General features: G+C 42.3%; 4 protein-coding genes and 1 pseudogene across 5 annotated transcripts; 2 read left to right on the top strand and 3 right to left on the bottom strand.

Annotated features, from left to right (window-relative positions):
• Positions 1–41253: 41253 nt before the first annotated feature.
• On the bottom strand, positions 41254–68912 carry efhd2 (EF-hand domain family, member D2). 2 transcript variants are annotated; one of them, XM_029719695.1, is made up of 5 exons: positions 62377–62399; positions 45706–45708; positions 45034–45181; positions 44606–44740; positions 41254–44316 (listed from the first exon to the last, which is right to left on the bottom strand). In XM_029719695.1, the coding sequence occupies exons 1-5, from the start codon at positions 62382–62384 to the stop codon at positions 44185–44187; spliced, it is 426 nt and encodes a 141-aa protein (XP_029575555.1). In that variant the 5' UTR covers positions 62385–62399; the 3' UTR covers positions 41254–44184. The 2 variants fall into 2 exon arrangements, with proteins under 2 accessions (XP_029575555.1, XP_029575554.1); XM_029719694.1 differs by lacking the exons at positions 45706–45708; positions 62377–62399 and adding an exon at positions 68338–68912.
• Positions 68913–73740: 4828 nt separating this feature from the next.
• On the bottom strand, positions 73741–116985 carry fhad1 (forkhead-associated (FHA) phosphopeptide binding domain 1). The gene is made up of 28 exons (XM_029719692.1): positions 116871–116985; positions 116301–116507; positions 114772–115039; positions 114472–114569; positions 107187–107414; positions 103232–103355; positions 102991–103121; positions 102514–102585; positions 102283–102387; positions 101783–101872; positions 101528–101614; positions 101055–101207; positions 100555–100750; positions 100161–100231; positions 99573–99671; positions 99295–99381; positions 98726–98996; positions 93654–93768; positions 92150–92256; positions 91346–91505; positions 90865–90991; positions 85513–85663; positions 84618–84697; positions 84237–84332; positions 83681–83907; positions 83032–83200; positions 77793–77873; positions 73741–76834 (listed from the first exon to the last, which is right to left on the bottom strand). The coding sequence occupies exons 1-28, from the start codon at positions 116964–116966 to the stop codon at positions 76661–76663; spliced, it is 3870 nt and encodes a 1289-aa protein (XP_029575552.1). The 5' UTR covers positions 116967–116985; the 3' UTR covers positions 73741–76660.
• Positions 116986–120163: 3178 nt separating this feature from the next.
• Positions 120164–123566, bottom strand: LOC115166055 (chymotrypsin-like elastase family member 2A). The gene is made up of 8 exons (XM_029719691.1): positions 123488–123566; positions 123049–123137; positions 122746–122843; positions 122440–122565; positions 121947–122083; positions 121456–121601; positions 120594–120746; positions 120164–120244 (listed from the first exon to the last, which is right to left on the bottom strand). The coding sequence occupies exons 1-8, from the start codon at positions 123522–123524 to the stop codon at positions 120227–120229; spliced, it is 804 nt and encodes a 267-aa protein (XP_029575551.1). The 5' UTR covers positions 123525–123566; the 3' UTR covers positions 120164–120226.
• A 3376-nt stretch (positions 123567–126942) lies between these two features.
• ela2l (elastase 2 like) lies at positions 126943–130154 on the top strand. The gene is made up of 8 exons (XM_029719690.1): positions 126943–127051; positions 127374–127462; positions 127803–127900; positions 128366–128485; positions 128854–128990; positions 129207–129352; positions 129585–129737; positions 130059–130154. The coding sequence occupies exons 1-8, from the start codon at positions 127012–127014 to the stop codon at positions 130074–130076; spliced, it is 801 nt and encodes a 266-aa protein (XP_029575550.1). The 5' UTR covers positions 126943–127011; the 3' UTR covers positions 130077–130154.
• A 181-nt stretch (positions 130155–130335) lies between these two features.
• Positions 130336–141495, top strand: LOC115166372 (chymotrypsin-like elastase family member 2A; annotated as a pseudogene).
• Positions 141496–142000: the final 505 nt, after the last annotated feature.

The following is a 142000-nucleotide window of genomic DNA, read 5'->3' as shown; positions in this document are numbered from 1 at the left end:
TGGCCAAGGTCCATTTAAAAATAATTCCTTCCTTCCTCCCTCGCCCCTTGCCCTGCAAGTGTATACTCGTCAGATGTCATGATACGTTAATTTGAGGGCTGAGGGGATAGGGTATGTATTTTAAGTGTTTGGACTGCAGCCGTAATTGTACACTCTCAAACTCGACTAAAAACGAGGGCTGAGGGGCTTACGTTGCAAACTTCCCTTGCTTGGCTAATCATTTGGACCCCCCGCCAAGATGGTGACAGGGATTCCCCCAAGGGCATAAGGCGAGGGTAAGTGGACGAGGGTGTGTCTTTTAAGTGTTTGGCCCGTTACCAATAAGCCAGATATTTCACCGGATGTGAATCATTCATTTGGCTTTTCCACTAACCAGGGTTGCCATGTCTGTTTTGTTCTGGCCAAATTGGGCAACTTTAAAAACGATGTCGCGGGTGAAAATGTATTAGTCACATGTTGCAGTTTTTTGGGCAACTTCTAAATTGCACTGTGGCCGCCATGACAAAACATGTATTTCACTGTGACCTGCTGCTGACTATCAGGCGGTTAACAGGTTGTTACTGAGTGAGTGAGTGAGTGAGTGAGTGAGTGAGTGAGTGAGTGGTGGAGAGGGGTGTTGGTGTGTTAAGGGCACTTGTTGAGATTGCTGCAGCAGGCAGCTGAGTCATGGAGACAGAGCAGCATGCGAGCACGTCTTGACAACTTTTTACCAGTTGTAGGTAGGCTATTTAGAAAGGCTAGGTGTCTCCATAATGGCCTATTTCCAACCCATTTTCCAGAAAACATATTAACACACTAGAACTGATATAACGGTGACAAAGCAGAGGAAATGGACTTCAGGCACACTAGAGGCTTTAGATAAATTCGCTCAGAGGTGGTTTAAAGTAAACTGCATTCTAATGTAGACTTTTCTTGTGGAAACCCGTATCAAGGGAAGGGTTTTAAGCATGCTCAGTTCTTGGGTCTCCAGCGCTGCTGCTGTGCGAGTGGAAATTTGAAATGGAAGTTAAGGAACTCCCTCGTGTGCTTCTCTTATGGGAAAAAGTCTACAACGAAACTGACATTAAATGTGGAGAATGATACATTTGCATCTGTTGGCCATCAAGTAGGCTATTACATTCTATGCCATTGTAGGCTACTGTATAGGCTACAATGATACAATAAATATGTAAAAATTATACCACTGGAGACATTGCAAATCAATTTGTGCTACTTGTGTAGCCTACCTGGAGCTGGCAAACAGATATAATAAATAGCCTATAACTTCAGTTTGTTGTAGCCTTGTGTTATTATGCCATTATTAATGGCCATGTTTAGTTAATTCAATTGTAAGTTATCAATTGTGATCAAGGTCACCACTCTATCGGAAATGTATCATTCTCCACATTTAATGTCAGTTTCATTGTGTACTTTTCCCTGAAATTAGATGTTGGCCTATCAGGGTCTATAGGCTACCTGCATCTATACTGAACAAAAATATAAACGCATCATGTAAAGTGCTGGTCCCATGTTTCATGAGCTGAAGTAAAAGGTCCCAGAAATGTTCGATATGCACAAAAAGCTTATTTCTCTCAAATTTTGTGCACACATTTGTTTACATCCGTGTTAGTGAGCCTTTCTCTTTTGCCAAGATAATCCATCCGCCTGACTGGTGTGCCATATCAAGAAGCTGATTAAACAGCATGATCATTACACAGGTGCACCTTGTGCTGAGGACAAGTAAAGGTCACTCTAAAATGTGCAGTTTTGTCACATAACACAATGCCACAGAGGTCTCAAGTTTTGAGGGAGCAAGCAGTTGTCATGCTGACTGCAGGAATGTCCACCAGAGCTGTTGCCAGAGAATTGAATGTTAATTGCTGTACCATAAGCTGGCCTCCAATGTCATTTTAGAGTATTTGGCAGTAGGTCCAACCGGCCTCACAACCGCAGACCACGTGTATGGCGTTGTGTGGGCGAGCGGTTTGCTGATGTCAACATTGTGAACAGAGTGCCCCATGGTGGCGGTGGGGTTATGGTATGGGAATTTGGCAGTACATCCAACCGGCCTCATAACCGCAGATTAAATCACATTTTATTTGTCACATGCGCCAAAGACAACAGGTGTAGACATTTCAGTGAAATGCTTACTTAACCAACAATGCAGTTATAAGAAAAATAAGTGTTAAGTAAAAAATAAATAATTAAAGAGCAGCAGTAAAATAACAGTAGCATGGCTATATACAGGGGGTACCGGTACAGAGTCAATGTGCGGGGGCACAGGTTAGTCGAGGTATTTGAGGTAATACGTACATGTAGGTAGAGTTAAAGTGACTGTGCATAGATAATAAACAGAGTAGCATCAAGGTAACAGAGAGAGGGGGGTACAATGCCAATAGTCTGGGTACCCATTTGATTAGCTGTTCAGGAGTCTTATGGCTTCGGGGTAGAAGCTGTTAAGAAGCCTTTTGGACCTAGACATGGCGCTCCGGTACAGCTTGCCCATGCAGTAGCAGAGAGAACAGTCTATGACTAGGGTGGCTGTGGTCTTTGACAATTGTTTGGGCCTTCCTCTGACACTGCCTGGTATAGAGGTCCTGGATGGCAGGAAGCTTGGCCCCAGTGATGTACTGGGCCATACACACTACCTGTAACGAGTGTGCTGAGAGTCGGGATGCAAGTTCAGGGAGTGAGTGTTTTAATAAATAAAAGAAACAATGAACACAAACAACGCACCGACATGAAAACAGAGTCAATAACACCTGAGAAAAGAACCAAGGGGAGTGCCAGATACAGGGAAGATAATCAAGGAGGTGATGGAGTCCAGGTGAGTGTCATGTGGCGCAGGTGTACGAGACGATGGAGACAGGTGTGCAGGATAATCAGCAGCCTGATGACCTAGAGGCCGGAGAGGGAGTATACATGACAGTACCCCCTCCACAATGCGTGGCCCCTGCCACAGGATGCCGTCAAAGGGGACGAACCCGGGGATCAGGAGCGGACCGGTCACCCCTGCTGATGTGCGAGAACCTGTCACACCAGCTGAGGCACGGGAACCTGTCGAGTCAGCTGGGGCCGCAGGAACCTGACAGATCGGTTGAGGCAGGGGAGCCTGGCAATCCGGCTGAGGCATGAGAACCTGGCGAGCCGGTGGAAGCAGGGAAGCCTGGCGATCTGGTTGAGGCATGAGAGCCTGTAGCAGTTCCCGGACCCGAAGTCATTACTCTGACACAAATAAAAGAAACTGTCACGCCCTGACCATAGAGAGCCCTCTGGGTTCTCTATGGTGTAATAGGTCAGAGCGTGACTAGGGGGGTTTTCTAGTTATTATAGTTCTATGTTGGTATGTGAGTATGGTTCCCAATTGGAGGCAGCTGAAAATCGTTGCCTCTAATTGGGGATCATACTTAGTGTGTCCCTTTTCCCACCTGCATGGTGGGATATTGTTTGTATGAGTGCCTCTGTGCGCTACGTATTGCACGTTTGTTAATTCTTTGTTGTTTTGAAGTTTCACTGTAATAAATATGTGGAACTCTACTCACGCTGCGCCTTGGTCCGGTTATTTATATAACGATCGTGACAGAATATCCCACCATTACAGGACCAAGCAGTGTGCCCAGGAGGTAAAGGAGAGTTGGACATGGGAAGAAATACTGGGTGGATGCGAGACCCTTCCTTGGCGGGAGTCGTCGAGGAGTAAAGGGGGACAGCGGCGACGCCGGGGTCCGCAGGCTCAAACAGCCCAAGGGCAACCCCAAGATTTTTTTATGGGGGGGGGCACAAGGGGCGGAGAGAGCCAGAGACCGTCTGAGAGTCGATGGAGCAGTTGGAGGAGGGAGATCGGTGAGAGATGTTGGTTAGGTGTATTCTGCAGCACAGACGTCCTGAGGAGCGTGTCATCAGTCCGGTGCAACCTGTGCCGGCTTCATGCACCAGGCCTCCAGTGCGCCTTCCCAGCCCGGTACGTCCTGTGCCGGATCCCCGCACTCGCCCTGAGGAGCGTGTCATCAGTCCGGTGCAACCTGTGCCGGCTCCACGCACCAGGCCTCCAGTGCACCTCCCCAGTCCGGTACGTCCTGTGCTGGCTTCCCGCACTCACCCTGAGGAGTGTGTCATCAGTCTGGTGAAACCTGTGCCGGCTCCACGCACCAGGCCTCCAGTGCGCCTCCCCAGCCTGTACGTCCTGTGCCGGCTCCCCGCACTTGCCCTGAAGAGCATGTCATCAGTCTGGTGAAACCTGTGCCGGCTCCACGCACCAGGCCTCCAGTGCGCCTCCCCAGCCTGTACGTCCTGTGCCGGCTCCCCGCACTTGCCCTGAAGAGCATGTCATCAGTCCGGTGAAACCTGTGTCGGCTCCACGCACCAGGCCTCCAGTGCACCTCCCCAGTCCGGTACATCCTGTGCTGGCTCCCCGCACTTGCCCTGAAGAGTGTGTCACCAGCCCTGAGTCTCCAGCGACGGTCTACAGCCCGGAACCTCCAGTGACGGTCCACGGCCCAGAGCTTCCTGCACCAGTGCCCAGTCAAGGCACGGTGTCCAGTCTCGCTCCATGGCCGGAGCCTTCCTCTGCGCTGGTGCCCAGTCCAGGCACAGCGTCCAGTCCTGCTCCATGGCCGGAGCCTTCCGGTGCTCAGTCCAGGCACGGCGTTCAGCCCGGCTTCATGGCCGTATTCGCGGTCTGAGCGGGTGCTACGTCCCGCACTGGAGCCGCCACCGACGCTAGTTGGCCACCCTAACCCTCCCCATCTAGGTTCAGGTTTTGCGGTCGGAGTCCGCACCTTTGGGGGGGGGGTACTGTCACGCCCTGACCATAGAGAGCCCTCTGGGTTCTCTATGGTGTAATAGGTCAAAGCGTGACTAGGTTTTTTTCTAGTTATTATAGTTCTATGTTGGTGTGTGAGTATGGTTCCCAATTGGAGGCAGCTGAATATCGTTGCCTCTAATTGGGGATCATACTTAGTGTGTCCCTTTTCCCACCTGCGTTGTGGGATATTGTTTGTATGAGTGCCTATGTGCGCTACTTATTGCACGTTCGTTAATTCTTTATTGTTTTGAAGTTTCACTGTAATAAATATGTGGAACTCTACTCACGCTGTGCCTTGGTCCAATTATTTATATAACGATTGTGACAGAAACTACCTGATGCTTCCCTTAGGTGAGGTTTTATTCTGTAACGAGTGCGCTGAGAGTCGGGATGCAAGTTCAGGCAGTGAGTGTTTTAATAAATAAAAGAAACAATGAACACAAAACACAAATAACGCACCAACAGGAAACTGAAACCGAAACAATGACGCCTGGGGAAGGAACCAAAGGGAGTGAAATACTGTATATAGGGAAGATAATCAAGGAGGCGATGGAGTCCACGTGAGTGTCATGAGGCGCAGGTGCGCGAGACGATGGTGACAGGTGTGCAGGATAATCAGCAGCCTGATGACCTAGAGGCCGGAGAGGGAGTATACGTTACACTACCTTCCGTAGTGCCTTGCGGTCAGAGGCTGAGCAGTTGCCATACCAGGCAGTGATGCAACTAGTCAGGATGCTCTCGATGGTGCAGCTGTATATAAAAAATGTATATATTTTTTAAATAATGTGCAAGCTATCAGAGGGGGTGGTCCCCAGTCCCCCGCTAATTAGTGAACCCTCACCCATTAAAAGGATTGATCGCTGACCTCGGCAGCAATTGATCCCTAACTATGCCATTAGCGTAAAAACAGCAGAAATAGCAAAAAATGCTCTCCAAAATCAACCATCGGGCGCAGGTCTTGTTAAGGTTCTCTCCAGTTTAGCCGTGATGTATCGCCATCTGAGATTGGCATTGGTCCAGTACCGCAGTGCACAGCTGAAGCACGAGCAAGAAATGGCTGATATAAAGGGACAGGTGGAGAGAACCGGGAAACTAATGAAACAAGCAGAAATGGAAAACATTCTACTAGCCAAGGAACTGCGGTTGAAAATGTAACAATTAAAAGTAACTGCAAAAACTGGTATTAAATAGTACTCGCAAAACACCAGTCTCAACGTTAACAGTGAAGAGGCGACTCCGGGGATGCTGGCCTTCTAGGCAGAGTTGCAAAGAAAAAGCCATATCTCAGATTGGCCAATAAAAAGAAAAGATTAAGATGGGCAAAAGAACAAGACAGAGGAACTCTGCCTAGAAGGCCAGCATCCCGGAGTCGCCTCTTCACTGTTGACTTTGAGACTGGTGTTTTGCGGGTACTATTTAATGAAGCTGCCAGTTGAGGACTTGTGAGGCGTCTGTTTCTCAAACTAGACACTCTAATGTACTTGTCCTTTTGCTCAGTTGTGCACCAGCGCCTCCCACTCTTCTTTCTATTCTGGTTAGAGACAGTTTGCACTGTTCTGTGAAGGGAGTAGTATACAGCGTTGCATGAAATCTTCAGTTTCTTGGCAATTTCTCGCATGGAATAGCCTTCATTTCTCAGAACAAGAATAGAGTGACGAGTTTCAGAAGTAAGGTTTTTGTTTCTGGCTACTTTGAGCCTGTAATCGAACCCACAAATGCTGATGCTCCAGATACTCAACTAGTCTAAAGAAGGCCAATTTTATTTATTCTTTAATCAGAACAACAGTTTCCAGCTGTCCTAACATAATTGCAAAAGGGTTTTCTGATGATCAATTAGCCTTTTAAAATGCTAAATTTGGATTAGCTAACACAACGTGCCATTGGAACACAGGAGTGATGGATGCTGATAATGGGCCTCCGTATGCCTATGTAGATATTCCATAAAAAAATCTACAGTTTCCAGCTACAATAGTCATTTACAACATTAACAATGTCTACACTGTATTTGTGATGAATCTGATGTCATTTTAATGGACAAATTTACTTTTCTTTCAAAAACAAGGACATTTCTAAGTGACCCCAAACTTTTGAACGGTAGTGTAAATCTGACGAGTTATCTACAAACAGGAGTGCGCTACTTGATAACATGCATGCAGTATTGATGAAAGTTACTCAAAGCAATAATATTCTAGTCCAAATGCTGCAGACCAAAGAAGATCAGATAATGAACACAATGACCAAGTTGGATGACAGATCAGCGGAACTCATTAAAGTTGCTGACCAAATGAATGATGAGAGAACTCAGGTGATAAAGATGTACATTTTGATTTCTAAGTAAGCTGAGGAAATCTCATCACTGAATCTCTCACTCCGTACTCAAGACCTCTACCTGCAAACCATGACAGATAAGTATGAGGCCAAACAGAGCAAGTGCGAAACTCACGTGTCTGAAATACAGTTGAAGTCGGAGGTTTACATACACTGTAGCCAAATACATTTAAACTCAGTTTTTCCACAATTCCTGACATTTAATCCAAGTAAAAATTCCCTGTCTAGGTCAGTTAGGATCACCACTTTATTTTAAGAATGTGAAATGTCAGAATAATAGTAGAGAATGATTTATTTCAGCTTTTATTTCTTTCATCACATTCCCAGTGGATCAGAAGTTTACATACACTCAATTAGTATTTGGTAGCATTGCCTTTAAATTGTTTATCTTTGGTCAAACGTTTCGGGTAGCCTTCCACAAGCTTCCCACAATAAGTTGGGTGAATTTTGGCCCATTCCTCCTGACGGAGCTGGTGTAACCGAGTCAGGTTTCAAGGCCTCCTTGCTCACACACGCTTTTTCAGTTCTGCCCACAAATTTTCTATAGGAATGAGGTAAGGGCTTTGTGATGGCCACTCCTTGACTTTGTTGTCCTTAAGCCATTTGCCACAACTTTGGAAGTATGCTTGGGGTCATTGTCCATTTGGAAGACCCATTTGCGACCAAGCTTTAACTTCCTGACTGATGTCTTGAGATGTTGCTTCAATATATCCACATCATTTTCCTGCCTCATGATGCCATCTATTTTGTGAAGTGCACCTGCCCCTCCTGCAGCAAAGCACCCCCACAACATGATGCTGCCACCACCGTGCTTCACGTTTGGGATGTTGTTCTTCGGCTTGCAAGCCTCCCCCTTTTTCCTCCAAACATAACTATGGTCAAACAGTTCTATTTTTGTTTCATCAGACCAGAGGACATTTCTCCAAAAACTACGATCTTTGTCCCCATGTGCAGTTGCAAACCGTAGTCTGGCTTTTCTATGGCGGTTTTGGAGCAGTGGCTTCTTCCTTGCTGAGCGGCCTTTCAGGTTATGTCGATATAGGACTCCTTTTACTGTGGATATAGATACCTTTGTACCTGTTTCCTCCAGCATCTTCACAAGGTCCTTTGCTGTTGTTCTGGGGTTGATTTGCACTTTTCGCACCAAAGTACGTTCATCTCTAGGAGACAGAACACCTCTCCTTCCTGAGCGGTATGACGGCTGCATGGTCCCATGGTGTTTATACGTGTGTACTATTGTTTGTACAGATGAACGTGGTATCTTCAGGCGGTTGGAAATTGCTCCCAAGAATGAACCAGACTTGTGGAGGTCTACAATTTTTTTTCTGAGGTCTTGGCTAATTTCTTTTGATTTTCCCATGATGTCAAGCAAAGAGGCACTGAGTTTGAAGGTAGGCCTTGAAATACAAATTATGTCAATTAGCCTATCAGAAGCTTCTAAAGCCATGACAAGCTGTTTAAAGGCACAGTCAACTTAGTGTATGTAAACTTCTGACCCAGTGGAATTGTGATGCAGTGAATTATAAGTGAAATAATCTGTCTATAAACAATTGTTTGAAAAATTGCTTGTGTCATGCACAAAGTAGATGTCCAAACCGACTTACCAAAACTATAGTTTGTTCACAAGAAATTTGTGGAGTGGTTGAAAAACGAGTTTTAATGACTCCAACCTAAGTGTATGTTAACTTCCGACTTCAACTGTAAGTACTCTAAGCCCCCAAGGGGACTCTGCTAGGCAGCAGAATACCACCTGTAGGTAATATAGCGCCTCCTTGCCAACAAAGCCAAAGCTTGGCTTTTCCTCTTGGCCTTTCGGCCCCAATTTCCCCACAGGACAAAGCCAACCCTCTCCGCCTGCTTGGCACGGAACGCCTTGACAAACTCGTCCAAAACTTCCGCACCTTTGACCCCGTTCCTTGTAAGCCAAACGACACTGAGACTTTCCTAGCAGACATAGAGGATGCCTTGGATGGCTACCTGAACGCTACAGGTTCTGACATGCTTTACCTGTTGAAACGAATAGACACGTGACAAGGTTCATTAATCGACAACAGCAAGACGTGCAATACAACTATGCTAAACTTGCCATGGCTTTGAAAATAGAATTCAGTGGTTCTGAGACTCGCAAACACGACAGCTCACTGGCTAACACTGTCAAACAAGCTTGGAATGAACACCCACAAGCTTACTTTCATAGGCTTCGTTCAGCTTACTTTGGCCTACTCACTGAAACAGGAATGGAAGAGCTGTTACCATTCAAACAAATGTTTCTGTCGAACATGTATCCCAACTTCATTACCTACTTGGGCCCTACAGCCCACGTTGGTTTGCCAATCTCAGATCTCAGAGAACTTGCTTTTGAGGCATCAAAAGTACGCAGCGCTGAGTGCCCCGACATCTTGGTTTTGAAGTTTGACCAGGAGCACTCACTCCAGTTAGAGGGTGCATTATCAGGTATTGGAGCGTTGAGAGATGACGCACAACAACGGTTTCTACAACGAAACCACGATACCAGTACCCACCGCTGTCACAACAACTTTAAAGTATGTTGCCATCGAAACGACTACCGTTACAATTGACCTGATCGCCATCGAAACAACTACCGTTACAATTGACCTGATCGCTACGTTCCTGCACCCAACCCAGACAAAGTGTCAGAGCACAAGGGTAACAAAGGGTTCAAAGACGATCAAAACGTAGACCGATGCTCTCTAGTCGTTCTACTACATGAAGTCCTAAAGCGAGAAAAATTTGAGAAAAGGGAAAAAGTCACTAAGTCACTAAGTCACGTGGAATTTCCGGACAACAGGTCCGCCAGAATAAACACCCTTAGCAAGGATGTAAACAATCAAATTACTCCCGCTCTCACTCAAGACCCTATCCAGGGCCCGCTCGATCAATAAACAAGCCCACAGGCTTTGCCTATAGACTCTGATGCAAATGTTGTGAAGCAAAAGGTCAAAAACATCGCAATAGCCAATTCCACTCAAACCCCATGAACACAAATGACACATCTTGTAGTTCCAAACAACCACTTCACTTTGTGGGGAATATGATCACTTTGTGGGGAATATGACCACAAAACGCAACTCAAACAGCCCATACCTGGAAACAGTCCTGGAGGACTGCTTAACCTGTGATGCGCTAATTGATTCAGGCTTGACAATGTGGCTCATCTCTCAAACGTTGTTCAATGATCTCAAAAGGGATTTGAAGCCAGCTAAACGTTGGTTAAAAACAGAACGATGCGACACTACACTTCGAGGTTTCACTCAGACTACCTCGCCTCTCACATTGAGACTCATGTTGACCTTATAACCAGGATAGCTGGTCCCTTTGGGTACCAGTACCAATGCCAGCAACAGTCAGTCCAGACACAATCAGTAAGAAGGTTAGAGACCTAACAAGTCAAATTACTATTGATAACGGCGACAGAGGAGTTAGTAGTCACTCAGATTGAACACGTGGAAGGGAATCTCCAAAACACACATGCCACTAATAAATTGAACCCTCCATTCAGGAGGAAAGTTATTAGAAGTCATGAACCATGATCACACTGCGAACGACTGGTTCAGTGCTTATAGAGTACTTCCGTCGTGAGGTTAGCTCCTCCGTGGATAACATAGCTATAAAATTGACTCCTTCATACTTATCGCCACTACAATTGTGTAAGACACGTTGACTTGTAGTTAAACCACTCCAGGTCCCCTTTGCATATGGTTTGAGGTTGACACCAATTCTTACTGACCTCCAGTCATTGACCTGGAAATTATCTGATGACATCAGACTCATTCTGAACAGGTTGCAGCCTACCAGGATACTTGGTTTTCCTTCTCTTGGCATGTGCGCTTGTGTAAGCATAAACGCACATGTACAACAGAACATTTAATGAGGATTTATGCTAGGATTATTGAAGGGTCCAAGCAAAATGCCAGCCTCTAGTAAAGTAAAAAATGTACTCTGAGGCCTTTGACTCTACAACTACAGTTACTCACCAGTTTCTCCCCAGATGTGCATAAGTCATCCCTGTAGACTGTCCGAAGCTGGTGCCTTACATCTGTAGACTTATCACGTAATTATCAACTTTGGTTCCTGCCCTAAGCAACACACCGCAAAGTAGGAAGCGCCATAGACATGACATTAGACACAATGCCATGATAGAGTTATTTAGCCAAGACTGTGGATGTATTTAGCACACTCTGCCAACCCGGATGTCCTAGCTGTGTCTGAATCTTGGCTTAGGAAGTCCACCAAAAACTCTGAAATCTTCATCCCTAACTACAACGTTTTCAGACAAGATAGAACGACCAAAGGGGGCGGTGTTGCAATCTACTGCAGAGATAGCCTGCAGAGTTCTGTCCTGCTATCCAGGTCTGTACCCAAACAATTTGAACTTCTACTTTTAAAAATCCACCTCTCCAAAAACAAGTCTCTCACCGTTGCCGCCTGCTATAGACCCCCCTCGGCCCCTAGCTGTGCTCTGGACACCATATGTGAACTGATTGCCCCCCATCTATCTTCAGAGCTCGTGCTACTAGGTGACCTAAACTGGGACATGCTTAACACTCCAGCCATCCTACAATCCAAGCTTGATGCCCTCAATCTCACACAAATTATTAATGAACCCACCAGGTACAACCCCAAAGCCGCAAACACTGGCACCCTCATAGATATCATCCTAACCAACGTGCCCTCTAAATACACCTCTGCTGTTTTCAACCAAGATCTCAGCGATCACTGCCTCATTGCCTGCACCCGTAATGGGTCAGCGGTCAAACGACCTCCACTCATCACTGTCAAACGCTCCCTGAAACATTTCAACGAGCAAGCCTTTCTAATCGACCTGGCCCTGGTATCCTGGGAGGATATTGACCTCATCCCGTCAGTAGAGGATGCCTGGTTATTTTTTTTAATGCCTTCCTCACCATCTTAAATAAGCATGCCCCTTTCAAGAAATTTAGAACCAGGAACAGATATAGCCCTTGGTTCTCCCCAGACCTGACTGCCCTTAACCAACACAAAAATATCCTGTGGCGTTCTGCATTAGCATCGAACTGCCCCCGCGATATGCAACTTTCAGGGAAGTTAGAAACCAATACACACAGGCAGTTAGAAACGCCAAGGCTAGCTTTTTCAAACAGAAATTTGCTTCCTGCAACTCAAACTCTAAAAAGTTCTGGGACATTGTAAAGTCCATGGAGAATAAGAACACCTCCTCCCAACTGCCCACTGCACTGAGGATAGGAAACTCTGTCACCACCGATAAGCCCACTATAATTGAGAATTTCAATAAGTATTTTTCTACGGCTGGCCATGCTTTCCACCTAACTACCCCTACTGCATTCAACAGCACTGCACCCCCCACAGCTACTCGCCCAAGCCTCCCCCATTTCTCCTTCTCCCAAATCCATTCAGCTGATGTTCTGAAAGAGCTGCAAAATCTGGACCCCTACAAATCACCTGGGCTTGACAATCTGGACCCTTTCTTTCTAAAATTATCTGCCGAAATTATTGCAACCCCTATTACTAGCCTGTTCAATCTCTCTTTCGTGTCGTCTGAGATTCCCATAGATTGGAAAGCAGCTGCTGTCATCCCCCTCTTCAAAGGAGGTGACACTCTTGACCCAAATTGCTACAGACCTATATCCATCCTACCCTGCCTTTCTAAGGTCTTCGAAAGCCAAGTCAACAAACAGATTACCGACCATTTCGAATCCCACCGCACCCTCTCCGCTATGCAATCTGGTTTCAGAGCTGGTCATGGGTGCACCTCAGCCACGCTCAAGGTCCTAAACGACATCGTAACCGCCATCGATAAGAAACAATACTGTGCTGCCGTATTCATTGACCTGGCCAAAGCTTTTGACTCTGTTAATCACCACATCCTCATCGGCAGACTCAGTAGCCTTGGTTTCTCAAATGATTGCGTCGCCTGGTTCACCAACTACTTCTCTGATAGAGTTCAGTGTGTCAAATCGGAGGGCCTGCTGTCCGGACCTCTGACAGTCTCTATGGGGGTACCACAGGGTTCAATTCTTGGGCCAACTCTTTTCTCTGTATACATCAATGATGTCGCTCTTGCTGCTGGTGAGTCTCTGATCCACCTCTACGCAGACGACAACATTCTGTATACTTCTGGCCCTTCTTTGGACACTGTGTTAACAACCCTCCAGACGAGCTTCAATGCCATTCAACTCTCCTTCCGTGGTCTCCAACTGCTCCTAAACACAAGTAAAACTAAATGCATGCTCTTCAACCGATCGCTGCCTGCACCTGCCCGCCTGTCCAGCATCACTTCTCTGGACGGTTCTAACTTAGAATTTGTGGACAACTACAAATACCTAGGTGTCTGGTTAGACTGTAAACTCTCTTTCCAGACTTACATCAATCATCTCCAATCCAAAGTTAAATCTAGAATTGGCTTCCTATTTCGCAACAAAGCATCCTTCACTCATGCTGCCAAACATACCCTCGTAAAACTGACCATCCTACCAATCCTCGACTTCGGCGATGTCATTTACAAAATAGCCTCCAATACCCTACTCAACAAGCTGGATGCAGTCTATCACAGTGTCATCCGTTTTGTCACCAAAGCCCCATATACTACCCACCACTGCGACCTGTACGCTCTCGTTGGCTGGCCTTCGCTTCATAATCGTCGCCAAACACATTGGCTCCAGGTCATCTACAAGACCCTGCTAGGTAAAGTCCCCCTTTATCTCCGCTCACTGGTCACCATAGCAGCACCCACCTGTAGCACACGCTCCAGCAGGTATATCTCTCTGGTCACCCCTAAAGCCAACTCCTCCTTTGGTCGTCTCTCCTTCCAGTTTTCTGCTGCCAATGACTGGAACGTACTACAAAAATCTCTGAAACTGGAAACACTTATCTCCCTCACTAGCTTTAAGCACCAGCTATCAGAGCAGCTCCCAGATCACTGCACCTGTACATAGACCATCTATAATTTTGCCCAAACTACTACCTCTTCCCCTACTGTATTTATTTATTTTATTTATTTTGCTCCTTTGCACCATATTATTTATATTTTAACTTTGAACTTTCTTCAAACTACAAATCTACCATTCCAGTGTTTTACTTGCTATACTTTATTTACTTTGCCGCCATGGCCTTTTTTGCCTTTACCTCCCTTATCTCACATAATTTGCTCACATTGTATATAGTCTTATTTTTTTCTACTGCATCATTGATTGTATGTTGTTTTACTCCATGTGTAACTCTGTGTTTTTGTATGTTGTCGAACTGCTTTGCTTTATCTTGGCCAGGTCGCAATTGTAAATGAGAACTTGTTCTCAACTTCCCTACCTGGTTAAATAAAGGTGAAATAAATAAAATAAAATAAAAATTAAGGTATGGTAACTATATTTTGTGTATCTTTTAGTTTATGCTTTTATTCATTTTTGTTTCATTTTCTGACTTTTATGACTTAACAGCCGGTCATAAATAATTTGCAGAAACTCTCCCTCTGTATTTATTTCTTCGGAGTGGTACATTTATAGGTTCCTTCCCACTATATGATTGATATGTCAAGTGATTAAAAAAGTTATCAATTAAAAGTTTATGGACTTTTAATTAAAACTGCACTTGTTCTCATGTGAAAATTACATTAAATGTTCTACAGCTGTAATATCATCAATCAATTCCAACTTTATTTACATAGCACATTTCTTACAACAAATACATTTCAAAGTGTTCAAAGTCATGCATTGGTGAAAAGGTGATAGGTGAAAAGAAACTTGACAGGTGAAAAGCAATATGGTAAAAACCAATCCTGGCCCTGTCACTAATGTGATCATCCAGGCCAGAAGAAGGGCTGGGTGTATTCAGTCGGAAGTAAACGGAAGCCAATGAAGTTGCAAAAAGTTAAAGGTTTTGCTATGGTGTGCTAGAGAGGAAGGGAGCTGGGGGACATTAAAGTGAGGAGACAACACTAACAAGATGCACAAAGATAGTTGGACACAGAGCAAGACAAGGAACACACACAGCTAGTGAAAAAGGAGACACAATGTCATCAGTTGAAGATGCATTTACTAAAATGAAAAGGAAACATCCTATTTTCCTGGAATAATGCTGGTGACACACACCATCAATGCTAAGCCTGCAAGACAAAAGTGTCGTCATAGAGCAGGGTTCCCCAACTGGCGGCTCGCGTGTGGTTTTATTTGGCCACCCAAAGTTTTCTGAGCAACATAAAAAACACTTTTATTTATTTTATTTTATTGTTGGACATAAAAGACTGTTAAAACACCAAGAAATCAGCTCCAAGTGATTTTCATTCAGGAAATCTGTTCCCAAGTATTCCCACGCATAATAGACACATGTCACGACTTCCGCCGAAGTCGGTCCCTCTCCTTGTTCGGGCAGCATTTGGCGGTCGACGTCACCGGCCTTCTACCCATCGCCGATCCACTTTTCATTTTCCATTTGTTTTGTCTTTGTCTTACACACCTGCTTTCAATCCCCCAATTACCTGTTCATTATTTAACCCTCTGTTCCCCATGTTTGTTTGTTTGTGAGTGATTGTTTCTATGTAGGTACTGTAGGTCCGTTATTGTGGGCTCTGTTTTGTATTACATTTATTATATGTTGAGTAAAATACGTTTATTTACTCTTATCTGCTGTCCTGGACCCGACTCCTATACACCAGCTACACATAGACCGCCAGACAGAAATCACTCACCCCATAGAATGGAATCAGCAGGAGCAGACGCCCTCCCTTCAGAGATAGAGGAGCGCGTCCAGCAGCACGCGACCATATTGCAACATCTGGGCACCGCCATGGATTGCGTGCTGCAGAAGGTGGATCGTTGGGAGAGAGGAGGAGGTCGTCCAGCGCCTCCACCAGCCCCACTACAGCAGGTCCCACTGTCCACCCTTCCTTCACCCGGTTCCAGCGGGATCCGGCTCGCGCTCCTGAGGGAGTATGATGGGACGGCTGCCGGATGCCAGGGGTTCCTACTCCAGCTGGAGCTCTACCTGGCGACCGTCCACCCAGCTCCTTCGGGACGTGAGAGCTTGTCCGCCCTCGTCTCCTGCCTCTCAGGCAAAGCCCTGGAGTGGGCCAACACCGTATGGAGTGAGGGAGATGCGGCGTTGGACCATTACGCAGAGTGCACCCGCCGCTTTCGGGCAGTGTTCGACCAACCGCCTGAGGATCGAGCGGCGGGTGAACGACTCTTCCACCTAAGGCAGGGGACGAGGAGCGCACAGGATTTTGCATTGGATCTCCGGACCCTGGCTGCCAGCGCGGGATGGAACGACAGGGCCCTGATCGATCACTACCGGTGCAGTCTACGCGAGTACGTCCATCGGGAGTTGGCCTGCCGAGACACCACCCTCACATTGGACCAGCTGGTGGACATGTCCATCCGTCTGGACAACCTGCTGACTGCCCGTGGACGTCCGGATCGGGGCCTGTCAGTTCCATCCCCCAGCACCTCCGCTCCGACACCCATGGAGCTGGGAGGTGCTGCACTTAGGGCGACCGGAGGAGGGGTGTTAAAGGAATTTATATCTTTGATGATAATAATCAAGAATCAATTCGCCTTGACTAATGCCCAAGGTTTGTAAGACAATGGGTTAAAATTAATTAGGCAAGGACTCAGCTTTCTGCAAAAGGTATCTGTAGCTTTTATTCAGAGAACGTTCTCCCGTCAGGATAACAAAACAGTCATTATATAGTTCTTGCTTTCTTACGCACATGCATTTACACACACTGTTGGTGACCTGCCTCCCCCACAAACTTCTCACACTCTTTATCACTCTCCCGAGCTCGCCTGTTCCTTTCCCTCAAGATAAGAAATGCTTTGAAGCTTTTACTCCCAAGACCATCTGTCTCCTGGTGTCCCTCGTAATTGCATATACACATTTCTTTCCCTATCCCATGGTTCCTGGACTTTCCAGAACTAATCAAACTTATCTATCCCTACATTGATCATTACATTTATTATTCATTAACCATTCTGTATGACTAATAATTCATCATGGTCTATTGATTCATTTACCTTTAATAGATAATTCTCTTATCAAGGGGCCATTCCCTGCACAATCTGTGGCTGCAGAGGGCACACTGCTGGTCGGTGCTGGGGGGGTTCCTCAGGGACTCAAGGCAGCAGGCAGGGCACTATCGTGTCACCCCAGGTGAGTCGGCACCAGGCTCACCCAGAGCCCCCTGTTGCTCACATGTATGTGTTTATTTCATTTCCTGAGTTTTCCTCGCATTCCCAGCATAACGCGCTCGTAGATTCATGCGCAGCTGGGAATTTTATTGACCGTTCATTTGCCCTTAGTTTAGGGATCCCCCTTGTTCCTGTGGATATGCCCTTCCCTGTGCATGCCCTAGATAGTCGACCATTAGGGTCAGGGCTGATTAGGGAGGCCACCGCTCCACTAGACATGGTTACGGTAGGAGGGACATAAGGAGAGAATCAGTCTCTTCCTTATTGATTCTCCTGCATTTCCCGTGGTGCTGTGCCTACCCTGGTTTGCCTGTCACAACCCCACTATTTCGTGGCAACAGAGGGCTCTCAAGGGGTGGTCACGAGAGTGCTCAGGGAGGTGTGTGGGGGTTTCCATCGGTGTGACTACAGTGGAAAGTCCAGACCAGGTCTCCCCAGTGTGCATCCCCTCAGAATATGCCGATTTGGCTCTCACCTTCTGTAAGAAGAGGGCGACTAAATTACCACCTCATCGACGGGGGGATTGTGCGATAAATCTCCTGGTAGACGCAGCACTTCCCAGGAGTCACGTGTATCCCCTGTCACAGGAGGAGACGGTGGCTATGGATACATGTCTCTGAATCCCTGGGGCAGGGATACATTTGGCCCTCCACTTCACCTGCCTCCTCGAGTTTCTTTTTTGTGAAGAAGAAGGATGGGGGTCTGCGCCCGTGTATTGACTATTGAGGTATCAATCAGATCACTGTGAGGTTCAGCTACCCACTGCCTCTCATCGCCAGTGCGATCGAGTCAATGCACGAGGCGCACTTCTTCACAAAATGTAATCTCAGGAGCGCTTACAACCTGGTGCGTATCCGCGAGGGGGACGAGTGGAAGACAACATTTAGTACGACCTCAGGGCACTATGAGTACCTCGTCATGCCGTACGGGTTGATGAATGCTCCATCAGTCTTCCAGGCCTTTGTTGACAAGATTTTCCTGCACGGGCAGGGTGTAGTGCTGTATATCGACGACATTCTGATAGACTCCGCTACATGCGCCGAGCATGTGTCCCTGGTGTGCAGGGAGCTTGGTCGACTGTTGGAGCATGACCTGTACGTCAAGGCTTAGAAATGTCTGTTCTTCCAACAGTCCGTCTCCTTCCTAGGGTACCGCATTTCCACGTCAGGGGTGGAGATGGAGAATGACCGCATTTCAGCCGTGTGTAATTGGCCGACTCCCACCACGGTAAAGGAAGTGCAGCGGTTTCTAGGGTTTGCCAACTACTACCGGAGGTTTATCCGGGATTTTGGTCAGGTAGCAGCTCCCATTACCTCACTGCTGAAGAGGGGACCGGTGCGGCTGCAGTGGTCGGCTGAGGCGGACAGGGCTTTTGGTCACCTGAAGGCTCTGTTTACCTCGGCTCCCATGCTGGCTCATCCGGATCCCTCTTTGGCGTTCATAGTGTAGGTGGACGCGTCCGATGCTGGGATAGGAGCCGTGCTCTCTCAGCGCTCGGGCATGCCACCAAAGCTCCGCCCCGTGCTTTCTTTTCGAAGAAGCTCAGCCCGGCGGAGCGAAACTATGATGTGGGGGACCAGGAGCTGTTGGCTGTTGTCAAGGCTCTGAAGGCATGGAGACATTGGCTTGAGGGGGCTAAACACCCTTTTCTCATCTGGACTGACCACCGCAATTTGGAGTACATCCGGGCGGCGAGGAGACTGAACCCTCGCCAGGCAAGGTGGGCCATGTTCTTTACCCGTTTTGTTTTCACTCTGTCCTACAGACCAGGTTCCCAGAATGCTAAGGCAGACGCACTGTCCCGGCTGTATGACACAGAGGAGCGGTCCATGGATCACACTCCCATACTTCCAGCCTCTTGCCTGGTGGCACCAGTGGTGTGGGAGTTGGACGTGGACATAGAGCGGGCATTACGCACAGAGCCCACTGCCCCACCCAGTGTCCAGCTGGGCGCCTGTACATTCCATCTGCTGTCCACGACTGTTTGATCTATTGGGCCCACATGTCACCCTCCTCTGGTCACCCTGGCATCTGTCGGACGGTGCGTTGCCTTAGTGGGAAGTACTGGTGGTCCACCTTGGCCAAGAACGTGAGGGCTTATGTTTCCTCCTGCTCGGAGTGCGCCCAGTGCAAGACTCCCAGGCACCTGCCCAGAGGGAAGTTACAACCCCTACCCGTTCCACAACGGCCGTGGTCGCACCTGTCGGTGGACTTCCTGACAGATCTTCCTCCATCACAGGGAAACACCACGATCCTGGTCATTGTGGATCGGTTTTCTAAGTCCTGCCGTCTCGTCCCTTTGCCCGATCTCCCTACGGCCCTACAGACTGCGGAGGCCCTGTTCACTCACGTCTTCCGGCACTACGGGGTGCCTGAGGATATAGTCTCTGATCGGGGTCCCCAGTTCACGTCCAGGGTCTGGAGAGCGTTCATGGAATGTCTGGGGGTCTCGGTCAGCCTCACCTCAGGTTTTCACCCCGAGAGTAACGGGCAGGTGGAGAGAGTAAATCAGGATGTGGGTAGGTTTTTGCGGTCATATTGCCAGGACCGGCCGGGGGAGTGGGCGGCGTTCATCCCCTGGGCAGAGATGGCCCAAAACTCACTCCACCACTCCTCCACTAACCTCTCTCCTTTCCAGTGCGTACTGGGGTATCAGCCGGTTCTTGCACTGTGGCATCAGAGCCAGATCAAAGCTCTTGCGGTGGACGAGTGGTTTAAGCGCTCGGAGGAGACCTGGGACACCACCCATGTGCACCTGCAACGGGCCGTGAGGCAGCAGAAGGCGAGCGCCAACCGCCACCGCAGTGAGGCCCCGGTGTTTGCACCGGGGGACCGGGTCTGGCTCTCGACCCGAAACCTGCCCCTCCGCCTGCCCTGCCGGAAGCTGGGTCCGCAGTTTCTGGGGCCATTTAAAGTCCTGAGGAGACTGAACGAGGTAAACTACAGGTTACAGCTTCCCCCAGATTAGCACATTAATCCCTCGTTCCATGTGTCTCTCCTCAGGCCGGTGGTGGCTGGTCCACTCCAGGAGTCTGAGGTGCGGGAGGTTCCTCCGCCCCCTCTGGACATCGAGGGGGCCCCTGCGTATGCTGTTCGATACATCTTGGACTCGAGACGTCGGGCGAGGGGCCTTCAGTACCTCATGGAGTGGTCCGGAGGAGAGATGCTGGGTGCCGGTGGATGATGTCCTGGACCTTTCGTTGCTATGGGATTTCCACCGTCTCCATCCGGATCGCTCTGCGCCTCGTCCTCCGGGTCGTCCCTGAGGTCAGTGTCGGCGCGCTGCTGGAGCCGCGCGTCAAGGGGGGGTACTGTCACGACTTCCGCCGAAGGCGGTCCCTCTCCTTGTTCGGGCGGCGTTTGGCGGTCGACGTCACCAGCCTTCTAGCCATCGCCGATCCACTTTTCATTTTCCATTTGTTTTGTCTTTGTCTTACACACCTGCTTTCAATCCCCCAATTACCTGTTCATTATTTAACCCTCTGTTCCCCCATGTTTGTTTGTGAGTGATTGTTTCTATTTAGGTAGGTCCGTTATTGTGGGCTCTGTTTTTGTATTACATTTATTATATGTTGAGTAAAATACGTTTATTTACTCTTATCTGCTGTCCTGCGCATGACTCCTATACACCAGCTACACATAGACCGCCAGACAACACATCTGATCATATACAAATGTAAGCAAGGTTTGATTATGTTTTAGTCAAATATTTGATCTGTTTGGGCTTCTTGCGGTTATTTTGCAGTCTACAAATTATTTGCAATTCTGTTCCGGCCCCACGACTATCCGCTCAAGAAAAAAATCTGCCTGCGGTTGAATCTAGTTGATGATCCCTGTCAGAGAATAGTGGACATGTGTGTATGTGCAGTCATTTGCACTCCTTCAGGAAAAGTATGGTGTATGACTGGTTAAACAAAACATCTGAGTGTTCTCTCTCTCTCTCTCACACACACACACACACACACACACACACACACACACACACACACACACACACACACACACACACACACACACACACAAACTGAATTAGAAGAGGTATTACTGAGGTGAGATGTTCCAATTCTATCCTGCAATATTCAATTTTTCAGGCCCTTTTTTCCCCAGTTAACCCCCACGCACACTATTTGTTTAGTGGTTGCTGTATGTTATCTGTATGTTTAGGTCTGATTACTTTAGTTTAACTGCTATATATTTTAGCAAGCACACTCATTATGAAAAATGTAGGCTGATCTGTGCCTCTGAAAAATAAACTGTCTCAAAGTCGGCCAGTACATACTTTCAATGGCGCTATCCCACTTCTGATACTGTTGTAGTTAATTAGGGTGCAATGCCGACCGGGACTCATACCCTGGTCCCTGTGTCTGCCATTCCAAAACCTTAGCCATTATACCAAGAGTTAAGCCAACCTTATTAAGAGGCTAAAATCTCCTTGGGGGGTCCATTTTTTTCCCTGCTCGCTTGCCTCAATTTTCAGTTAGTATATCAACTTTATATTACTTTAGTGTATATAACAAGTTGGTGACGGTGGTAACATTTACTGTATATAACATGTTTTTTACATGTGGTGACATGTACATAACATCTTGGTCACAGTTGAGATGCGTAGACCAGTGGCGGTCAGTGCTGTTTAAGATGAGGAAGGACGATTGAGGAAGGACGACCAGGCGAAAAAAAACTTTCCAAGCCAAACCGCTACACACAGCCTACATAGTTGTCACCATATTAGCTAAAGTAACGTCATAATCAGCACAACTAATATAAGTAATTTGTTAGTAAACCCGCTACAATCATGGAGTAACGTTACAGTGTACATTCAGTAGCAGTTACACTGGTGGGCCCCGGTGGCAACAAATTATTAAAACCAAAAGCTTACCTTAACTTGGAAGAGTTCCAGTGTTGTGTTGGAAAGTCATAGCCAGATAGCTAACATAACATCCCTCTGTTTGAGAAGGATGTTTCAGTAGGCTAAACTAACTAGCTGCATTTGCTAGCTAATTAAGTGAAACTGAAAGGGAGAAAAAAAAATGACACTCTCTCTCTTCTTCTCCTTCATTTTGGAAGAAATGTATTTGATAAACTGTTCAACTACTGTCTTTCTCTCTCTTTGAGTCAACTATTCACCACATTTTATGCACTGCAGTGCTAGCTAGCTGTAGCTTATTCGTTCAGTACTACATACATTTTCTGATCCTTAGATTGAGTGGACAAAATGTCAGTTAGGCTGCAAGAGCTCTGATAGGTTGGAGGACGTCCTCCAGAAGTTGTCAGAATTTCTGTGTAAGTCTATGGAAGGGGATGAGAACCATGAGCCTTCTAGGTTTTGTATTGAAGTCAATGTGCCCAGAGGAGAACCTAAGCTAGCTGTCCTCCAGCTACACCATGGTGCTGCTACCCTACAGAGTGCCGTTGAGGGTACTGTAGACCTTCTTTGCAAATTAGTGTTTTAATCAATTATTTGGTGACGTGATTATATTTAGTATAGTTTTATATAAAAAGGGTCACTTTTTAAAAATGTTTTACAATTTAAATTTTTATGAAATTCATTGAGGAGGATGGTCCTCCTCTATCTCCTCTGAGGAGCCTTCACTGAGTGAGAGAGAGTACATCACTTCCAGCAGATCTCCTTGCTGAGGGTGGCGATAATGCACTGCTTCTCGTGGGGTGTCTAAAACATGGGGAAAAGGGGACATAAAATGTTAATGCAGCTGCAAATTCAATGTTTTACACTGTATTGTATCATATTTGATGAGTTACTAACCTGTCAGTCCACAGACTCGATGTGCTGTAGTCTCCACAACTGGACGCTCATATCACACTGGTACAGGATGTCCTGATGGCCTGAGGGATGCCCTTCCTTTTGCACTGGAAAACAAAGAGACATTTGGTCAGTGGTAGGTATTTTTCAATGCTGTATCACCATCTTTATCTGGACAGAAAACACCTTGGACAATGTGACAAGTGATCCCTCAACCTCCAACCCTCATGTCTCATTGTTTGTTCTTGTTTCCCAATCAACAATCTGGATCTTCCTCTTTTGCCATGGTGGATGAGCTACCTTTTCTGGTAAATACAGGGCCATTTCTCTTTCCCACCGGAAAATGGCAGCTGCAGAGCCGAGTGTTGTCACTGGGTTTCTGGTCTGCCCATCTGAAAGACAAAAAAAAAAAGTTACTTTTACTAGCTAGCTAAGTTGATTACTAAAATGGTAACATTTATATTAAAATACCTTTAATCATAGACTTGACTGTAGTAATGGTAAAATAGACTGGGCTTTGGTCTATCTGCACATCTAAAATCCTACTATGTGGATGCGACATTTCTGGCTCAACTAGATGATCAAGACAGTCTAGGGTACTATTTGCCCAAAGAGGTGAAGTATTGCTATGAGCTATACGACTGTACTTCTGATTCTAATTCTCAAGAGGAAAGTTAAAATACTCAGCCGTGAGGTCACTGAGGAGGACCAACAGTGATAGGAGGATCGTCTGAAAGGGACTGACATCCAGGGATGTAACATAAGGATTTGGGGAACTGGCCAGCACACCAGGATTTCTACTAACATTCAGGTCCTAAATCAGTGGCTTACAATGTTTGTAAAGGCAACATTTCACTACTGTGTCAGGCTAGTTTGGCACATTGTCTACTAGCCCAGTCTGAAAAGTACTAGCCTTGGGCTAGCTTAATTTCTATCCCATCGACAGTATGTATAGGTGTAAGGTCACAAGGTATCAGCATGTATGATACAGCATGTATGATAAACAGAGTAGCAGCACCGTAAATTAAGATTGTATGTGTGTGAGTGTATATAGACTCAGTATAAACGTGTGTTCATGTTATGTGTGTGTTGGAGTGTCAGTGAGTGTGTAGAGTCCTGTGTGTGGGCATAAAAAAAAGGGTAAACTCAGTCCATGTAGCCGTTTTGTTAGCTATTTAGCAGTCTTATGGCTTCAGGATAGAAACGATTAAGGAGGCTGCTGATGTCTGACTTTATGCACCGGTACAGCTTGTCGTGCGGAGGCAGAGAGAGCGTTCTATGGTGTAGGTGGCGGGAGTCTTTAACGATTTACCGGGGTTTTCACACTGCCTGATATAGAGATACTGGATGTCAGGGCGCTCGACCACAGTAATGTACTGAAATGTCCGCACCACCCTCTGTAGCGCCATGCGATAGAGGGCAGTGCTGTTGCCATACCAAGCAGTGATGCAGCCAGTCAAGATGCTCTCAATAGCGCAGCTGTATAACTTTTTGAGGATTTGAGGGCCATTGACAAACCTTTTCAACTATTTTAAGTCCTTAGTGATATTAACCCCGAGGAAGCTTTCGACCCCCTCCACTGCAGCCCCGTCAATGTGGACGTGCCTGCGCCCTGGAATACCGTCCGGCCCCGTGGCCTTGCGGTGTTGACTTGATTAAATACCTTACTTACATTGGCTTCGGAGAGGGAGATTGATCACCCAGTCCTCTAGCTCAGTGGAGGCCCTCACGCATGGTATGGTGTTGTTATTGTCGAAACGTGCATAAAATGCATTGAGTTCGTCTGACAGAGGCATCGTTAGGCAGATCACGGCTGTGTCTTCCTTTGTAATCCGTAATGGACTGTAGCCCCTGCCACTGGGACATGCTTAACACCCCAGCCATTCTACAATCCAAGCTTGATGCCCTCAATCTCACACAAATTATTAATGAACCCACCAGGTACAACCCCAAAGCCACAAACACTGGCACCCTCATAGATATCATCCTAACCAACGTGCCCTCTAAATACACCTCTGCTGTTTTCAACCAAGATCTCAGCGATCACTGCCTCATTGCCTGCACCCGTAATGGGTCAGCGGTCAAACGACCTCCACTCATCACTGTCAAACGCTCCCTGAAACATTTCAACGAGCAAGCCTTTCTAATCGACCTGGCCCTGGTATCCTGGAAGGATATTGACCTCATCCCGTCAGTAGAGGATGCCTGGTTATTTTTTTTAAATGCCTTCCTCTCCATCTTAAATAAGCATGCCCCTTTCAAGAAATTTAGAACCAGGAACAGATATAGCCCTTGGTTCTCCCCAGACCTGACTGCCCTTAAACCAACACAAAAATATCCTATGGCGTTCTGCATTAGCATCGAACTGCCCCCGCGATATGCAACTTTTTAGGGAAGTTAGAAACCAATACACACAGGCAGTTAGAAACGCCAAGGCTAGATTTTTCAAACAGAAATTTGCTTCGTGCAACTCCAACTCTAAAAAGTTCTGGGACATTGTAAAGTCCATGGAGAATAAGAACACCTCCTCCCAACTGCCCACTGCACTGAGGATAGGAAACTCTGTCACCACCGATAAGCCCACTATAATTGAGAATTTCAATAAGCATTTTTCTACGGCTGGCCATGCTTTCCACCTAACTACCCCTACTGCATTCAACAGCACTGCACCCCCCACAGCTACTCGCCCAAGCCTCCCCCATTTCTCCTTCTCCCAAATCCATTCAGCTGATGTTCTGAAAGAGCTGCAAAATCTGGACCCCTACAAATCACCTGGGCTTGACAATCTGGACCCTTTCTTTCTAAAATTATCTGCCGAAATTATTGCAACCCCTATTACTAGCCTGTTCAATCTCTCTTTCGTGTCGTCTGAGATTCCCATAGATTGGAAAGCAGCTGCTGTCATCCCCCTCTTCAAAGGAGGTGACACTCTTGGCCCAAATTGCTACTGACCTATATCCATCCTACCCTGCCTTTCTAAGGTCTTCGAAAGCCAAGTCAACAAACAGATTACCGACTATTTCGAATCCCACCGCACCCTCTCCGCTATGCAATCTGGTTTAAGAGCTGGTCATGGGTGCACCTCAGCCACGCTCAAGGTCCTAAACGACATCGTAACCGCCATCGATAAGAAACAATACTGTGCTGCCGTATTCATTGACCTGGCCAAAGCTTTTGACTCTGTTAATCACCACATCCTCATCGGCAGACTCAGTAGCCTTGGTTTCTCAAACGATTGCGTCGCCTGGTTCACCAACTACTTCTCTGACAGAGTTCAGTGTGTCAAATCGGAGGGCCTACTGTCTGGACCTCTGGCAGTCTCTATGGGGGTACCACAGGGTTCAATTCTTGGGCCAACTCTTTTCTCTGCATACATAAATGATGTTGCTCTTGCTGCTGGTGAATCTCTGATCCACCTCTACGCAGACGACACCATTCTGTATACTTCTGGCCCTTCTTTGGACACTGTGTTAACAACCCTCCAGACGAGCTTCAATGCCATTCAACTCTCCTTCCGTGGTCTCCAACTGCTCCTAAACACAAGTAAAACTAAATGAATGCTCTTCAACCGATCGCTGCCTGCACCTGCCCGCCCATCCAGCATAACTTCTCTGGACGGTTCAAACTTAGAATTTGTGGACAACTACAAATACCTAGGTGTCTGGTTAGACTGTAAACTCTCCTTCCAGACTCACATCAATCATCTCCAATCCAAAGTGAAATCCAGAATTGGCTTCCTATTTCGCAACAAAGCATCCTTCACTCATGCTGCCAAACATACCCTTGTAAAACTGACCATCCTACCAATCCTCGACTTCGGCGATGTCATTTACAAAATAGCCTCCAATACCCTACTCAACAAGCTGGATGCAGTCTATCACAGTGCCATCTGTTTTGTCACCAAAGCCCCATATACTACCCACCACTGCGACCTGTACGCTCTCGTTGGCTGGCCTTCGCTTCATAATCGTCGCCAAACACATTGGCTCCAGGGTCTACAAGACCCTGCTAGGTAAAGTCCCCCCTTATCTCCGCTCACTGGTCACCATAGCAGCACCCACCTGTAGCACGCGCTCCAGCAGGTATATCTCTCTGGTCACCCCTAAAGCCAACTCCTCCTTTGGTCGTCTCTCCTTCCAGTTCTCTGCTGCCAATGACTGGAACGAACTACAAAAATCTCTGAAACTGGAAACACTTATCTCCCTCACTAGCTTTAAGCACCAGCTGTCAGAGCAGCTCACAGATCACTGCACCTGTACATAGCCCATCTATAATTTAGCCCAAACTACTACCTCTTCCCCTACTGTATTTATTTATTTTATTTATTTTGCTCCTTTGCACCATATTATTTATATTTTAACTTTGAACTTTCTTCAAACTACAAATCTACCATTCCAGTGTTTTTCTTGCTATACTTTATTTACTTTGCCACCATGGCATTTTTTTGCCTTTACCTCCTTTATCTCACATCATTTGCTCACATTGTATATAGTCTTATTTTTTTCTACTGCATCATTGATTGTATGTTGTTTTACTCCATGTGTAACTCTGTGTTGTTGTATGTTGTCGAACTGCTTTGCTTTATCTTGGCCAGGTCGCAATTGTAAATGAGAACTTGTTCTCAACTTGCCTACCTGGTTAAATAAAGGTGAAATAAATAAAATAAAATAAACATGCAATGGGCATTGGAGCCTGTTTAATAGGATTCCACTTTATTCCTATTGTCCATTTGTTTGTTTGATGACTCTGCTGAGGCCGTAGCTGGACTTCTTGTACTTGTTCCTGTCCTCAGCCGTAGCCTCAGGGTTGTCTGCCCTGTAATAACATGTTCAGTTACTATAGACATTGGCTCGAACCTAGTTTGTGCCTTTAGCTTTCGAGAAAATTAAAGCTGCAATATGTAACTTTTTCGGCACCCAACCAAATTCACATAGAAATGTGAGTTATAGATCTGTCATTCGCCTTGAAAGCAAATCTAAGAAGCGGTAGATATGTTTTATGCGTGTTTTTTCTATGCTTCCCATTCTTAAGTTTCATTTGTGCGTTTTTTACTTTCGGTTTGGTACACCAGCTTCAGCTGAAAATATATTTTTTGTTATGGAAGAGACATATCACAAAGGGTTAGATGGTACAATGATTATTTAAGCTATACTTACTTGTTTTGTCACATAAATTAAAATTAGTCGAACTACTAGAATTTTTGCAACCAGGAAAAGCGATGTCTGCATAGTGCATCTTTAAGGAACCTCTTGCCGCTCCGATCCCGTTAGCGGGATCAACAGCCAGTGAAAAATCAGGGTGCCATATTCAAAACCAAATCTAATAATTTCTATTTTTCAAACATAGGACTATTTTACACCATTTTATAGATACACTTCTCCTGAATCAAACCACGTTGTCCGATTTCAAAAAAGCATTACAGCGAAAGCAAAACATTAGATTATGTTAGGAGAGTACATCAACAAAAATAACCACACAGCCATTTTCCAAGCAACCAGCATGCATCACAAATACCCAAAACACAGGTAAATGCAGTACTAACCTTTGACGATCTTCATCAGATGACACTCCTAGGACATCATGTTACACAATACATGCATTTTTTGTTCGATAAAGTTCATATTTACATATAAAAACAGCATTTTACATCGGCGCGTGACGTTCAGAAAATATTTTCCCTCAAATACTGCCGGTGAATCGGCACCACAATTTACAAAAATACTTGTCATAAACGTTGATACAAAATTAAACTGTCATTCAAAGAATTATAGATTAACATCTCCTTTATGCAAGCGCTATGAAAGATTTCAAAAAAGCTTCACGAGGAAAGCACTCTTTGCAATAATCTGAGTACTGAGCTCAGAAAAATAAACTAGGCAATACAGATAGCCGCCATCTTGGAGTCATCTAAAATCATAAATTGAATTAGAAATATTCCCTTACCTTTGATGATCTTCATCAGAAGGCACTTCCAGGGATTCCAGGTCCACAACAAATGTTGTTTTGTTCGATAAAGTCCATAATTTATGTCCAAATAACTCCTTGTTGTTCGCGCGTTCAGTAAGCTACTCCAAATGTAGGAAGGGCGCGGACGATGTCGCGGCGAAAAGCTAAAAAAAGTTGTATTTAAGTGATGTCATCCCCTGCCTCAACATGTTCCCCTCCTTCTCAGTCGGTCTCTGTTCATCGTAGACGCTTCAAACAACTTTGTAAAGACTGTTGACATCTAGTGGAAGCCGTAGGAAGTGCACAATTATTACTACGTCACTGTGTATTCAATAGGAAACGACTTGAAGAGAGCCCATACATCCAGATTTCCACTTCCTGCTAGGATTTCTCTCAGGTTTTTGCTTGCCATATGAGTTTTGTTATACTCACAGACACCATTCAAACGGTTTTGGAAACTTCAGAGTGTTTTCCATCCAAATCTACTAATAATATGCATATCCTAGCTTCTGAGTTTGAGTAGGAGGCAGTTTAATATGGGCACATATTTTTTCCAAAATTGTCAATACTGCCCCCTATCCTTAAGGAGCTGTAAGAGATTTTAAGGAAGAATTTTTCACCTCTCTCCTTGGGTGCGTTCGAACGGATCACTTTTGTCAAGGTGACCATCATTGGCCACTTAAAACTGCAATATTTAATGTTTTGGGCGACCCAACAAAATTGACATAGATAGGCTACTCAATGCATCAAGGAGCTTAGTTCCTATAGGCTACATTTCAATGACTTCTAACTAATACAAACTTGTATCTTTATTTATTTAGCTTACAAGGTATGTCTATTGTCTACAGTGTCAAATGCCAACACACTGTATACTGTAAGTGTAATGCTTTAGAAACATCAGATGCATAACTACAGGGCCGTTCAAAAGCATTAAAAATACCGTTAGGTACTGTAGAATAAGTGAACACAGTATATTATTCATGGGAATAAAGAAACACAAAATATACCATTATTTAGATTTAGATTAAACATTTTAGGAACATAAGTAACTTCATTAATTGACATGCATGATATAGCATCTGCCGTGCTTTACAACAATATGTTAAAAATGAATATTTAATTTGTCAAGTTTTTCAAACCCAATATATTCATTTGTCTGACATGGGAAAAAGTGACAACCCCAGTTTTTCCCCCATCTGACTGAAAGAGACTGATAGAGACACATGCCTAAACTCACAATACTGACATTGGCTAATTTGAGCGCCACAGCAAAAAGACAAGAAAAAGGTACTGTATACATGATCAAACTCAAAGGACAACATCTACAAGTGTCTTTTTTATACTGCATTTTCCTCCATTCTAAAGTACCGTTTTATATCTGCAATTGACTGAATACTGTCTTGAGTCCTAACATCACAACCATAGAGCCACACCCTTTTGACTGATCCATTGAACAGCAATATTGTTTTTTTATTCCCCCAAATGAGAACATTTGTCTATGTTTCTCCTTGGTTTAAAATATTTCCATGTTCAAGGTATCCTTATGCCTTCAAATCGTACCAGTGATATTGTTTGAGTTTCTGACTCTGCACACAAACGCAGCATTGTCAATGTGTGGGACAGTGGAAGGAAGCCATTTTGGAGAAGTTGGGAGAGAGTCAATGCTGATTTATGTCCTTTCACAGGCAACATACAGTACAACAGTCTACTCTGTGTCAGTCAGTCTATTCCAAGCCCATCCAAGCAACCAACTCAAGAGTTTGTGGCCTTGTGGAATGCCTGGATCTTTTTCAGGTTCTGTCGGACTCTGACAAACTCCAACAGCTGGGCCTCCTCCTGCACTTTCTCCCCTTCGTGCTTCTCCCTCTGTCAGACAGCAGAAATGGAAACAACACCGGTATAGCATATCAATTCAAACTTTAAAGTTGTCCATACTGAACGATAGAGACAATATGCATTTTGTGTCAGTTTTGTGTTATGAAATCTGCTAGACATGAGTTGGGAGCGGTGTCAGGGTCGTGTTCATCAGGGCACACAACGGAAAACATTTTACAAACCAATAACTAGCCTACTGATTTAGCTGCACTAGTTATGTCTAGGGGTCTTAGGCATGGTCTGTATGGTCTGTAACCTGATTTGATGTGTGCATAAAGGTGAGAAGTAAGCATATGCTACCAGGTGTTGAATGCAGTGTAGGCTGCTGAAGGGAGGACGGCTCATAATAATGGCTGGAACGGCGCAAATGGAATGGCATCAAACACATGGAAACTTATTTAGCTCCAGCCATTACCATGAGCCCCATGAGCCTGTCCTCCCCTATTAAGGTGCCACCAATCTCCTGTGGCTGAATGCATGTACCCGGTTGACAACAACCTTACCTTAGGTCCAGGGCCAGCTCAGTCATGACTTCCATGGTCGGCCAGTCCAAGCAGAGTATTATGTGTTCAGATGGTGACAAAACATAAATATGTATAAAAAGTAAAAAATACTAGAGGCATGCCGAAAATGAAATGTAATGCAAAACAAATAGAGAAAGGCTGAGAGGCGTCCTGCCACCTCTCTTACACTGAGTCACAATCCCCTTGATTGGCCCAACCTGTTGTGTTTATGAAGGCTTCCTGGCAGAGCACAGCCCTTGACCTGGTTGGTGCTGGGATGGAGTGTGGCAGTGTATCCTGGTAGTGTATTGCCTGCCTGTGTGCTAACACTAAACTACCCCTGCCCATAACATAACAAATGGAACATTTGTGTTTCTTATTGGACAAGTACACAAAGTCCCTCCCTGTTTCAGTCTGCTTTCTTCCGTTTGTTGCTTAATGAACATGACCCAGGTGTGGGCTGTGTGAGATGGGATAGGCTACCGTAGTGTTCCCCACTCACCTCAGTGTTTTTCTGCTGGCGTTTCAGGAGCACCTCCTCCAGGGGAGTCCTGGCCTGGTCTCCCTCCTCTTTCTGAGTCTGCTCCTTCTTACGCCTCTCAAGCACCTGCTGCAGCTCAGGCTTACTAGACAGGGCCTTACCCCTGGGCCCATAGACGGAGAGAGGGGGAGGGAGAGAGGAGGAGGGGGAGAGGGAGTGAAGGAGGTGAGGAGAAGGAAAAGGAGAGCATGAAGGACATGCTGTAGCTACAGTAAGACATAGAGTACCACAGGAAGAGTCATAATACCCATAAAACCTAGCGATCAAACAAGGAAATGGTGGCAATTGTTTTTCCACCACTCATTTTTCCCATAGGGGATTTTAGAAACACTTAAAATAAGGGCTGTGTTTTGTGTAGGCTTACCCTGAGTGACTTTTTAATAACCGTGCACATCTCTCTAGGACAAGGTGACTTTTAGCTAAATATTCACCTTTATTTACCCCCCAAAATTGAAATGCTAATTAGATGCTAACGTGGCTATCATACTGTAAATAACTGAAAATGGCATGATGATCTGGACGAGATTGCTGAATCGAGGCAAAGGTAAAAAAAAAAAACTCTGGATTAACTATCTAATGTTAGCTAAATTTACAAATTAATAAATTGCCAAGATTTCTTTAAATTGACAATTCTGTGAACTGTCTTGTGCAAGTTTTAAATTGACACAATACCTATTAGAAAAGGTGTCAGCTAGAGATGACGTGCAGGAGCTTGCAGGGATTTGTAGTCTTGCATGATATCTATTTTGATGCTAATTAGCATTTTCGAATCTGAGAGTATATAGAGTCAAATATATTGATAAAGTCACCTTTTCCAAAAGAGATTTACATGGTTATCAAAACATCATACCAGGGTAAGCTTACATGAAACACAGCCCTTATTTTAAGTGTTTCTAAAATTCCCTATGGAAAAAATGAATGGTGGAAAAAAAATTGCAACCATTTCCCTGTTTAAACTCTAGGTTTTATGGGTATTATGACACCTCCACTGTCAGGCTCTATTGGTCCTTTTCAGTCAAAACAGGTAACCTAGGAAGAACTATGTAGGTGTACCCAGACTCCTTAATACACATAATGTATATAAAAGTGGGTGTACCCAGAGTCCTTAATACACATAATGTATATTAGTGGCTCTGTGTGTACCTTATGGGTTCATTTTGGGGTGTTAAATACAGAAGTATGTGGCTAGGTACATCATCAAGTGCTTGACTTGAGGATTTGCTAGGTCTGTTGGCAATGGTGGAAAAAGTATCCAATGGTCATACAGTGCAGTGAACAAATATTTGTCCCCGTTCTGATTTTCTCTATTTTTGCATATTTCTTACACTGAATGTTATCAGATCTTCAACTTAATATTAGATCAAGGGAACCAGAGTGAACAAATATCACAACATTTGCATACTTAAATGTATTCCATTTCTTGAATAAAGTTATGCAACACCAAATGCCCTTTAGGTTTAAAAAGTAATTGCCCCCTTACACTCAATAACTGATTGTGCCACCTTTAGCTGCAATGACTGCAACCAAACACTTTCTGTAGTTGTTGATCAGGCAGGACATGGGTCCCGTTATGTCTGGCGAAAACCAAACACTGAATTCCGCAGTAAAAATCTAATACCAACGGTCAAGCATGGTGGTGATAGTGTGATGGTTTAGGGATGCTTTGCTGCCTCAGGACCTGGATGACTTGCAATCATTGAAGAAACTATGAATTATGCTCTGTATCAGGAGAATGTCAGGCCATCCATGTGTGAGCTGAAGTTGAAGTGCAGCTGGGTCATGCAGCAAGAAGATCATCCAAAACACATAAGCAAGTCTATATCAGAATGGCTGAAAAGCAACCCATTTTAAGTTTTGGAATGGCCTAGTCAAAGTCCAGACCTAAACCCGATTGAGATGTTGTGGCAGGACCTGAAATGAGCAGTTCATGCTCGAAAACCCTCAAATGTCGCTGAATTAAAGCAGTTCTGCATGGAATAATAATTCCTCCACAGCGATGTGAGAGACTGATCAACAACTACAGGAAGCATTTGGTTGTGGTCATTGCAGCTAAATGTGGCACAACCAGTTGAGTGTAAGGGGCAATTACTTTTTTACACAGGAGCATTGGGTTTTGCATAACTTTGTTAATAAAAAAAAAAGTTGTGTTATTTGTTCACTCAGGTTCCCTTTATAAAATATTAGGTATTGGTTGAAGATTTAAAAACATTCAGTGTAAAAAATATGCAAAAATAGAGAAAATCAGAAAGGGAGCAAATACGTTTTACATCACTGCACTTGAGTAAAAGTAAAGATACCTTAAAAGAACATGTAAAAGTGAAAGTCACCCAGTAAAATACTACTTGAGTAAAAGTCTAAAAGTATTTTGTTTTAAATATACTTAAAGATGAACTATGCAGAAATCGCTCCGCCATTTCCAGGTTGCTAAAATTCGAATAGTTCACCTAATTTCATTTTATGTGACAAAACAAGCAAGTATAGTGAGTGAAAATATATTTTCCATAACCAAAAATATTGTATTTCCAGCTGTTTAAAGCTAGTGTACAAAACTGAAAGTAAAATACACAAAAATGAAACTTAAGAACGGAAAGCATAGAAATAGTGCACATAGAACAGATATACCTCTTCTTAGACTTGCTTTCAATGAGAATGACAGATCTATAACATACATATATATGTGAATTTGTTTGAGTCACCCAAAAAGTAACATATTGCAGCTTTAAGTATCAAAACTTAAAGTAAGTGCTATAAATAATTTCAAATTCCTTATATTAAGCGAACCAGACGGTACGATTTTGTAGTTTTCTTTTTTAATTTAGAGCCACACTCCGACACTCCAACATAATTTACAAATGAAGCATTTGTGTTTAGTGGGTCCGCCAGATCGGAAGCAGTAGGGATAAGTGCATGAATTGGACCATTTTCCTGTTCTGCTAAGCATTCGAAATGTAACGAGTACTTTTGGGTGTCAGGAAAAATGTATGGGAGTAAAAAGTACATAATTTCTTTAGGAATGTAGTGGATTATAAGTCAATGTTGAAAAAAATATAAATAAAGTAAAGTACCGATATCCCCAAAAACATAGTGGTACTTCAAAGTCTTTTTACTAAGTTACTTTACACCACTGCCTATTGATGGTGGAAAGACAGTGGAGAGGTTTGAGGTACACTCAGTAAATAGGAACAAGAGTTTTCATGACCAAATAACCTAAACTTTTGATGCTTCAAATGTATGTAGCAAACAATTGTTTCTCATGGCGATTTAAGGTTTCACTTTCACAAATCATTCGCACCAATGGCACAGTGACTGATTCAAGCTTTACAGTATTTGATATCAAGATGCTCGCGGTGGGTGGGGTCAGGTCAGCCATTGTTTAAGACAATATCACTTTACTCTGGTTTGGGCTCCCTGTGGCCTAGAAAGAAACAGAGCACCATAGATAAAGGGTATACTATTGCAGTCTGTGAGATTCCGTCATTCATATTTGATGAATCAACCATGGGAGAAGGGATACTCAGGTGAAAGGTAGTTTAGCTCTGCTTTCCAGAGGTTACCAAATAAGGCACCAAATGGAAGAAAATTGAGTGAAACAGGGAGGGACTATTACTTGAACTTGTCCAATAAGATACACTTGTTTTCATTTTCTGTTCCTAAGCTTTTTGCTGCATTTTGCTACAGTGTGCCCTAATGAGAGTTTGTATGTATAAGGAAGGAGCTTATGAACTTCATCTCTATGGTGAACTTCACCTCTAACTTCATCCCTCATCTCTATGGTGGTCCCTACTTTTTGTGGGCTAGCAGCAGTTCCTTATGCAGCTCATGATGGGTCCTGGAGGCTTTGATAGGGTTGGCCTGTGGCCCCGAGGGGCCCTCAGCCGAGCAGCTGCGGTTGAACTCTGCTTTGACGCCATTATCTGGAAAATACAGTACAGACAGTGTCAACATCCATTCATTTCTGACTAAACTATGACCATCATGTGCCTGCTGAAGAGGCTGGTGGAATGGAATTAATGGAATGGCATCAAACACGTGGTTCCCATATGTTTGATACCCTTCCATTGATTCCATTCCAGCCATTACAATGAGCCCTTCTTCCTATAGCTCCTCCCACCAGCCTCCACTGGTGCCCCGTTATAATATATATACCTGATGAAATGTAAATGTTCAATAGAAATACATGCACATGTATTGTGTGAAGCAGAAACATTTCACTGATGTGTGATATACAACCTGAGTATACCCGATACAGCTATGAGTATGTAGAATCCAAATGGGACAATGTAAAGTCCATGGAGAATAAGAGCTCCTCCTCCCAGCTGCCCACTGCACTGAGGCTTGGAAACACTGTCACCGCCGATAAATCTACGATAATCGATCATTTCAATAAGCATTTTTCTACGGCTGGCCATGCTTTCCACCTGGCTACCCCTACCCCGGCCAACAGCTCTGCACCCCCTGCAGCAACTTGCCCAAGCCCTCACCGCTTCTCCTTCACCCAAATCCAGACAGCTGATGTTCTGAAAGAGCTGCAAAATCTGGATCACTACAAATCAGATGGACTAGACAATCTGGAACCTCTCTTTTTAAAATTATCCGCTGGAATTGTTGCAACCCCTATTACTAGCCTGTTCAACCTCTTCCGTATCGTCTGAGATCCCCAAAGATTGGAAATCTGTTGCGGTCACCTCCCTTCAAAGGGGGAGACACTCTAGACCCTAACTGTTATAGACCTATATACATCCTGCCCTGCCTTTCTAAAATCTTCGAAAGCCAAGTTAACAAACAGATCACTGACCATTTCGAATCCCACCGTACCTTCTCCACTATGCAATCTGGTTTCCGAGCTGGTCATGGGTGCACCTCAGCCACGCTCAAGGTCGTAAACGATATCATAAACGCCATCGATAAAAGACAGTACTGTGCAGCTGTCTTCATCGACCTGGCCAAGGCTTTCGACTCTGTCAATCACCGCATTCTTATCGGCAGACTCAATAGCCTTGGTTTCTCAAATGATTGCCTCGCCTGGTTCACCAACTACTTCTCAGATAGAGTTCAGTGTGTCAAATCGGAGGGCCTGCTGTCCGGACCTCTGGCAGTCTCTATGGGGGTGCCACAGGGTTCAATTCTCGGGCTGACTCTTTTCTCTGTATATATCAATGATGTCGCTCTTGCTGCTGGTGATTCTCTGATCCACCTCTACGCAGACGACACCATTCTGTATACATCTGGCCCTTCTTTGGACACTGTGTTAACAAACCTCCAAACGAGCTTCAATGCCATACAACACTCCTTCCGTGGCCTCCAACTGCTTTTAAATGCTAATAAAACTAAATGCATACTCTTCAACCGATTGCTGCCCGCACACGCCAGCCCGACTAGCATCACTTCTCTGGACGGTTCTGACTTAGAATATGTGAACAACTACAAATACCTAGGTGTCTGGTTAGACTGTAAAATCTCCTTCCAGACTTACATTAAGCATCTTCAATCCAAAATTAAATCTTGAATTGGCTTCCTATTACGCAACAAAGCCTCTTTCACTCATGCTGCCAAATATACCCTCGTAAAACTGACTATCCTACCGATCCTTGACTTCGGCTATGTCATCAATAGCCTCCAACACTCTACTCAGCAAATTGGATGTAGTCTATCACAGTGCCATCCGTTTTGTCACCAAAGCCCCATATACTACCCACCACTGCGACCTGTATGCTCTCGTTGGCTGGCCCTTGCTACATATTCGTCGCCAAACCCACTGGCTACAGGTCATCTATAAGTCTTTGCTTGGTAAAGCCCTGCCCTATCTCAGCTCACTGGTCACTTTAAGCATCAGCTGTCAGAGCAGCTTACCGATCACTGTACCTGTACACAGCCAATCTGTAAATAGCACACCCAACTACCTCATCCCCATATTGTTATTTATCTTCTTGCTCTTTTGCACCCCAGTATCTCTACTTGCACATCATCATCTGCACATCTATCACTCCAGTGTTAATGCTAAATTGTAATTATTTTGCCTATTTATTGCCTTACCTCCCTACTCTTCTACATTTGCACACACTGTACATAGATTTTTTCTATTGTGTTATAAACAAACATAGTTAATGTGTAACTCTGTGTTGTTGTTTTTGTCACACTGCTTTGCTTTATCTTGGCCAGGTCACAGTTGTAAACGAGAACTTGTTCTCAACTGGCCTACCTGGTTAAATAAAGAAATTAAAAATTAAAAAAGATGTAGAAATAGTATCGGGAAAAACTGACCTCTGTTGTTGTGGTAGTGGGTGTGTGAATGGGCGTTGTGGTTAAGTGTTCTGGTCCTGAGGCCAAGGTTGGGTGTTCTCGGGAGGGCCGGGGGGTGGGGGGGCACGTTGGGGCTATTGCGGGGAGACGGGGCGCTGTTGGACATCTTGGCCAGGGGGCTGTGGGTCAGGTCAGCGGCTCTGGCGTAGCAGTGGGGGTCGAAGCTTGCAGGGTGGGGTGTGTCTGTGGACACGGCTCTCAGGGTGCACACAGGCTTGAGGGAGGACAGCACCTGAGATTTTGCTCGCAGCCACAGCTCCTGCTGCATGCTGGGACCCTGCGGGAGGTCCGTTTGGGGGATGGATGATGATAGGTGGGTGCAGAGAGGAGAGACAGATTGAAATGATAGAGGGGGAGAGGAGATAGGGTAACCCTAAAGCGGAAATCAATTATTCATTCAATCTAATGGGCAAATGCATTACCCATTCAAATAGATGGTTAGGAAAGAAGGACAACATTGGCACTGAGATGACTGTGATGAATGAGATATGATGACAATATTAGCATCAACTTGTTGAATCAACGTTGTTTCCACGTCATAAAAAATACAATAATAATCTATGTGATGACGTATCAACATGGAAAACTGATTGGAAGCGCAAAAAGTCATAAAATAATGGAATTTTGTATTTTTTTTCACCCAACTTTTCACCTAAATCCAGTGACATGGTGACATGTTCTCATAGCGAGAACTTAGGGGGTGGGGAGACTGAATTTTTTTTTGCCTCGCTGAAGACATTTATATCTGGTCTGCTAATACAGGACTAGTAAAGGCCCAGTGCACTACTTTTGTGTTTTGTTTTTTACTAAATATATTTGAGTGTTTACCAGAATTTGTAAATTCAGTCTGATAATTATCTGTACAAAACAGTTAATCTGATAATACTTGTGGAATATAAAAATACTTGAAATATGTTTTCCAGTTTCTTTTAATATTTTGCAAACGGAACTTATTTCTATGTGAAAACTCAAATGGTCTATTCATTCCTTTTCCATTTTAGTAGATACTCTTATCCAGAGCAACTAACAGTAGTGAGTGCATACATTTTCATACTTTCACATACTGGTCCCCCATGGGAATCAAACTCACAACCCTAGCATTGCAAGTGCCATGCTCTACCAACTGAGCCACATCATCATATCAGATCATCAAAAACCACTGGATGTACTCAATTACTCTATTGTGCATTTTTTTCTTCTTCATGGTGATGGAAAGTCTACAGGTACAAACCTAGATGACCAGTCTATGTCCAGCACAGTAATGTACATTTACATTGTGGTTTGTAAGGAAGGTAAATTAATATCGCACATAAAGTGGTTGTTTTCCATGTTATTTGATCAAGAAAAAGATTTAATTTGTGGATGTTTTGTGTCTTTGCCCATAACTGCACCTTTTGATGTAAATGTTTGAGCAGGGGCGCAACTTTGGTTTTAGAAGGGACATAATATATTTTTTTATCCAGTCAGATAACACTCCAAACAGCCTACACGACCGCTCGGAGGCGTCCGCATGGTCCTAAAGCACACCGTTGTCTAGTTTTGTATCACATTCCAATTATAAAACTGGGGGGGATAAAAATGCAATTTCAGAATGTGGTCCCCAGTGAAAGTTGCAGCCCTGTGTTTGAGGACAGGGTTTTGTTCTTTCTGGATTCCATTAATGACAATAACAGAGAAAGGGACAGGGCAACAACTCGTACAACTCCAAATACTCAATCCTGCAAGATACTGTTCTTAATTATACAACTACCTTTTTTGCCAAAGCAGATGCAGAATATGTTTTGTTGTTGCCCGCCCTACAGATGTCTATATCGGCCACTAATACTAGTAAAGGCCCAGTGCGCTACTTTGATTTTTTTAGGGGGTGCCTTACTTCCAGCAGATATGCATTTTCTGTTGATTTCAGTTTTGTGACTCTAAACTAGATGTTGAAATGACATCTGTGCCCAGTGGAAGAAATCAAATCTATTGAGTCAGTGAGTGAGGATTTAGATCTATTTACACAACTATTTTAAATGAATTGTAAAAATACATTTAAAAAAAAAAATATATATATATATATATATATATATATATATATATATATATATTTTCTAAGCCTGATCACAACTGGCTGCCAACATCAACATCTCAATTCAAACACAAGGACAGTTGTCTATAGTACAATGCATACACAAACGTATACATTTGTCAAACCTGCAAGAATTTTGTTGTATAGATCTAACAACTGTAGGTATTTTGGTAAACATTCTGAACATAGCAGAGTAATCACTCAGTAAGTAAATTATTTATTTTGTATACAAAAGATAAAGCAGTGGGTTATGACAAAATACTATACACAAACGTGACTTTCAACCCATTGCAGGACTGCTTTTCCAACACTTTCTAGTTTTAACAATTTGTCCTATCCTTGGCCATTTTTAGCATTTGCAACAACCTCGATTACACACCAATGATTTAACAAAAACGGACCAGAACTTGTGCACAAGTTCCTAGAATGAACTACTCTAGAAAGAGGCTGAATTGTTAATTCCCACCTACCTGAACTGTGCCACTGCTTCATGAAGAAGCTCTCGTCTGAAAACAGTAACCATCACCTCTACCTGATTGACAATGATACTGTTGTGTGCAGTCACCTGAGAGCAGTGGACATGCTACTCTCATTTCCCAAGCTGTCCTCAAAACTGCACATCCTCATTATCGACACACGAGGGCAGTTTCACTCAAGTTATGGTTAGAACGTGTAATAAAACAATGACAGACAATATACATTCGGAAGGATAAAGGCTGTGACATGAAAGGTGTTTAAGTATACCAGTGTGAAGCATTTTTACTGTGGAAATGAAAAGTTTGTCCACTCTAAAATCTACTGTAACAGAGAAGATAGGATGGCAGACCACATGACATTGAATAAAATGTCAAATTCAAAGGTTAGTTCAATCTCACTGGATTAGAGAGAAGCAAGTCATACACTAACCATACACTTATGAGAAACAAAGTGAAAATAACAAGTAACCAAATTGTGTTTTTTTTTTTTTTATTGCCACAAGAATAATCATACATTTTAGTAAGAAAAACTAAAATAAAAAGGTGTATTATAGAATAGCCACATTTTATGAGCCTACAAGACAATTCAATAACTTTCATCACAACGTAAAACAGACGAATTTTGATGATGCCTGCAAGTAAAATTACAAAGGATCTGGAAAAACGGAACCTTGAAAAAAGTAGAACAGATCAAAGCGACAGACAAAAACCTGGTGAAAAATATTCAAATAGCCAAACTACTCCAACATTTGTCCGCTTAAACCCTTATAATGATAACTTTTCAAACCGAGGCTGGGTCTTAACATGAAGCCTTTGAAGACTGACATTTAAAGTCAAAGAAGCAAGTGGATGTTTCCCAGTCCTACGGTTACATCACGCCTGCTGTATTATCATTACAGCCCAAAAGAGGGGAGCTAACGGATGGTACATTGTAGCTTTACTATAGTGTACCCTGAGCGTCACCAGTTCATCATGCTAAATCTAAATCTCATATTACATGGTCAATAGAATGATTTCTCAAGTGTTAAAGACAACAGTGGAATGGTAAGTTGACAACAAAAAAACATTTGGCACAATTTCCCCTGGTAATGATGAAGACAGAAGAAATCAAGAGGAATGAAAAAGAAGAGGAATGACAAGAGAAAAATGACAGAAACAAGTGTGGACTTCACTGTGTTTGTTCGCACTCGACACCCAATCTCTGCTCGCTGCCACTGTCCCAGAACTGTTTAAAGTGTATTAGCCAACTCCTATTGTGAAGGTTAACAAATCTATGCTGATCTGGGACCAGACTTATTACACCCCACTCTCACCTCGTCAGAACAGGGTGAAGGTACATCCGAAGATGAGGAGTGACGTAGTGTGAGAATGCATCATGGAATCACATCTGTAGTCTAGTTTTCACAGGACAAAAATAGGACACAGAGCATGGACAAACCTGCATGTCCAAATGGACTGTGGAAGAAACCTACAGGTTTTCACTATTGACATTTGACACAGAATCACTGTTCACAAACTAGTCTCCACATCGGAAAATAAACCTCTTCTTAAAATCACTCACAGAATTACAACTGGCCAATCGCCCATCACCAGGAAGTGTAGTAACCAGTGAACACACCTTTTTATTTTTTTTTTTTTACCAGGAGACTCGCTTGTGTACATAATGCAGAACATTTCACAGAACCCCTCACCATACAAAACTAAAAGCACTTTTTTTTTTAAATGTATATTGTCATGAAAAAATATTGTATTCTTTACATAGAACCTCTCAGTTGTACTGTGACGTGCTGCCAGATATCACCCGTTGATACCCTTTAATTACACTTCGTTGGAAGCTCGCAAACTTATGCTGAAAACTTACAACCATTTCCCTCATTTTATGTTAAACTCCCATTCTGGTCCTTTTTAAAGTAGCTAGGTTGAGTTAAATGCATTACATTTCCTGGAAGGGTACATGAATGATATGACCAAACAGACTACTTTATACCCCTGTTCAATAAATTGATTAATAAATTATTAGAATTTAGTCTGTTTAATAAAGCTTCAGCTGCGTTTGCATTAAACAAGGTTTAATTTAAGCATATCAAAGCTCTGTAAGTCAACCCTTTGAAAAGGCCAAATTGATTGCATATCTCAAACTATGTTCCAAAATGATAATAGATAGCCATTTACTATGCTACAGAGCATTAGAATGCCACACATTTTATATTGCAACCTCAGTCTATAGGTCAAAGGTGAAGGTATACATCACTACAGACAGCATATTTTCACCTCAGAGTATTGCCATGTGCTCAAAGGGTTGGTGTCTAGTTGACAGCTTGTTGCTTTGAGCAAACATTTGATGTCAAGTGCATAAATGTACTTAGTTTCAAGCCATAAGCAAAGCTTTGACAATATGGGATTGTTGGATACTGACTAGTCACAAGCAAGGCTCATGCAGTAAAACCCAAGCAGGGGCGAGTGGTCGACCATTGTTACAGAACCCCAAGTCCTCTAGTAGCCCTGTATGCGTTTGGTTTTGCAAGAAATCTAACTGTCAATTGTCCTCAAAAACCAGGCTAAACAGAAGAATGAACAAACATACACAGGGGTACCCCAGGACCAGGTAAATGGAAGAAAGGTTCTCCGCCACCATTTGCCTCCCCCTGCCCCCCCGATCTACTCTTCTAGAATGTGATTGAAGGTCTGGAAATAAGTGTGCACAGATTCTCTCACACCATAGGTCAAACACTTGTGTCTTTGAGAAGACTTCCTACAGGAAATGACATGTGTAGCTCGAAATCGTCACTGGTACCAAGTAACACAATGGATTGGATAAGACCTCTTCAGAACACAAGTTCACAATTCCGATTCACTGGAATCAATGGTAAGTAAATAACGTTCTGTTAAAATGCGATCCTAATTGTTCACAACATCACATCACTAAAAATGCATTCCTATTTTTATTCACGTTCCCTCAGTCACTACAGAAAAACACAGAGCTAAAATCCAGACCTACGCTAGTGGCACATAACCGTATAATCTACAGGAGAGACATTGCATCACAGATCTATTCTCATCATGTATCCAATCCATTGCATCTTCTTTTCTGGCATGGCTATGGCCTAAAATCAGTGCCGGACTTAGAGAGGAGCAACGGAATATTTGTCTACCCAACATGACAAGAAGAGTAAAACGGTCTCTGCACAACCCTGAATGTGTAGTTATTTTGTTACTTGTCAGGTCAAATCAATGGGGAATCAGCAGAATAGAACTGCTCCGCTCTCAGGGACTAACCCTGGACAGACTACCAGCGCCTTGCATATGACCAGATTTCAAAATGGAAGCAGAAAAATCACCGGGACACTGATAAAGGGACAGACAGACGGACAGTGGAGGTGGGACAGTAGGGGCTGAGGAAGAGGTGGTCATTTAAAGGCCGACTGGAGGTTCTTGAAGGCGGCTTGCCTCTGCTTCTTCTCCTCCGCCTGCTTCTTCTTCTCCTCCTGCTCCTGCCGGATCTCCGCCTCGAATTGGCTGCCCGCGTTGACGGCCGCCACCTGTCGAAGGGAGAAGATGTATTACCACTGCTCCATTGTTATCCTACCCTTCATCTCATAGGCCTACAAACATCACCAACCAACGTCTCAAGTCAGTTCAATAAAGTTTGTATTTTTCTTGATTATTTATTGAAAAGGATCAACGTGAATGAAAGGGCAGATAGAGGGAGAATCAGTGTAGAGGGAGAAACAGTGTAGAAGGGCCATGAGAACGGGATTCTGTCTCATGCTTGTGCTGAGGACGGTGCACAACCAACCTCGGACACGGAGGATCAGAACTTGAACTCACTTTGGCTTCAAAGAAGGTCTTGGCTCCCTTCACTCCCTCAGTGGACACGTCAATCTCTGATAGCCGAGCCAGAACACTGAGACCACTGTCCTCTGCTAGTTCCCCTGCTGCCGACTTCCTGAAGATCAGGAGGAACTGGAGAGAAGGAGAGGAAGAAAGGACCGTCACTGGAGTCAGAACAGAATCCATACAGGTTCTCTTTTTGTGATCACTGATGAATATTACAATCAAATGTATGCATAAAAATTAAATAAAGAAAACGTGCATACATGCAGCAAAATGATCACAAAAAACATCACTAAACTTCATACAACCTGACAGCTTGCACCACTCACTCATCTTCCACACAAGTACAAGTGTTACAAGTTATAAGATATATAGTAGGAAGAGCGAGTGCTTGGTGCCATATTGTTTCATTCTCGTCTCACCTCTCTGAAGCTCAGCTTGTTGTCCAGGTCCTCGTCCACCTCCTTGATCATGTTCTTCAGGCCCAGGTGGGTCTGTGGTGCTCCCAGCTTCTCCATCATTAGCTTCAGCTCCATCAGGTCTATGAAGCCGTCCTTCCCCGCGTCGTACCTGAAAACATGCACAGAGAGAGAAAGACGGGTTAGCCTGGCGTAGGTTAAATGTGTTAAAGGATTTGTATGATTTCAGCTAGTAGTTTTGAAAGTAGCGCTCGAGCTAAAACGGGTCCCCAAAAATTGTGCACAACGTCATCCATTTCATGTATGTTACAGCCTTTTTTCCTTTTCATTTTGGCAATTCGTATGATACGTTGAATTTCTAAGTACTTCACTTAATTGAAGCACGTTAACATGTTGAGTATTATGCACTGGAATAAGAGTGGTTGATTCCAAATTGCGTTCAATGGACTCAAATAGGTATTCATGGTTTGAGCGTCATGCTGCAGATGACCACTTGAGGGGGGTAGAGCATAATACAAAAAATAGAGCGCCTTTCATTTCAATCTGACTGCTTCCTTCTCCTGAGCAGTGCTAGCCTCTTCCCTGTTCCTGAGGTTTTCTATTTGTCAAACAGTGTTAGCCAAGCTACATGATAACAATCAGCCTTGGGTGAGTTGCATCTGTTGGGAGGCAGACTGTCTTAAAAAGGGTTGTCTGCAGTTCAAACAACAAAGCAGTCAGTCCCGCCACCTTTTGGGGTAAACAGCTTAGGGATGGGCTTGGAGAAGTGTAACCCGTTTCAAATTCAGACATGGCTATGGATGCAAGGACTGACCCTCCATGATATCAAAATGATAGTTTGAACCATGTTTTGAAGCTATACAGTGTTTGTAAACAAAGACTAGAGTTAGAAAGTTGAAAATACGTATTTATTTATAAAATTCTTCATTAATTAATTTTGAAGTCCAAAAATGGATGTAGCAAATGCAGAATGCTCCTTTAAAGAATGCATTTAACTTGGAAATCTTTTTTTGGGGGGGAAAGCCCTAACTGAATATCCTTAATCCATAACAAACAAAAAAATGATTATCTACTGGCTAGTGGCTCATATATGCAGATCTTGGCCACATTGTTAAAATCTTATTTCAACTCTGTGTTAGCGGCCAGTGGTCAGCTGTGTCAGGGGAGTAGCCAGCAGATCAGAACTGCTTGCTTCCAGCTGCACTAGGGTCGGACAGCATTCCTTTGTATAGTAAAACACAGAGGAGCCGGGGCAAGATATGGTTCAAAAAAACACACCTCAACACAGGGATGAGAAATGTGTTGTACTCCAAATTGTCCCATTACCCTAACTGCTACACCGACAAGATTTAATGACTGCCATTTCTAGCAGTCGTTCAATCTTCTCAAAAAACATAGACATTGAATATCCTTTGGACCGTGGTGCAGTTCTTAATTACACCATCTAAAGTGTATCAATACACCCAGTCACTACAAATATTTAGGCACCCTTCCAAACTCAGTTACAGGAGAGGAACAAAACCACTCAGGGATTTCACCATGAGGCCAATAGTGATTTTAAAACTGTTAGAGTTTAACCTGTTGGGGATAGGGGGCAGTATTTGCACGGCCGGATAAAAAAACATACCCGATTTAATCTGGTTACTACTCCTGCCCAGTAACTAGAATATGCATATAATTGTTTGATTTGGATAGAAAACACCCTAAAGTTTCTAAAACTGTTTGAATGGTGTCTGAGTATAACAGAACTCATTTGGCAGGCCAAAACCTGAGAAGATTCCAAACAGGAAGCGCTCTCTCCAACTTTTTCTTGGCCTTCTTGATCATCTCTAACCAAAACAGGAGATCTCTGGCATGACGTGACATTTTCTAACGCTCCCATAGGCTCTCAGAAGGCGCCAGAACGATGAATGGGGGCTTTGCAGGCCATGGCTGAAAAACATTAGCGCATTTTGTAAGTGGTCGATCTGAGGACAATGAGACTGGAGGCGCGTGCACGAGCCGACACCATGTTTACTTTCTCTCTTTGAACGAAACCAACGACTCCCGGTCGGAATATTATTGCTTTTTTACGAGAAAAATAGCATAAAAATTGATTTTAAACAGCGTTTGACATGCTTCGAAGTACGGTAATGGAATATTTTGAAATTTTTTGTCACGAAACGCGTCGGGCTACCCTTCGGATAGTGTCTTGAACGCACGAACAAAACGCCGCTATTTGGATATAACTATGGATTATTTGGAACCAAACCAACATTTGTTATTGAAGTAGAAGTCCTGGGAGTGCATTCTGACGAAGAACAGCAAAGGTAATCAAACTTTTCTAGTAGTAAATCGGAGTTTGGTGAGGACCACACTTGGTGGGTGTCAAAATAGCTAGCCCAGCCAATCTACTCAGAATATTGCAAAATGTGCTTTCACCGAAAAGCTATTTTAAAATCGGACACTGCGAGTGCATAAAGGAGTTCTGTATCTATAATTCTTAAAATAATTGTTATGTTTTTTGTGAACGTTTATCGTGAGTAATTTAGTAAATTCACCCGAAGTGTTCGGTGGGAATGCTAGTCACATGCTAGTCACATGCTAATGTAAAAAGCTGGTTTTTGAAATAAATATGAACTTGATTGAACAAAACATGCATGTATTGTATAACATAATGTCCTAGGATTGTCATCTGATGAAGATCAAAGGTTAGTGCTGCATTTAGCTGTGGTTTGGGTTTATGTGACATATGCTAGCTTGGAAAATGGGTGTCTGATTATTTCTGGCTGGGTACTCTGCTGACATAATCTAATGTTTTGCTTTCGTTGTATTTCGCAATACTAACCTAAAAGGAACCCTGTACAGAATAAAAATATTCCAAAACATGTATCCTGTTTGCAATAAGACACTAAAGTAATACGGAAACAATTTGGCAAAGAAATTAACTTTTTGTCCTGAATACAAAGCATTACGTTTGGGGCAAATCCAACACGTCACTGAGTACCACTCTTCATTTTCAAGCATGGTGGTGGATGCATCATGTTATAGGTATGCTTAGGAGCTCTTAGGAGACTTACCCAAAAAGACACAGCTGTAAATCTCTGCCAAAGGTGACTAACATTTGTGGAATACTTATCTAATTAAGATAACCCAATTTTCCATTAATATATATAGTTTTTTTTTTTTGATAAAAAAAAAAAAAAGACTGACCGTGTATTTTGTGTAGATCATTGTGAAAAAAATGACAAATCAATTTGAATCTCACTTTGTAACAACAAAATGTGGAAAAAGTCAATGGGTGTATGCTTTCTAGTTCACTACTCCCAACACTGGTGTTAATATACACAGGAATGCGTTCCAACCCTAGTACAGCTGTAAGCAAGCGAGTCAGATCTGCTGGCTACCTGAGGAGAGGCCTTTAAAAGGAGAGGGGGAGAGATAACGAATGGGAGAGATGGATAAAGGGCGAAATCAGACCCCCAGCCATCTTGTCCACTCAACAGTCTAAGTCACTTACGTTTCCCAATAAGAAACCAAAAATCGGCGCTCAACAGAAAAAGGGAACTAACAAATGGGTGGCTACTTGGAAAAATGTCAAATATAATTTTGATTTGTTTAACACTTTTTTGGTTACTACATGATTCCATGTGTGTTATTTCATAGTTTAATGTCGTCACTATTATTCTACAATGTAGAAAATAATAAAAAGAAAAGAAAAACCCTTGAATGAGTAGGTGTCCAAACTTTTGACTGGTACTGTACATGAACTGTTTCGACTGGGAAGCATACGGTAAGCTTTACAGTCACCACACACACTTTCAGTCTGAAGTCCAGTGAGTTAAACCATGTTGAGTCACACTTTTACAGGAAGCGGTTCGACTAAGGAGGGGTCGGGGTGGTAATCTTACTCATACATATTTAAGTCATACCAAAGTTTCCCCACAAATAAGCCAGCCTATACAGCATATCAACTTCTGTGCAACAGAAAGAGCACCTGCTACATTTTACGACTCCTGACCTTTTACCTTGTCTATGTAGGCTATGCAATCTTTTCTTATCATACCCTGCTGGCCTCTGCTGTGAGTTGTTCTAGACAAGTGCAATTGCACAATGAGGAAATTAACATTTTAGACATGCTGCCAACTAAAAGTACATTCTAACTAGATTTCACCTGTTAGATGACACACACAGAAAGAGACAAAAGAGCGCAGACTAAACAAAAAAAGGGAGTTGGACAGGAGCTAGCTGTGTGTTTATCAGTACATAGAGGCTGGCACTAGCAGCCCCTCTGACCCACCGGCCCAAGAGAGGGGGGCCAGTGAACACTGCTGGGGAAACTCTGGGTCCAAGCCAAGACAGGGTGGGGATTGGCTCTGTGTGTGTGTGGGGGGGGCACTCCTCCCTTCAGAGATCCCAATGCGCCGACCACCAACAGTCTGTCATATGCGCGCAAGAAAGCAGAGTGAAGGAGGAAGCACTTTGGCTAAAGGATTGGCCTCCCACTTCCCCTCAGTTATTGTCTGAAACCACCTTCTCAACTCTTTCGCTCTGAGATGGCGTTACCATGGCAACAGGCACCTTTCACTGAAGACCGCAGTAGTCTGGGGTGAGGCACCTGCAAGCAAGTCACGCTTTTTCTCCTTCCTCCTCCTCGCTCTTTCTGTAGCATTAGCGCCAACCCACTAACTGCACATGACAGTCATTGACAGAATAGCATTTTATGTCTCTGGCTATCAGAGTCCTTTTCCATCATTCTTGGGCTGTAGTGTAGACTACAATGCGAGTCGTGTCAGCAAATATTGATAGCCAATTAGAGTCCCTCCAGAGGCATACATCCGGTGAAGTGAAGTGGTGGAACGAGTGGCTTTACAGCAAAGACCCCCATCTCTGCTAGTGTTCACAGCCAGGAATGAAGTCCTGGGCCCGTATTCACAATGTGTCTCTGAGTGGAGTGCTGAGTTAGGATCAATTTTGCCTTATAATTCATAATGAATAAGGTGGGCGGGGCTAGGGTTGTCACGGAATTGTCAGCCGGTGATTGTTACGCAAATAACTGTCGGTTTCACGGTAATTGACCGATAATTAACAAACCGATAATTAACAAACAAATTTGGCGTCTCCTGGCTTCCTGGCTCCTGGCTTCCACACAGCCTACAAGCCACTGATGCAGACCTTTCGAACAACTACATTTGAAAGCCTAATAAATCCATGTAATATAGCCTAGATCTTCACAAATCCATTATTTATTTTAGACCGGTCTAAAGAAACATAAGAAGAAAATAGTCTATTTCAGAAGAACAGAATAGCATAATCTGAGTTGTCCTTTAGGTCCTGATCTGGCCATGCCATATGGCTGTGGGCTACATTAGTTCATTTAGCAGACAAGATTTGCTTCGAATTCCATGGCATTTTATATTATAGTATGAAGAATACAATTGAACAAAGCTGAATAAAATAGAAAGGATAGTTTCTCCAAACGATGAGGGAGTGCGCACATGCAGCTATTCTGTGTTGAGCGGTTAAAGAAACAGGTACTCCTATATGCTTCATTTAGAGTTATTATTGCAACCGTAGTTCTACAAACGTTGGGCTATATCCAGGATGCATCACATCCAGCTGTGATTGGGAGTCCCATAGGGCGGAGCACAATTGGCCCAGCGTCGTCCAGGCTTGGCGTCATTATAAAATGAGAATGTTCTTAACTGACTTGCCTAGTTAAATAAAAAAAATGTATTAAAAATAAAATAAGGCTGCATGATGCAACTCTAATGACTTGAAAAAAATTCCCTTGAAAGGCATGTGCTCTGCTTTGTTATTTTGCGCAGGCTGTACACACTTCGTCAGACTAATTCATAATTTGAGAAGCACTTGATAATTTCTGGAATTTCCCAGCGGCATCCCCTTTGTGTGGCCATAATGCACCCTAAAAAAAAAAATCCATGCCTTTTGCAGCCCTTCTCCCTAAATGCTGCCCGCTCCGAAGCACCTCTCATCGAACTCACACGGCTCTCCATCACGTGATCGGGTCTTTACCGTGGCTACAAGTGAAGACCGACACGTTGGGGACTCAACATCGCGCGTCATTCAATTTCAAGGTGCATATTGAAGATCTTGGAAGAAAACGTCTACACTTACTTCTCGTCAGCCAACAAGATTAGTAGGCCTAACGAACAGCAAATGCACTAGCCTATGTCAATCTACTATCCCCCATAGTACAAAAGTTGACCTATTTTATGTGAGAAAATAAATATTCTCAACAGTCTGGGACAGTTGTGGGATGCGATAGATCCCAAATTAGTACAACCAATATCATCAACATGTATTTATTTAATTTTTTTACACAAATGAGGCTGATGCATCAGATCAGAACAATTAGCTTAAAATCTTGATCGCCTAATAGTTTACTTCTTCACAATTTAATGCCCAGCAATGCACACACGGCAATAGGCTTTATCAGGAAAACACCATTCTCAAAAGTGACCACAAATGCAATTATGCAATTCTTTTATTAGAAAGTATATTTAATGGTGAAAATGATCTTCCCCAAACTTGACTCACTCACTGCCAGTTAGGCTCTACACCCGTTGTAAGGCGGATTACTAGTTAAAGAGCCAAACCTTAACAAAACATATAGGCCTATGGGCTAGGCTACATGAGGTGTGCCACTGATTTGAAAAAGTAAAAAATAAAAAGGCATTGTTTCTTGCCTTAAGCTGGGCATCATTCACAAGTGATAATATATAATTCACAAGTGATAGGCTAATATTGTCACCCATCAGACTATTCTTAATTGAATCTTGTTGTTTCACATATACTAAATAATAAAATGTGTGAAATTTGTTTTGATTTAGAATGGACCATTATCAAGCAAAAATACATGTAATCGCTGCACTTAAATAGCAAAAGGAGGATGGTTTTCCTATGGTTCATTTTCATGTCAGCCAGGAAGGCTATACTCCTGTTGTAAAGACAAGCAATATGATTAATATTAGGAAAGTTGAGAAATAAATATAGTAGGCCGAGCCTACAGAAAGCTGATGGGATCCTCCTCTTTCTAATAGAGGCCATCACTCTGTTCTTGCGCAATTGCATAGCCTATAGAAATATTGCACAACATGAGCTCATGAAGTGTTTGATTAGATTTGCATTGATGTCAGAGTGATTAGAGGGACAATAGAGTGCTGAGTACCAGGCAGTTAGCAAGTTCGGTAGGCTACTAATGACCGTTAGCAGCATCAGAGCTTGGAAGAGCCTAATTACTGTGACTAAACGGTCACGTGGAATTTGACTGCCTTTAATGACTCATGACTGCCGATGTGGCGGTAATACAGTCACCACAACAGCCCTAGCTGGGGTCTGATCCTTGATCAGCACTCCTACTCTTAGACGCTTTGTGAATGGGCCCTGAAGTTAAGGTCCAACCAACGTTTTAACCCCACATTCCATTGCAGCGCTGAACATTCGTGGCAAACGTCTTGAACAATACGGAAGTGATTTCAGCAATCAACGTCAGTGGCAGGACGTGCACAGCATTCAAACTCTTACCCCGGCCTAGATTCCATTCCTCTTCTCATTAACACGGTGTGTACCATGACAAGTTCCATTAAATAGCTGTGAGGCTGGTTAATGGGGTGTTTACTGCCATAGTTTACATTGATGAGGAAGTTGAAATGGTGTCATTCTGTCGTAATAGTTTTGCTCAAGGCGACAGATGGAGGGAGAAGAGGAACTAGTCTGTCGTGACTGCAGGCAGAGATTATAGAAGTTGGGGACTACGCAGATAGATACAAAGATAAAAGAGATGATATCGGCCTCTTACTTCCTGTGACACCCCACCCCTAACAGTTTGACTGATATTTTTCTCTCAGAGAGCAAGACCATAACATTTTTACATTTGTGCCTTTCCTTCTGAGAAAAGCACTTACACCATCCCTCTCTCGTAGGCAGGATTGTGTTATGAACTGAAAATGATCTATTACCAGGTCAGGATGTGTGTAGCAGCATTGCACAGTACTGTAATTGGCATCCAGCTCAAAATGACTGGATTGTGGGAGTTATACAATAGGCCTTGCACCGGTCAAGGAGGATAGCAATGAATGAAGGGAGTATTTGAACAGCACTATACAGTAGATTCCCCTTGTCCAGATGTCCCATTATGGGGGGGGGGGAATTGGGGTTCATTGAAAGGCCACTCATTAACTGTGGAATAACTACCTTATTGCTATGTGCTTTATTGAGTAGGCAGCCACAGTCTGAGCTACGGGCTGACTTCTAGAGCCCTGGGAAGCATAGTCTGTCAAATTTAATTTGAGCCGATGTGAAGACCAAGGGCATCATCATTGCTCTGTCCGTACAGTATGATGTAATGACTGCTAAACATAAGGGAAGGTCCATTTGGATTAGAAGTTTTAGCTAAGGACTTTAGAGTTGCTAGTACTGTTTTTGGGCCTGATTGTAGGGCTTTGAAAGGTGCTAAGGATTATTACTTTGAGCTCACCGGACACTAGCCTTGGTTGTGCCATGTAGTTAGGAATGTAAACAAAGATGTCCGCAGTTCACCTATAAATAATACTGCTGAGCGAACATACATGTCACTGGTCATTTTAGGACATAATTGGATCACAAACCGCAGGGTAGGCTAAATAATTGGGGAAACAAAAAGATATACCCGTTTGTTCACTTTTTACATCCTTCAAGGTACTGTTGTCTCGTTCTCCTATCCCTTATCGTTGCCCTTTACGCTCGGTTACATCATACTCCCTCTTTATTATTTCCCCCCTTTCATCCACGCAAGGCAAAATTGGGCCTAACTTCATGACACAGGAAACTTTCAGCATATTCTGTTACTCCCCTAAGGGGTGGCCCCAGTGAAAGCTAAACACTCGCTTATTACGCTCATCTCTAGAGACCCATTGCCTGTACTCACAAGAAATTACTGTATAGGCTAACATTACAGGTTAACAGAACTGCTTTCCCTTCAACTGAACAGACATGTTCAGATTCTTAGCGTTCCATACATGTCCATGCTTGCCCAGCCTGTGTAAAACCTGCATCTAGCTAATTCTATGAAAGTATAGTAGACAGATATGGGTTTAGATTACTCCTACAGTAAAAATTAAAGCCATTTTTAAAATTGGGTGTAAGTTTGCTCTAAGAGTTTCTTTGCTGAACAACGGACGAGGAGAGAGAAAAGGTTGCTCAAGGTAAAAAAAAATTCCAGTGAAACTAGGACTTTCCCTAAATCCCCACGGGAAATGGACTTCCTTTTGTCAGCAGGAGTTATCCTCTGAACTGTAGCCCAAGTTATTTATCTTCCATGACAAGCGAATCAGTCAAAATTCATTGAATGAGAACTTATTGCTCCAACTAGAACTTTTGCCAATGCAAGCTGTGGAAACACCATGAAAAAGGTATGATGATGACGAGGTGGTTGAAGTATCATATGCTGATGATTTAAGCAATGAGCATCAACTTTCAGTTGACTCTCAGACCATGGCCTTTAAGACGTGTCTGAGCATTCCGGAAGGAATGAGCTACTTTGGACATGACTTGTCCTCAGCAAAAGAGGAAGTGCAAATAGACCCAACTTCCTTAAATCGCAGTGGTGTTTCTGGCAAAGCAGGAGGTAAGAATATCCATATTTGGGCACGACCGACTCCCTCGTCTGCACTTACAAATTTCAAAGGTTTAGTCAACGCCAGGGCTTCACAAAATGTCCACATCCACCATTACCTTTCAGAGCTAAAAAATACTAACAGAAGTTTACTACAGTAGGTACTATACTGTAGATGCCTCCAGTCTAAATCTCAGCCTACACTCTTCTTATAGTTAGCTTTTAAAATGCAGTTTACAATACAGAAACCCGAATTGCAGTACAGCTTACATGAGATAAAAAACAGGAACGTCAGTCTCCAACTCAACCAAAGAAAGTTACACGCCAATGACTTGGAGTTGAAATTTTGCACCAAAAATGTGAGGCTGTGAACACTGATGAGTTCATATGATTAAGGTATGCAAGAAGAATGAGAAGTAAATAAGGGTGAACTGAACTGTCATTTACAGTACGTGTGTTACACATTGACCCGTGAGAGGCCTGTAAGTCTAGGTGAAAGCGAAACGCTTTGGCTTGAGTTTGACATACTTAACACCCCTACTCCAATGAGTTGTGACAAACAGGGAAGCAGTAATCTCTTGGGTAAATCCAGGAAAATCCACAGACCCTGGTGAATGTTAACAATGTGTCGTTTCAACTCTTACTGCACGTGTTGGTTTAGACAGAGCAAAAATAGGCAAATTACAATAATGTTTCTTGCACCAGACAATAGCGCATGGATGCCTTAGGACAACCTATTCCTGGAAATGATAAAGCCATGTACAGCTACAATAAGTAAGAAGGCCAAGTATCACGTTTCGACACTACACTCCAGCTGCTGCCACCTATGACATTCCCTTCTAATAAAGATAACAAATGCCTCCATCCACCATCTATCCATGAAATATGCCTGTTCCTGAAAGTAGAGAAGTAGTGGCCAAATGAGTCACAGTGAAGGCGAGTATGAATTAGGGCAAGTTGCACAACAATGCAGTCAACCGAAATATGTCTTCCGCATTTAACCCAACCCCTCTGAATCAGAGGTGAGGGGGGGATGCCTTAAAAACATTTTTTTTTTTTTATGAATTGACGTCCAAGGCGTTGCTTTCCGGGTAGCAGTTGATGTGGGGGTTAACTGCCGTGCTCAAGGGCAAAACGGCAGGCTCGGGGATTCGAAAGAGCAACCTTTCGGTTACTGTCCCAACGCTCTAACCGCTAGGCTACATGGCGCCCCTGGATAAGGCATGTCAGAGATCTAAGTGTAGATGGAGTGGTGTGTGTGTTTGCATGGAGTAAGGTGGCGGTATGTCTGGTATTGTGAGGTGTGTGTGTCTGGGGCTCTAATGATTCGTGTTCACCTGGTATAGGGGTCCTGCTCGGCAGCAGGGCTGGAATGGGGTGTTAAACCCTGGGCGAGCTGTGTAGGACAGAAAGCCCACGGGAATCAACACAGCACACCATCTTAGGAGAGGTGGGCCCGGGCCCATAAGAGAGAACAGAGCTAGCAGAGATACCAGTCAATCACAATGAACCAAAAATAAATAATAATAAGTTAGAATGAGCAGAGGCCAAAAAAAAGATTTTAAAGAGAAGACTTTGAGCAGATATGAAATTGTAATCTTGTAGTCTCCCATCTTGAGAGCACTCAGGACCATATAAAAATGGGTGAAAATCTGAATCTGGGCCTTGTTCAAATTCTAAATGAAGTTGGACATTCTGGAGTAGAAGTACTACTGGTTCTACAACCTACCTTTAAAAGTACAGTAGCGCTTACGCTTGCAACTTGGCACAAAACAAATCTGGAGAATTTTGCAGACAAAAAAACAAATAGAGGGATTAGTTGCTTGTAAGGTTGTGAGATAAGGGGCTTTCTAATTAAAAACTTCATAACACAGCAAATCAACTGGTCAGACAAAGACGAATGCCAATGATTAAAACATAATCGTCCCCAATCTTCTGCAAAACCTTGGCCAAAATAATACAAGCCGCTTACAACAACTACCGGGCTACATAACAATCCAGTCACAAGTTTACCTTCAAAAACTTTAGTCCGCCTTCCTATAAATTCAGTCTGATTAGGTGAAGATATGGATGTACAGTGTCACACATTAGGAATGTGACGAAAACAGCTTTTTAACCACCTGAGGAACGTCGCCAAGGTGCGGCGGTTTCTCTCTCAGGCTGATACAGAGAGACTCATCCATGTATTTATTACAAGCAGGCTTGACTACTGTAATGCTCCCCTGTCTGGTCTGCTACCCAAGAAAGCCATTGGTCAACTGCAAAATATACAGAATGCTGCAGCACGGGTACTGATCAAGACCAGATGCAGAGCACACATTATAGCAGTTAAGGTCTCTGCACTGGTTGCCCGTTTTAGAATTATTTTAAAGATTATTCTATTCATTTTTAAAATCAATCCATGATTGTGCACCCCAATATATGTCAGATATGCTTTTAGGTCCTTAGAGTGCTTTGCTTTTCCTTAGAGTGCTTTTTAGTTGTTCAGTTTGTCATTCTTTCATCGTTTTAATCTTACGTTTGTTGTGTAGTAAATATTTCAGCTTTTATTTATTGTTTATTAGCTTTTGTCCCTGTGAAGCACATTGTGTTGCACTCCATGTCAAATGTGCTGTATAAATAAAGCTTGAAGTGAGTAGTCTATGTACTTGCCTGCAAATAAATCATAACGAAGTCAAAGCAGTCTTGCATTTTCCATCTGAAACTGGCTTACGATATCAATACTGCAGTCACAGTAAACCCATGTTCCCTGTGGCTAACTTATCTCAGTGTTATTCTGGAAATAACCAGTTCACCCACATACTCCAAATATAGTCTCAATTAGATGCACACATGTAGCAAAACAGAATGCCATAAAAGGAATGAATTACGCTTCCAATGATATGAACTTCAATATAGTGACAATATATATCCCATTTGTCTGGGGTTATATACACACCTATGGTTGCAAACCAACTATAAGCTCATGCAAAACCTTGGAATGCATGATACACCTAAACCAAAATAAATCGCAGGCCTAGTTTAAAGGGTTGATTACACTTTCAAGTGAGGAGCTTAGCTAGACCGTTAAGGACTACAACATTGAGTTGCTAGAACACAAAATCATTCAACTGAAACATACTGTGCAAGTCAAACATAACTGTTACATAACTGCTTCACTAGTCCTAAACCAGCAGTTTACAGAGATCTACTTCATTCCAGGCCACTCCCTCCCTCGGTCTTCTCTCTGCCAATCTTCTTGAGTCCTTAGGGCTTAGTCCCAGTTATGTTGCTTGACAACAGCTAACCAGAGCAGGCTTGGGGAAAAGCCTCTCTTATGCCACACTACAAGCCCAGTTATGACGGCACACAGACACACGGCATGTCTGATTGACTAAGCGTGTATGCGTGTTCGAGCCATGTACGGGAATTAATTTTAAGTCCAAGCCCGCGACGTTCAGGCCCCACCCAGGCCAAATCGCTTCTGCCAAATTTAAAGATGAATAGATTTTTGATTTTTTTAAAAGGTGATTTTGATAAAAATCTGACTACTGTGCCACCATCTTGATAACATGTCAATGACATCACTTGACTGGTTCGTCTGACAGGCAGCCCAGATTACAATGCATGCTAGTAGGTCTCATTGAGAAGGTTTTCATTAAAAAAATTTAAAACACATCAGAAATACAGGGTTTATTACATCATTGGCGGTGCCAACAGATGCCAAGAAAGTCTCATACAGTATCCAGAGACCTCAGGCTGAGGCAACTAGGCCAGGAGATCAAAATGCCAACTGTGAGGCCTTGAGTGCTCCACATGACATTATGAAGCGCATTAAGACGTATGATCCACAAAATATTTACTGTAGCTGCGGCACAAGACGAGCTAAGACAAGTCTAAGTGGGGGTTTCGCCCTACTGCCTTCACTTAGCCAGCCCTTTAAGAAGATCCACAAAGAGGGGAACAGGGAAGTGATCAAGTTTTGGGATTTCATTTCAGTGTTCGCTATATCGCAGAGACCCGCTTTCGAGTGTCAAGTGACAGTGGGACTTCCGGCCAGATGCAAGCTGGGACGGTCATAGTATGCTTGGTCAGGGTCATGGGAAACTGGAGAGCCGGTTTAGCTTTGGCCTCCACTCTTCGGCAGCATCTGCATCGAGTTAAACGAGAGAGTGCTTAGTCAGCCTCTAGTGTGACATGACGGGTGAAATTGAGTTGGATAACAAACTGGGAAGTAGAGCAAGTGGCTTTTTTTGGTTGGAGTGGAGACAAGTGACTTGTAGTACTCCAGATAACCTCTCGTATTGTTTAGAAGGGGTTCTCTATGGACCACATTTGTGCAGTCATAATGAAACCACTACTGTAGTAGCAAATAATTGTAAGATTAAAAAAAAATAAAAAATCTTCAAACATGCATGAAGTGGCTAATTGTAGATTTATGACAGTTCAACCCAAGACGAAGAGTCACGCTCAAGATGAACTTTTACTCTTAAGTTTCTCTGGCGATACAATATTGATTTAGCTACATTATTCTTTTGTCTTTGACTAGGGCTTTTCATCCATTTCCTGTCAATGCATAATAGGTTTGAGATCCAAATCGATCCAGAGTACGCACACAGAACGAAAGCTCTCAAGCTCTCCAAATAGGATCATTTCTCAAAAGACCAGGGTCAGTTCTCTCAGGTAATAGATGGTTTAGACACTGTTACTTAAAGGCTCTGTGAGATGGGCATACTTCACGCTTTGATTTAGTAGCCTAGATAAAAACAAAATGTGGAGGGAGGTTGATCATTAGCCAAGTGAAAATATTAAGGCATTCCTACACCGATAATAGGGCTGCCTTCATAACACTGACTCAAGAGCATCACTACGGTGCGTTTTAGCCAGTGTGCGTGATATAAGCACTGCACTGGTCCCGGGTGAGTTTGGCATCCACTTCATAAAAGGTTAATGATGGGATTAGAGTTGGGAACCTGACACGTCACCTGTTCTTATAGTCAACCTCTGCCGAGAGTTTCATACAGAATCGCCACCATGAATGTCAAAAGGCAGTACGAGGAAGAGGATTCTGGCTCCGGTTCCCTTGGTGACAGATGTTCCATGTCACAGCTGGAAATCGGATACGGGACAATCCATTTAGGGCAAGGGAGAATGTGTTTGGGTAACACGCTGGGAACGGCACATTCCTCTCTGGTACCGCCACTACCGGCTCTCCCCCGGATGTCAGGGGATTAATGACCAGGTGACTAATTGTGATGCTGTTAAGCACACCGATTGGATCAGCCCAACGTGGTTACAGATAGATAATGTCAGAGTGGTTATTTTTAGCATGGTGCTGGGCTATGAAAGCGTAAATTACGTTGGCCTGTGGGATGGTATTGTGATGTTCAGGGCAGGACAGTTAGGATGCAACTAGGTGCAATGCCCACAGCTCCTATCTCGCAGGGCACTCGGAGGGATAATAGGAATGGCTAACCACCAAACCCTCTCCATTGTGTTTACATTGCTGTTGACAGGTTACACTATTAGTCTATGTGATAGAAGCTGACCTCCCACTTATACACTAAAAGAAAATATGCGATGCTGCCATGAACTAACTACCATGTTAAAAAGTAAAGCAAGAGTCAGGATAAAAATAAACAGCAGTCAGGGAGAAGTGCTGAAATAGGCCTGTATCCCTAGACTCAAAAATAAGACTTTTTGATCCTCCGGATTGAAAAAGGGTATATAGTTCAACTCCCATTAGCCAGACAAACGCTGCACTCCTTAACATCAATGGAAGTCTGGCTGTGGCACTTCAGGGCAGATAACCTTGGCAGCCTAACCTTGGCAGCATAACCCTAAATCCAATAACCTGCCAGCAAACCCCCTAACTGGGTTGTGTTCATTATGGCATGGAACCGACAAAGTCCTGGTAGTCCCTCCCGGTTGTCAGTTTGGTGCCCAATGAACACAACCCTCTATACTACACATGTGGTTTGAGGAGTTAGCAAGGTAACTTTGGTCAACTCAGAGTTCAACTCAGGATAACCAGTACCATGAAAGTGGCTCACTTTTTAGCCAGGTAAACTTATGGCAACGAATCTTTTAGCCTATCGACGGAGCAGGTTAGTTCTAACTCAGGGCTAACTCCATTTATCCTGAATGAAATGTTTCAACTGCGAGTTGAGGACCAATGAAATCAGATTCCCTCCCTATCGCAAAGACTGCATGATCAGCCCCTTAACTTGAGGAAGACAGATTATATATTTTATTAAATTAAATGTTTGTCAGTCATGTTACAATACTTATTACATTACACATTTAGTAATTTGAAACTTCACGCAACGTAAAACTTAATACAACTATTTAAAAAAAAAAAAAAAAAATAAATAAAATAAAAATCGATAGGACTGGGGGAAAAAGGTGCTTGTGCATTGCACAAGAAAGATGGCACTTCAACAAGCCTATTTCACACCATAGCCTTGTGAATTTGTAAGATTACTTTTATCATTTTGATTTAGGCACAAATAAAAATGTGGCACTGACTTTCAGAATTGTCTCAGCGTTCAGCATTCGACTAGACACGTGCGACATGTACGAGCAGTTACATGCCTGCTAGAGTTAGCGGTAGTACGGACAAGCAATATCCACCATCGTAGAAACGGATGAAGCCCGAGCAGGAATGTGAAGAGAACTGAAGCTGGCTAGCCTTAGAAAACCCTGAGTAGATCTAGATCTGATCGTAGTATACCCCTCAGGTAGGCTGTGAGTGAAGATGAGCTACATGGAGTAGGGAAGGAATTTGGTGAAGGGGTAATATAATGAAACAGCATTGAAAACAGTGTTGAGCTAATCTCAGGGGAGTTGGGAGGGACCCCCCCAGGAGAGACCCCCCCCCACTTCATTACGGGGGAATAGAACCAGCAGGCTCGCGCTGAAAAGACAATAAGCTCCCCTTGTCTCATATGTGACCACAGCAGGGGGTACAGGACGAGACCCTATTAGACGAGCAAGAAGGTAACGCCAGCTTGACGCTTGTGATGGAGTCCTGAGGCACAAAATGAAATGGTGATCCCATGCCAATGCAATGGATCATTAAGCTAGCAGCTTCCATCCTCAGGCATTTGTTTTGATTTGACAGCAGCCTGTCATGTGATTTTCTTTTAAAAAGTAGTCAGGCTTGGGAGGTTGCCTTTGGGTTCTATTGCTCCCCACTGGAAAAGGCCTGTAGGTGAAAAAGTAGAAAGCTCTTCGGTTTGTCCAAATCTTGTAGGGTCTAGCAGTGAGCCAGTTGAGATCAAGTTACAGAGGCTTGATAGCTAACTACACCCTCATCTTTGAGCTACAGCCTACAGAAACTTCTGTTACTCATTGCTGAGGCCACAAAGGCATGACTCATCGCACAGTGCCCTTTTCAGCGGTGCCTTCTATGTATGTATGCATGTATACTGATACACCATTCTGACAGATCTACCCATACCACCCACTGTTTCAGTACATTTGCTTCTCTACTGGTATAACAGACAGTCTGCCAGCCAGTATTTTTTCCTGCCTGTCCATCGTTATCTGCTTACTCTCTGCTAGACAGGGAAGGGGGTTTAATACCATCTATCAATCTAGCGACCAGACAAGCGTCACCTCCATAATCCCTACCAGATATGTGGACAGAACAGCAGCTCAGGGGTGTATTAAGGGACGTGTATTACGCTGAATGTTTCATATACAAATACAGTCAGAGCTGAAACAATTCACTATTCAGACAATTTATGTTCTTCACAATACATTGCCACTTGAACATTCTGTATGCTAACGTTATGTGCATCTGAACAGACCCCAGATATCTGAGGCAGGTCCAGTGCTGTTTGGCTGTACTTTGATCACTGGTAGCCGATTACATGGATTGGATGCTGGGCGGTAGCAAAGTAATTATCACTGCGAAATAAGATTGAATTTGTGCAACATAGCCTACTACTGTTGGGCTAGCCTAAATGGAAATGTAAGCCTATACCTTGCAACATTGTGGTCGATGCAATGTGTGCCTGTACAATGAACTGGTACTGTAGGCCAGTGAAAAACTGCCTACTTGACAATACAATTAAGGAAAAAGCCTAGAGGCTCATTGATAAAACATTAAATGTAATTTGAAAAAATTAACTCACTGATGATCAAAAATTCATCAAGTGAGAATCAATAATGAATAGGATTCAAAACGAAGGATATTAATTGTGTTTCGGGATGATACTAATTATGTTGTCACACTTAAAAGCACAGGAAATATAATTGCAGGTGTCAACTCCACCTTACCGGGAAGAAATGGGGGACATCAGAATAGCAGAGGAGCAATTCCACGTTAACAGAGTGATGCTGAGACTGATTGCAAAGTTAAACCATGCTCCTCTATGCACAATGACTACTTTCCACAGATACATTTACAAAAACACATTTACTGGAAGTACAGTGCAGATGCAAAGTTTGGTAACAGAATGATGGTTTGTGCTGTTGGTGCAGTCATTCTGTTACCAAACTTTGCATCTGAGTCTCAGCATCATTCTGTTACCATGGAATTTTACGTGACAGACATGAAAGGAGAACTGCTATAAAAAAAAAAAAATGTATCACCTGCCACACAGAGCTGTAGGCCATATAGAAAAACAGGAACTCAATTGAAGCCGTGAGTTGCATATAAAAGTACTAGTCAAAAGTATGGACACACCTATTCATTTAAAGGTTTCTTAAAATTTTACTATTTTCTACATTGTATAATAGTGAAGACATCAAAACTATGAAATAACACACACATATGGAATCATGTAGTAACCAAAAAAATGTATTATTTTATATTTGAGATTCGTCAAAGTAGCCAACCTTTGCCTTGATGACAGCTTTGCACGCGCTTGGCATTCTCTCAACCAGCTTCACCTGGAATGCTTTTCCAACAGTCTTGAAGGTGTTCCCACATATGCTGAGCACTTGTTGGCTGCTTTTCCTTCACTCTGCAGTCCAACTCCTCCCAAACCATCTCAACTGGGTTGAGGTCTGGTGTGGCTCAGTTGGTAGAGCATGGTGTTTGCAACGCCAGGGTTGTGGGTTTGATTCCCACGGCGGACCAGTACGGAAAGAAAATTATGAAATGTATGCATTCACTACTGTCAGTCGCTCTGGATAAGAGCGTCTGCTAAATGACTAAAATGTAATTGTGGAGGCCAGGTCATCTGATGCAGCACGCCATCACTCTCCTAGTGGGACTAAGCCCAAACCAGATGGGATGGCGAATCGCTGCAGAATGCTGTGGTCGCCATGCTGGTTAAGTGTGCCTTGAATTCTAAATAAATCACCAACAGTGTCACCAGCAAAGCACCCCCACACCATCACACCTCCTTCTCCATGCTTCACGTTGAAACAACACATGTAGAGATTATCTGTTCTCCTACTCTGCATCTCACAAAGACACGCCGGTTGGAAACAAAAATCTAAATTTGGACTCAGACCAATGGACAGATTTCCACCAGTCTAATGTCCATTGCTCGTGTTTCTTTGCCCAAGCAAGTCTCTTATTATTAGTGTCCTTTAGTAGTGGTTTCATTGCAGCAATTAGACCATGAAGGCCTGATTCACGCAGTCTCCTCTGAACAGTTGATGCATCTGTTACTTGGAACTCTGTGAAACATTTATTTGGGCTGGTAACTAATTAACTTATCCTCTGCAGAGGTAACTCTGGGTCTTTCTTTCCTGAGGCAGTCCTCATGAGAGCCAGTTGTCATATCGCTTGATGTTTTTTTGCGACTGCACGTGAAGAAACTTTCAAAGGTCTTGAAATGTTTCTGGATTGGCTGACCTTCATGTCTTAAAGTAATGTACTGTCATTTCTCTTTGCTTATTTGAGCTGTTCTTGCCATAACATGGACTTGGTCTTTTACCAAATAGGGCTATCTTCTGTATACCACCCCTACCTTGTCACAACACACCTGTTAATTGAAATGCATTCCAGGGGACTACCTCATGAAGCTGGTTGAGAGAATGCAAGTGTGTGCAAAGCTGTCAAGGCAAATGGTGGCTACTTTGAAGAATCCAAAATACATTTTGATTTGTTTAAACACGCTTTTGGTTATTACATATGTGTTAATTCATAGTTGATGTCTTCACTATTATTCTACAATGTAGAAAATAGTAAAAATAAAGAAAAACCCTGGAATGAGTAGGTGTGTCCAAACTTTTGACTGGTACTGTACATGTTCCTATTCCGAACACTATCATTATCCCATCAAAGGTGTATTGTCAATCAGATCATAATAAGGAGTGAAAAACAGACTGTTTATTTCTATCTGAAATGTCAGCTGTTTGGCTACCACAAGAGAAGGCTTGGAAATAGAGACCGATGACAAAAATCAACAAAATGGTTCTCAATAGGGTCTTACAATACCACATAGGCCTAACTATATCGCAAGTACCAAGCAACAAAGACATCCATGTCATTCTGGTTCAGGTATCACCATGCTTGAGGCAACGATGTAAATTCCTGCACTATCAAAAAGTAACCATGTGTAATGAAGTCAGAGTTGATGTGTTAAAAGCTTTATATTTCAAAAAAGCCCTATGAAGTTATAAATCAAAAAGGTACGAGTGTACCTCATCCAAGTGTTTTATCAGTCTTTTAAGTCAAGGACAATGAAGTGGAATGCAGCCAAATAGGTTTGCCAAAGCTTAAAATGTAGATGAGGGTGAATATAACCTACTGTATACAGCAATCAATGACAGTGACCGCATAAGAAGAATCAGGTAGACATTGCATTGATTGGACTGAAAATATGGAGTACGTAATGAGTAGCCTACACCGAGTATCAAAGTCGTAAGTGTGACCTCTTTTTTTAATATACGTCAGTGCAGTATGCCAGGACTGAGTGAGAATGCGTGTGTGTACCCCATGCTATCCTATGGATTCCCATTCTGTGTCCCCTGTAATACAATTTCCTTCTGCTCTCTAAAATACAGACAAGCCATAAGGTACAGTAGCAATGCTATGGGCTCAATTATTTGCAAATAGCTGTAAATAACCAGAGTCTCTTAAACTTTAGTTTTACAGACCAATTCAATGGTGTCTGAAATGTAAACAAATAGGTGCTGGCCCAGCACCATTGTAACTGTTAAGTCCTGACAGATCTTGTCAAGCACTGTTTAAACCACCCACACACAGTTACTTTAATGTTTTGAATGAAAACTTAATGCCACTGACAGACCTGTGAATTTGTTTAGCCGAGTCAGCAGTAAGCGCAATGGCAACTATGCATGAGGGCATTTCCATATTAAAGGACCCATGAGCACCAAATGTGAAGTTTATAGGATCATGTCAAATCTGGTGTCAAATGAAAGCTAACACTACTTTGTTTTAATAAGGCATATAAACATGTTTCAGCCATTTCTTATCCTAAATATTTGGAATAAGGAAAACTTTGATTTCTGGTAAAACATGGAAGAGGGGTCTTGATAACGCCTACCAGAAAAAGTCTTAAGGCATTAGAATTTAGACCCTGCCAACTAATAAACATTTAATTCGGGGGAAATGATTTGCCTTCTGTAACAGTTTAAGAAATATTGCCTAGTGTCTTGTCATTCTGTTACCAAAAGTCGACAATTTCTCTCCCTCATGAGGGAGGGTTATAAAAGTTCACAGAATTAACAATTAAAAAGGAAGACCTACCTAGCTCGTGTTTTTACTGATCATTTTGTTTAGGAATTCATAGTAGTCACAAACCACAGTAGAGTACTGTACAGTAAAGAAAAGTAAAGTATAGTTCAGATGAGTAGAGTACAGTATAAAGTAACATACTCTACGTTTCTTCACTGCGCTCTACTGGGCTGGACTGTGACGCCCAAACTTGTGAAACAGATGTCTATGATTGGCTAAAGATTTGGTCCATTCCAGACCAACCAAATTTGGTCTTGATTGGGGGCAGAGCTCATTAGAATAATAGTAGAATAATACCCAAACATGCAAAGGAGGATATTACATTGTTCTACCTTTGTGTTCCTATTCAGGATACATCACCATGAAGAGAATGCATTTCTGTATAGTACAGATCAAGGACCCATGTTATTATGTTGCCGTCATTAAGTCAAGGTGTCATAATAGCTGACACCCTACTCTGTCTGCAGACATCTTTTTAAATCTTAATTCCGAGTAGATATTTAAGAGTTTTTGGGGAAAAAGTGGCCACAAACTGAGGGACATTTTACTGTCATTCTGTTACCAAACTTTGATTCTGCACTGTTCCTCGAGTAAATGCGTTTTAGTAAAATTTCAGTGGTATTTGTTCAAAGTAGACTTCTGCATGGTTTGTTAAAAACTTTGAATTGAATGTAACTGTGAAACAAAGTCTTGGTGTAATTCCGTTCCTGTGGAATTACACCATGGTCCGGTCCACTGTATTGACCACAATAGGCCTACTACAGATTCCTGGGATAATCAATGTGTAATCTTGTCAATGGCAAGAGTGGCAGCATTCAGTGATGAGACCGATTTTTCAAGTCCGATCTGACACTCATATCTCTTGACCAAGTTCTATTCTTGGAACGAGTTCTTCACTCGTCGCTGCTCATTTAACAAAGGGGCTGTTGTTGGTGTGGCCATGGGGAAGCAGAACTAAGTAGTGTGGGACAGTTCCTCTCCCAAAGTTCCCCCTGACCAGTGCAACAGCAATCCCTCTCCCAGACTCCCTAGTCTTTGTAAAGGACAATCTGTCATCGGGTTGGCACTGGGAAGTGGGAACCTTCGCCTGAACAAGGGACTTTGGGCACCAACCCCAGAATGGCTTTAACCAAAATCCCCCTAGCCAGCCCTCCCCCATTTCAGCTTTCAACTCTCGGTAGGACATTTGTGTGGTTTTCTATTGGAATTAGTCGGACATAATTGGCGCGGCCACAACAGTACCCAGTGCAACAGGGCAGAGGGGAAGGACTGTATGTTTGTCAGCTCCATCGTGCTTTGTGACAATCCCTTACTTACCCCTGTGACATATGAGGTATAGTACAAGTGCATCCGTAACCTTGTATCATAAAAGGCGTGTATATGATCATGTACAAAGTTATGGTGTACATTGGCCTGATAAAAAGGTTTCAGATGGCATGTTTATACAGGTTTTTCACACTAAAGTACATGCATGAACCAAAGTATGCTGATAGTTGAGACTAAATTAGTTGGCATGAAAAGTAATGATACTATCACAATGACATCCTATACTATGGGTTTAGGTTGTCATGCTACAACACTCACACATTGGGGTGGAGAGAAAGAGAGAGACTGGGTGGGGCAGCACTAACACAGCTCTATGAATTCATGAAAAACTTGCTCACATACACTTGTTCAGAGAATCATAGCTTGAGCTGTTCTAGAGTTTGTTAAATAGAGGTTATCTTGTGACCCAATCAAATTTGATTACATTAAATAAAGACATTCATTCAAGGGGAATTACCTATTGAACAGTGCATTGCTCAACAAGTGTCAATCAACACCTCATACCTGATTGGGGAAAATAATTGAGTTTGAGACACTGCAATTCTGACATTCTACTAAACCAAAGCCAACTAGTTAGTCCAGGGATGGGCAACTTCAGTCCTCGGGAGCGTGAGTGTGACACCACTCTGCCCCCCAAGGAATGGAGAAGCCCATCCCTGAGCTAGTCGTTTGAAATTCTAGGGCAGGTTGTAAAATGAAGAAAAATAAAAGTAATGCTGATATTTTGACAACATGAACTCACTGTTTGAACATTCTCTCCATATCTTTGATTTGTTTCCTGGAGAATTCCTTGAACTCAGTGTAGGGGTTGAAGACCTTCATGCTCGGCTGTTGGTGTTCACCCACTCCGTCGTTCAACTCCCCCCGCCGCATGAGTTTAGCGCCCAACTCAGAGTCTGCGTTCGCTGTGGCTGCCTTCTCCTCACCCGCTCCGTTTTCATGTCCCTGACCACCCTCATCAACGACCACCGGTTCCTCGGCACCGTCTTCTATCTGCAGCCGACGGCTGAGCTTTGACGACAGCTCGTCTGTGGCCATTTTAATGTGTGTTTCAAACGCTGCTGTATCTAACGTTAACTACAAAACAGATGAGACACCGATAGCGCATACACCACGGCAATATCTGCGGTCCATAGGCATGCGTCTATCTCCTGCGTGTTTACTCCTGTGTAAACAGTCAGAATGATTCTGGAATGCTAATTACCCTGGAAAATATCAGAATCCTCTTCCAGCAAGCGAGGACAGTGTGCGATTGTACAGCGTCAGCGAGGCGCACGAATATCGCAATCGGGTGAATATCTCCACTGAAGTACGCTGACAGCTAACTACGTAGGTTGGCTTTCAATCCCGTCACCACGCCTTTTAAAGGGACGCGTGACAACAATTTCCAACGTCACCAAACGTAGATTATAGCACATTTATTGCATATTCCTGACATATGTGTCAAAAGCTCTTCTCCGTTCACAGGGGTTTTCACCTTTTTGCCACAGTGTGCTATGATGACCGTGCGCCTACAAATACAATTCCATGACCCCAAAAATATAAATATAGTCCACGCATTGGATTAAGACCATATCCCCATCCTTTACAATAATAATATTTTGTGTCAGGCAGATACAGAATGGTTCACTTCAGACCGCCCACTTTACTCACAAAGTGTGTCCTAAATTAAGTTATACCTGCCCCACACAGGTGTTTAATATGGGAACTTTGTCTGACGCTTTACATGCAGGTTATATAGGTTATACATTTGAATTGTGTCATGGAATCACGACACCAGATTACTCTACTCTGCCTACTCTATTCATAAATGGCCAGCCAAAATGATCACTTAGTTTGAATACACTCACTTTTAGTAGTATACAAAAATCACTGCCCATAAACGTTCAAAGCTACACTTGAAATACTAAACAAAAATATAAATGCAACATGCAATAAATTCAACATTTTGACTGAGTTACAGTTTATATTTGGAAATCAGTCTATTTAAATCAATTAAATAGGTCCTTATCTATGGAATTCACCTGACTGGGCAGGGACGCAGCCATAGATGGGCCTGGGAGGGCATAGGTCCACCCACTTGGGAGCCAGGCCCGCCCACCCAGCCAATCAGAATGATTGTGGTTACACGTGGTCTGCGGTTGTGAGGCCAGTTGGATGTACTGCCAAATTCTCTAAAACAACGTTGGAGGCAGCTTACGGTAGAGAAATTAACATTCAATTCTCTGGCAAAAGATCTCGTGGACATTCCTGCAGTCAACATGCCAATTGCACTCTCCCTCAAAACTTGAGACATCTGTGGCATTGGGTTGTGTGACAAAACTGCACATTTTAGAAATGCCTTTTATTGTCCACAGCACAAGGTGCACCTCTGTAATTATTATGCTGTTTAATCAGCTTCTTGATATTCCAGACCAGTCAGGTGGATGGATTTTCTCGGCAAAGGAGAAATGCTCACTAACGGATGTAAACAAATTTGTGCACAAGATTTGTAGATTTTAAATTGATCTAAACTGCCATAATTGTACTGTGTATCAAACTGTATTATAATATTGCAGCGACCTTAACACAACATCTAGCGACCTCATTAAGCAGTTCCTACCTGATGGCGTAATGGTTAAGGTGTTGGCTTGACAATTGATGGACCCGGGTTTGAGTCCCAGTCAGAGCTACCCTCTGAATTCGCCACAATATAGTAACAGATTAAAGAGTTAGCTGCACTGACAACATGTGGAAGGTATTATAAATCTGTCTTCGAGGTTTATAGTCCAATCTCTGTCTGCCAAGCATATTTACAATTACTTCCCCTCGCTCCTTTCAAATAATAGCCTAGATCTGCCATTCAGTAGCTCTGTACACAGAAAATCTGGTCTACATTTGTGTTCACAAGTGGAATTACACATTTTAATAGATCAGCAGATGTGGTGTTTTGGGCAGGTAACTAATTGAAACCCATAAGCAGACTGAGGTCGTGTTCCCCTGCAACTGACAGATCGCTATAACATTTGATGTGCTTAGCTGATACAATGTCTGGATAGGTATTTTAAGATCTGTCAGGCGTCAGCCACGACTGAGCAGAGGAACGCACCCGAGTCATGTGCTATGACTCACGCATGGGAGGCTTGGCTTCTCTGAATCTCCTCTGTTTTCTATGTAGGAGGGGCTGCCTCAGCCAGCAACACCCACTCTACCTGAGTCACACCATATATGGAGCGAGACGGGAGAGAATAGAGCTGTATCGCATTAGTGGAAACCAAGACTGTTCTCAGGGCAGATCTGCCGGTTTTGACTAGCACAAATGACTTTTTGTAGCAGGTTAGGAGAACTTTCACAGCAGGTTAGGAGAATTAACGTGGCAGTTAGGAGAATTAACGTGACAGGTTAGGAGAATTAGGTTAAGGTTAGGAAAAAGATTAAGGCTAGATAAAATGCAAAAATTTGCCCTGACCCGACTCAAACATACAGTATCTAGCTACAACCAGGCCTGCCCTGAGAACAGTCTTTGTTTCAACTAATGCAATGCAGCAAGAAATAGAGAGGATTTCTGTCGGATTTCTGTCGGATCACTGTCGGATGAAAAAGGAATTTAGCCATTATGACAAAAAAGCAAGGAAATCTTGAAATGTAACAGTTTAGTAACAGCTTATAACATATTTAATCAAATGACAGTGATTGTCATTTAAACAATCTCTAAGTGCACCACAAAGAGATGAACAAACAAGTAGAAGTACTGATTAAACAAACAGGGATGAATACTATCAATAAATTGCAATAATAATTGTGATACTAAATGGAAAAACGATAATCATAAATCAACTGAATGAAAAAATGGATCGAAGTACCACAAGCAAATCTAGTATGCATACTGTATTCTCCATGACCAAGTGCAATAACAAACCTTATTTAATTTCAAACAGTAAAATAATAACTAGACACAGTGATTAATGAACACAACAGGCTGTGCATGTTCCTATATCTTTCGTCTAACAAAGCCTTTTCCATTCCTTATGTCCAACAACCCTTTCCGATTCAAAAAGGTTATTTGAGGAATCCCTGTGTAAAGGTTCAAACCGTAACCTTTTTGTGATGGGAGGGGTTAAATGTTGTACCTTTTTACACTGAACAAAAATACAAATGCAACATGAAATAATTTCTAAGATTTTACTGAGTTACAGATCATAAAAGGAAATCAGTCAATTGAAATAAACAAATTAGGCCCTAATCTATGGATTTCACATGACTGGGAATACAGATATGCATCTGTTGGTCACAGATACTTTAAAAAAAGATAGGGGCGTGGATCAGAGAACCTGTCAGTATCTGGTGTGACCACCATTTTCCTCATGCAGCACGACATCTCCTTAGCATAGAGTTGATCTGGCTGTTGATTGTGGCCTGTGGAATGTTGTCCCACTCGTCTTCAATGCTGTGCGAAGTTGCTGGATATTGGCGTGAACTGGAACACTCCTTCATACACGCTCAATGGTTGACATGTCTGGTGAGTATTGAAGTCATGGAAGAACTGGGACATTTTCAGCATCCAGGAATTCTGTACAGATTCTTGCAACATGGGGCCATGCATTATCATGCTAAAACATGTGGTGATGGCATCGGATGAATGGCACGACAATGGGCCTCAGGATCTCGTCATGGTATCTCTGTGCATTCATTTTGCCATCGATAAAATGCAATTGTGTTTGTTGCCCGTAGCTTATGCCTGCCCATACCATAACCCCACCGCCACCATGGGGGTCTTTGTTCACATCGTTGACATCAGCAAATCGCTCGCCCACACGGCATGCTGTCTGCCATCTGCCCAGTACAGTTGAAACTGGGATTCATCCGTGAAGAGTACACTTTTCCAGTGTGCCAGTGGCCATCGAAGGTGAGCATTTGCCCACTGAAGTCGGTTACGACGCCGAACTGCTGTCCCTGGTGAGGACAACGAGCACGCAGATGAGCTTCCCTGAGACGGTTTCTGACAGTTTGTGCAGAAATTCTTTGGTTGTGCAAATCCACAGTTTCATCAGCTGTCCAGGTGGCTGGTCTCAGACAATCCCAAAGGTGAAGAAGCCAGATGTGGAGGTCCTGGGCTGGAGTGGTCACACGTGGTCTGTGGTTACGAGGCTGGCGGGAAGTACTGCCAAATTCTCTAAAATGACGTTGGAGGCGGCTTATGGTAGAGAAATTAACATTCAATTGTCTGGCAACAGCTCTGGTGGACATTACTGCAGTCAACATGACAATAGCATGTTCCCTCAAAACTTGCGACATCTGTGGCAGCTTCTTGATATGCCACACCTGTCAGGTGGATGGATTATCTTGGCAAAGAAGAAATGCTCACTAACAGGGATGTAAACAAATAAATTTTATTTCAGCTCATGAAACACTTTACATGTTGCATGTATATTTTTGTTCAGTGTAATAATATATTGTTGAAGTGGCTGCTTATCAGAAGATTGGAGGCATGGCTTATTTGAGGCATTCAAATAGTTATTTTTGGCCACCAAAAAGTATGAACATGTCATTCCTGTTCATCATTTTAAGTTTGTACACTGCAAATGTGTATTTCCCTTGAATATTTATAAAGTGGTAACTATTCCAACTTTGGGATTTGCATAGGCTCTTGAGGAACTCATACACCTCTGTAAGCCTAATTGAAGCAACAAAACTGTCAGTGTTCAACCTTAACATTTGATGACAATACAACAGGACACATGAACAGAAATGACATGGGTGGCCTTACTCCCACCGGTGGCCTAAAAAGATCTATCTGAAAGCCACACCTCTACTTAGCCACGGTTCCAGTCCAGGGTTCATCCAGGAACTCTCTGCTACATTTAAACATGAAAGGTTCCTCCAAGAACCCCTCAACAAACCAAAGGTGCCAATATGAACCTTTGACTAGCAATGGTTTCTTGAGGAACTCTAGGGGTTCCTTGAGTCACCACTAATTCTAAGAGTGTATGTCATAATTGAATAGATAATCATATCCTAATTCAATGAAAAATATTTTGCTAATCATATCCTAATTCATTCATATTAGGAGAAAGTACAGACACTTTTGGGTGATTTGGTGAATCTGATCAAATATCATGTAATGAAACCCTTATTACCAACATTAAATAAGACAATGTGGACACTATACTGTTCAAAGCGTTTAAAAAATGATATTTGTGTACCGCTTGTCCTAACATACCACCTCACTTCTAACACACTCAGCAATGCCCTTGAAAATAGGAATAAGGGTCTGTACCTATAGCACGCAGCAGTCTGGAAAGATACGGTAGGTGGTTCCCAAGTGTTTTTGTATTGTGATGCATATACAGTAAAGCATTTAGGATGTCTCTTGACCAATCACAAACACAGTAATATTTCTAGCCATCGCCCCAGACAGGTATACTGTCATATGTATACGTTATACTTATTTATACTGTCAGATGTAGTTCAACTGAACCTCAATGCTTTAACAAACTCTGTGTGAATGAATCTCAACACAGATAGCCTACATTATAATAAAACAAAACAGAATAGTCTTTAAGTAAATGAGCAGTGAGGAGAGGTCAAGCTTGACTCAGCAATGCTATTGGAAGCCACTGAGACTGTGGCTGAGCTAGCTGTTTGCGAAGGCAATGGTGTGAACCAGGGGCACTCTGCTGATTATAAAAAGATTAAAGCCAAAATCTGGTGTTTAGTTTCAGCCCAAACAGCAGCATTGTGACTTAAACTTCATAGGCGCAGCTACGAATGTAAGGACTAACAGGCCATAAAATGTTTAAGTTACATTCCTAAAGAACAAGATCATGAATTGACGTTACCATTGAACAGCAGGAAATATCCCAGATTGTGCCTTTAAAGGAACACACTGGAATCTGCACAGTGCCAATTAGCTGGTTGTGTCCACTCAGAAGGGGCTGACTGAGGAGGAGCAGTAATTGCTGAGGTCAACACATATATTTAGCAACAACTCAACACAGCGCTGTGGACTGCCAGCTGAAATCAAAGGCATACCAATGCCAGTGAGTGACATACTCATGTTAAAAACAGACATAATTGATCCTGATTAATGAAAGCAGACAAACTATAATGGCTTCTGGAGATGAATCAGTGTTTTTTCTGTGATGGTCCAGACAATAAAAACAAAAGTGCACAGAGTGACAAACATGTCTGAAAGACACCGAAACAAGTAGTAATGCATTGGGGTGAAGTTATACTGATGCACATGGCCATAGAGGTAGGTAGACCATAGCAAACATCAGAGAGGAGCAATGATGACGGACTGATGCAGCCTTTTGCCTAGAGGCAACAAAGAAACATTGTACCATCAAACAATTGTACCATCTGCTTGTATGCACTAAAATACCAAATCTGGGTCAGTGAGTGAGGAAGACAAGAAGCTTTTTTAGGAGTAGCCCTCATTATCTCTTATGACATGGATCTTCAACTAGATTCAGCCGTGGGACAATTGTTTCTTGAGCAGACGGTCAGGGCCCCAGAACATAATTAGAAATAGACTGCAAATTGATCGCAAGAAGCCCAAACAGATATCATATTTCACAAAAAGCATAATAATTTCAAACCTATATTTGTATACGATCACATATATCTCTCCATTATGCGTGAGATTACTTTGGAACAGATTTCCAAAATTAAAATCACTTCGAGCTGATTTGCTGGTGTTTTTACAGTCTTTTAATGTCCAACAATAAAAAATGTAAAAATTATAAACCTTTTTTATTTTTATTTCTCAGAAAACTTGGGTGGCCAAATAAAATCACTTGGTCGGCTGCTAGTTTGGGAACCCCGCCTTATGGGAATTGAGTCAAACAAATAGAGAGAGAAACCAAACCATGTACTGGCTCTATTATCTGTGGCATCTGCTTTATGTAGAACAATGGAGGATTAATATCCTGAATAATAGATTTTGCACATGCTCACATACACAATCACATGCACAAACAGAGACAGACTCACACGTACGTCTTCTCACTCACACACGTCATGAACACTGCCACACGTCACAAACACGCACTCAAAACAACACACTGATGCGCATGCTCGCTCACGCTTGACCCTTTCACACCTTCCCACATACACATACGCACCTATACACACAAACCACTCTCTCTCATCCTATGCTCACGTGACTGTGTTTGTGACAGTGTGTGCTGCTGTGAGCAAGAAAAGGCTCTGATGATGAATAAATGAATCAGCTTTTCTCTCTGCCCATTGCGATAACGGACCACAATAACCTCGAGGCATAGAGAGGAGGGCGGGAGTGGGGGAGGAGGTCTACTGCAGATAGGAGGAATAACACACTCCTTTTTTCTTTGTATCTGCGGTTCATGGGCATATTCCTGTCGTTAGTGTAGCACACACACTCCAGAAATAGCCGCTCAAATGGACGCCTTGGCCATTTTCTTGACTGCTGAGATATCGCAGTGACGTGTCAACCAAAATATTATACTGTATCGGCAGAAAAGTCTGCAGAAGAAAGCATTTGTATTGTCGTGCATAAAGACTGCCTCATTTTCCGTGGTGAATGGATGAACAAGAGCGGTGAAGTGTTCCGGCTAAAAGAATATAGCTGTGGCAGATTTAGCCCGACAGACTTTTTACATTCAAAGCTCAGAGGGAAGCTGAGAAAAGCTGCCTTTGAAACACACATCATTAGCACCCACATGCTCATGCATTGACTATTCCATCATCTCTACAGAGGCAGTCACTCATTACGATGTGGTGCAGAGCTATACAGTATATAGAACATATGGCTCTGATATGTGGTAATATACAGCCACCAGCAGAAACTTCCTCATGGCCAGAAGCTGCGGTACAGTACGCGTGATGCAATGAAATAGACTGACGCTGACTTGAATGGGAAGGTGAGTTCTAGTAGACCTGCTGTGCTGCATTTCTAATTCTATGGTGTGACGCACACTAGCAGTGTTCGCTAGTCTCGTAGTAATGAGTGTCCTCTGCTGTTCAAGTCAAAAGGACCCTTGAGCCAGTCTCCTTGCCCCTGGTGTCCAGTCACTCCAGTGTAGCGGGGGCAGGATTACAGTACATTATGAGGACTCGGTCAGCGGTGGGGCCTGTTGAGGCTGCTGCTGTACAATGGTCAGCTCCAGCTTGGAGGCCATCTTGCCAAACTCCTTCTTCCCCAGCTGCCTCTTCAGGGTCTCCACCTCGTACTCCCTCTTCTTCAGCCTCTCCAGCAGGCTTGATGTCTTCGCTGTCGCCTGTTCAGAAGAAGAATACTTAATAATCCATTTTCTATACAGTCCATGGAAATGTGTTTTTGGCAGAGGAAGACAGGGGCCCTGTTGGAATACCTTCAACATGTAGCCTTCGTTCCCCTCTTCCTTGATTGGATAAGTGAAGGTATGGTTTCCACCCTACTGATTTCTCCAATCCAACCATATCAGATACTCTGAACTAGCCCCCCTCCTTACTAGCATTAGCCGCTATAATTAACACTTCTGGGGGCTGCAATGGTAGTGTGTGTTTGTGTGTGTTTGTGTTATGTGTGTGCGTGCGTGCGTGCAGTAACACAGTTTTGCAAGCAGAGAGAAAAATGTGCAGTTTTATAGCTAATCTCATGCTATTCTATACATTTTGCCATGAGGCTGAGAGAAAATGTAGCAGTTTTAAAGATAATTTATTGCTATTCTATACATTTTGCCCTCAGGCTGAGAGAAAATGTCGCAGTTTTAAAGCTAATAGCGGGGGCTGCGGGGGTGTGTGTTACACCTCTGTGTGCATGTGAATTATTAATAGGTGACAGTGAGATTTCTATTGATCTTCAGATTATGCTAGTGTGGTAGACGGACTCACGCAGCCAGTGGTTGAGGTAATGAGGATCATGAAAAGAGATAGCCTACTGGAGGTACAGTTAGATGGGTATGTTTAATTCAAACAACAAACTGTGATTTTTGTGTGGAGTAGCAGCAAATCAGAACCACCAATAATTTTTTTTGGTAGGACTGGAGAGGAGAGACAATACTGGATGACGATACTATGTTAAATAATCATTCATTAAATATCACAAAGTTAATCTGAAAGCCACTTCCTTGGAACAGAACCAAGCAGACAAGCAACACACGCTAGTAAATTGTAAATCTAGGATGTTAATGGTTTGATATGAGTAGCAGAGGAATAGTGTGTCTGTTTGTCTATCCAGCTGTGGCTCTGGCTCACCTTGTCGCCGGCCTCAGTACGGACACAGCTGTGAGAGGCTGTCTTCCCACTCCTCCTCTGGACTTTCTCCACACTCACTGCCTGTGGAGGGAAGAGAGAGAGGAAAGGGAGGTATGACACAGAGGGGAGGAGAGATGAAAGGGAGGGAAGAGAGGGGTTTGAGAGGGAGAAAGGAGGGAGGGAGGTTAAGAAGGAATTAGGGAATAGAGGAGAAGAGAGGGGAGGGTGCAAAGGGAGGAGAGCAAACAAAGGCTGCGTTTAGACAGGCAGCGCAACTCTGTTCTTTTTTCCACTAATTGGCATCTTTTCACATCAGATCTTGCCATAAAGATAGTGCTATTAATATGAAGCTTTTTAACGCTTAATTAAGGTTATGCTGAATACTTGCTATATTATGCTGAAAACATGCTGCTGATACCAATCCTCACCCTGATTCACAATGACACATTAAGCTGAGTCCATCTTAATCATGGATATGGGATATTAAGCTTAACCACACAGTGAGACAGACGGGTGCCACAGTGTACCTTTCAATTACTGATCTGTTTACTTACAGTATCTTTACATGAACGGCACTATGCTAACAAACAACCAGAGAATGCCCACTATGATGACTGGAATCACGGTTGTTTTATTAACATGACTGTGGAAAATAAAAGTTTGGCCACTCTAAAATTCACTGTAAAAGCATATTGCCTTTTGGCAGACACAGTATTTTTATTTTTTTTACATTTTAGTCATTTTTTTATCTAGTATCTGCTGTTGAATAAAATGGCTGTTTTAAACATTAGTTCACAATCACACTCGATTAGGCCATGTCCCATACTACTCATACACAGAGTATAAAGCCTTTTTAAAGTGTCAAGTTATGACACCCTACTGTCCACTGTAAGACATGGCACAAACTGTCATTTGACACATAATTGCTGTTGCATAGAATACCATTTTGGACTACTATATCCTCTACAGGATCGGTGTCCCCCCCCCCCCCCGCGGGATGGTTGAGCTAACGTAGGTTAATGTGATTAGCACGAGGTTGTAAGTAACAAGAACATTTCCCAGGACATAGACATTAGAGGTCGACCGATTAATCGGAATGGCCGATTAATTAGGGCCGATTTCAAGTTTTCATAACAATCGGTAATCGGTATTTTTGGCCACCGATTTGCCGTTTTTTTTATTGAAAAAAAAGTATAATATTTTTACACCTTTATTTAACTAGGCAAGTCAGATTAAGAACACATTCTTATTTTCAATGACGTCCTAGGAACGGGGGTTAACTGCCTTGTTTAGGGGGGATTCGGGGATTCGTTTTTGCAACCTTCCAGTTACTAGTCCAACGCTCTAACCACCTGCCTTACATTGCACTCCACGAGGAGCCTGCAAGGCAGGCTGACTACCTGTTACGCGAGGGCAGCAAGAAGCCAAGGTAAGTTGCTAGCTAGCATTAAACTTATCTTATAAAAAACTATCAATCTTAACATAATCAGTAGTTAACTACACATGGTTGATGATATTACTAGTTTATCTAACGTGTCCTGCGTTGCATATAATCGATGCAGTGCCTGTTAATTTCTCATCGAATCACAGCCTACTTCGACAAATGGGTGATGATTTAACAAGCGCATTTGCGAAAAAAGCACTGTCGTTGCACCAATGTACCTAACCATAAACATCAATGCCTTTCTTTAAAATCAATACACAAGTATATATTTTGAAACCTGCATATTTAGTTAATATTGCCTGCTAACATGAATTTGTGTCACTTCTCTAGCGTTCCGTGCAAGCAGTCAGGGTATATACAGCAGTTTGGGCAGCCTGGCTCATTGCGGACTGTGTGAAGTCCGTTTATTCCTAACAAAGGCCGTAATTAATTGCCAGATTTGTACATAATTATGACATAACATTGAAGGTTGTGCAATGTAACAGGAATATTTAGACTTAGGGATGCCACCCGTTAGATAAAATACGGAACACTTCAGTATTTCACTGAAATGATAAACGTTTCGTTTTCGAAATGATAGTTTCCGGATTCGACCATATTAATGACCAAAGGCTCGTATTTCTGTGTGTTATTATGTTATAATTGTCTATGATTTGATATTTGATAGAGCAGTCTGACTGAGCGATGGTAGGCAGCAGCAGGCTCGTAAGCATTCATTCAAACAGCACCTTCGTGCATTTTGCCAGCAGCTCTTCGCAATTCTTCAAGCATTGCGCTGTTTATGACTTCAAGCCTATCAACTCCCAAGATTAGGCTTGTGTAACCAATGTAAAATGGCTAGCTAGGTAGCGGGTGCGCGCTAATAGCGTTTCAAATGTCACTCGCTCTGAGACTTGGAGTAGTTGTTCCCCTTGCTCTACATGGGTAACGCTGCTTCGAGGGTGGCTGTTGTCGATGTGTTCCTGGTTCGAGCCCAGGTAGGAGCGAGGAGAGGGACGGAAGCTATACTGTTACACTAGCAATACTAAAGTGCCTATAAGAACATCCAATAGTCAAAGGTATATGAAATACAAATCGTATAGAGAGAAATAGTCCTATAATTCCTATAATAACTACAACCTAAAACTTCTTACCTGAGAATATTGAAGACTCATGTTAAAAGGAACCACCAGCTTTCATATGTTCTCATGTTCTGAGCAAGGAACTTAAACGTTAGCTTTTTTACATGGCACATATTGCACTTTTACTTTCTTCTCCAGCACTTTGTTTTTGCATTATTTAAACCAAATTGAACATGTTTCAGTATTTATTTGAAGCTAAATTGATAGTATTTATGTATTATATTAAGTTAAAATAAGTGTTCATTCAGTATTGTTGTAATTGTCATTATTACAAATAAATAAATAAATAAAATCGTCCGATTAATAATCAGTATCGGCTTTTTTTGGTCCTCCAATAATCGGTATCGGTGTTGAAAAATCATAATCGGCCGACCTCTAATAGACATCTGATATGGGCAGAAAGCTTAAATTCTTGTTAATCAAACTGCACCCGACCAATTTACAGTAGCTATTACAGTGAAAAAATACCATGCTATTGTTTGAGGAGAGTGCACAGTTATGAACTTGAAAATGTATTAATAAACTAATTAGGCACATTTGGGCAGTCTTGATAAAACATTTTGAACAGAAATGCAATGGTTCATTTAATCAGTCTAAAACTTTGCACATACACTGCTAGTGGCCAAAATCTAAATTGCGCCTAATCTGGAATATTACATTTTGCCTTCCTCTTGCATTTCAAAGATGTAAAAAACACATGTTTTTTTCTTTGTATTATCTTTTACCAGATATAATATGTTATACTCTCTAACATTAATTTCCCATTTCCACAAACCTCAAAGTGTTTCCTTTCAAATGGTATCAAGAATATGCATATCCTTGCTTTAGGTCCAGAGCTACAGGCAGTTAAATTTGGGAATGTAATTTTAGGCGAAAATGGAAAAAAAGGGTCCAATCTTTAAGAGGATGGCTGTGTAACATATTCTATAAGAGCCTTCGGAAAGTATTTAGACGCCTTGACTTTTTCCACATTTTGTTACGTTACAGCCTTATTCTAAAATGGATTCAATATTTATTTTTTTCAGCAATCTACACACAATACCCCATAATGACAAAGCAAAAACAGGTTTTTAGAATTTTTAGCAAATGTATTAAACCTAAAAACAGAAATACCTTATTTACATAAGTATTCAGACCCTTTGCTATGAAACTCCAAATTGAGCTCAGATGCATCCTGTTTCCATTGATCATACTTGAGATGTTTCAACAACTTGATTGGAGTCCACCTGTGGTAAATTCAATTGATTGGACATGATTTGGAAAGGCACACACCTGTCTATATTAGGTCCCACAGCTGACAGTGCATGTCAGAGTAAACACCAAGCCATGAGGTTGAATGAATTGTCCGTAGAGCTCAGAGACAGGATTGTGTCGAGGCACAATTTTTATGCAGCATTGAAGGTTGTGGGTTCGATTCCCACGGGGGGCCAGTACAAAAAAAAAAAAAAATGCGTGAAATGAAATGTATGAAATGCATGCATTCACTACTGTAAGTCGCTCTGGATAAGAGCGTCTGCTAAATGACTAAAATGGAAAATGTAAGGTTCCCAAGAACACAGTGGCCTCCATCATTCTTACATGGAAGAAGTTTGGAACCACCAAGTCATTATGGGGTATTGTGTCTAGATTGATAACGAACCCCCCCCCCAATTTAATCAATTTTAGAATAAGACTCTAATGTAAGAAAATGTGGAAAAAGTCAAGGGGTCTGAATATTTTCCGAATGCACTGTATATGCTTGTATGAACACTGGTACTGTAGATGCTATTGACTCATACTGTATGTAATAATGAGCCTTAGTTCAGCCCTACGGTCAGTTGCCGTTCTGCGTCCCAATGAGACACCATCAGCATCTCCTAAGATTGTTCCAAGTTAGCTTTCTATCTACTTGATTATACAGTAGATGGAGGAAATTTACCTTACTTAAGCACTTACGTTTGATCAATCGATTTTTGATCAATCCATACATGCTTGAACAGCACAACAAAGCCTGAGGAAGGGCCCAATAAATGCTGTCTGTCTGTCTGTCTGTCTGTCTGTCTGTCTGTCTGTCTGTCTGTCTGTCTGTCTGTCTGTCTGTCTGTCTGTCTGTCTGTCTGTCTGTCTGTCTGTCTGTCTGTCTGTCTGTCTGTCTGTCTGTCTGTCTGTCTGTGGACTTGCTTAGTGGGCAGTCGAATAGTCATGTCCATTTTCAATGGACTCAGCATAGCTTGTCTGAGGGTGGGCAAATGACCTGGAACAAAAGTATGAGGTTCTTGTATCTGTTCTGTTAATAATGGCCCCAGGTAAATTACACTATTCCTACCATACCATGACTGGGATTCAACGGCACCGTCCGTAAGAATTTTACCACAGCTGTTATTTTCCAAATACTACCTATGCATGCATACCTGGAAGTAGTAACATTGATGAAGCAGAAACAGTCAGGTACCCAGCAAAGTGTAACTAGCTGGACTAGATAGATTTTAGGTGTTACAAAGCAAATCACCCGGTGGGTTGGACTGTTGAACTCCGTTTTACTAGGCTACTTTCTATAGCTTACGGCTCTTTACGGCCCTGGTGTTAAGGCCGATCTCCTGGTCCAGCCTATTGTACATCAAGGTGATAATGTGTTACAAAACAAATAGGCTCCTGGGTTCGTTGAGTGTTTCACTCCGCTCTACTACTTCTATACCTTACGGCTCTTTACGGCCCTGGTGTTTACGTCTATCTCATGTTCCAGACGACTCTGGGTGTGGCGCAAGGCCTCACGGAGCAGGGAGCTCTCTTGGCTCTCCGTCTCCAGCTCGGTCCTCAGCATATCCAGCCTGGACTGGAGTTGCTGACCCGCCGCCTGGCTCTCCCTGGGCGGGGGAGGGGAGGGTAGCAGAGGGGGAGGACAGACGTAATACAGACACTTATCAATGATCAAATCACCCTAACTGCAATCCTGTTTCAAGTCACTTGAGGCAGGTGGGTTTTCTACTCATCAATCAAATGAGTCAACACATTACGTAAACACCAACCAATAAAAGTAGGCCAAATAAATAGTAGACTCTTTGTGTTGCTCCTACAGTAGCATCTCTCTTATAACTTAATTACTATTGAAGCAGCTAGCGGGTGATTGGTTGGTAAGAGTGTGGTGCTAGCAATGCCAAGTTATTTGTTAAAATTTCTGCAGGGATTACATACACATTATAAAAATATATGCACTCACTGTACTGTATATTGCTTTGGATAAAAGTGTCTGCAAAGTGGCATATTTGTAGCAATTTCATGAAAATTCACTATTGAGGAAAGGGATCTATTTCACGGCCCTATATTCCCTTCTTTTACTTCCCTACCTGAGAGTAGTCATTTCTCTATGCTGCTGCTGCAGTAGGGTTTCACTTCGCTGGGCCTGGCTGTGCTGTAGGGCCATGCAGCTCCGGAGCAGCTCCAGGTCTGCGTGACGCAAAGAAGCCAGACTGGCCCTCTCCTCCTGGGGCAGGTGCTGCAGGGACACACACCCCTGCAGCTGGCCCTCGCTCAACTCCAGAGCCTCGCACAGCGCCCGTGCCAGATCCAGGTACTGAGAGAGAGAGAGAGAGAGAGAGAGAGAGAGAGAGAGAGAAAAATAGAGAGAGAGAGAAAAATAGAGAGAGAGAGAGAGAAAAATAGAGAGAAAAATAGAGAGAGAGAGACAAAGACAGAATGAGAGGAGTAATTGATGATTTAGTTTAATCAAGTAGGTGCTGGGCTAGGACAAAAACCTGCACACCCTGTAGCTCTATTTGGGTTAGAATTGAAGAACACTGCAGCCCAGTCACCCGTAGATGGCAATGGGGATACATTCTGCTAAATGTCATATAGCTGTCATAGCCACCCACACTCTCCACCTGACAGCATCCTTCCACTCACTGTCCTCTCGCTGAGGTCCAGGGCGTCTGATAGGTCCAGTCTGGCTGTGCGCTCCAGGGTCTCCTCCCCCAATGCTACAGGGAGCGGCCAGCCACTCTAGATTGAAATGATCATGTAACATATGACATTACACAATACTACATTGATAATCATAGTCATAGGCATTAAGATGAATTTCTCAGCAGAGTGAGTATTGGGATGTGTTCATTGGGTGCATTTAATGAAAAACTTTTAATACATTTTGCAATGGAAAAGAAAATAAGTAACCATCTGTCTTATGTAACCATACCAAACGAATCATATCCTACTAATTTGAGTTCCCGGATTTACATTTACTATGTTACGGTTAGTCTATGAGACCAGGCTAGGTCAGGTGCTTACCACTGCAGACCTCGGTGTGCTGAGTTTGCTCGCCTCACTCCCTGCTTGTTTCTTAGGTGCCCCCTGCTGGGTGAAGCGCTCTGAGGGAACAAACAGTTACCCAAATATCAGAGAAGAGGAACACTTTGGAGGACACAAAGTTTTATAGTCTCCTAAGTAATTTAAATACATATATAGACAATGTACAATGACATTGACCAAGGCATAGAGATAGGGAGCAGCACAAAAAGAGCATATTTAAAAAAAGTATTTTCCCCACTTCTTTTTGTTATCTGAAATAATCTGATATGTGGTCTTAGGGCCCCTGGTCCCTGCCCTAATGTATCCTGCAAAAGCCTTTGTGTCACGTCCTGACCAGTAATAGGGGTTATTTGTTATTGTAGTTTGGTCAGGACGTGGCAGAGGGTATTTGTTTTATGTGGTTCGGGGTGGTGGTTTGTTTAGTAGGGTATTTGATTTATGTATTCCGGGGGTTTTTGGGCACTGTTCTATGTTAGTGTATTTCTATGTTCTGTCTAGTCTTTTGTATTTCTATGTTTTGCTAATTGGGGTTGGACTCTCAATTGGAGGCAGGTGTTTTCTAGTTGCCTCTGATTGAGAGTCCTATATATAGGTATGTGTTTGTTGAGTGCTTTGTGGGAGATTGTTCTGTGTATAGCCTTGTGCCTTACCAGCATGTGATTAGTCGTTGTGTTTTCTTTGTGTACATGTTTATTTTGGTTCTCCTTCTTGTCTGTTTATAATAAAGAAGATGAGTGCACATTTCCCCGCTGCATTTTGGTCTATATCTGACGACAACCGTGACACTTTGCCGTGTTCAATTATATCACATGGGCGCAAAACATGCTGTGTGCAAGCTTTCTTTCTATATTCATAGAGTTTTGACCTTGCTTACTCAGGGGCCATGTTTGCTCCAAGGCTCCGATCCTGCCCCTCATCTCTGACAGAGCCTCCCTCTGATGCTGAATCACCTCCTTGTGTCGATAACCTCTGGACTTTGACCCCTTCTTGGCATACTCCCCAGGAGCGGTGACAGTGGCCATTTCCTGGACACAAAGGGAGAAAAAAATGACGTTTGAATCACATTCTTAACTCATGATAGGGTCTAGAGTTTTTCCTCTGAGAGGTTCAGCTCAGGATTTCACAACTCAGAGGTAGAGGTGGAGGACAACACTAAGTGGACTATGGTTGTAGCCAAAAAGTCAATTGACATGAAGGAAGAGCTGGATGCATCACCAAACGATTGAGTATGTGTATAATGCTGAAGAGTGGTAAGTACAAAGTAAAGGACGAGTTGAGCCTCTCACACTGAAAAGAAGACCCCAAAGGTTTAGAATGCAGCTGGACACATATTCAATCTCTCCCTATCCCAGTCTGTTGTCCCCACATGCTTCAAAATGGCCACCATTGTTCCTGTACCAAAGAATGCAAAGGTAACTGAACTAAATGACCATCGCCCCGTAGCACTCACTTCTGTCATCATGAAGTGCTTTGAGAGACTAGTCAAGAATCATATAACCTCCAGCTTACCTGTCACCCTAGACCCATTTCTATTTGCTTACCGCCCCAATAGGTCCACAGATGATGCAATCGCCATCACACTGTACACTGCCCTATCTCATCTGGACAAGAGGAATACCTATGTAAGAATGCTGTTCATTGACTACAGCTCAGCATTCAACACCATAGTTCCCTTCAAGCTCATCATTATGCTTGAGGCCCTGGGTCTCAACCCCACCCTGTGCAATTGCGTCCTGGACTTCTTGACGGTCCGCCCCAGGTGGTGAAGGTAGGAAACAACATCTCCACTTCGCTGATCCTCAACACTGGGGCTCTCGGAGTGTGGTGTCAGGAAAATAACCTCTCACTCAACGTCAACAAAACGAAAGAGATGATCGTGGACTTCAGGAAACAGCAGAGGGAGCACCCCCCTATCCACATCGATGGGACAGCAGTGGAGAAGGTGGAAAGTTTTAAGTTCCTTGGCGTACACATCACGGACAAACTGAAGTGGTCCACCCACACAGACAGTGTGGTGAAGAAGGCAACAGCGCCTCTTCAACCTCAGGAGGCTGAAGAAATTTGGCTTGCCACCTAAAACCCTCACAAACTTTTACAGATGCACAATTGAGAGCATCCTGTCGGGCTGTATCACCGCCTGGTACGGCAACTGCACCGCCCACAACCGCAGGGCTCTCCAGAGGACGGTGTGGTCTGCACAACGCATCACCGGGGTCAAACTACCTGCCCTCCAGGATACCTACAGCACCCGATGTCACAGGAAGACCAAAAAGATCATCAAGGACAACAACCACCCAAGCCACTGCCTGTTCACCCCGCTAGCATCCAGAAGGTGAGGTCAGTATAGGTGCATCAAAGCAGGGACAGAGAGACAGACAAACAACTTCTATCTCAAGGCCATCAGACTGTTAAACAGCCATCACTAGCACAGAGAGGCTGCTGTCCACATACAAACTTGAAATCACTGGCCACTTTAATAAATGGAACACTAGTCACTTTAATAATGCCATTTTTATAATGTTTACATATCTTGCATTACTCATGTATATACTGTATTCTATACTATATATTGTATCATAGCCGATGCCGCTCTGTCATTGCTCATCCATATATTTATATTTATATATTCTTATTCCATTCCTTTACTTAGATTTGTGTGTATTAGGTATCTGTTGTGGAATTGCTAGATATTACTTGTTAGATATTGCTGCACTGTCAGAAACTAAAGTGGCAAGAAAAAGTATGTGAACCCTTAGGATATATCGGGATTTCTGCATAAATTGGTCATAAAATTGGATCTGATCTTCATCTAAGTCACAACAACAGACAAACTAATAACACAAATTCTTGTATTTTTCTTGTCTATATTGAATATATAATTTAAACATTCACAGTGTAGGTTGGAAAAAGTATGTGAACCCCTAGGCTAATGACTTCTCCAAAAGCTAACTGGAGTCAGGAGTCAGCTAACCTGGAGTACAATCATTGAGATGAGATTGGAGATGTTGGTTAGAGCTGCCCTGCCCTATAAAAACCACTCGCAAAATTTGAGTTTGCTATTCACAAGAGGCATTTCCTGATGTGAACCATGCCTCGAACAAAAGAGATCTCATAAGACCCAAGATTAAGAATTGTTGACTTGCATAAAGCTGGAAAGGGTTACAAAAGTATCTCTAAAAGCCTTGATGTTCACCAGTCCACGGTAAGACAAATTGTCTATAAATGGAGAAAGTTTAGCACTGTTGCTACACTCCCTAGGAGTGGCTGTCCTGCAAAGATGACTGCAAGAGCACAGTGCAGAATGCTCAATGAGGTTAAGAAGAATCCTAGAGTGTCAGCTAAAGACATAGAAATCTCTGGGACATGCTAACATCTCTGTTGACGAGTCTATGATACGTAAAACACTAAACAAGAATGGTGTTCATGGGTGGACACCACGGAAGAAGCCACTGCTGTCCAAAAAAAACATTGCTGCACGTCTGAAGTTCGCAAAAGAGCATCTGGATGTTCGACAGTGCTACTGGCAAAATATTCTGTGGACAGATGAAACTAAAGTTGAGTTGTTTGGAAGGAACACACAACACTATGTGTGTAGAAAAAAAGGCACAGCACACCAACATCAAAACCTCATCCCAACTGTAAAGTATGGTGAAGGGAGCATCATGGTTTGGAGCTGCTTTGCTGCCTCAGGGCCTGGACAGCTAGCTATCATCAACAGAAAAATGAATTCCCAAGTTTATCAAGACATTTTGCAGGAGAATGTAAGGCTATCTGTCCGCCAATTGAAGCTCAACAGAAGTTGGGTGATGCCGATGTCAGGACAATGACCCAAAACACATGATTAAATCAACAACTGAATGGCTTCAACAAACGAAAATACACCTTCTGGAGTGGCCCAGTCAGAGACCTGACCTCGATTGAGATGCTGTGGCATGACCTCAAGAGAGCAGTGCACACCAGACACCCCAAGAATGTTGCTGAACTGAAACAGTTTTGTAAAGAGGAATGGTCCAAAATTCCTCCTGACCGTCGTGCAGGTCTGATCCGCAACTACAGAAAACGTTTGGATGAGGTTATTGCTGCCAAAGGAGGGTCAACCAGTTATTAAATCCAGGGGTTCACATACTTTTTCCACCCTGCACTGTGAATGTTTACACGGTGTGTTCAATAACGACAGAAAAACGTATAATTGTTTGTGTGTTATTAGTTTAAGCAGACTGTTTGTCTATTGTTGTGAATTAGATGATCAGATCAAATTTTATGACCCATTTATGCAGAAGTCCAGGAAATTCCAAAGGGTTCACATACTTTCTCTTGCCATTGTAGGAGCACAAGCATTTCGCTACACTCGCAATAACATCTGCTAACCATCTGTATGTGACCAATAAAATTTGATTTGAATTGACTATGACAGTAGGGAGGTGTCCTTCTATGACCCCAAAGATATGACACACATCTACACCCTGTTACAACTGATCACTAGCTTTTAGATAAAGCGATTCATACATGGGTCGTGAACACATCTCACTAACAAATTATTAATTTAGAAAAATGTCAATTTATATTTTAATCTATTATATTTCATTCTCCATTCTCTGTTATCATGGCTATACATCCACTAATATTCCTTTATACAATTAAGGTTTCAGATTTGTGTTTTGGACTCATATCAACCAATGGCACTTCTGTTAATGCGCAAATCATTTGACTGCTGGCATCTTGCAGGTTGAGATTCTTTTTGGCTGTGCTTTATGAAAAGATCCAAGCTGTTACTAGACTATGACGTGTGATTTCTTTGTGTTGCTATGAGTGTCATCGAAGGAAATTATATTGACTTGTCAAAAATGCATAGAAATGCACCTCCATTGAGTTCAATGACTCGGTGGATGTTGACTTGAGCTCCTTTCCAGCCAAGTGTCCTTGACTGCAGATCTGTGGCTGATCGTATGAAACGCACTCAGGGACACAACGCCTGTCATTGTGGTCTGTTGTGTGAGTCAGCAAGTTCGAATGCATCACCTACTGACACAATGCAATGTTCCCGATCCTCACTACACTGTAGTGGGCCTATTGACTATAACACGAGTACTAAAACAAGAGTCTGAATGGCTATGTTGTAGAAGTGAGTGAGTGATTGAGTGACACACACACACACACACACACACACACACACACACACACACACACACACACACACACACACACACACACACACACACACACACACACACACACACACACACACACACACACACACACACAAATACAGTTTGTGTAACAAACACAAGCCTAAATCATGTCTGGGCAGTACGAAGCTGTTGAGGCCCTCTATTTTCCATTTAGAGAGACAAACAGCAGATAAATGAGCGCCCTGGGGAATACAGAGGAGTCGTGTCATGTTGTACTGTACTGTTGTTATGGTTTACGACAAGGTGCTGCTTTACATGCAAGTGTGTTGTTAGGATGCGAGGCACATGCCATTAAACATAGTGATGCACAATGTCATATAATGTATCTCCTGCTTCTCCAGTGTCCTGATAGGAGGGGGAATAGGAGATGGTCTCTTCCTCTGAGTGTTGATTGTACTGAGTTAGAGGCGTGGCACCACAGCACAAGATCATTATCAGCAGAACCTGTTCAAACTGGCTTTTCTCTGAGGAAACAGAGGCACCCTCCAGCGTTTACTGAACCAGACAGCTAAATATCAGACCTCTTTTTTTCAGTAACGTATTCAAGTGTATGTGTGGTGAACCTATGATGCTGCAGATTTTTTCCATATTGTTGTGTGCTTCGTGCTTCATTTGATTCCTCTCTTGCCTTCAGTTGATCAATGCGGCTGGAGAGTGCAATCCTCTTAGCCTGGTCCCAGATATGTTTGTCCTTTATAGCATAGTCAACTCCTATGGTTGTTGTCTGGCATGATAACCACTGTATGAGTCGATGAGACAGCACATACACATCTGGGACCAGGCTACAAACACCTGGTGTCCCTGGTCTAAATCTAAATCAACCAGTTCACCAAAAGCCAGGAGACACGGCGGCCCTCGAGAACCAGAGGTGTACACCACTGGTCCTGTATTCCTAAAGCGTCTCAGATGAGGGAGTACAAGGATCAGGTTCCCCCTTGGGTTCACTCATTATAATCTAAAAGGCAAAACTGATCCTAAATCAGCACTCCTACTCTGAGACTCTTTGTGAATATGGGCCTTTATGTTATTCCACTCGCCTTTGTGTGTGGTGGTATGCAGGGAACAACAGAGTAGTGGACAGGCTGGGTCTGCTCTGGGTGTGTCCTCTGTTCCTTCATCTCTCTCTCTGCCCTGAGACTCTTCTCCAGGTCCACCTGACAAAGCCTGGCAGGACACAACACATTAGATCAAATCAAATCATAAAATATACGATAGGACACAACGCATCAGCCCTTCACTACATGCTGGCTGGCTGCTTGCTATTGTAATGACCCTAATATAGATACTACATTACTTTGTACTTATGCCATTTCAAGGTAAATATTTCTTTTTTGCTAAAATTTCATTATATCGCGGAGAGAAACCATGAGAGAGTTTAAATGTATTGGTACTTCACATTTGTACACATATGATATTACATTTGAGGATTCCACATTACAAATCCAATGTAACCGATGGGGATTGGTAACCGCACTCCTCAGCTTTAAATGTCTCCCCCCGCACCTACCCCAGGCCTACCTCAATTCATCCCTCACTTTCTCAAGCTCCTCCCCTTTCTGCTCCACGAGTTGTGACATCAGCATTAGCTTCTGAGTGAGAGTGCTCAGTTGGACCCTCTGATCCACAACCAGAGCCTTAAGCTGCTCCAACTGTAGTTTCTGCTGCTCACTGAGCTCCCCTGCAGAATACACAGTTAAGCATTCACACACATGCACACGCACACACACACACACACACACACACACACACACACACACACACACAAGCGCACACAATGCGAGATTGCTATGTTATCAGACAAAAATGTGCTTCTTCTGAATGTGATCTGACATATCCAGGTAACTGCCAAAATAAAGGAAACACCAACATAAAGTGTCTTAATAGAGCGTTGGGCCACCACGAGACAGAACATAATTTGGTGTTTTGTTGATGGTGAAAAACAATGTCTCAGGTGCCGCTCAGAATCTCCCATAAGTGTTCAATTGGGTTGAGATCTGGTGACTGAGGCAGCCATGGCATTTGGTTTACATTGTTTTTATGCTCATCAAATAATTCTGTGACCACTTGTGCCCAGTGGATGGGGGCATTGTCATTCTATGGGGGCATAGCCATGGCAGCCAATATAATGGCCAGCCCAGCATTTTTATACATGACCCTAAGCATGATGGGATCTTCATTGCTTAATTAACTAAGAAACCACACCTTGCTTTCAATATTCTTTGTATCATTGTATCATTTACATACTGCCATTATTTCAGCAGTATGTAATAAATGAGAAAACCATAATATACTGAAGGGATGGATCAACATGTGAGATTGCACCTGTCATGTCTGTTATCCTGGCATTGGCTGCAGCCAGGTCACGACTCAAAGCCACGATGAGGTCACCCTGGTTACATGTTTCCAGCTGAGACTGGGCCAAGTCTGCCCTGGAGAGATGAGAACAAGGAAAACAAGAGGAGATATTTTAGTGCTACAAGAAATATGGAATGGTTGAACAAAAAGTAAATCTGCACACGTTTTGACCCCAAACTGGGGCTTCCTCAGTAGAATGTTTGACCATGTTTAGCCTGATTAATCCACTTACTCATAATTCCACAGCTTCACTACAGGACATATGCACATGCACCCGCACGCTCACACACGCAGTCCCTAACCCTAACCCTAAACCTAACCCGTACCCTAACCTGTAGCCTAACCCTAACCTGAAAACCTAACCTTAAACCTAAACCGAACCATAACCCATAGCCTAACCCTAACCTGAAAACCTAACCTTAACCCTAACCCTAAACCTAACCCGTAGCCTAACCCTAACCTGAAAACCTAACCTTAACCCTAACCCTAACCCTAAACCTAAGCTGAACCCTAACCCGTAGCCTAACCCTAACCTGAAAACCTAACCTTAACCCTAACCCTAAACCTAACCCGTAGCCTAACCCTAACCTGAAAACCTAACCTTAACCCTAACCCTAACCCTAGCTCCTAACCCTAAAACTAACCCTAGCTCCTAACCCTTAACCTAACACTAATTCTAACCTTAACCCTAAACCCCTAGAAATAGCATTTGACCTTGTGGGAACTAACAAAAAGTCCCCAGTTGGTCAAAAGTTTGTTAGTTTACTATTCTTGTGGGGACTTCTGGTAACTGTGGTAATATGACCACCTAAATTAGCTGTAAAAAACAAGTCTGCATGATCATTAATCTAAGATTTAAAAGACACATGCTGCACTGTAGCTGTACTATACTGTGTGTTCAGAAAAGGACACCAGGGACTCTCATAGGCTTATCTTTAACTGGAATGCAGTGGCACACATGGGATGGGATAAGAAGACCTCAGATTACATTTAGGAATCAGTGCCTGGGCCTTCAGAAGTAATCCTCCGCTTGGTTTGAGACAAGAGGGTAGTTTCACAGACTGATCCCTATATGGATCATATATATCAGAGTCATTAGTCATGACTCATGCATATATTTCTGGCCTCATGAATTATTCATGAGGAAAGCACAGTGTGAGCATGGGGATGTTTGCTGAGTGATGACGTCACTCCTTTGTGCAAGATGGCAAGAAATACCATGGTGTGAATACACAGAGACAGCATCTAAGGTGAATAACCTTACATTAAAACATTTGGAGGTTGCATACATTATGATTTACAATCAAAACTGTTGATGTATTGCATCAGATTTACGATAAAATGTGGAAAGGTCCCTCTAGTTAAATGTGAGTAATAGTCTGTGCCTATTGGGGAATGTTTCCACTACTTAGTCTCATCAATACTGAGGCCATCTAATAAGTTGAAATAAAATCCAACAAACCCTCTTTACCTGAGTGAAGTGATATTACCCTCCAGGGCTGCTACCTCTGAGGCTTGTTTAGTCTGTGTCTCCAGGGGACTGGTACTCATCACAGGCCTACTACTCTCCAGATTCCCCTCCAACGCTGTGGAGAGTTAGAAGACATTATAAAGGCTCATACATGGTTAAAACAAGTTATAAAGCATTATATCTGCACCCTGTAAGTATTTAAGTATCAGATTCTCTGGGTCTTTCCTGAAAAATAGACACCAGCTGGTCAGATTCAATGTTCACTTCAGCCCTTCCAGAACCATCTGTACAGGATCCCCACAAGGCTCTGTCATCTTGCCGGTGTTATTCACCCTGTACACAGACGACTGTAGGAGCTTGCACCCAGAGATTACGTTCATTAAGTACCTTGATGACACAGTAATAATAGACAGGCAATCCAGAGGGGCACCTCCAGGCTGAAATCGACAGGTTTTCACTGTAGTGTAACCAGAACTACCTGGACCTCAATGCAACCAAAACCAAAGACCTGGTCATTGACTTTAGAAGAGACCAACCTACCATCCCAGCGCTGGAGGTTAACGGACACATCATTAAACAAGGGGAAGACTACAAACACCTAGGAATCATCATCAACAACAAGCTCTTCTTCAAAAGAAGCGATGAACAAATTCACTCAAAGTTTCAACAATGCCTGTTCTTTCTACAGAAATTGAGGAAGTTTAATGTACACCAATCAATCCCCCAAGCATTTTATAGCTGCTTTATAGAATACATCATAGCTTTTAATGTTGTAGGGTGGTTTGGTGCTCTAGGCAACACCTGACTTCACTATTCCAGCACCATTTCAACTTCAATATTTCAACATCATCAAATCACCTATGCTTATTCTAGTACAGTGGCAACTAAAAGATACCAAAACAATTTAGTCCAATCAACTTAAGCTAAATAGGATGTGGCTACCGTCTGTGTGCGTGCAAGTAGATAAAACATGTTGACTCACCAATGTCTTCCTCCTCTCTTTCATGTTGATGAAACGGTCTATTTCTCTTTTTTTGTTGTCCTAGGCTACCTCGCTAAAAATAGCTTAAAACCTCTACGGGATCGGTCCCCCACACGGGACGGTTGAGCTAATGTTGGCTAATGTGATTAGCATGAGGTTGTAAGTAACAAGAACATTTCCCAGGACATAGACACATCTGATATGGGCAGAAAGCTTAAATTCTTGTTAATCTAACTGCACCCGACCAATTTACAGTAGCTATTTCAGTGAAATAATACCATGCTATTGTTTTAGGAGAGTGCACAGCTATGAACTTGAAAATGTATTAATAAACTAATTAGGCACATTTGGGCAGTCTTGATACAACATTTTGAACAGAAATGCAGTGGTTCATTGAATCAGTCTAAAACTTTGCACATACACTGCTTCCATCTAGTGGCCAAATTGTGCCTAACCTGGAATATAACATTTTGGCCTTTCTCTTGCATTTCAAAGATGATAACAAAATGGGAAAAAACTGCATGTTTTTTGTTTGTATTATCTTTTACCAGATCTAATGTGTTATATTCTCCTACATTAATTTCACATTTCCACAAACTTCAAAGTGTTTCCTTTCAAATGGTATCAAGAATATGCATATCCTTGCTTCAGGTCCTGAGCTACAGGCAGTTAGATTTGGGTATGTCATTTTGGGCAAAAATTTAAAAGAAGGATCCGATCCTTCCTTTCATGGGCAACATTAGCCTTCTACTGTACATCTAGCTACATATTGAACGTCCATTCTCTCAGGCCAGGAGCACAATGTATGAATTAATGGTTGGATCAGAATCACTGTTATACTCATTGGCCAGTACGGAGAATTATGTCCAAATCCCTATCTCCATCCATTTAACTTAGGAAAGGGACAATTTTTGCAAGCTAGCTAGCCAATGGAGGACAACAACACAACGAGATGCAACAATTCAAGTTGTTTTTGTCAGTGACGTATGCTCTCAATGTGATTTGATAGGAGTGAAGCCAAATCCAAACTGGCTTCCCTTGACACTTTTTTTGGTGTGCCAGGACCCTTCACACTTGAGCTCACTCAGTTTAGCTCAACGCTGATTGGCCAAATGCTCGCTGGCTTCCCCTGCATTCAATGCTACAGGCAGCAACAATGTAATGCTCTTTTGGACCAGATAGAATCAGATAGATGGTCTACACATACAGAGACAAAGGGGCACTGTTTCGCTCGCTTGGATGCTTTCCGGTGAGATACATTAATTGAAAGAAAATTATTAAACACAGAGACAAAAGAGAAATTATTATTTAAAAAAAGTATTGGTCAAATATTTGGGGAAGCCTGGCTTCCCTTGGCATCCATGAATACACACCACTGTATGTGTCTTTAATGTATCAATTCGTCACCACACATGTAGCTCCCTCACAGGAAATAAAAGTTATTTGCATTACATTTTGAATAAGTAAGGTGTTACTGAGTTTATTTCACACCCAGTCACACCAAGTGTAACTATGCATTGATAATACATTCTCTGGCATTTCACTGCAAAGTGTAATGTAATTGAGGAAAACATGTGCTTCTAGCATTGCTCTTTAGCGTTGCATTACACGTGACTGTCATCTAGTGACATAAAATGGCACTACCTTGCATTAAGCACACTACTGTGTCCATTGCTGTTTACTTTAGACTTGTGGGAACTGACCAACAGTGCCTTCAGAAAGTATTCATACCACTTGACTTATTCCACATTTTGTTATGTTACAGCCTGAATTCAAATTTGATTCAATGTATTATTTTCTCACCCATCTACACACAATAAACCATAATGATAGAGTGAACAAATGTTTTTAGAAATTGTAGCAAATTTATTGAAAATTTAATACAGAAATGTACATAAATATTCACCTCCCTACAATACATTGTAGAAGCATGTTTGGTAGCGATTACAGCTGTGAGTCTTTCTGGGTAAGTCTCTAAGAGCTTTGCCCACCTGGATTGTAAAATATTTGCACCTTATTCTTTGTATATTGAGTGTATATTTGGTCTTGTGTTTAAGGTTATTGTCCTACTGAAAGATGAATTTGTATCCCAGTGTCTGAGGGAAAGCAGACTGAACCAGGTTTCCAATAGGATTTTGCCTGTTGCTTAGCTCTATTCCATTTCTTTTTATCCCCCAAAACTCCCTAGTCCTTGCCGATGACAAGCATAACCATAACATGATGCAGCCAACACCATGCTTGAAAATATGAAGAGTGGTACTCAGTGATGTGTTGTATTTGCCCCAAACATAACACTTTGTATTCAGGACATGAAGTTCATTTCTTTGCCACATTTTTTGCAGTTTTACTTTAGTGCTTTCGTGCAAACAGGATGCATTTTTGGAAAATGTTTTATTCTGTACAGACTTCCTTCTTTTCACTCTGTGATTTAGCTAAGAATGGTGGAGTAACAGTTTTCTCCTATCACAGCCATTAAACTCTGTAACTGTTTTAAAGTCACCATTGGCCTCACGGTGAAATCCCTGAGTGGTTTCCTTCCTCTATGGCAACTTAGTTAGGAAGGACGCCTGCATCTTTGTAGTGACTGGGTGTATTGATACACCATCCAAAGTGTAATTAATAACTTCACCATGCTCAAAGGAACATTCAATATCTGCATAATTTTTGTATAATAAAAATATATATATTTAACACTATTATTGCACACAGAGTGAGTCCATGTAGCTTATAATGTGACTTGTTAAGCGTGCTTTTACTCTTATTTAGGCTTGGCAAAAAAAAGTGGTTGACTACTTATTAGCTTTACATTTTTATTAATTTGTAAACATTTCTAAAAACATAATTCCACTTTGACACTATGGGGTATTGTGTAGGTCAGTGACACAAAATCTCAGCTGTAATACAACAAAATGTGAAAATGTCAAGTGGTGTGAATACTTTCTGAAGGCACTATATATGGATAGGGCTAAATTGAAATGTTTATTTCAGAAGAAATATGAAAAGCATATGCATATGCATAACCATGGTAGCAATTGAAAGGGAACAGTTTGGAGATTATGGGAAAATTATTAGACCAAAAGGTGAGGACACAACAATTCACCTAACACATGACTGAATCCAAACATTACACTGGTGATTTTATGTGCATTTTACACTTACTGCACTATAAGCCGCATTTGTTGATAACGAAATCTGAAAATACAAGTATTTCTGGAAAATGTGGGGTAGGTGCAACGTAAGACAAAAAAAACCACTATGGGTTTGAGTGAGAGGACTAACTAGCGTCTCCAAGTGGCCACACACCTCTCCAAAGTGTGCACAGTTCCTAAGCAATTTCAATGCACTTTTATGACTCATAGAAGAGTCTGAAATATCAGTACACTGGTAGTTGTTTCATTTGGAACACAACCCTGCCATCACACAATTACTGTTGTTGTTTACACAATCCTAAAACAGACCATTATAAATCTCAGTCTGCGTCATGTGGGCATCAAGCTTGTTCTATTGTCAACATCCCTAGCTAAGTTATAAAACACAATCTTACAGTTCTAGACTTTCACAGGGCAATTCAGAGAAACAGATCTTAATTTTGGTGCGCATAGAAAGGATTCATTTGTGCGTTCGTGCGAGTTCAGTGGCACATTTTCTTTACAATACACAAAAATAGGCACATTCTGTTCAGAACAACCCAGGGTATGAGTCCATGTCATCTTGTAACTGTACATCAAAACATAGTGATCATAAACGTTGACGCTGTATCTGACATGAGTTTTATGATGTGGAAATGTGAAGTGCACATTTGGACACGGGTGTTTGGCTTGCTTGTAGGACATAAAAAGGTATTTATTATAATCCTCAACGTCTCATCTTTCAAAATACAGTCCTCTTAATTTACAGCATTTCCCTCACTCAGACATTTTTTGGTGCAAAAGTTGCCCAATTATTTGTTGTTAAAGCACATAGATGCCCTGTATCCAGATGCCAATGTTTTTTCCCCAGGCTTCCAGGGTCCTCCTAGAAGAACAAGACCAACCAGACGGCCAGACAGCCAGACAGTCCACTCCTTTGAACCCCCCCCCACCCCACTCACCTCTCAGCTGTCCAATCAGTGCGTCCCTCTCCTCCTCCACCTCCTGGGCTCTCTGTCTGCTCTGGACCCAGCGCTGCTCCAGGGCCACGATGGTGTGTGCGTGCTGCCGCACCTGCTCCCTGTACTCGGCCTCCCAGACCCCGTAGCGCTCCTTCTCCTCCTCCAAGACCTCCTTCACCTTATCCTGCCACTCCTCCTCCCTCCTGCCCGCCTCCTCCAGCCTGGTGCACCACTCGGCCTCCTGGGTCTGTGCCTCCTGCTGCAGTTTAGTCTGGGAAGCGAGAGAAACACGTAGAGAGTCGGTGGATTGTAACGTCTGTTTCCTGGTGGACCACTGTGTATGCTAGTTATCAGTTTCAGGTGTTCTCCTTGTAGATGCATCTTTATGTAGCTTTATCACCGGCTAGTTGTTGTGTTACTTGACTGCTTTAAGGGTGAATCCTTTGACAGTTTAATAACACACTGAATTACAAAACAAACAGACTGATGGAACCAGCATCCACAGTGTTCTCGAAGGACCTGGACTAGGAGAAATTGGTCAAAACCATCCCAGCACCTAGCCCCCTCACCTGGGCTTGTCTGAGTGCCTCCAACTCCCCCTTTAGCTCTTCCAACTCCTTCTTCCTGGCCTCTTCTTCATGCTGTGCCACAGTCATCTACAATGGAAGTAAGGGGACATAAAGATGTGCGTCTTTTCGTGGATGTCAACAAAGCATTGCTATTGAATCCACTTTCCCAGTCATGTACAAGCATTTTTATATCAGTTGTTAATAGATATGGAGTGCGTGTGAGTGTGTATAAGTGTGCGTGAGTGCCCGCAAGCATGCATGTGTGTGTGGGAGCCAACCTGCTGTCTCTGCTGCCCCAGCTCCTCTCTGGTAACGCTCAGAAGCTCCTGCAACTCTCTGGACTTTGCTTCTCTCTCCTGGAGCTCCTCCAGGTCTGACTGCACCCCAGAAAAGACACAGTGACCCTATGACAACTAAACAACCCTATCAACCACATCATATGTGCAATCTCTCTATTCATCACATTAAAACCACTGATGAGCAAATGAGGCCTTAGATAGGAAAACCTACCACTCAAACTCACAGGAAGTGTATTGATAGTGAGAGTGATCTTCCATTGGGTTACAAATACATCAATGATTATCCCATTTGTATAAGGGTTCTGGGCCTATTTTCAAACAGAGTAGGAGTGCTGATATAAGATCAGTTGTGCCTTTTAAGAAGACATGTAAGATAATACATACAGGGATATCATGATCCCAGAGCTCTGAGATGCTTTGTGTATACAGGGCCTGATGTCTATTCTTACTGCATTTTCTTATTTGAACATCTACTCCAGTTCTGTGTATGTGGCTTACAGAGCAGAACATTCACCAACATTTTTGAGTCAGTGCAGAGCAAAGTGACAGGGCACCAATTCTACCTACCTTCAGATGCTGAAGCTCCACTTTGTATCCCTGATGCTCATTGACCAGGGTTCTGATGCCACTCAGGACTCCTGTGGGGATACAAAAGGATATTAGATCATATGGACCCCTTTGTGATTTTAACCCATATATGGACCATAGTATTACTCCAGTCCCCTAGTACCCATGTGTGTGTGTGTGTGTGTTAGTTAGCGCACCCTTTAATACATATCTCTTCATTTAAGATAGGGAAACGACTTTGCATTATTCCATTACTACAGTGTTTTTCATGACTTGTCCTGCGACTTTCCAGGAACACTGGAACACTGCTTTACCACATAAATACATAATTTACTACTTAAAGAAGTACAAATACAACAGCTAAACAAAATGTAAACAGCTAGATTTAAATCACCTTCAGTGGGATGTGAAGCATCTATCCCAGCTTCCAGTAGTGCCTGGGTGGCACTCTGAAGCAGTGGGAGCTGGGTAGCCATTATGGAGAGGACTGAAGCCTTGACCCAGGCCAGAGCTGGAGACACACTCTCCTCCTGTAGTGAGGTCATGGCCTTCTCCAGTGCATTTGCCGAGCATGCCTCCTGTAATGGTCTCTGAGTGAGCGGAAAATAGACATACCAGCTGTATCTTGTTTGGTCAAGTGTGTATGTGTGTGGTATTTAGGATGTTTGGGTGAAAGTATCAAAGCAGCATCTCAATTTACTAGGGGAACACTTGAGACAGACACGTTTCTTGACTGTCTGGTTGAGAGTTGATTTGTGTCACATTGTAGGCTACGTGTTGCATTTACCCTCATGTGTATGCCACTTTGGATTGGAGCATCTTATAATTGACAGATACACACTGTATGACAGCATATCCAAGTGTAGGACTATGCAAACGTGAGGGAGTGAATACCTGACAGATCTCCAGCCCACTCTTCAGTCTCTCTGTGTTCTCTGCTGCCCCCTCCTGTTCAGTCATGAGCTCCTTCAGTTGTCCTTCCAGCTCCTCTATTTTACTCATCAGGCTCTCTCGCTCTCCTAGCAGCTCTGCCACCTGCTCTAATACCTACAAGGAGCAAAGGTCACAGGCAGTGGTTCAAGTATGGATGACCACATTCCTTTGGCTAGCATAGCCGTTTAACACCCCAAGTAAATTGCGGATCTGTTTCCCCACGTTTTTGGTCATCGCAAACCATCATGGCCCAACCCAATGCTTTTCAATGAGAAAAAAAATGGAATTCGAATTCCAGTTTACTTCCTTGACTGAATTGCAATGTACTCTAACCCTGCAAACCTTCACAATACGTAGCTCTCTGGGACATTGATATACTTTTATGTTATTTATCAGTCTCTTTTCTATACTGTCAACGAAGAGGTCCCAGTAACCTGCTGGTCTGACAAGGCATCATGGGAAGTGGAGTCAGAGGGTTCAGTGGGTAACATCATCAGGAGCTGGTTACGAAGGTGCTCAATCTGAGACAAAAAAAACAGTATTTTACTCCCTCACTTCTTGCCATTTCAGTTTAAGTCAATCATACTCATGAAGTCACATTTTAATTTCTACGAGGAAAGATATTTAAATTGATTTGCATAATTATCTGGAACTATAATTAGAGAGGCACTAGAATTCTTTGAACTTACCTGTGCCTGCACCAGATCTAGCTCGGCTTTGCTCTTCTTTTGTTGTGTGTGCCTCTCTACCTCAGACTCCGCGATCATAGAGGCTTGCTCCTGGAGCACACCATCATACGAGTCAACCTAGAGCTTTGGAACTGCACTGTATTCAAATTTCACAAAAACTATCCCGCTAGATCTAACTACATCATATCCTCCCAATAATATGTTATATGTGTACAATCAAGGTTACTCGAAAAGGGACAAATCCTCACGTGAGACATGTATGCATAACTCAAATTTCACACTGACGCATCAACATCATATACTGAATGTGAAACTCTGAGACTCTAATCTCACGTTAGAATTTGCCTCTGTAAAAGCATCACATTTCTATACACTTGAATAAAAAAGAGTTCAAAATAGAACAATAGAGGCTTCTTCTAGAAGACAGAACCCTCAAAATCCTATTCCAGCCACGATGCCGTCATTTTCCTAAACATAAAACCATGACATGAAGTTCTAACCCCAATCGTCTTCTCCAGTCTGTTTTTTAGCAAGTCCCTGTCTGTTGTTTGGTGCTCCAGGAGCCTCTGCTTATCCCTCAAAGTAACCTCCAGCCTCTCAATGCTCTGCAGGTAACATGAGAGAATCCGGATCGTGTTCAGTAGGGAGGAGACGGAGTGAAACAGGGAGGTATGCATTCTTTATCTACTTACTTTGAAGAGTCAAACATGGTCAGAGAAATGGATAGCTACCTTCTTCAGTGTCATCACCTCATTTTCATGGTTGAGTAACTCCTCCTGGTGCTTCTTGCTCATTTTGGAGAACTGGGGGGGTCAGAAAGACAGAGAGGAGAGAGAAAAGCTGAAATGAGCTACAAAGGGCAAGTGGTTGATAGAAAAAGTGGTTGACAGGAAACCTTGAGGCTCATGAATGTCTGTGGCTTAAATATGGCAGATAGAACAGCAACACCTGCACAGCTACAGCACAGTATTTCTCAGTTCAAGTAATTGGGCCTCACAAAAGATTCTGGTTTCGACACTAAATCATCTCTGCAATCATTCTCAAAGGACATGGATATCATTCAGCCTTAGTAAAGTCTTAAAATAATTTTTGTCTATAAAAGTTATTACATTTAATTACTTTAAAGTCAAATGAAAATTAAGAATCTGGACAGAAAGAACTGATTATATGACTAGATTCTGAGAAATATACTCAAAAACAATGGAGACCTTGGTGGCAGTAGCCCCCAGTTGGATGTCCTTGTGTCGGATGTCCTGCCGGAGTCTGTCCACCTCAGACGCCAGTTTCAGAGCCTGCTTCTCCCTCGAACTCAGGTCTCTCTGTAAGCTTCTTACCAGACCTAAATGGATACCACTTAGTCAGACTGACACTGAAATCCATGGGCACACAGGCATGCACATGCCACAAGCGCACACGCACGCACACACACACACACACACACACACACACCTGAGGCAGTGCTGCTTTCCCTCTTCAGTCTCTCCATCTGACCTCTTAGGTTGGAGATCTTTAGGTCTCGCTCGGTGACAGAATTCCTAAACACCTCACTGGAGCCCCTCTGCAGCTCTACCATCTTAACAAAGTATAGGTTATAATCAAACAGACAGTCACTATTACAAACTCTCTATACCTCAATGATAACATTGAGGGAAAACTATTTTAGAATGGCACTTTAAGACACTCCCAGAAACAAAAAAAATCATGTGACATTGTCTGGTGTTGCGGCGGGTACAGAGTTTGAAAATAAACTGCAAAAGGAATGTTATTTCCTCGAGACAGAGAGAGATTTTTAAAGTGAGACTTCGACAGAAAATGACACAAATCTCTCTAATTCAGATACCAGGATACTGTCCGTCTGTCTGGGACATTGGCTCAGGGAGAGAGTGGAAGGGTCATAGAGAAGGACATCACTCAACATGGTCACAGCGATGGGCGCGAGAGCAGGGCCATTGAGGTCGAGATTGCGAGCTCGAAAGACTGAAGCTACGGATACTACCTACAAACAGACGAGCGGCCAGCCTACCACCCCCCCTGACATCTAGACTGAGCTGAAGGATCTGAGAGACATGGTGCACAACATGGGAGCCCTCGTGGTGGAACAGAAGACTGAATTGCAATGCCAAAAAAACACAAAGTAGACAACCTAGAGAGAGAAAATGCAGGTAATGTCAGAAAATATCCCATTATGATCAATGTGAAAGAAAAAATGTATGTAAATTGCACTTCTAAGTTTGTTAAGAGATACCAATAGTAATAAGCATATTGATAGTTTAGGCTGTTGAATGAACTGTTATTTCAGGCCAGAGCGACAACCAGTGAGAGTGGGAACACAGCTAATAAAAAGAGGACATTGATACAATAATCCTATATTATTTTTGAACTGACACAAGCCTTCCGGTCCCAGTCAAAGTCCTCACAACATGAGCGGTTTAACTCAATTAAAGTTTCTGTTACCACAGCTTTGGAGGCCAGACTGAGTGTCAGTGAGAAGGAGGTGGAAGAACTGAAGAGAGAGAATGTAGGTAACGAAAAAAATTACGCGATGTTAGTTTAGGCCTACTCAATAGGTTGATATTCAGTACAATGCACAATTCTGTTGAACTAATATTGAATTCCCTTTTATTTTCAGTTCAAATTAGCCACTTGATGAATGAGTGATGCTGATGCAATATCCAGACGTGAATATACTGTTGGGTGGTGCTCCCGTTAAAATGGAGATAGCCTTCCACGGCATTGTCCTTGCTGTTACTGGATCGTTCCACGAATAGAGTATATTTTGGGTAGTGTAACTTGGTCAAAATAAACTATTCATTTCACCTCCTTTTAACATTCTGTTACGAAGAGCACATGTTCAACTTCATAAAGAACACATTCTCCCATCTCAAGGTGTAAAAAATGGCTATAGTAATGCCATTAAAGTAACAGGGTTGACAGTAACAGGGTTGACAGTAACTGTGATAAACTGGGTTTGGAGACGTAGCGGAGCCAGGCGCAGGACACAGGTTTGAGCGAAACAGTCTAGTTTACTCATAAACACAAGCAAAATCTCCAACAAGAAACAATACAGTGAGGAGAACACCTCCAACAACCACTGAGAACTAACAATCACGGACAAAACAGAAAGGCAGGCCAGAGGGTTAAATAAGGAACATAATAAGGGAATTGAAACCAGGTGTGTGTAATCAAGACAAAACAAAACGAAAGCGAAACATGGATCGGTGATGACTAGTAAGCCGGTGACGTCGACCGCCGAACGAACAAGGAGAGGGGCCGACTTCGGCGGAAGTCGTGACAGTAACAGGGTTGAGGTATTCATCTTAAATCAGCCATGAATCCCCTTGTGACAGGGGGAATGGAAGCTTGTTGTGTGCAACAGGGGCAATTGAATGCAAGCTTGTCACTTTTTTACATTTATTGTTAAAACATTTCTAGCCGTTCTATCTATGGTAACATGGTTGACGTGTGATGCTCGACATGTTCAGTTTTCCACCACAAAACACCAGAAAATTGCCAAATAGAGTAGAACCAGCTCAACTGTGTCTACACTATGAAAACATTGATGTTCAATGTTTCGTTTGAAAAAATATTTTAAAAGGAATAGTTTCACCATATTAAAATGATAGTTTGGTTCACGTAACAGGGTTGACTTTAAAATGAGGGACAGACAGAAATGAATCACTAATCATCAATAAATAATCATCTTCAGAAATGACTTTGTCAAAGCAAGAACATAACTAGGGCTTTACAAAGAAATCTTGGGGTTAAGTGGGTTAAAATCTCCCTAGAATTAGGAAAAACTCATATTTATTCAGATATTGGGAACTTTAATAAGTATTCACTGAGTGCCAGTAAGAGCTGAAGAGAGAGAATGCAGGTAAACAGCAGGGTTGGGGTCAGTTAGGAATTTCCTAATTTAATTAAATTCATCCCAGCTCAAAGACATCCCAATCAAAGAAATCCAACTGAGACAGGAAACATGAAAGTCTCATTCCTTTGACCTACTGGGCACAGACAACATTTATTTTTAGTCTAGATTTGATTTACATTTGGTTGAGTTGTCAATTAACGTGAATTCAATGTCAAATCAACAAAACATTTCACCATGTCATTGGATTTATGTTAAAAGTTGGGCTGAAGAAAATATGAATCTATTTTACGTTGATAACTTTTTTCAAATCCAATCAGTTTTCCACATTGATTCAACATCATTACATTGAATTGTTTGGTTGAAATTACAAAGATACAGGTGTCCTTCCTAACTCAGTTGCCAGAGAGGAAAGAAAGCCTACAGCCTTCCCTGTAGCTCAGTTGGTAGAGCATGGTGTTTGCAACACCAGGGTTGTGGGTTCGATTCCCATGGGGGGCCAGCACAGAAAAATAATGTATGAAATGAAATGTATGCATTCACTACTGTAAGTCGCTCTGGATAAGGGCGTCTGCTAAATGACTAAAATGTAAATGTAAATGTAAAGAGTTTAATGGCTGTGATAGGAGAAGGATGATCCATCCTCAGGATCCACAACATTGTAGTTACTCCACAATACTAACCTAATTGACAAAGTGAAAAGAAGGAAGCCTGTTCACAATAAAAATATTCCAAAAATATGCATCCTGTTTGCAACAAGGCACTAAAGTAATACTGCAAAATATTTGGCAAAGCAATTAACTTTTGTCCTGAATACAAAGTGTTATGTTTGGGGCAAATCCAATACAACATATTACTAATTTTCAAGCATAGTGGTGGCTGCATAATGTTATGGGTATGCTAATCGTTAAGGACTGGGGAGTTTTTCAGGATAAAAAAGAAACGGAATGGAGCTAAACACAGGCAAAATCCTAAAGGAAAACCTGGATCAGTCTGCTTTCCACCAGACACCGGGAGATTAATTCACACTTCAGCAGGACAATAACCTAAAACACAAGGCCAAATCTACATTGGAGTTGCTTACCAAGAAGACAGTGAATGTTCCTCACTGGCCGAGTTACAGTTTTTACTTAAATCTACTTGAAAATATTGCAAGACATGAAAATGGTTGTCTAGCAATAATCAACAATCAATTTCACAGACCTTGAAGAAAATTGAAAAGAATAATGAGAAAACATTGCACAATCCAGGTGTGGAATGCTCTTCGAGACTTAGCCAGAAAGCTGCAATTGCTGCCAAAGGTGCTTCTACAAAGCATTGACTCAGGGGTGTGAATACTTATGTAAATAAGATATTTCTGTATTTCATTTTTAATAAATTTGCAAAAATGTCTAAAAACATGCTTTCACTTTTTCATTATGGAGTATTGGGTGTAGATGGGTGAGAAAAAAGATATTTGATCCATTTTGAATTCAGGCTGTAACACAGCAAAATGTGGAATAAGTCAAGGGGTATGAATACCTTCTGAAGGCACTGTACCTGCTCCTTCATCCTTTCGATCTGCTCCCTCTTGTCATTGATGTCCCTCTCCAGACTGAGCAGCCTGTGTTTGATCTCCTGGTCGGTCTGCTGGCTCTGGGTCAGCTGGTGTCTCAGAGCTGACACCTCGTCCCTCAGCCCTGCAATCACCCTGTCCTTCCTCTGGGACTCACTCTCAAACACAGCCAGCCTGCTGATCTCGTCTCCCAGCCGCAGCAGCCTCTCCTCCTAACCAGAGCACAGGGAAGAAAAATAGTGGCTAGTGGGTAACCTGCTTAACTTTTTATTTTACTTAACCTGTCTGGGCTAGGGGGCAGTATTTTCACGGCCGGATGAAAAACGTACCCAATTTAACCTTTTGAGGATAGGGGGCAGTATTGAGAATTTTGGAAAAAATATGTTCCCATTTTTAACTGCCTCCTACACCAACTCAGAAGCTAGAATATGCATATTATTGTTCAGGTTTGGATAGAAAACACTCTGAACTTTCTAAAACTGTTTGAATGGTGTCTGTGAGTATAACAGAACTCCTATGGCAAGCAAAAACCTGACAAGGTTTCAAGCAGGAAGTACCCTGTCTGACAAGGAGTCGTGCGTCTTGCATCTTTTTATTGAAAAGTAAGGATCTTAGCTGTAACGTGACAATTCCCAGGGCTCCGATAGGCTCTCAGAGCCCGGGAAATAACTGAAGGTTTACGAGGGAGCCTCAGGCTGAAACACATTATCACCTTTTGTAAGTGGCTGCTCCGAGGACCTTTGAATGAGGCGCGTGCACGAGTCGCTCCTGAGGAGAAATTTTATTCGGCTGTTTAGGCTCAATGCATACTCCCGGTCGGAATATTATCACTTATCTACGAGTTAAATGGCATAACAATTGGTTTTAAACAGCGGTTGACATGCTTCGAAGTACGGTAATGGAATATTTAGACATTTTTGACACGCCAATGCGCCATGCGCGGGACCGTGAAGAAGCATTCTGATAGTGTCTAGAACTCACGAACAAAACGTCGCTGTTTGGATATAACGATGGATTATTTGGGACCAAACCTACATTTGTTATTGAAGTAGAAGTCCTGGCAGTGTATTCTGATGAAGAACAAGCAAGGTAAGAACATTTTTCTTATAGGAAATGTGATTTTGGTGGAGGCTGACCTGGGTGGGTATCTAAATAGCTAGCCCTGTAATGCCGGGCTATGTACTTAGATTATTGCAAAATGTGCTTCATCCGAAAAGCTATTTTAAAATCGGACATATCGAGTGCATAGAGGAGTAATGTATCTATAATTCTTAAAATAATTGTTATGCTTTTTGTGAACGTTTATCGTGAGTAATTTAGCAAACTGTTAGTAAATTCCCCGGAAGTTTGCGGGGGTTATGCTTTTTCTGAACGTCACATGCTAATGTAAAAAGCTGGTTTTTGATATAAATATGAACTTGATTGAACAGACATGCATGTATTGTATAACACAATGTCCTAGGTGTGTCATCTGATGAAGATCATCAAAGGTTAGTGCTGCATTTAGCTGTGGTTTGGGTTTATGTGACATTATATGCTAGCTTGAAAAATGGGTGTCTGATTTTTTCTGGCTGGGCACTCTGCTGACATAATCTAATGTTTTGCTTTCGTTGTAAAGCCTTTTTGAAATCGGACAGTGGGGTTAGATTAACGAGATTCTTGTCTTTAAATAGCTGTAAAATAGTCATATGTTTGAGAAATTGAAGTAATAGTATTTCTAACGATTCAAAAATCGCGCCACTGGATTTCAGTGGCTGTTACGTAGGTGGGACGAGTTCGTCCCACATGCCCCAGAGAGGTTAAACAGGTTACTACTCTGGCCCAGAAACTAGAATATGCATATTATTAGTAGATTTGGATAGAAAACACTCTGAGGTTTCTAAAACTGTTTGAATGGTGTCTGTGAGTATAACAGAACTCATATGGAAGGCAAAAACCTGAGAAAAAGTCAACCAGGAAGTGGAGGATGTGAGAATTGTAGTTCTTCTTTCTAGTCCCTTTCGAAACTACAGTATCCGTGGGGTTACGTTGCACTTCCTAAGGCTTCCATTGGCTGTCTAAAGCCTTCAGAAAGTGGTTTGAGCATTCTCCTGTTACTGGGCAGATAATAGGAGCTCAGTTTCTGAGTGGACTGCCTGGCAACAAAGGGATTGGATATGCGCGGTCACGCGAGCACGCTGTTCCTTCTTTTTCTCCTTGAATGAATACGCTATTGTCCGGTTGGAATATTATCACAATTTTATGTTAAAAATACCATAAAGATTGACTTTAAACAGCGTTTGACATGCTTCTAAGTACGGTAATGGAACATTTTGACTTTTCGTCTCTGGTTCCGCGCTCGCGCGTTACGCCTTTGGATAAGTGATCTGTACGCACGAACAAAACTGAGGTATTTGGACATAAATATGGATTATTTTGAACAAAAACAACATTTCTTGTGGAAGTAGCAGTCCTGGGAGTGCATTCTGACGAAGATCAGCAAAGGTAAGACAATATTTCTAATACTAATTCTGAGTTTAGGTTGCCCCGAACTTGGCGGGTGTCTGTATAGCTCATCGTGATGGCTGAGCTATGTACTCAGAATATTGAAAAATGTGCTTTCTCCGTAAAGCTATTTTAAAATCTGACACAGCGGTTGCATCCAGGGGTAGTCTAGCTATAATTCTTTAAATAATTGTTACATATTTTGTCAATGTTTATGATGAGTATTTTTGTAAATTGATGTGCACATTCATCAGAAGTTTTGGTGGGAATACATTTTCTGAACATTATGCGCCAATGTAAAAGGCTGTTTTTGGATATAAATATGAACTTTATCGAACAAAACATACATGTATTGTGTAACATAATGTCCTAGGAGTGTCATCTGATGAAGATCGTCAAAGGTTAGTGCTTCATTTAGCTGTGTTTTGGGTTTTATTGACACATGTCCTTGCTTGGAAAATGGCTGTGTGATTATTTTTGTCTATGTACTCTCCTAACATAATCTAATGTTTTGCTTTCGCTGTAAAGCCTTTTTGAAATCGGACAATGTGGTTACATCAAGGAGAAGTGTATCTTTAAAATGGTGTAAAATAGTTGTATGTTTGAGAAAGTTGAATTATGACATTTTGTTGTTTTTGAATTTGACGCCCTGATATTTCAGTGGCTGTGTCCCACCTAGCCCATAGAAGTTAATGTCTCCACCATAATTTCCTATGACCGATTTGGATGAAGACTTCTACTTTAACAAGTCAGCAGCTCTGGACATTCTGCTTACTCCAGATCAGGCCCTAATCCCCGGGACTCGAAAGAGGAAGCAGCAGCGAAAAAGAGGCAGGTACGGTAGCCTCCTAACGTGATTACGTCGGCCAACAAATATACCACAATTTCCCTTGTTCTTTTGGCGAGAACCAACTGGATGAACTCCATTCGAGACTATCCTATCAACGGGACCTGAAGAACTGTAATATTCTATGTTTCTCTGAGTCTTGGCTGAACAAGGACATGGATAATATACACTCACCAGCCAGTTTATTAGGTACAACCATCTAGCACTGGGTTGGATCACCCTTTGCCTCCAGAACAGCTTGCATTCTTCGGGGCATGGACATCGGAAACGTTCCACAGGGATGTTGGTCTATGCTGATGCAATGGCCTCATGCGGTTACTGCAGATTGGACAATGGTACACCACTGCCACCAGTGGTGTAAAGTACTTAAGTAAAAATACTTTAAAGTACTACTTAAGTATCTGTACTTTACTTTACTATTTATATTTTTGATAACTTTACTTTTACTCCACTACATTCCAAAAGAAAATAATGTACTTTTTACTCCTGACATCCAAAAGTACTCGTTACATTTTGAATGCTTAGCAGGACAGGAAAATTGTCTAATAACATCCCTGGTCATCCCTACTGCCTCTGATCTGGCAGACTCACTAAACACAAATGCTTAGTTTGTAAATTATGTCTGACTGTTGAACTGTGCCCCTGTTGATCCATACTTTTTTTTTTTTAATAAGAAAATCATGCAGTCTGGGTTGCTTAATAATATAAGGAATTTGAAATTATTTATACTTTTACTTTTGATACTTAAGTATATTTTAGTGATTACATTTACTTTTGTATAAATAATATACTTAAGTATATTTAAAACAAAATACTTTTAGACTTTTACTCATGTAGTATTTTGCTGGGTGACTTTCACTTTTACTTGAGTCATTTTCTTTTAAGTTATCTTTACTTTACTCAAGTATGACAATTGGTTACTTTTTCCACCACTAACCGCAACCAGGCAGGATGGGTCCATGGACTTATGCTGCTTATGCCAAATTCTGACTCTGCCATCAGCATGTTGCAACAGCGACCGGGATTCTTCAGACCAGGCAATGCTTTTCCATTCCTCAATTGTCCAGTGTTGGTGATTGCATGCTTACTGTAGCCATTTGTTTTTAGCTGATATGAGTGGAACCCAATGTGGTCGTTTGCTGCAATAGCCCATCCGTGACAAGAATCGATGAGTTGTGCGTTCCGAGAGGCCGTTCGGCACACCACTGCTGTACTGTGCCGTTATTTGTCTGTTTGTGGCCTGCTTGTTGCACGATTCTTGCCATTCTCATTCGATCTCTCTCATCAATCAAATAACATTTAGCTCAGACACCCCACAAGAAATGCCATCAGGGGTCTTTTCACAGTCCCCAAGTCCAAAACGAATTCACGGCAATACAGTTTTATACAGAGCCATAATCTTATGGAACTCCCTTGCATCTCCAATTACTCAAGCCAACAGCAAAATTACCTTTTAAAAAACGGATTAAAAAACAACTCATGGAACGGCGGGGTCTGTGAATGCACACACAGACTCACACATCATTTTTTAGATGAATTGTTTGTATTCCTTTTTAGTTGCATTGTTTGTATATCGTTGTATTTTTAAATATGTGTGACTTTCCTTGTCTATCAGTGTATCGGTGTTTTGGTACTTGTCATTTTTTGTGGACCCCAGGAAGACTAGCTACTGCTTCTGCAAAAGCTAATGGGGATCCATAAACACATTAAAAATCTAATAAGCTAAAGGCTAGAGTTGCCGCTTTCAAGGAGTGGAACACTAATCTGGATATTTACAAGAAATCCCTCTACAACCTCCGACGAGCCATCAAACAGGCAAAGCGCCAATACAGGACTAAGATTGAATCCTACTACGCCGGTCAGATGTGGCAGGGCTTGCAAACTATCACAGATTACAAAGAGAAACCCAGCTGTGAGCTGCCCAGTGACGCTAGCCTACCAGACGAGCTAAATGCCTTCTATGCTCAGTTCGAAAGCAAGCAACACTGAACCATGCATGAGAGCACCAGCTGTTCAGAAAGACTGTGTGATCTCGCTCTCCGTAGCCGATATGAGTAAGACATTTAAACATGTTACCTGGAAGTAGAAGCCTAAGTATTGTTGTTCATTAGTTTACTCCAATTAGGGCAGGGTTACGGGATAATAATAAAAAAGGAAAATATGTTACAAATATATATATTTAAAATAAAATATATATTTATAAAAAATATATATTGGGTTTTGGAAATGATGCAGACAATTACATTGACAGAAGCCACAATCTATTGGCAATATTAAAGCTGATCTACCCCCTAAAAAAATGTATATATATATTTATAAAACAGGTTAGCGGGTCAGATGGATTACCAGGACATGTACTCAGGGCATGCGCTGATCAGCTGGCAAGTGTCTTCACTGACATTTTCAACCTCTCCCTGACCCTGTCTGTTATAGCTACATGTTTCAAACTGACCACCATAGTCCCTGTTCCCAAAAACGCGAAGTCAACCTGTCTAAATGACTATCACCTCGTAGGACACATCTGTAGCCATGAAATGTTTTGAAAGGCTGGTCATGGCTCACATCAACACCATCATCCCAGACACCCTGGGCCCACTCCAATTTGCATACCGCCCCAACAGATCCACAGATGACGCAATCTCTACTGCCCTCCACACTGCCCTCTCCCACCTGGATAAGAGGAACACCTATGTGAGAATGACTACACCATAGTGCCCTCAAAACTTATCACTAAGCTCAGGACCCTGGGATTGAACACCTCCCTCTGCAACTAGATCCTGCACTGGTGGTAAGGGAAGGTAACAACACATCAGCCTATAGGGATGAGGCCAGTGACCTGGCTGTGTGGTGTTAGGACAACAACCTTTCCCTCAACGTCAGCAAGACAAAGTAGCTGATCGTGGGCTACAAGAAATGGAGGACTGAGCATGCCCCCATCCACATCGACATGGTTGTAGTAGAGTGGGTCAAGCGCTTCAAGTTCCTCAGTGTCCACATCGCTAAGGAATTAACATGGTCCACACACCAACACGGTCGTGAAGAAGGCATGACAACGCCTTCCCCCTCAGGAGGCTAAAAAGATTTGTCATGGGCCCTCAGATCCTCAAAAAGTTCTACAGCTGCACCATTGCGAGCATCTTGACTGGCTACATCACCGCTTGGTATAGCAACTGCGTTACAGAGGGTAGTGCATCCGCCCCAGTGAACTCCCTGCCATCCTGGACCTCTATACCAGGCGGTGTCAGAGGAAGGCCCTAAAAAGACTCCAGCCACCAAAGTCATAGACTGTTCTCCCTGCTACAGTACGGCAAGTGATAAAGATGCACCAAGTCTGGAACCAACAGGACCCTGAACAGCTTCTACCCCCAAGCCACCCCCAAGCCATAACTCTGCTAAATAGTTAACCAAATCGCTACCTGGATTATCTGCATTGACCCCCCCCCCCCCCCCCCCATATCCTGTTGCCTAGTCACTTTACCCCTATCTATATGTACATATCTACTTCAATTACCTCGTACCCCAACACATTGACTCGACCCCAGCACATCGACCTGTGTATATAGCCAAGTTATCATTACTCATTGTGTATTTATTCCTTGTTATCTTTCTATAATTTTTCCATTTTCCTCTCTGCATTTTACTGATAGTCTACACCTGTTGTTTACAAAGCATGTGACAAATAACATTTTATTTGATTTTGTTAGTCTTCTGTTTGGAGAGTTATTCAACATTTTTGGTAGTACAAGGCAAACAGGGAAAGGACTGCATAAATATAAAGCAGAGACAAACTTCTATTTTCACTGGGGGAACAAAGGCTTGGGTGCACTTCCACATTGGTATTTTATATAGCGGTTACACAATCACAAGACCACCACAAGACTACCAACAAGACTACTAACAAGACTACTAACAAGACCACCAACAAGACAGATGCCCACCTTCTCCTGTAAGAGGTGCTGCATGGTCTGAGAACTTTCAGCTGCCATTTCTCCGGTTCTCTGAGGGGGCCCGCTTCCTGTGTGTCCAGTCCAACTTCCTGCAAAAACCAAGAGTCTCATGTACAAGTGATGCATTTACACACACCTTCACCTATTGAAACCAACTCAAATGTAAACAGAGGTTCGTTCAATAAGGCATACTGTTCGCAAACATTAGCTAGTATACAGTAGCTAACATGGCATCAAATGATTAGACCATGTACGTTGTGTGCACAGTGAGACACAGTATAATTCAGCCACCTGGTCTGCGTGAGGTTGTCCCTTGTTGTTCGGAGGGGATGCTCTGCCCAGTCCGTTTGGTCCCAGCACTGGCTGGTCGAGCCCGGCTAGGGGGATGAGGGGTGACAGATGATCGCCCCCATACCCACGCAACAGGGGCAGAAGTATTGCCAGGTAGGAGAGGGAGCTGGGAGGAGGGGGAGGAGGGAGACTGGGCAAGGGGGGGCTCCTCTATCAGCTGCAGGGAGTTCTGACTGGCTGTCCAGATGCTCTTGGGAGGGCAGGGGAGCTGGAGAGAGATAGAGAGATACATAGAGGCACATACAACACCTCAACACCAATGAGGCCATGCAGCTTAACAACAGATTAACACCACTGACCAAATATATAGGGAATAGTGATAGGTTCCCTCCTGTTGTGTTCGTTTCATGTTAATTAATTCTGTGTTCCCGGTCCAAAATGACCGCCCCATTATTGCTGATTATAAATCAATAATAATACATATATTATCACCTAATGTTGTGTTAGATCTTTTTATCAACTTAAGTTCTTGTGAACATTACTATTTGCTATTTATGGCCTGTAGGCTTCCTTGACCTGAGCTCATACAACTCGTTTTTTAGTAAAAAAAAGTATAATGTATGGATTATTTTGACTATAACAAATACTCAGATGAAACATATTGTGCTGTTTATCACAGACTACTTTGTGTCAAAGTTTAATAAGGACTCTGTCTTCTCACCAGTGTCACGATCAAAGATATGATCAAGAGCCTCACATACAGTATATTGTTTGGCCATTGTGCTGCCACAGAATGAATTGTGAACGAGGCCTCAAAAAAGCTTTATATACCAGAGTTAGAAAAGTTTGAAAAGTTCTTTATATTATTGAAACAATGTTGCGATTGTTTGTGAGAATGCCAACAGGTGTGGTTCCCGTGGGGGAAAGATTATATTGGGGCAAGGTTCCCGTGGGGGTTGCGATGGAAGCCAACAAGGGCAGTGAGGTGTGTGTGTGTGTGTGTGTGTGTGTGTGTGTGTGTGTGCTCAAACACACATGCATGTGGGGGTCTGGGAGAGGAAGTGTGTCCATCTGATGAACGGGCATGTGCCTGAACTCAATTGTATATACTAATTGTTGTCTCACCCATTCATTTCTAATGACCGGTCATTTTTGACCGGGAACACCACAGGTGTACCAAAGTTAAATGAAACACGCAAAATGTAATGAAAATCATCCAAATGTATTTTGTGTGGACAAAGTCATGGAACCTTATGACAATCAGATTAAATTAATTACATTTTTCAGAGAGAAAACTTGTAAATTGGTCCAATTCGACCAGAACACAGCAGGAGGGTTAAAGCAAGCAAAGAGTGGATAACTTCTTACTGATGCATTGGGAGATATCTAGTAGATAAGACAGTATGGCCTACATGCCAGGTCGCAGTTGTAAATGTGAACTTGTTCTCAACTGGCCTACTTGGTTAAATAAAGGTGAAATAAAAAAATTGAAAAATAAAAATATGCACTACAGACAACATAAATCATACCGTAGATGGGTTTTCCACAGCTAGCTGGTAGGTGGAGCCTCCATAGCCAAAGTGCAGTTCATCGCCTGGGGTTAGACGCACGGCTGCATTGTGGATACGACAGTCGTTGACATATGTACCATGGGCAGAGTTCAGGTCACTCAGCACAAAGCTTCGCTCTGATTTGCTCCATTCGATCAGGGCGTGATGCTCCTCAACTCCTCCATTCTGTCAATAATGAGCATAAAGCAGTCAATATAATAGTAACTCCGTACAGAAGATCACATTTAAATATTGATAAAGCCAGCACACGTATTCCAATACCAAGATAAGGACATATTTACTGTATTGCTCAGTTCTATATTCTTCAATACAGATTACTATTATAATTATTATTATTATTACCATCATCAATACAGACGACTTTACCACAATCAATCTAGTTTTGGCTGATAGGTGTGTGTACCGGTAGCCTATCGTTATATAAAATTATATTATCGTTATATTAAAGAAAATAATAGCATTGTTAGGATTTTATCTTTTTGTAAAGACGTACGTTTGCAGTTTGAGGATGCAACCTCATGACCTTACCTGTAAACATAAATCGCAATCCCTATGTGTTCCTACTGTAGTGGTTTCAGCCTGGAGTTTAAATACCCACCCCGATGTTTTCAGGTAACCCCTCATATCCACCTGTAAAGCATTAACAAATTAATAATCTTACCATATATGCACGTAATGGACATATATGCACCTAAAAAATGGACATGAGACGTGTCAGCAACTTCAACTTGGCAATGGCACATTATGCTTGATAAGTACTACGACTGCTTAAGTTGACTTCGTTTCGAGATATCATTTGAATGAATGGTACATTAACATGTTACAATATACATTATTCTCTCATACATTAAAGAGACAACCACGTTTTTGAGGCGTTTTTACAATAAAGTGTAAAGGTTTAAATTGAGTTAACCCAAAACAGTTCTATCCAACTTCAGAAAATATATGATTTTTGGGACAACATTTTTACTTTCCTTAAAACGAGGCAGACAGTCCGAAATATATCCAATTCATTCAACAGCAGAGAGAGAAAACATTGTAGCCTACAGGTTTGTATATGGAAATCAACTTGACCTCGGATTGTATATCAGCGCCATGGAAACTATACTAGACTCCGCCCTTGGTGTATTTAACCATTTGTTGCATCTGATGGGTGACTTCCGGAAACGGTATATAGTCTCACTATTGCTATTTTACTGCTGCTCTTTAATTACTTGTTACTTTTATTTCTTATTCTTATTTTTAAACTGCATTGTTGTTTAGGGGCTCATAAGTAAGCATTTCACTGTAAGGTCTACTACACCTGTTGTATTCGCGCATGTGACTAATACAATTTTATTTTATATAATTTTAGCAAAAAAAAACAACAACTGTTGGACATAAAATACTGTAAGACCAGCAAATCAGCTCCAAGTGATTTTGATTTCTAAATCTGTTCCAAAGTAATCCCACGCAAAATAGAGAGATATATGTGATCTTATAAAAATGAAGATTTTAAATGATTATGTTAAAGTCAAATATTATATTTGTTTGGGCTTCTTTTTGCCGTCTACAAATGATTTGTAATTATTTTCCTGCCCAATAAAAAAAATCTGCCCACGGCTGAATTTAATTGATGATCCCTGTAATAGTGTAACAAAAGTATACATAATTGCCCAATTATTTTCTTCAAATAATATGTTATAGAGTTACCCTGTTGTGTATTTTATCATCACCTGTCTGTGCATAAGCACTTATCTCATGACTGCCTATGTAATCAAAAAACCTCTCAAAAGCAAAAAAAATAATAATGAAATAATTTGATACATTCAAAATAATGTCAAAGTGGAATTATGTGTTTCAAAATGTATACAAATGAATAAACAATTTAAATCTGAAATGTCTTGAGTCAATAAGTATTCAAACCCTTTGTTATGGCAAGCCTAAATAAGTTCCAGAGTAAAAATGTGCTTAACAAGTCACATAATAAGATGCATGGACTCACTTTGTGTGCAATAATAGTGTTTAACATGATTTTGAATGACTAACTCATACGTACAGATAATCGTAAGATCCTTCACTCGAGCAATGAATTTCAAACACAGATTCAACCACAAAGACAAGGGAGGTTTTCCAATGCCTCACAAAGAAGGACACCTATTGGTAGATGTGTAAAAATGAAGGTCCCTTTGAGCATGGTGAAGTTATTAATTACACTTTGGATGGTGTATCAATACACCCAGTCACTACAAAGTTGCAGGCTTCCTTCGTAAACTCAGTTCCCGGGATTTCACTATGAGGCCAATGGTGGGTTTAATGGCTGTGATAGGAGAAAACTGAGGATGGATTAACAACATTGTAGTTATTCCACAATACTAACCTATTTGACAGAGTGAAAAGAAGGAAGCCTGTACAGAATACAAATATTCCAAAACAAGCATCCTGTTTGCAACAAGGCACTAATGTAAGACTGCAAAAAATGTGGCAAAGCAATTAACTTTTTGTTCTGAGTACAAAGTGTTACGTTTGGGGCAAATCCATTACAACACATTACTGGGTACCACTCTCCATTATTTTCAAGCAGTGTGGTCAGTGGTGTAAAAATACTTTAATAAAAGGAATTTGAAATTATTTATACTTTTACTTTTGATACTTAAGTATATTTGAGCAATTACATTTACTTTTGATACTTAAGTATGTTTAAAACCAAATAATGTTTTACTTTTACTCAAGTAGTATTTTACTGGGTGACTTTTCACTTTTACTTGAGTCATTTTCTATTAACGTATTTTTACTTGTACTCAAGTATGACAATTGGTTACTTTTTACACCACTGAGTGTGGTGGCTGCATCATGTTATGGGGTATGTTTGTAATCGTTAAGGACTGGAGAGTTTTTCAGGATAAAAAATAAAAGGAATGGAGCTAAGCACAGGCAAAATCCTAGAGGAAAACCTGGTTCAGTCTGCTTTCCACCAGACACTGGGAGATGAATTCACCCTTCAGCAGGACAATAACCTAAAACACAAGGCCAAATCTACACTGGAGTTGCTTACCAAGAAGATAGTGAATGCTGACTGGCCGAGTTTTGACTCAATACTACTTGCAAATCTATGGCAAGACCTGAAAATGGTTTTCTAGCAATGATCAACAACCAATGTGACAGAGCTTGAAGAATATTGAAAAGAATAATGTGCAAATGTTGCACAATCCAGGTGTGGAAAGCTCTTTGAGGCTTACCCAGAAAGACTCATAGCTATAATCGCTGCCAAATGTGCTTCTGCAAAGTATTGACTCAGGGACGTGAATACTTATGTAAATGAGATACTTCTGTATTTCATTTTCAATAAACTTGCAAAAATCTCTGAAAACATGTTTTCACTTTGTCATTATGGGATATTGCGTGTAGATGGGTGAGATAACATTTTAATTGCATCAATTTTGAATTCAGGCTGTAACAAAACAAAATGTGTAATAAGTCAAGGTAAATAAATATTTTCTGAAGGCACTGTATATGGAGCCATTAATGCAAGTGAGTAAATTCCCTGCAAGATCTTGATACCATAACTAAGATACAGTAATACAGTAATTTACCCGGATACAGATGCTAAAGTTTTTTTTCCAACTGATCATAATTTTGATGAAAATGGATGCAATTTGATGGCAAACATTATGCAGACTTTTCAATGTTTTTGAAAATATTTGTGTTTATAAAATCTGAAAGTCCATACATGTATGGACATTTCTTTATGGTACCAGAAACTTTTCTACTGACGTTTTACATAAACTTAGATTCATTTGGAAAACCATTGGGTTTTGAAAAAAGGAAACCAAAGAATGAGATATTTGCAATACATGTATTTATTTAATGACAGCTGCCCACCACGATACAACCAGATCCATCATTTAGTTGCTGGTCATCACCTGAAAAATAGAAAAATAAAAAAGAGACAAAAAATTACTTCATATGCCAATAGGGAGTATACTTGCATATATTCCAAGGTGATAATTAAACATTACAAGTGTTTTTTTTCCATGGATAGGCTGTTCCAATATTCACACCAGCAAACCACTTAAAATGCATACCCAATACATTACTTCATTATAAATGTATATCTAGCTTGGTTTGGATACCACTTAAAACGCACAATACATTGCTTCAATCTGAGCAGTATGTAGTATTGATATTTTAGCCCTTGTGTGGCGGGAAGAGAATAAGCGTGGAAGTATGGTGGGAAGGGATATAGTGTTGAAGTGTTGGGTGTGCACTCACGTTGTTGATCCAGGAAATGTAGGCACTGACGCGGGTGAAGACGGAGGGCTTCTTGGGGTAGTTGCAGCCCATGCTGGAGCCGAAGCTCACCACACCGTGAACGTCCCAGGAGCCATCAGAGTTCTGGCAGTTCAGGGGGCCACCGGAGTCTCCCTGCAGGGAAACAGAGGAAAACACAGCAGTGGTAAGCTCAGGACCACAGTGTATGACTGTGTCAAATATATAGTTTACTATAACCTTGTTAAACTTTAATTTGTGGAATTTCTTAATTTCTTAGTAATGATGGACTGTCATTTCTCTTTGCTTATTTGAGCTGTTCTTACCATAATATGGACTTGGTTTTTTACCAAATAGGGCTATCTTCTGTATACTTCTACCTTGTCACAACACAACTGATTGGTTCAAACGCATTAAGAACGAAAGAAATTCTACAAATGAACTTTTAAGAAGGTACACCTGTTAATTGAAATGCATTCCAGGTGTCTACTTAATGAAGCTGGTTTAAAGAATGCTAAGAGTGTGCAAAGCTGTAATCAAGGCAAAGGGTGGATACTTTGAATTTGTTGAAGAATTTGTTTAACACTTTTTTGGTTACTACATGATTCCATATGTGTTATTTCATAGTTTTGATGTCTTCACTATTATTCTACAATGTAGAAAATAGTAAAAATAAAGACAAATCCTTGAATGAGTAGGTGTGTCCAAACCTTTGACTGGTACTGTACATCAGATATTCCGAAACAATTCCTTTCACAAAGTATCATTCTTTTTCCTCAAGTGGCATTTCTTAGCTCTAGGTCTGTTCATCACTCCATGATAGTGAAATGACAAAACATCAACAAGCTGTAGTAGCATGACTCACGTTGCAGCTAGCAAGGTCTCCATTACCACCAGCACAGACCATGCTGCTGGTAACAAGGCTGCCCCACCAGTCGGGCTTGGTGCAGTTGGCATGGCTGACCACGGGCAGGAGGGCCTGCTGCAGTACGTCAGCGATGGGGCCTCCGGCTGAAGAGTACCATAAAAGATTAACAAATTCAACAATCCAATTAGTGCCTCTATTGATTCTCATGAAATGTCAATAGTATCTTGAAGGATATGTTGAATGCTCAACGCTCATTTACAAACACTATATATTCAAAATAACTATATTTTAACTATACTCAAAATAACTACCATAATAATTAGCAATTGGTTCATCATCATTACATTTGTTTATATAAAGTTATTAGTAGTACGTCTGAGTTTGTGGACATTCAAATCACCAGCAAATGAGGATGAAAAGATGAAATAATATACATTGATATGAGAGAAAAGTGCAAGGGAAACTGATTCATGGTCAACATGACCTACTCCAGAGGCGTCCCCAGCCAGTGACGTAGCAGGGAGCATTGTGGGGCAGGACGATGCCGGAGTCGGGCAGACAGGCAGCCATGATAGAGTCAGAGAAGGTGACAGGGCTCTGAAGCTTGATCAGGGCAATGTCGTTACTGCAGAAGACATGATGAGCGACTGTATTACAGATAAGCACACAGTCATGAATCAATCAAATGCATTAATAAAGCCCTTTTTACATCAGCAGATGTCACAAAGTTTAGGAAATATTACTAATCTCATTCACTGAGGAAAATGCAGCACTACTTTACTATCTCCAATTTTCAGTTAGATCACATCATGCATCCCATCAGTACAAAAAACTTTGGCCAACGCATAGCTATGAGAATTGATCATTCATACATAAATTATCTAAAAGAAAATAGTTCAAACATAGAAATATTTGAATGTAAACAGACATGGGGCCTACAAGGATAGATATCATTGGGGTAGAAAAAAGTGAAAACCCCACCGGATTCTGTAGGAATCCCAGTTCTCATGGACGATGATCTTGGCGGGAGTAAGAGCCATGGAACCCTCCTCGTTGTTGTTCTTCAGGTTGTGCTTGCCCAGGTACACCCTGTAGGTGTTGCGGCTGCTATAAGGCCACAAGAGAACCCACACACAAAAGGGTCAGGTCATAACACTAACAAAATGTTAAAAGTCCATAGATGATACAGTAAGTGAAGCAGTGGCAGCTGGTGCCTTTTAGATAATGGAGGAAATTTAATAAAATAAAAAGTTCATTGGATGACAATCTTGGACCCGTTTGTTATACCTGATGCAGTGAGCAGCGGTCATGACCCACTGGCTGGAGATCAGAGTGGCGCCACAGGTGTGGTGGAAGCTGCTACCAGATTGGTACTGAAGAGACACCTGGAGAGAACAAAGAAACAAACACCAATGTATTTAAATTCAACACAATTCAAATAAGATTTGGTAAAGTCAATTTGAAGAAAAATACTACTTTACTACAACTATAGGACACCCAGGGCTTGTTAATAGAGAAGGGCTTGTTATTAGAGAAGGGCTTGTTAATAGAGGAGTGATAATACATGAAAACATGTCAAGTGGAACCTACCTGCCAGGGCCAGCTGTTCTCACGGACATCCTCTCCTCCGACCACCCTGGTGATGATAGGGGGGAAGGTGGGCAGCCCACATCCGTAGGCTGAGAAATAACGAGAATCACAAACACTATACAATTACACTTTTGCATCACTGACTTACTCTTCCCAGAACATCATGTTGTCCATATTGCATGTCTAAGGTTTATTTTGAAATTGCACATTTCTACCAAAATGTGAACTCGTAACTTCTGTATTTCATATACATCATACCTGATACCCAATATATTTCAACTTAAATCTGAGAGAATTTCTAAATGAAAACAAATAGGTGGTAATTTAAGATGGCATACAAAGTGGAATTATGTGTTAAGACGAGGGACCAACATAAGACGAGGGACCAACATATTGTCAAATGTTCAGCAAAATCTAAAATCTGGTCAGGATAACTTACCACCAGCAACAAACAAAGCCAAGACCACAAACTTCATGATGACAGTTTCAGTGAATGTCAGCTGAACCTGCTCCCTTATATAGCTGAAGAGTAGTCGAAAAAAACGGTCAGAGACATGTTGCACAACAAGGTGTTTAAAACCAGCCAGTAAAACCTGGGGGAAAAAAAATCAACCTTGCAGATAATGTGATTTTGGATGTTTTTCTTCTCAACTGTGTTACCCAGGTTCTGTGAAATTCACAGTGTTGGAAAAGCTACTCTGAAAATATTTTAATAATAATAGTTTACCAAGCTACCAATTACTTCATACTGGAAGAAGTGAAGTTAAGCTACACTAAATCTACCCTTAAGAAAAATAAAGCTACTTAGAGAGAAAAAAGTTCTCTACTTCCAAACTACTTCATGAAAACATATATCTAAATCTGAAATGTCATAGACTACAGATCACTCTGGGGTCAGAAGTTAACAGCAAGAACAGATCACTCTGGAGTCAGACGTTAACAGAAAGTGTGATTTAGCCTATTAAACACAGAAAGTGAGAATTACGCAGACAAAAAGTGTTTGAAGTGAGATTTAGGCAGGTCTGATAAAAAAGAAAGGAAATTCTTGCGTACTTCACCCATATTCTATTTTCTTTTCGCAAAGAAAGTAGTGTGTAGTTTAGTCATCGACCATGAAATAAAACATAGTACTAATATAACACTATAATATTGAATGCAAAAACTAATATAGACTATAGACCTTATTCATTTAGTCAGGTCACTATGCAATGTCATACTAAAATGTATGAAACTTACTAGTACTTTAAAGGTGCAATTCGGGGAAACCGATTATTAACAGTATGTTCTTAAATTATTAGAAAACACATGTACATATGCAATCAATATTTTCTATAACGTTTGTGATTTTTCAATGAATTTCAAAGTTACGGGCATTTCAGTATTCCGAACGACCTCCATTCCTGACATGTTAGTACCTCTGAGGTCCTCTTACTGTATATGATCATGGAAAATGGCACAAATTGCATTGGATTTTAACCAACATTGTTTTAATTATTAATAACATGTACAATTATTACGGTGGGACCCATTCATCTATTTATCAGAGTGTCTAGCATTATCAACTCATTATCATATGCCTTTGTTCTGAAAAAACTAAGGCAACGCCAAAAAAAGTGATACTGGTAAGCAACAGTGAATGCATACATATCCGTATTGGTGGCCCCAGTAGGAATCAAACCCATGACCTTTGGCATTGCTAGCACCATGAGATAAAGTGGTGTTGAAGTTGTTTGTTGATCTGGTTTTGTTGTGACCCAGGGTGACCATGGTGCCCCCCTGAACCGTCAGACTGCTGATGGAACTGGGAGATCCACACTGTGCTGAGCTTTTCGATTTAGGTGGTCACTGCAGCTACAACCGCAAGAGGCCCTCAGTCTTAACCCAAGTCAGTGCCTACATTGACTGGATCAACACGGTCAGTGTGTAACGATGTGCGCTGAGAGTCGGGAAGCAAGTTCAGGGAGTGAGTGTTTTAATAAATAAGCGCAACATAAAACAAAACATGAACGCACAGAACACTGGAACAGAAACAATGACGCCTGGGGAAGGAACCAAAGGCAGTGACATATATAGGGAAGGTAATCAGGGAGGTGATGGAGTCTGTTACTAGAACTATGGCCGAATGCTACCTCGAGTTCACCATGATTTAGAGATGAAAATCACATCTATCACGTTGATGGGAATAGTCCTTTATTTCCCACGGATCTTGGCCAACAACTAATGCAACACAGCTACCTATTGGGACACCAATGTTTCTATATGGACGTTTGCTCACAAATAAAATTCTAAGATAAGAATGCTGCTGCTCTTTCCTTTATGTCTTGAAACATTTTTAAATGAACCAGCATACCCATAGCATAGGCCTACACCCATACCATAAGCATGTCTCTGATTAATGAGAAGAACCTTTCCACAGTTAAGTTGTCTGGATGTCCATTGGATGATGGACTGCTCTTGATACACACGGGAAACTGTTGAGTGTGAAAAACATACTACTGTGCCATACCCTGTTCAAAGGCAATTCAATCTTTGAATGGCATACATCCTCCCCTTCATCTACACTGATTGAAATGGATTTAGCAAGTGACATCAATAAAGGATCATAGCTTTCACCTGGATTCACCTGGTCAGTCTACGTCATGGAAAGAGCAGGTGTTCCTAATATTTTGTATACTCAACGTATAATGTACAGCTGTTTTGTTATTATTAGATATGTGGACATGTTTTGGTGAATTAAGTAGTGATGGGCAAAATGTAGTCTTCAAGTATTTTTCATTAGAATGTGTTGAACCATTTCACATGGCATTCTTGGTTGAATCTTTTCTACTATTCTTGACTGTAAGACAAATGACACTATGTTAGTCCAGTATCCAACAACCTCCCAATTCTTCCATGCCCATGAATGTAGTTTTAAAGCAAAAGGCTTTGCTAAACATAGGTTCAACACACATTCTATTACTCCACAGAGAACTATTTGGCCTTTGTGGCTTTTAAAGTGATATCAATAAGGGATCATAGCTTTAACCTGGATACACTCAGTGTATCGCTGGAGTGATATAGAAAAACCCTTTGGACATGTTGCATAACAACCTGCCTGGAAGCAGTTAGGAAAAGTTTTTTTTTTTTTATCAACCTTGCAGATAACCTTCTTCTCAACTGTGTTACCCAGGTTCTGTGAAATCCACAGCTGTCATGGAATAACTCCGGTTGCCTAAATTGACTCCTAAGGAACAGTTGTCTACTAAAACAGATTTGTTGAAACAAATATTAACCAACGTTATTAATTACTATCATGAACTATATCTTTGTGTCTTGACCATTAAAAGAGTGGACAAAGAGAGGTAAAACATATGAACTAAGTCAGAAGCAGTACCTCGGAATCTGCATCTGAAACTAAAATGTCAAGTGAAATGTTTATAAAAGGCTATTGGTCATTGGAAAGGGCTTTCAGAAGTTTTGGACCGTAATGTAGCTTTTCAATCAAGTATCAACTCTTTAAAGGCGTAGTCCGGGAATAAAGTAAACAACATCCTCACATTAGCATGCAATACGATTCGATGACATATTACCATCACACTAAAATCCATATATTTTTTTAGATTGTGCGGTACCGTACTTACTTTATTTTATCTAGGTAATCATGCATTGGTAATCTACAATGCATGAAACATGCTGCATTGAGAAGCTGTGAGAAAAGCTTGCCACTACACATATGTTCAATCCAAGTCCTTTTGTGTTAATATTATACTTCAAGGGGAGTGGAAAAAAGGGGGGTGGGCAATTTTATCAGTGGCTGGGCTAGCTGTCCTTAGCTTCACCCCCAGCTTGGTTTTCAGAGTGGGCTGACTGATGAAACAGTTCCCAGAACCTGTTGAATTATTGTCTTACGTGTCAAACGTCATATACAGTAGCCTACAGTATAAAGGCATCCCTGGTGTGAAGACACATTTTGAAGATAAAAACATGATGAAGTTTGTAGTCCTTGCTTGTCTGGTTGCTGCTGGTAAGGATTCTACTTATTTGTTTTACTAATAAGAACAGAACACTATAGAGTGGCCTATTTTTATTCCATCTTCCGTTGGAATATTGACAGAATGCTACATTGCTAAACCTATTGAAAGGCTTTTAGAAAGTGGCATTGCAAATGAAATACACAAATGTGGATAGTGTATTCATGAAAACAATTATTCATTTCAAACATAATCAAAATGATTTAAGCTCAAAATGTGACTCAACAGTGTATTGATACTATAGTAATGTATGCTAGCTAACACCAGTAGACTGATGTTATATATGAGAGTTTGGAGTGTGTTTGTGTCCAACAGTCTACGGGTGTGGCATGCCCACTTTCCCTCCTGTGGTGACACGAGTGGTGGGAGGGGAGGACGTCAGGCCCAACAGCTGGCCCTGGCAGGTACTTTATGTTAAGTCAATGCAGAACATACATAGTGACTGTGACAAAGCTATCCAGTCCTCTCAGATCTGCTTAAAGGACATAGGGGGAAGAGGCTAGGCGTTGATTCGAATTGGGCAGATTTAAACAATCTTAACAGCAATGCATCAATACTAATCATTGCTTGTCAGTCAAACAGTTGTTATCAAACATATATCACAACCATGTTATATCTTCTGCAATCATTTATTCTGAATTCTCATATCAGTGAGATTGAGATTTTACCACAATTAAACCTTAAAGTGTAGGGGGCTTCAAAATTGAGAAATACTAATTATTCTCTCTTTCTTGTGTGTTTCAGATCTCTCTCCAGTACGACAGGGATGGCGAGTGGAGACACACCTGTGGTGGAACTCTGATTTCAAGCGAGTGGGTCCTCACCGCTGCTCACTGCATCAGGTGAGAGGACACTAGAATAGTAATGTTTAAGAGAGGGGGCACTTGGGGGCAGTCATGATGAGCAGGAAACATAAAATGGGCCACAGTTCTGAAATTCAACCTACAATAATAATGTTAAAGGAAGAAAAAGGGAAAGGGGGATACCTCGTAAGTTGTACAACTGCATGCACTCAGCTGAAATGTGTCTTCCGCATTGAACCCAACCCCTCTGATTCAGTAAGGTGCGGGGGGCTGCCTTAATCGACATCCACGTCATCGGTGCCCGGGGAACAGTGGGTTAACTGCCTTGCTCAGGGGCAGTAATGCTTCAATTTAATATATATATTTTTTGTCTTTTCAACGGATAACAAGAGCATGCTAGAGAATCAAAGTTTGACAGATTATTTGAATTTGATGAATTGGATATTCAGTGTCACTCCCTCATATTGTGTTCTGTATCTGTTCTCCTCTGTTATTCTTGAGCAGTAGCAGAACCTACAGAGTGAACCTGGGAAAGCACAACCTGGCTGAGACTGAGGAGGGTTCTCTGGCTGTTGGTGTTGCCAAGATCGTCGTTCACGAGAAATGGAACCCCCTCTTCATCCGGTAGAACCAATGCTAACTTTGCTATACAGTGGTACAGCTTAATTAGACACAAGGATGGTGAACAAGAGTAACACAGCAAAAATGGTAGTCTATGACTGAATAGATAGTTAATTCTTTTGGAATGCTATCTTATGTAGGACGGTCGGGATTACATTTCACAATTTTGATTTGTAATACAGTGCAAAAACGTACACTATAACATTAATAACTGATTGGACTTTTCAGTTAGCATACTTATGCTTACTGCTAATTAGAAGTCTACATACAGTGCATTCGGAAAGTATTCAGACCCCTTGACTTGCTCCAGATTTTGTTACATTACAGCCTTATTCTAAAATTGTTGACTGGTGTCTGTGTGTCTTCTGCAGTAATGACATTGCCCTTATCAAACTGGAGACTCCCGTCACCTTCACTGACTCCATCATGGCTGCCTGTCTTCCCGAGGCTGGCTTCATCCTGCCCAACAACGAGTCCTGCTATGTCACCGGCTGGGGACGCACCGTCAGTGAGTGACTGCACCTCTTGCACCATCCTCTCATCATGCTAATTAAAATGCAAACTTCAAATTAAGTGTTTGATGAAGACAGACATTGGGTTGTAAAACAATTTCCTAAATCTGGGTGACGAGTGCTCTAATTTTCTCTACTTAAAGAGTCGGACTTTAAAGAGAATATCTTTACCTGAGGTAACATGTTGTGTCGTGTTTCCCTCTCCTTAACAGCCGGAGGTGCCCTCCCTGACATTCTGCAGCAGGCCCTCTTGCCTGTCGTTGACCACGCCACCTGCTCCCAGAATGACTGGTGGGGCTTCCAGGTGAAGGACACCATGGTGTGTGCTGGAGGAGATGGCATTGTGTCCGGATGCAACGTAAGTTCTATAGCGGACCTTTCCAACAGTGCCCCATAACTATGTGATTATGCAAGGCACTAGCACATAATTGCAGAAATCACAATAATGAGTGTTTAAAAGTGACACTGGGCCATCCAACATAAAGAGAGGGCCATAAATGGCCTTAGGGCCACATTTTTCAGACCACTAGTATAGCGGAAGATAGAGCTGTACTGAACTTTATAATTTCTGGTTTTGTCCTTTGACACAGGGTGACTCCGGTGGCCCCCTGAACTGCCAAAATGCTGATGGAGCCTGGGAGGTCCACGGTATTGTGAGCTTTGGCTCTGGGCTGAGCTGCAACTTCCGCAAGAAGCCTACTGTCTTCACCCAAGTCAGCTCCTACATGGACTGGATCAATACAGTAAGTGCATTCAGCTACACATTCGGACACTTTGACTAGAGCTGTTATTACATAACCTAACTTTTAGTCGACAACCACATTTTTGTCCACAATGATTTAGATGTAAAAGGTGCCATGGTAAAAATGTTGCTGTAAAATATTTGGAGAGAGAAAGAGAATGACAATTTTGTTGATATTTCAAGTCAAGCTGCATGACATAACAATTAAGAGACTTTTAATCTTTGTTTTACAGTATCTACAGTATAACTACAGATGTTGTACAGTACACATGAATCATGATGAGGGCATATCTAATGTTTTTCCTTCTCATATTTTCCACAGGCCATGATGAGCAACTAAGGCAACAGAGCTACTTTTTGGGAATCCACTGTCACCATGTGGAAGGTTTGCTCGTAAATAAAACATTGAAAATAAGAACTGTGCTGTTGCTTGATTTAGTAAACAATGCTCAAATGTCATACATTGGGAAGTTACAAAATAATAAGTACTACCACACTTGATACTGAGCCACAACTTTTAAAGAAGTAACCTGAATCACAACACTCAAACATAAACACATTTTTGATCAGCTGATGCAGATTTTTACCAATAAGCAATAATGGCTAAGAAACATCTTGATACAATAGAAGGTAAACTATTTTCTTTGAAAGGAATGACTGTTATCGCCCTGTAGCCTATAACAAGAGACCATAACAGGGGGAGGAGCCATATCTGCCTATATGAATAACTGAGCAAATAGTTAGTATAAGACTGTGTATTCAAGAAGAAAAGTTATCAAATCCTATTATCCGTAGTTTATGTTATAAGGAGCTATAGTTTTTATTCATAGTCATCTTTAGGTTGCCTTGTGTGCTGTTTTTTAAATACATGTAAAGAATTGTGAAAGATTCTGCTTTGAGTAGCAATGGGAAAGTTCTGTCACTGAAAACATGTTGTGTCCCTTGCCCCTTACATATGTGGCCAGCTGTTGTGTCTGGTGTCCTTTCCCTCCACAACTCGTGTCACCACCATAGGAAAGGTGGCAAGGCCGTACCCGTAGACTATTCCCTGGTAGGCCGTCATTGTAAATAAGAATTTGTCTTAACTGACTTGCCTAGTTAAATTAAGGTTGAATGTGGTTTCCCAAATTGGCTTGTTGAGTTTCCCAACTGGTTAACTCTGGGTGATGCACCGAACAAACAGTACAGTATAAATACAGCCTTGATGTGAATACAAGGAGGGAAGATACAGGCATGATGAAGTTTGTCATTCTTGCAGACCTAGTTGCTAGTGCTAATGATTGTTTTACATGCAATACAAAACAAGTGGAATATGGATCAACTACATTCAACTGAATAAATAATACAGTTGAAGTCAGAAGTTTATGGACACCTTAGCCAAATACATTTAACCCCAGTTTTTCACAATTCCTGACATTTAATCTAAGTAAAAATTCCCTCTTTAAGGTCAGCTGGATCACCACTTTATTTTAAGGATGTGAAATGTCAGAATAATAGTGAGAGAATGATTTATTTCAGCTTTTATTTTTCATCACATTCCCAGTGTGTCAGAAGTTTACATACACTCAATTACTATTTGGTAGCATTGCCTTTAAATTGTTTAACTTGGGTCAAACATTTCGGGTAGCCTTCCACAAGCCTCCCACAATAAGTTGCGTGAATTTTGGCCCATTCCTCCTGACAGAGCTGGTGTAACTGAGTCAGGTTTGTAGGCCTCCTTGCACGCACATGCTTTTTCAGTTCTGCCCACAAATCTTCTATGGGATTGAGGTCAGGGCTTTGTGATGGCCACTCCAATACCTTGACTTTGTTGTCCTTAAGCCATTTTGCCACAACTTTGGAAGTATGCTTGGGGTCATTGTTCATTTGGAAGACCCATTTGCGAACAAGCTTTAACTTTCTGACTGATGTCTTGAGATGTTGCTTCAATATATCCTCATAAATTTCCTTCCTCATGATGCCATCTATTATGTGAAGTGCACCAGTCCCTCCTGCAGCAAAGCACCCCCACAACATGATGCTGCCACCCCCGTGCTTCACGGTTGGGATGGTGTTCTTCAGCTTGCAAGCCTCCCCCTTTTTCCTCCAAACATAAAGATTGTCATTATGGCCAAACAGTTCTATTTTTGTTTCATCAGACCAGAGGACATTTCTCCAAAAAGTACGACCTTTGTCCCCATGTGCAGTTGCAAACCGTAGTCTGGCTTTTTAATGGCAGTTTTGGAGCAGTGGCTTCTTCCTTACTGATTGGCCTGTCAGGTTATGTCGATATAGGTCTTGTTTTACTGTGGATATAGATACTTTTGTACCTGCTTCCTCCAGCATCTTCACAAGGTCCTTTGCTGTTGTTCTGGGATTGATTTGCACTTTTCGCACCAAAGTACGTTCATCTCTAGGAGACAGAACGCGTCTCCTTCCTGAGCGGTATGACGGCTGCGTGGTCCCATGGTGTTTATACTTGCATACTATTGTTTGTACAGATGAACGTGGTACCTCCAGGCATTTTGGAAATTGCTCCCAAGGGTGAACCAGACTTGTGGAGGTCTACAATTTGTTTTCTGAGGTCTTGGCTGATTTCTTTTGATTTCCCCATGATGTCAAGCAAAGAGGCACTGAGTTTGAAGGTAGGCCTTCAAATACATGATGTCAATTAGCCTATCAGAAGCTTCTAAAGCCATGACATAATTTTCTGGAATTTTCCAAGCTGTTTAAAGGCACAGTCAACTTAGTGTATGTAAACTTCTGACCCACTGGAATTGTGATAATGAATTATAAGTGAAACAATCTGTCTGTAAACAATTGTTGGAAAAATGACTTGTGTCATGCACAAAGTAGATGTCCTATCCGACTTTCCAAAACTATTGTTTGTTAACAAGAAATTTGTGGAGTGGTTGAAAAAAACGAGTTTTAATGACTCCAACCTAAGTGTATGTAAACTTCTGACAAATGTACCAAATGTTACAGTAGTTTTGAACAAATCCTACCCAATACAGATGCATGCCTTAAAGTGAACTAAAATGTCAGAATATGTCAGAAGTAATAGTGAGACCAACTCCCAATTTCAAGTGTGGCATTTAGCAAATACATTTTACTGGATAATACATCATGTATCCTTAAATCCACAATAGTAGTTGTAATTCTCGAACTTTAGACACAATTGTTATGCTACACCCTGTCCTTGAGGTAGACTGAAACGCCACAGTGAATCCACTTCTGTATTATAGCCATTAATGATAGGCTTTACTTCTTACAATGTGAAAGTACCTGTATCTTGTAATTGGGTGAATTTTGTATTTGGCTGCCTTATCAGACCACCCCATGCATTCAAAATACCTGTACCTTCTGTTTATAAGAACATTACCTCCACTCTCTTTGTATTTACTGTTTCACAGCCTACGGGTACGGCCTTGCCACATTTCCTCTGGTGGTGACACGAGTTGTGGCGGGAAAGGACACCAGACACAACAGCTGGCCCTAGCAGGTGAAACCAAGGCTAGATTCGATTCAGAAAGCTGACATCCTTACCTCATCCAGTTGAGGAATTAAAAACAATAAACTCTTCCCCTTGCTTGGTAGGTGTTTAATCTCTATTCCTGTAGTGTTTAATATCTTATTACTTTATGGATATAATAAGGAAGACTCCAAATACAATGATGTGAACTTGAGTTATACATTTACTGAAGTAGCTAGTTAGCAATACAATAATAACATGGCGCAACACTACGCATGACCAAGGGCGCTCGCTACTTAAAGTGGACATCAGTAATTAACAAAACATTTTCTCCCTTGTACAATCAATCAGAGTTCACTTTTACCAAACCATAAAGCAACACATTTCACAAAACTTGTATTCTTCTTTGATTTTAACTTTAACGGATGTGGAAGGGCTTGCAAACCATTACAGACTACAAAGGGAAGCACAGCCGAGAGCTGCCCAGTGACACAAGCCTACCAGACGAGCTAAATTCCTTCTATGCTCACTTCGAGGCTTATAACACTGAAACATGCATGAGAACACCAGTTGTTCTGGAAGACTGTGTGATCACGCTCTCCGCAGCCGATGTGAGTAAGACCTTTAAACAGGTCAACATTCACAAGGCTGCAGGGTCAGACGGATTACCAGGACATGGACTGTGAGCATGCGCTGACCAACTGGCAAGTGTCTTCACTGACATTTTCAACCTCTCCCTGTCCGAGTCTGTAATACCAACATATTTTAAGCAGACCATCATAGTGCCTGTGCCCAAGAACACTAAGGTAACCTGCCTAAATGACTACCGGCCTGTAGCACTCACATCTGTAGCCATGAAGTGCTTTGAAAGGCTGGTCATGGTTCACATCAACACCATTATCCCAGAAACCCTAGACCCACTCCAATTTGCATACTGCCCCAACAGATCCACAGGTGATGCAATCTCTATTGCACTCCACACTGCCCTTTCCCACCTGGACAAAAGGAACACCTACGTGAGAATGCTATTCATTGACTACAGCTCAGCGTTCAACACCATAGTGCCCTCAAAGCTCATCGATAAGCTAAGGACCGTGGGACTAAGCACCTCCATCTGCAACTGGACTTCCTGACGGGCCGCCCCCCAGGTGGTGAGGGTAGGTCACAACACATCCTAACTGGTTGCATCACTGCCTGGTATGGCAACTGCTTGGCCTCCGACCACAAGGCACTACAGATGGTAGTGCAAACGGCCCAGTACATCACTGGGGTCCCTGTACCACCCCACTGCCCTCTCCAGCTGTGCCACTTCCAGGAGTTCTCTGTGCCTGTTCTCTCTCAGTTGTTGTCCTGTTTCCTTTGGAATGCAGTTGGTTAATGTGACGCCGCCACATCATGTTTGGGCTCACTTGAACCTGGTAAGTTCTTTGTTCCATTTGTGTGTGTACTTGTATATTTCTCTCCTCTTCAGGAGCGGCAGATAGCCTCGAGGTTAGAGCGTTGGGCCAGAAACCAAAAGGTCGCTGGTTTGAATACTGGAGCCGACAAGATAAAAAATCTGTTGCTGTGCCCTTGAATTACTCCAGGGTTGCTGTACAATGGTGACCCTGGCTGTGACCCCACTCTCTGCGGGTGTCTCAGGGGGAGTTGGGATATGCAATAAACACATTTCCATTACACACTTGTGTGTAAAAGGACAAACATAAGCACCCCCCAAATTATTCTGTAGTCTCGCACCATCACTCCCTATCCTGTTTGGAGATTGGGCTCACAGCCGCCGGAGAGCATCTTTGTTCAGCACTTCATTGCACCTGTTTGGCTTCACGATGTCCAGCCATGTGTGGAGAGGCCGTCCGAACATTCAGTTCTGCTGGGCTTTCATTTGTCGTGGCATGTGGGGTATTTCAGTACAAGTCCAGGAACTTGGTCAGTTTTGTTTACAAAGTCCCTTTGTCTCATTTTGCTGTGCATAGTCCTTGCTTTAGGGTTTGCACAAACTGTTCTGCCAGCCCATTGGTGGAAGGGTGAAACAGAGCTGAGGTTGAATGTTACTGACATGAATCGTGTAAACTCGTCACTTACAAAAGCTTGCTCGTTGTAGCTTACAGTTGCAGAGGCAATCCGAAGTGTGCAAACTCTGTTCTGAGGCACTCTATAGTCTGAGCTGAGGTGGAGGAGTCAACGCAAAACATCTCTGGCCATTTGGAATGGGCATTAACTATGAACATGTGCTTTTCAAAGGGGCCGGCGTAGTCCACATGAATTCTCTGCGATTGGCTCTGTGGGCCATTTCCAAGGGTGGATTGGGGCAGGAGCAGGCATGTGAAGGGTTTCCAAACATCCGTTACAGTTCTTTGCCAATATTTTCTATCTGTTGATCCAGACTGGGCCATCAGAAGTGGCTCCTCGCGAGCAGCTTCTATTTTACAATTCGAACATGCCCGTTATGTAGTTGCTGCAAAACCTGATGTTGGCATTTCTGGGGTATCAAGACTCTCATTCCCCACATCAAACATCCTTGGTGTGTTGTAATTTAGTTTCTCCACTGGAAATAAGGTGCAGCTCATTGCTGCCCTTAGCTGACCATCCTGACATGGTGTAGGTGTATGCTTTTGACAATGTCACATCTTTCCTTGTCTCAGATTTGATGACTGTTCTTGACAGGTAGTGCCTTGAGCTGAAAAGGTATGGAAAATGTCCACTGCATCTATTCTCCTATGTTTTTCTCTTGTAAAGGGCAGTCTGGATAATCCATCTGCATTTGTGTGGAGGGACGTCGGCTTAAACTCGATGTCATACATACATGGCAAGGATCAAGGCGTAAAAAGCTGTAACCCGGCTGCTGTTATGGCCGGAAACACCTTTCTTTGAACTGAAAATGGAAAGCAACGGCTGGTGATTCATAACCAGCAAGAAACGCTCAACATACAGGTATGTGTGGTATTTCTTGATGCGCCACACAAGCACCAGTGCTTCTTTGTCGATTTGTGAGTAGTTCTTCTCTGCATCATTCAAAGTTTGTGACGCAAAGGCCACTGGCCTCTCTGACACATCTTTCAGTGTGTGTGAAAGAACACTTCACTGGCAGTACGGGGTCGTAATGCACCAGGACCTGCTCTGATGTGAGGAGCTGCTTTGCCTCAAGAAACACATTTTCACACTATGCTGTCCACTGCCATTTCCTTTTCTTTTCTAGGAGCTGGTTGAGAGGTTGTACTGCTGAAAGGTTTGGGAGGAATCTTTTGTAGTAATTGATCAGTCCAGTGAAAGATCTCACTTGTCACATTTTTTACGGTCGTGGTGCCTGAACCACTGCATCGATTTCGCGTCCATAGAAGATCATCTTGTCTTTGAAGAACTTACACTTCTGTAAGTTTGAGTGTAGTCCGTACTATTTCAGTCTTCTCAGGACCTCTTCCAGGTTAGCCAGGTGCTCTTTGTCTGTGTGCCCTGTTATGATCATGTCATCCAGGATACACTGGGTTCCTGGGATTCCTTGCCAGATCTGGTCAATGGTTCGTTGCCAAATGGCTGGGGGTTATACCTGTATAAACCTTTGTGTGTTTAACGTCAGGTATGGTTTGGAGCTCTCTTTTTAAATGATAAAAAAGTAACGCTTATTTAACTAGGCAAGTCAGTTAAGAACAAATTCTTATTTACAATCAAGGACTACACCGGCAAAAACCAGGATGGCGCTGGGCCAATTGTGCGCCGCCCTATGGGACTCCCAATCACGGCCGGTTGTGATACAGCCTGGATTCTAACCAGGGTGTCTGTAGTGACACCTCTAGCACTGAGATGCAGTGCCTTAGACCGCTGCGCCACTCGGGTGCTTCAACCAGTAGCTGCAGGTAAGCCTGTTTCAGTTGATTTTACTGAAGTGTTTCCCACCAGCTAGTGCAGCAAAGATGTCATCCAGACGGGGCAGGGGGTATTGTTCCACATCCAACTTTGAATTCACAGGGACCTTGAAGTCCCCACACTTTCAAACAGACCGTCTTTCTTTACAATGGGAGCAATGGGTGTGGCACATTCACTTCTGTCCACTTTCGTCAGGATCCCTGTATCCGGCAAGCAATAGATTTCCGCTTCCACCTTTGGTCTCAAGGACTATGGAACGGATGTGGCTTTGCAGAATTTTGGGGTTGCATCATCTCTCAGTATGAGTTTGGCTGTTAAGCCTTTTAGTGTTCCCATCTGATCACCTAAAACGGTGCCGTAATTCTTCAGCAAATGTTCCAGTGTTTGGTCTGTGCCTTTCTCTTCAAGCTGGGACGTCTGAAGCATTTAAGTCACACCAGTTCAGCTTTATTTTGAACAGCCATTCACTGCCAAATAATGGGGGACCAGTTCCAGGCACCACATACAGCTGCAACTGCTGTGTTTGCTCCCCATAACTCACTCTGACCTGCAACTCCCGCATTGATCTCAATCTCTCTTCTGAGTATGTCTTCAGCAACACATTTGTTTTCTTCAGCTTGATAGCCTTGATGTGCTCATTGTAGACAGTTATGGAAATTATAGACACTGCATTTTGAATGGTATGCCTTCAATTTCTGGTGTCACCCATATTATGCTACTGCTGGGAGAAGTCAGTGTGTTTAACTCCATTGTACCATGAATTGTTCATCTGAATCACTGCCACTCTGCTAGTGCACAGACCATTTCGTTTTCTCAGTTTCCCTGTTGTGACTATATTTTGCTCTACATGCTCTTTTAATGTGTCTCTTCTATTGCATTTTGGACAGATTTCGTTTCTGAAACAGAAGTCCTCTGCCTTGTGGCCATCTCTGGCACCCCTGTTGCATTTTTTCAGCCACAGGGGACGCTGTCGGCTGCGTGAACATTTGTGCAGGAACGTTTTGAAAGGAGGTCAGTATTTATTTTGCAACTCAATTGCATCTTTGGTAAGGATTTCCAAAGCTACAGTCAGATCTGTCTCTGTGAGCAAACGTTTCTGAATGTGTTCATGTTTCAGTCCACAAACAAATCTATCCCTTAATGTCTCCAAACTGGCAATGCCCATACAGTTTCTTCAACTCAGCTACATATGTACAGTGGGGGGAAAAAGTATTTGATCCCCTGCTGATTTTGTATGTTTGCCCACTGATAAAGAAAGGATCAGTCTATAATTTTAATGGTTGGTTTATTTGAATAGTGAGAGACAGAATAACAACAAAAATATCCAGAAAAACGCATGTCAAAAATGTTATAAATTGATTTGCATTTTAATGAGGGAAATAAGTATTTGACCCCCTCTCAATCAGAAAGATTTCTGGCTCCCAGGTGTCTTTTACACAGGTAACGAGCTGAGATTAGGAGCACACTCTTAAAGGGAGTGCTCCTAACCGCAGCTTGTTACCTGTAAAAAAATACCTGTCCACAGAAGCAATCAATCAATCAGATTCCAAACTCTCCACCATGGCCAAGACCAAAGAGCTTTCCAAGGATGTCAGGGACAAGATTGTAGACCTACACAAGGCTGGAATGGGCTACAAGACCATCGCCAAGCAGCTTGGTGAGAAGGTGACAACATTTGGTGCGATTATTCGCAAATGGAAGAAACACAAAATAACTGTCAATATCCCTCGGCCTGGGGCTCCATGCAAGATCTCACCTCGTGGGGTTGCAATGATCATGAGAATGGTGAGGAATCAGCCCAGAACTACACGGGAGGATCTTGTCAATGATCTCAAGGCAGCTGGGACCATAGTCACCAAGAAAACAATTGGTAACACACTACACCGTGAAGGACTGAAATCCTGCAGCGCCCACAAGGTCCCCCTGCTCAAGAATACATATACATGCCCGTCTGAAGTTTGCCAATGAACATCTGAATGATTCAGAGGACAACTGGTGAAAGTGTTGTGGTCAGATGAGACCAAAATGGAGCTCTTTGGCATCAACTCAACTCGCCATGTTTGGAGGAGGAATGCTGCCTATGACCCCAAGAACACCATCTCCACCATCAAACATGGAGGTGGAAACATTATGCTTTGGGGGTGTTTTTCTGCTAAGGGGACAGGACAACTTCACCGCGTCATTTGACGGGGCCATGTACTGTCAAATCTTGGGTGAGAACCTCCTTCCCTCAGCCAGGGCATTGAAAATGGGTTGTGGATGGGTATTCCAGCATGACAATGACCCAAAACACACGGCCAAGGCAACAAAGGAGTAGCTCCAGAAGAAGCACATTGAGGTCCTGGAGTGGCCTAGCCAGTCTCCAGACCTTAATCCCATAGAAAATCTGTGGAGGGAGCTGAAGGTTCGAGTTGCCAAACATCAGAATCAAAACCTTAATGACTTGGAGAAGAAAATGCAAAGAGGAGTGGGACAAAATCCCTCCTGAGATGTGTGCAAACTTGGTGGCCAACTACAAGAAACGTCTGACCTCTGTGATTGCCAACAAGGGTTTTGCCACCAAGTACTAAGTCATGTTTTGCAGAGGGGTCAAATACTTATTTTCCTCATTAAAATGGAAATCATTTTATAACATTTTTGACATGCGTTTTTCTGTATTTTTTTTGTTGTTATTCTGTTTCTCACTGTTCATATAAACCTACCATTAAAATTATAGACTGATCATTTCTTTGTAAGTGGGCAAACGTTCAAAATCAGCAGGGGATCAAATACTTTCCCCCCCACTGTATTAACACCCTTGGGGGGAAAAACTATTCTCCTTGCTTGGTAGGTGTTTAATCTCTATTCCTGTAGTGTTTTATCTCTTATTACTTTATGGATATAATAAGGAAGACTCCGAATACAAGGATGTGAACTTGAGCTTTATATTTACTGAAGTAGCCTGTTAGCAATACAAGAATAACGTGGCGCATCACTGCGTATGACCAAGGGCGCTCAGTCCTTAAAGGGGATATCAGTAATTAACAGAACATAACAATTCCTATATTATTATCGGTTCTCTTTCAATTATTTGTTTCGATATCTCACTGTGCGATTCACCTAATCTCTAAGTAGCTCGAAGAACCAATCATACACCTGTGATGAGGGAGCCCTGCAGTGATAGCTCACTCACTCATAATATCGGGGTTACGCAAGTAACCTTATGTTATCAAGAAACTAATGGGAGCATTTTTTTCTAAATGGAATCAAGCCCCTGCACTTTACACTTCAACTTAATCTTGGTACCCAGAACTAACTGTCACAAGAGACTAACTTCAACCTGATAGCAGAGATGCTAACTATCCGTCCTGTCCTCTGGATTCCAGATCTCTCTCCAGTTCAATGATATTGGTGCATGGAAACAGGTGTTTAGTGGCACTCTGATCAACACTGACTGGATTGTCACGGCTGCCCACTGCATTATGCAGTAAACACATACAAGCCATACAACACTTTGGTGGCCTTACCTTACATAAACACAACATTGTTTGCACGTGTAATAGCCCTCAATAACACTTGGTGTCAGTAGATGTTTGTGGCTTAGCTGTGCTTGGTTACACATACAGCAGTAGCAGGACCTACAGAGTAGAGTTGGGCAAGCACAACCTGAAAGAGACTGAGGAGGCCTCTGTGCCGATGGGCACCTCCAAGATCATCATCCACCAGAGCTGAACCCCCATCCTCAACCGGTAAAGTAATTGCTTCCCCTAACTGGTGTAAGGTCACTGCACCAGTAAACACCAACAGTAACAATACAATCACAGCTAGCACACTAAATTACCAGACTTACTAAACCTACCGTTAATTTTGGAAGATCGCTGTCAGACTATACGTCTTTATGTGTGTATTGTGAGCTCATTGGGGGTTTTAACCGTGTGTCTTTTGCAGTAATGACATTGCCCTGATCAAGTTGGAGACCATGTGACCATCACTGACTCCATCATGGCTGCCTGTCTTCCTGAGGCTGTCTTCTGCCTGTCTTCTCTACAGTGTGTCTGCACCTCTTCCTCATTTTCTCTATTATTTTCCTGTGTGGAAACCTGGTTATGTTTCCTAGTCCAACCCTGTGGGCACTATGGTCCAGAAACTCTTACCAGGGTAAAGGTCAATTCCATTTCAATTCCGTCAATTCAGGAAGTGAACTGAAATTCCAATTCCACATTTTCCTCATTTAAACGCATTGAAGAAAATGTGGATTTCAGTTTACTTCATGAATTGAAATGTAACCGACCCTAGTCCTGGCTCTTACCTGTTGTGATCCTCAGCTGGAGGCCCCATCACCGACATCCTGCAGCAGGCCCTCGTGCCTGTCGTTAACCATGCAAGCTGTACACAGCCTAACTGGTGCCGCGTCCTGACCACTGACATGTTGGTCTGCACTGGAGGAGATGGCGTCGTGGCCGGGTGAAACATGAGTCATAACAAACCCGTGTTCACCTTGAAAAATGTTTGTCAAAAACGTTTGAGAATAATGATACAGCGGCAAGAAAAAGTATGTGAACCCTTTGGAATTACCTAGATTTCTGCATAAATTGGTCATCAAATTTGATCTGATCTTCATCTAAGTCACAACAATAGACAAACATAGTGTGCTTAAACTAATAACACACAAATTGTATTTTTGTCGTCTATATTGAATACATCATGAAAACATTCCCGTGTAGGTTGGTAAAAGTATGCGAACCCCTCGGCTAATGGCTTCTCCAAAAGCTAATTGGAGTCAGCTAACCTGGAGTTCAATCAATGAGATGAGATTGGAGATGTTGGTTAGAGCTGCCTTGCCCTATAAAAAACACTCACAAAATTTAAGTTTGCTATTCACAAGAGGCATTGCCTGATGTGAACCATGCCTCGAACAAAAGAGATCTCAGAAGACCTAAGATGAAGAATTGTTGACTTGCATAAAGCTGGAA

The sequence above is a fragment of the Salmo trutta genome, chromosome 28 (genome assembly GCF_901001165.1).
Source record: "Salmo trutta chromosome 28, fSalTru1.1, whole genome shotgun sequence".
Lineage (NCBI taxonomy): Eukaryota > Metazoa > Chordata > Actinopteri > Salmoniformes > Salmonidae > Salmo > Salmo trutta.
The sequence above is the reverse complement of the archived record's forward strand: the minus strand, read 5'-3'. Positions and strand labels throughout refer to the sequence as shown.

Bases quoted from the DNA above. Each gene is read 5' to 3' on its own strand.
- efhd2 (XM_029719694.1), bottom strand. From the start codon at position 68,633: ATGGCCACAGACGAGCTGTCGTCAAAGCTCAGCCGTCGGCTGCAGATA. The intron at 45,182-68,337 runs GTGAGTTCATGT...GCATGTTTTCAG, and splicing joins ATGGAGAGAATGTTCAAACA to GTACGACGCGGGGAAGGACG. The intron at 44,317-44,605 runs GTGAGTTCAAGT...TCCCTTCGACAG, and splicing joins AGACCTTCTTTGAAGCCAAA to GTGGCGGCCGTCAACGCGGG.
- fhad1 (XM_029719692.1), bottom strand. From the start codon at position 116,966: ATGAGGGGTTACCTGAAAACATCGGGGTGGGTATTTAAACTCCAGGCT. The intron at 100,232-100,554 runs GTGATTTAAATC...GTATCCCCACAG, and splicing joins TGCTTCACATCCCACTGAAG to GAGTCCTGAGTGGCATCAGA. The intron at 85,664-90,864 runs GCGAGTGGAATA...CTTTGTGTCCAG, and splicing joins GCATACCACCACACACAAAG to GAAATGGCCACTGTCACCGC.
- LOC115166055 (XM_029719691.1), bottom strand. From the start codon at position 123,524: ATGAAGTTTGTGGTCTTGGCTTTGTTTGTTGCTGGTG. The intron at 122,084-122,439 runs GTGGGGTTTTCA...TGTCTTCTGCAG, and splicing joins TGGGATTCCTACAGAATCCG to TAACGACATTGCCCTGATCA. The intron at 121,602-121,946 runs GTAGGTCATGTT...GGTACTCTTCAG, and splicing joins TGGCTGGGGACGCCTCTGGA to CCGGAGGCCCCATCGCTGAC.
- ela2l (XM_029719690.1), top strand. From the start codon at position 127,012: ATGATGAAGTTTGTAGTCCTTGCTTGTCTGGTTGCTGCTG. The intron at 127,463-127,802 runs GTACTTTATGTT...TGTGTGTTTCAG, and splicing joins CCAACAGCTGGCCCTGGCAG to ATCTCTCTCCAGTACGACAG. The intron at 129,353-129,584 runs GTAAGTTCTATA...CCTTTGACACAG, and splicing joins GCATTGTGTCCGGATGCAAC to GGTGACTCCGGTGGCCCCCT.